The 144,179-nt window shown below is 45.0% G+C and overlaps 1 protein-coding gene across 2 annotated transcripts; it reads right to left on the bottom strand.

Annotated features, from left to right (window-relative positions):
• Nucleotides 1-49,692: 49,692 nt before the first annotated feature.
• On the bottom strand, nt 49,693-135,481 carry NLRC4 (NLR family CARD domain containing 4). 2 transcript variants are annotated; one of them, XM_089681778.1, is made up of 10 exons: nt 135,344-135,481; nt 106,490-106,617; nt 104,500-104,568; nt 102,259-102,519; nt 96,273-98,183; nt 87,488-87,580; nt 85,831-86,001; nt 72,027-72,119; nt 58,491-58,658; nt 49,693-50,758 (listed from the first exon to the last, which is right to left on the bottom strand). In XM_089681778.1, coding segments are annotated over exons 3-10 (3,033 nt in total). In that variant the 5' UTR covers nt 104,501-104,568; nt 106,490-106,617; nt 135,344-135,481; the 3' UTR covers nt 49,693-50,423. The 2 variants fall into 2 exon arrangements, with proteins under 2 accessions (XP_089537904.1, XP_089537905.1); XM_089681779.1 differs by lacking the exons at nt 106,490-106,617; nt 135,344-135,481 and having other exon boundaries at nt 104,500-104,714.
• Nucleotides 135,482-144,179: the final 8,698 nt, after the last annotated feature.

Below are 144,179 nucleotides of genomic sequence, written 5' to 3'. Positions count from 1 at the left end.
AGTGCCCAGGGCAAAGATGCCAAGCTGCGCCCCCCCCCCTTCCCGTTCATGATGTGCAACCACAAGGGATGCTATGCTCAGCAGTCACTCACTTGTCAAAATCATTGCTACTGTCACTACTCCTGTCAGCCTTGAAACAGACGGAAGGTGACCCATCCCTACAGTTAACCACTGCACCCAGGGCGGCCGCCTCTCCCGCCTCCCTTGTCCTGGCCCTGCTTGTGGCCATGGAGGTGATGGAAAACCTGAATTCAATGATTTGGAGGGGTGTTCCAATACTATTGGCAATATAGTGTATAACATGGGTCAGAACTATAATATACAACATAGCCTATACAATGCAAGTGGTTATGATTATATTATACAACATAGTGAATGCAGTGCAAGGGTCAACAGTATAATGTACACCAGGGGTACACAACCTTTCAGAGGTTGAGGTCTGCTTGGACAACATGGAGTAAAGCAAAAGATCCTCTGGGGGGGAGGGGGTTGCTAGGCGGTGCCCTTAAAAGAAAAAAATCACCCCCCACAGTTTCCCCTGTCCCTTTACATCACCCCCCACTGTAGTAACCTGTACTCCCCCCCAATGCAGTGTCCTCTGCCCCCTTTACATCACCCCCCACTGTAGTGTCCTCTGCCCCCCCCCACAGTAGTGTTCTTTACCCCCCCAATGCTGTGTCCTTTGTTCCCTTCCCCACACAGTAGTGTCCTGTACCCCCTAAAGCAATGTCCTGTACCCCCAAAGCAGTGTCCTCTGCCCCCCTGTACACCACATCCCCCGTCTGTCTTATCCTCTGCTCCCTTTTCCCCCATTAGTGCTCTGTATGCCCCAAACGAGTATCTTCTGCCCTTCACATCACCCCCCCCCCACTGTGTAGTGTCCTCTACCCTGCCCTATAGCAGTGTTCTCTGCCCCGTACAAAGTATCCTCTGCCTCCACATCCCAAAGCAGTGTCCCCTGTCCTTTTCTCATCACAGAGTATGCTGCCCCCCCCCCCCCCCCCACTGTTTCCTGTGTCCCCTTCATATACAACACACATAGGTAGTACTGCCTACCTGTCAGTGTGTGTAGAGCAGAGCGGAGTTCAGAAGACAACACAGTGCTGGGTGGAAGGCAGGAGCTCAGTAGTATAATGTAGAACATAGCGAATGCAGTAAAGGAGTCGGAGTATAAAGTACAACATAGCATATACAATGCAGTGGTCAGGAATATAATGTACAACACAGCATAAACAGTTCAGGTTTAATGTTTCATGATCCCTGTGCTGCATTCACTATGTTTGTTATGCTCCTGACCCCTGCACTGTATGCACAGTGTTGTGAGTGGAGTAGTTAATGACTCATGGATTACACTGTTCAGTTAACAGCATTTGCCCTTTAAGTGAATGAATCCTCCAGTTTTCATCCTCAATTGTCATCCTGTGCCAGTGCAGTACTAATTATAGGCAGGAACAAGGGGATATTATTTGAAAGCAAATTTCTGTTGTGCAGCATTCTGTGAACATATAAATGTGAGAGTTTTTGCTTCTTTTAATAAATCTGTGATTTTAAATGGAAAGCAATATATATTGACTATCTTTTATTTTGAGCTAAGCTTCTCCCCACCAGATAACCACTGACGAGGGAAGCTGGACATTTCATTTCCTTAGGGCACTTGCTGGTTATTGACCTGTAAAATATATGGGTCAAAAACCAGAGGTGAAGGCATATACAGTAATGTACACACAGGTGGTCATGTGGTGGACACATGAGTGATATGCAGTGATCATGGAGGATAATTTTTGCAAGTCATGGCTTACTGTGGTGGAAATATTGGGCGCTGTTTTGTTTTATATTTGTAAATATAGGATACTAAGGCTTAGTTCACACTAGCTTTGAAAGCAGGCGTTTGAGAAATGTTTTTGATGCTCCTCAAACACCTATGGAAATGATACTATGGGCAGCACACAGTGCTGTTCACATTAGCAAAACATGAAGCGTTAGAGTCGCATCGCTTCAAAATTGAAGCCTGATGTCGAGTCAGGGGGAGTTGAAGCCTTTCAATGCCTCCCATTGAAGTCTATGGTGACGCTCCTCAAATGCCTGGCAGGCGTTTGCGGGGCGTTAATACCATTAGAGTTTGGTACAGGTGTTTGTAGTGTGGTTTTAATGCTTGTAAAACCCATCAAAAGCATGCATAGGGCATTTGGGGAGCGTTTTTAACGCCCATACTAAAGCTCATTAACGCCTGTCTAACGCTATAGGGTGATTTTGTAGAGTTAGAAATTTAGTCAAGTATGATCAAGCCCTAAGTCTCAGTTCACACTACTTCTACCTGAAAGTTGCGCAACTTGCAGTGCGATTTTGCCAGGCAACTTGAGTACTACTTTGAAGCAACTCTAAAGCAACTCTGAAGCAACTTTCAGGGAATGCCTAGGTAATCTTCCTGTAATGTCGGATCCAAATCACATCAATATAGATGAGGATCCAACTTGGAGGCGACTTCTATTAAAGTATATGGGCACAAGTTGGATAGAAGTCACCTTGAAGTCAGGTCAGAGTGACTTCAGTAGTGCTATATAGGATGGCTCTCATTGACTAACATGGGATTTCACATGTCATGCGAGTTGGGGTCTCACAAGTCGGATCCCAAGTCGCGGCAGTGTGAACCGAACCTTAGGCTTGTATGCTCGGTTTAGATTACATATGATATGCACATTATGTTTGAAGAAACAGCATGATGGAACATTTTTGAGAATTTGTAATTTATTTGCTTTTTACAGTTTTGTTTTTATTTTTAGGAATAGCTTGACACTGTTACACAGGTGTTATTATCAGGTTATACCATGACATTTATTTGCACTGCATATGTAATTATTCTAGCACTTGCAAATTGGTATAAGTAAGCAGTATGAAGTAGTAGCGTGGCATTCATTTGCTACTGCACCAATTTTCTTTGCATTAGTATATTTCATGAACATCATATAGGAAGTGCATATTGTGTTTTAAGAAAATATTCCAGCATGATGGACAATATTTGAAATTATTGGGATTTCACAATTTTTTTAGAAGTCTGTATCCTGACACTATTACACAGGTGGAGTCAGGTTTTATCACAATATTTATTTGCACCATATAAGTTGTAATGTAGTTGTAAGCCGTGTACCGGGGTGGGCTCCCCAGGATACAGTGAAGTCACGAACGAGGAAAGCAATCCCAACACCAGCTTTTGCCACAACAGAATTTTACTTAGATGTGGCAAATAAACAAACCACAAATGCTGAGAACATACAATAAATTTACATACACCCAGCCCAAAGGCTGAGACCCTTGTGCTGCACAGCACGGCGCCTCCTGATGGATGAAGATAGAAGGTGTAGTAATTTACCTACTGGCGGGCACAACTAAGCAGCCACACCTTACCCGTTATTACCCTAAAAGAGCAGGAATCAGTGTATGGGTGTATGATATGGGCTAGCCTGTGGTGCAGCACAACAGCTTACAATCTTACACAAATCTACAGTATTCCTCCTCCCATAATTGGTCCTGTAGCACGTGCCTGAGTATTCCTTCGGAGCAAAACGCCAGTCTGGCTTGAGTTTGTGGGATGTTATCAGCTCTCCAATATGAAATGTCACTTTAAGTTATGGAGTCCTTCCAATGATAAGTAATAATACTTGTGGCCTGACACAAACAGAGACCCTAACTAACTAACTATAGGCCTGGACTCAGTCTCTACACTGAAATGAGGTGCATGCACGATCTTACCGACCCGGGTCTGCTTTGCATCTGCTTGTGACTCTGAACAGAACAAATGTCTCTCCAACAAGCATGCAGTATCGCAGTGTATGTTGCTTTGTTCCTCTGCTCTCATCAGCATTCCTGGCAGCAATCTTCCTTTCTCTGAAAATGATCAGGGTCTTGGACACGATCAGCTTCACTTAGCTGCAGCTCTGGTTATTGAGGGATGTTCTCACACCTGGATGCCATCAGATTCTCTGCTCACACGGCCCCTGCATTCACCATCCTCCAAAACAAGGCTGCTGTCTCTCTCCTTCCTGTTCTCTAAACTCTGTGTGAAAAACCCCACCTCTTCATGAATATAGAAATATCTATGCAGTCTGAGGCTGTGTTAGGAAAACAGTGGCATCTTGTGGCTAAACCGCAGAATGTCACTCCAGAATATTTAATTTACTCCACACAATAATTTACTGCACACAAACAGTGTTCAAATAATGAGGGCTGTTTCCCCATCTCACATGTTTACTTTAGCACTTACAGTATTAATAGTTTTGTGGATAGTAGCAGCATAGCACTTACAGTAATTGCTATTGCATCTACAGTGTTTGTAATATGGGAATAAATGATAGTGTCAGCTGGCTCTAAGGCCTCATGCACACTGGACGTTATAAAAATGCCAGTAGCATTAGCTGTAGAATGCTGCAATAAAAATGTGAGGTTTTTTAGCGTTTTTGCATTAGGTTTTTTCTGCTTTTTTAAGTGTTTTTCAGAGTTTGTGTTTTTTTAGCAAAGTTATACTCCCACAAAACCTTTCAGGCTCAAAAACACTCATAATTGCCAGATAGCCTCGGTTTTTAATGTTTTTCAGCTTTCATCAGCATTAGAGCATTTTTACAGCTAAAAAACTCCTCTAGAAAACCCACTAGTTCTGGGGGTTTTTTCCAGGCAAAAAACACCCCTGCCAAAAAACGCTGATTACAGACTATGTGTGCATGGACACTAATATCTACAGGTTGGTTACAGGTATTGGGGGCATTTTATGCCCAACATTAGAAGTTTATACCACATATCACTCAGTCTTCTAACCACCTGAAGACCAAGCCTTTTATGACACTTTTTGTTCACATGAAAAAAATCTGTATTTTTAACTAGGAAATTACTTCGAAGCCCGAAACATTATATTTTTTTTTAAAGCAGACACCCTAGTGAATAAAATGGTGAGTGCTGCAATTTTTTATGTCACATAGTACTCGTGCAGCGATTTTTCAAACGCAAATTTTTTTAAAAAACATACTTTTTTTACTTTTAATGCACAAAAACACAATATATTGGCCAATTATTTGGTACAATATAAAAGATGATGGTATGCCGAGTAAATAGTTAGATAGAACATGACATACTTTAAAACTGCGCTTGCCCCATGCAATGGCGTCAAACTGCATACATTTTTAATATCCATAGGCAATGCTTTAAAAGCCTTTACAAGCTACCATTTTAGATATACAGAAAAGGCCTAGTGCTAGAATTACTGCCTTTGATCTGATGTTCGTGGCAATACCTCAGATGCATGGTGCAACCGCTGTTTACATACTGGCACAGGCCCAAAGCTCACTCAAGCAGGTGTGCGCGTGGGGGGGGGGGGCGAGGGTGCTTTTTTTTTTTTTTTTTAAAGTTATTTTGATTTTTTATCATTACACTGCCCCTGTCATTTTTTTTTTATTGATCACTTTTAATGCTATCACAAGGAATGCAAATATCCCCTATAACTTCAATAGGCATTGTCATATACTCTTTTTTTTTTTAATCTGGGGTCTATCAGACTTTAGATATCTCCTCTGCCCTTACATTATCTAATCTCACCAAGATCGGTGTGATCAGATGCTTTCCCAATTTACAAATGGCACTGTTTATATCCTGCGAAACTGAAGTGATATAGCTCAAATGCTCGTAGCTTCTGATTTCTTAGACTAGGTCTCCAACAGGGGCGGACTGACAACTCATTATTGACATTGTTATTGTCATTGTTCTGTGATAAGTGGTTTGTCCACTTTTAATATTTAAGCACTTCATTTTGTATTTTTCACATTTTGCTCCACTTTCTCATCAGTTGTATTCACGTTATTTCATTTATGTTATGACAGACTCATAGGTCCCACTATTACTGTGATTTAGTTAATATTTTATTTTTCCCTGATCATTTCCGTGTGTTTTGCCCACAGTCAAGGTCACGGTTTATTGTCTGTTACACCTTTTGGTCCTCATTTTGGACCTTTATTATTTCACCTTTCCCTTCACTCCCATATTCCTTCTATTTACTGATTATGTTATGGTATATTTTCTATTGTCTTCTCATCTCAATATTTGTTTTGGAATGTCTGTGATTAGTGCAACATCATGTGCAACAACATGTTGTGATTAGTGCAACATCAATTTTCTGTTTATTACCAAAGACTGGGTTTCCTCCTTTCTGATGCTTTGCCAGGCTCTAACTGCAGCTGTCTTCGGTTGTTCTTTGTTTGTGGATCTTCCTGCCTTTAGTTTTGCCTTCAGCAAGTGAAATGCATGCTCAATTGGGTTGAGATCAGGAGATGGACTCGGCCATTGCAGAATATTCCACTTCTTTTCCTTCAAAAGCTCCTTGGTTGCTTTTGCAGTGTGTTTTGGATCATTGTCCATCTGTACTGTGAAGCGCCGTCCAATCAACTTTGCAGCATTTGACTGAATCTGGGCTGACAGTATATCTCTAAACTCTGCAGAATTCATGCTGCTGCTTCTGTCTTCTGTCACATCATCAATAAACACCAATGATCCAGTGCCACTGGAAGCCATGCATGCCCATGCCATCACACTGCCTCCACAATGTTTTACAGATGACATTGTGTGCTTTGGATCGTGAGCTGTTCCAAGCCTTCTCTGCACTTTTTTCTTTCCGTCATTCTGGTACAGATTAATCTTAGTTTCATCCATCCAAAGAATGCTTTTCCAGAACTGGTCTGGCCTTTTTAGATGTTTTTGGCAAAGTCTAATCTGGCTTTTCTATTCTTCAGGCTTATGAATGGTTTGCACCTTGTGTTGAACCCTCTGTATTTGCTTTCGTGAAATTTGTTTTTGTTTGTTGACTTTGACAATGATACGCCCACCTCCTGGAGAGTGTCCTTCTCTTGTCTGGATGTTATGAATGGGTTTTTATTTACCACAGAGAGGATCCTGCGATCATCCAACACTGTTGTCTTCCATGGGCGTCAATGCCTTTTTATGTTGCTGAGCTCACCAGTGTGTTCTTCTTTCCTTAGAATGTAGCCAACTGTTGATTTGGTCACTTCTAATGTTGCTGCTATCTTTTTGATGAATTTGTTTCATTTTTGAAGCTTTACAATGGCCTGTTTCACTTGCATGGACAGCTCCTTTGAACGCATGATATAGGTTCACAGCAATAGAATCCAAATGAAAATACCACACTTAGAATCAACTCCAGATCTCCTATCTGCTTAATTGATGAAGAAATAATGGAGTAGCCAACACCTGGCCATGAAACAGCTTTTGATTCAATTGTCCAATTACTTTTGGTCCCTTGAAAAAGGGGGGATGGCTACTCCTGTAATTCCAAACCCTTCCTCCAATTTGGATGTACATACCCTCAAATTAAACCTGAGAGTGTGCACTTTCAGTCCATATCCATTATATAACTGTAGCTTGAATATGTTTTGGTAAATACCTGAAAAAACTAAAATTGTGCTTGTGTCCAAATATGTATGGACCTAATTGTCTGCTCTTTTTTTTAACTGCTTATGAAAAATCTCATCCAACAGCGCTGCGCACACTGACTTATGTATATTCTGAGACCAAGACCCTGTTGCTGTCAGAATAAACAAGTCAGTGCTCCAACTGAATGACATCCTCATTTCTCAAGCAGGCTTTTTTCCCTCTTTCTAAGACCGGTATTTACAAGCCGTTGGGGGAAGCCCCGGTGATTAGGTTGCACGGTGCCTCATGCGCCAATTCCAAGATTGTACAAATGTCTAAATAGTGGCACACTTGAATAAAAATTGTCCACGTATAAGTGGTACACCATATGGAAAAAGGATGACACCAAGTCCCAAACTTTCTTCGCACTACTCCCCATACAGTCTGGGCATCTGGGGGGCTCCACGTGACTATCTTTACCCTTGTAAATCTGAAACTTATATGTATAGCCTGTTGCTCTCTCACAGGTCTTATACACCTTGAATATAAGAAACAAAGAGTGCACACGGGCCTAGTGCATTACCTTTAAAAATTAGATTTATTATAAATAGTAAAATACTCACGAGAAATAAAATCAAATGGAAAGCATGTCACAAAGGATGCAATGTGGTCCAAAACCCCTGGAACTGGTCTGGTGGGGGACTGGAGACCTCTAAATAGCTGGTTTCTGTGTGTGCAGCCTGTGTCCTCTCTGTGAGTACTATACTGAATTACACTCTGCATAAATTATCCTAGAATGTATTATAATCGATATCCATAAACATCTGTTACATCATCTTGGCCCATAGGGATCTTTACCGATATTCACTTATATAAGTGTCCATATATGCTCAGATGTATATTACCATTTTCATCATCATCAGATGTGCTTTATTATCATCCCCTTTGCATCTAGCTGACTTATTACTTTTACATCACCCACACTCTGTATGTTTCTACTCGTGCATCTGTGATATGGAGGCTCTCCTTCATATTTACTTGATGTATGGACCCACCCTCCTCCTTATTCCCCTCCCCCTCATTCCCTTTCTCCGCCTCCACTCCTAATGTCTCCACCTAAGGGGCGGACCCCTCCACCATTTATCACATGGTTCCCAGCCCATTTAAGAGAGGACACAGGCTGCACACACACACTGGCTCTGAGGAAGAGGTACAACCTTCGAAACGTGCCAGCCACTCACTATTTGGAGGTCTCCAGTTCCCCACCAGACCACTTCCAGGGGTTTGGGGTTTTGGACCACATTGCATCCTTTTTGACATGCTTTCCATTTGATTTTATTTCTCTTGTGAGTATTTTACTATTTATAATACATTTTTAGAGGTAATGCACTAGGCCCGTGCGCCCTTTTTTTGTTTCTTATATACAGTTCTCTTTTGATTTCCCTGGTCCATTGAGGGCAGCAAGGCTTTCATTCCTTTCATACTTATGTGGGGATATTGACATTGTGAAGTCCACTGTCCAGTGCAGGAGTACATGCATTCGGTTGCTTTATTCTTCTTTCCTTCTACATCGTGACCCCATATCTGGCATGCTTGCTGGGGAGAAATTGTTTGAATGTAAGGCGGCCAGAAAAATTAATGAGGGTCTCATCAACGCAGATGTTTTGCTGGGGAATATAGACATCTGCAAATTTTTAGTTAAGGTGATTTACGAGGAGCCGAATTTTGTGGAGCCGGTCACATTCAGGGTCCACATTCAGGACGACAGAGTGTATTGTCATTGAAATGCATAAAATACATTATACTCTCATATCTATGCCACGGTAGGAGAGAATACGGGCATATGATGAATCGGGTCTGTGGACCAATACAACTGCAGTTAATTTTTTTTATTAATGCCCACGTTGAGGGTTAGGCCCAAAAAAACGTTACATTCAGAAACCATAATGGGTTTCAATGTGAATGTTCTGGCAAGGTTTGAATTTGGGTTGGTGACAATAAACTGTTGTGCATATAAATTGCTTTGATCCACAATCAATGCATACAGATCTTCCGTGAAAAACAGCTCCAAAAAAATAAAGGGGCGTATTTAAATTTGCTGTTTCCACCTGAATTTCTGGTTGGGCAGGGAATGGGGGAAGTATGGGTGCTGCAGAATTTGAGGGTTACCAGTCGGGATTTGCAAGCACATCCGAAAAGATAGCTTAGCTAAAAAAATGTAAATATATTGGTTTACGTGAAAGTTATAGCGTTTGCAAATGGCAGTATAGATACTGGTATTTTTTTTTCTACTAATAATGGTGGCGATCAGCGACTTATAGAGGGACTGCGGGACTGTGGCGGCCATTCTGACACAGGGGGGACTGACTTGGTGTCACTGACATCCCCAGTGACAACAATACAGTGATCAGACAAAAAAAGCACTGACACTGTACTAATGACACTGGGCAGGAAGGGGTTAACAATGAGGGGTGATCAAAGGGTTAACTGTGTGCTGGGAGTGTTTTACTGGAGGGTGGGGGGGGTGTGCGTCACTGTAAAGCGCACTGCTCTGGATAGATCTGCTCAGCCATCCAGAGCAGTGTGCCCAATCAGACAGGGAGGAGGACTGTTGGTAAACAAAGCAGCCCACCTCCCTGTCGGTGATCCTTGGCAATCACCGGGTGCCGGCTGGTAATCACCGGCCGGGACCCAGTGATTGACTCCTGGGTCCACGATTGGTGGCATGGGTAGGGCGCTCATGCGGCTTGCGTGCGCCCCCTACCCGGAAATGCAATATAAATATATATGTGTGTGTGTGATTTTGCACATCTGTGCTGCCCTGTAGCAGTACTTCTGCTATAGGACAGATGGTAAGTGGTTAAAGATGAACTGTTCTTATTTACATTTGTGTGATTTGAGCAATGATTTTAGTAATACAGAGAGCACTATGTTTTTTACCTTTTTTTCTTCCTGAGCTTATTTATTGGGTCTTTCATGTGCTGACCTTTCTGAATCCTCTACTGGAGTCTGTCCAGGCTGTTGAGAGAAGCCCTGACCTTTTTACCTCTTATAACCTTAAGATCACACACTGAAGGGGAGAGTGTGTCCACGGGAGATGGTGGTGGTAGAGTGAATATTATCTAATTTTTATCTCCTTCTCCTGTGCAATTGGATGAAATATCACAGAAAAGAATTCTTTAATGGACTTTGACACTTTACATCAACATATGCACTTTTTCATTTTACAGTATATGTGAGGGATTATTGTGGTTAAACTTTTTGCGTTTTGCACATATTTTATTGATCAGTAAATATTGATATTAAAGCATGGTAAAATTTATCTTTATATCTTAATGTAGCACCCTCCTAATTTAGCTAGGGGGAACTAGATCCTAATGGTTGGATAGGAGCTGTTGGCAGCTCAGGTGTAATAGCCAGATGGGTCAAATTGTGGTCAGGGCTGAGAGACTCTGCAGGCCAGCCCCTCTGGAATTTTCCCCTGATTTTCCACTGCTTTGAGGTTTTCGGAAGAGGGCCTTGGAGGCAGTGGGTGGATCTCAGAAGTGGCTGGCTGCACTCTTGAGGGACCTCAGCCAATCCCAAACAGAATGCTTGGCAAGGGGCTTGGACTCCCTTAAAAGTGTAAGAGCCTGCTCAGTAGCAGGGAGGTGGAGTGTGAGGAGTTGGGTGGAAGAAGGAGTAGGAAGATGCGAGGCTGGAAGAGGAAGGCTGCCAGAAGGCCTAGTGGGATGGGGCCTGCCTGCAAGCCTGGAGCTGCAAAAGGAGGAAAACTCGGGACTCACCGGTCCCCTGAGTGAGAACCACCTGTATGGCAGGGAAGGAGCAGCCAACCTGCAAGTGGTACAGGAGAGAATCTGAGTGAGTACACCTGCATCCCCTGGGCGGATAGGGGAAGGAGCACTCTGGTGGGAAACCAAATTGGCCCCTTATTAGTGATTGTTCACCTCATTTAAAGAAACAGGAGCCAGATCCCCTGCTCAGGAAGAAAGTCTCCAGATTGTTGGGTAAAGAGAAGTTTATCGAGGGTCTGGGGTGGTACTGTCTTGGAAATTCGCTTTAACGAATTTCTCCTTACCGTGAGTACTCGCAGTTGGATGCGCAGAAATCCCCCATAAAGCTGTGCGAATCTTGCTTACCACGACTGCAGCTAAACTACACGATTCCTGCCCATCCAAATACTTTGGCTCTGTTGAGATGTGGGGGAATTAGAGCTCTGTTACCCTAGAATGATCAAACGACACTCTCAGGATGGTGTTGCAACTCACATAAGGGCTGGTTTTAGCCTCAGCTCTCTGTTTTATTAAAAATACACACATGCCCCCCACATGAATAAAGTCAATCCCCTCCCACCAAACAATGCAATGGGGAGTGCCTATACACAGGATGTATATTCCAATTGGAGCATAGCCTTTCCTATTATCTATCACTGGTCCTCCCCCATGAGTCTTCTGAGGTCAGCAGACTTCCTCCCCTTCCCCCCCATGAGCCATCTGAGGTCATATTTCCTGTCCTACTAGCTTCTATTGGTATGTAAATTCTCTGTACAAGCACTCCCTAAAAATATCAGTCTGTACCTGGATGGGCCCGATACGATCTTTATTAAAACACATCCATCCAAGATACAGTTTCAAGTTGGTAATGGGTTGTAAGATATGCATAAGCCTACACGCGGAGTTCGTACCGCTTGGCGCCTTGCGTTATGAAGCCCACGTGGTACTATGCTGCTGATATGTGGATACAGGCCCACGGTCTACTGCCAGCGACATTCGCATCGAATGCCGTGGTGGTATACATGCCGGTCTATAAGCGCAGATCTGCCATCTCATCCATTACCAAGCTGAGTACTGTAATACATACATTGTACATGCGCATGGCCCAATTGCAGCCTTCAGAGCTTTAATTAAGCCACACGAGAGACATATGAATAACACGAATATATGACACATTTAAAGTTCGACCAACAATACAAAATTTCCATGACATTCCCTCCTGTTTTATCATATTCTCCTCGTGTCCCTTCTTGATCTTCTTCAGCTTGATGGGTGTAGTCTCAAACTTCAAAGAGTTCCTGTAGTTGTCCCTGAGAATAAAGCTCCACGGGGTACCTGAAACAACAAGACCCGACGCAGACTCGACGCAAACAGGCTTGATTGAAGCGATGATCCTCAAGAGCGTTGGAACCTTCACTACAGGAAGGCTCTTGCAAAAACCACAAACAGACTTGTGGTATGAATAAGGCTTGTGATCCCACGGTGGTCTGGGGAGATCCAGCAATAGATTCTCAAATTGCCCCTGCAGACGGGGCCACACAAGGCTGGTCTCGACCCAGACGGTTTTCCAAATTGCAGACACAAACCATGATGAGGCTTGAAGCTTGCTTGAAGGTCTTGGAGAATGTGGTCTTCAGAGAGATAAATTAGAGGGAAGCCAGGACGTAATCTGTAGAGAAGGTGGATGGTTGGTGAGGTCTTCCTCTGATCAGTGGTTGGAGTGGGATCCCAGGAGCGGGTATGGAGATGTGGTCGTCTGCCCGAGCTTGGCTTACACGGTCGATGAGGCAACAGGAACATCTCACCGCGGCATATAAAAGGCAGATGAAAAAGAGAAGCATCAGGACATACACTCCCACTTCCTTCAACCAAGATCTGATGGAGAACAGGAAATCTCCCAATCCTCCCAAACCCTTGAACGGATTCCAACCCTCACTAGCTATAGCTCTAGCTTTTCCCTGTAGTTCACTAACTTTGTCCATATGGGCCTGGACCTTGTCATCGGTGTCTTCTATCCAAGTACTACAATCCTCTCCGATGAACTCACAGAACCCCCCTTTGGCGGCTAAAAGATAATCAAGGGCCATCTTCTCCTGAAGCACTAAAACTCCCATCTGCCGTTGTTCTTGGGCAATTTCTCTGACAGCCTCTACGGTCTCGTTAAACATACTATCCACGATGACAGAAAAATTGTTCAGGCGCTTCATAAGTTCTATTCCCCATCCTGTCCATGAGGGGAACCAAGCCCATGCCTGGTCGCCCTCAGAGAACAGCTCCCTGCGAACTCTCCCTGCCATCCTTACCTTCTTGTGGACCATCAACTCTTCATGATCCATCACTACATAGGATGCGGGGACTAGCTTTATGAGGGCACACGAACCTTTCGCGTTCTGGGGAAATGTTCTATAGGCTGCCGAACCACACAGAAAATAGTATGGACCTGTCAGAGCAGAGCAGGAAGAGTTCCTCGTTCGGCCTCTGGCACTGAGCAACAGTTGCACAGACTGGGGGATTGCTCCCTCAGTCTGCACATCACATCCATCCTTCCAACACACGTGGTCTGGTCGGTCAGTGTGGTTACTCAGAAGGGAAGTCTGGTTAGTCAGATTGACAGTTATACCTCCCTCACAGGTGGTAGCCCCAACAAACTTGTTACCTGTGCCAAAGCTGATGTTAAAGCACACCTGAGGGCTGCCTAGCTGCCCAGTTACCCATAATGGACTGACGAGGGTCCTACAGGAGCTAGAGCTAATATTGGTGCTAAAACTGATGTTACCTGCTAAAAATGTGTCATTAAGTTCTACCGACAAATGTCTACGTGGGGGCTGACCAGGTGTCCCTTGCTTTTTCATGCCGACGCGGATGTCATATAGGGCATGAACAGCGGCCATTGCGGACATGTGATGACTGGGTGGGGGCTTAGAGCATACCCAACAGTTGGTTTTGTTGGCGGTTCTGGCTAAACGCAGGTGCATTTTAAATAAAAGGTTGGGGTATCTGCCGTTTTTTCCTCCGTTCACACACATGTATGACATACAAACAAAAAGAAAAAGGAAAATGACACCCCTCATTCTCTGGTGTAGCTGAAAAGCTTCTTGCAGTGGCTTGCGTGCACCCAGTTGTCTCGTCCCTCGAGTTTGAGTGAGGTAGGTGTCGTCAGCTGGACTTGGTATGGTCCGGTGAACCGTGGCTCGAGTCCGGTTCTTTGATGTTTCTTTAGGACGACCCAATCACCTGGCTCAATAGAAAGAACACCAGTTATTGCATTTGGATCGGGGAGCGATTCGCGAACCCGATGGTGTATCTTCTGCAGCTCCCGTTGCAGAGATTGCACATAACCTGTAAGCTGTGAATGCAAAGACGACAACTGTTGAGGAAAGTACAACCCTGTTTTGGGAGGTCCCCCAAACAACACCTCGTAGGGTGACAGCCCATGTGGTTGCCGAGGGGCATTCCGGATGGAATAGAGGGCAATGGGGAGACACTCAGGCCAAGGTTTTTGGGTATCGGAAGACGTTCAACCTTACCGCTACTCTCGGGGTGATATGGGGTGTGTCGCCGCTGACTCCAGTTCCACCAAAGAAATGCAGTCGTGTCCTTTGGAAGAGAGATTAGTAGTGGACAAAGAAGACATGTTAGCAGAAGAGGTGTTAGTATTGTTAGTCGTGTTGCAAAATTCAGCACTGTCGTTGCTGTCTTCCCCCCCCCTTCTCATCTTCCAACACAGGAAGAAGAGAAGCTGGGTTAAGAATAGTGCATCGTTTGATAGTGAGGTTAGTAGGGGTTAGGAGGGCTTTCCCCTGAGAGGGGTACCTTGCCTTGGATGTCCTGTTTTCGCAAGACTGTTCTGGCTGCACCGGTGTCGATGAGGCAAGGGAGGGGATATTTTAATTCCTCGAGAAAAAGATGGATCTGGGCCGACACCGATTTGCCAACTTCCTATGAGGATTCATAGGAGTTACTTACCATGGTGGTCATAGGGGCGGAGGACTCATCAGGAATGAACTGCCACTGACCTTTAGGTAATTGGGGACAGCTCCTCCTCATGTGCCCCGTTTGGTGGCACTGGAAGCACCTGGGTGGGGGCCTATCCTTCCTGTGACCCAGATCCCTTGGTTTTTCGTGTGGGGTCTGGGACATAAGAACTTTGGCCTTGTCTTGTTTTCTTCTATCCATTTCCCTCTCTATTGCCGCAAGAGTGGAAAGGATAGCAGGGATAGACATCTCATTATATTCGGGTCGGGCCAAAACCAGCCTTTCCCGAATTTTAATATTGATGCCTTCCAAAAATTTGGCCCGCAACAGAATGTGCGTCGCGGTCACCTTTACCCCTTCAGTTGGAGCATCAGGTCCAACTTCCAGATCCGCATCCAGTGCCGTCTGCTTGAGACGGCGCCAGAAGCAGGCGCTTTCCTCATTAGGACCCTGGGTGAGCTTCATCATGTCCGTAGTAGAGGTAGCACCATACATTTTTGGAAGCTTTGCCTTTAGCTGTGTACAGAACTCTTTGCCCCCTGAAGTCATCTCCTCATGCGTGGTTATAGAGCACCCTGCAATCACTGTACTGGCCACTTCCATGCCCACCTTAGCCTGCAGGATCTGCGCACAATCTGACCCGCTCATACCATAGCTGAACTGGTTTTGTCCAAACATTCGAGCAAATCCTCTCGGATTGACTCGATAGTCCGGGAGCTCAGCCAGAATAGTGCGGATCTCTGCCGGGGTGAAGGGGACATGCCAAACTACCCGTTCCCCTAAAATCCGTTCCCCCTGTGCATTGGGAGGACCTTCAAATTGCTGCACTCTGACTGGATAGGCCTCGGTCCGGGAAGAGTGCAAGGGCTGACCCAGCATCATCGGTGGGCTTAGATTAACCACCTCGCTTACTGCACCTTCAGGTTTGAGGTCCCTCAGATCAGGGTATAGCTGGGGGGCAGGGGTCTGATCAGTGGTTCGTAGCGCTTTGATGCAATCCGCCCTGTTTCTTAACCGGGTGTCTATTCCCCTTGATTCACAGATAGTCTGCAAATCGGTTGTTGAGAAGGCTTCATAGTTGGAAACAGAAGGAGCTGGTGTGAAACAGGGAGAAGGGAGAGGTAGAGGCAGAGGCTGAGACATAGATACAGAAGACACAGAAGGTACATCAAGAGTGACGTCACTAACAGAAGAGACAGGTGCAGTTATACTTATCTCAGCCACTGTTGGTTGTTGGGGAACCCCAGCAGACCCTGATCCTACCTGCCTTAGTAGAGTCAGCCCTGAAAGAGCTTCCTCCACCTCTGACACTGGATCCTCCTGTTTTATTCCCTCTGGAGGCCAGGTATACATCACCTGGTTCTTCCGGACAGACACCAGTTTATGTATGCCCTGCTTCCCTAATTGGATTGACCTGTGAAGCCATAGCTGTGCGATCTCTAGTTCTGACGCCTGCATCCGTGGTTCAAATTCAGAGATGAATTTTTCCCACCTCCATGCGTCAAATGTACCTTCCCGGGGAATTTCCCATCTGGTACCCTTCGACCATTTATTCCACCTTTTGAGGGGTTCTGTAGACTTTCCCCCCAAACTCACCTTCATCAGTTGTGCAGCTGTCCTTACCCTGAAGAGGGCTGGTTCCCCCTCTCTCTTCATGGACTGACTACTGCCCATCGTGACTAGTCACTGGTATATATCCCGCGTCCGGGTACCTGTTTACCCCCTGGAGCACTCGGTGGAATCCTACCGAGAGGCCTGATTCCACCACTTTCCCAGCACAGCGTAATTTATGTGATACTTATCAATCACCCGAAGCGCATCAAGTGGCGGTCAGACTGAGAGCACACCTCCCACTCCCACAGCGCAATTTATGTGATCCTGACCACCCGAAGTGTTTGTGGTAACCAGGCTAAGTGTTACTTCCCTGGACCGCCCACTCCCACAGCGCAATTTATGTGGTTCTCATCACCCACTGTGTTTGGCAGGCCACACCGCACAATGATGAAAGTGGCTTTTCTCTCCCTGCACACAGTAGCTAACACAAGTCAAAACAAAAAGAGGGGTTCTTGGATGTTACTTAGGGGTCACTGGTTGGCCAGAAACCTGCTAACTGACCTTTAGGAAATTTGTGTAAAGAAAAAAACTTTCCTAATACACACAGAAAAACCCTTTTTCAACCTGAAAAACTGTTAAAAAGGACAAAGTGGATCCTTATGAAAAACACAGGACGTTTCACAGTAAAACAATTACACAGAGGTAAACCGAAAAACTGCGCCAAAAGTAACCTTGTTGCTGACGCAAAAATCACTCCTATCAGCATCGCTAAACGATCCACGTTACACACGCAATCTTCGCTGCAACCACCTAAAACCGTTTACACAAAAAGTCTGCTGGACGCGAAACACGTGACACAGCAGCTTAAAACAAACCCGCTTTACAATAAGGAACTACTTTTAACAGGAAAAACACAAGAAAAACATAATCACTATACAAGAAATCTATGTGCAAATACCCAGACTTCACCGCGCTCACTAAATGTGGAACACGTGAAGGGAAAACTCGCTTAACACACTTTAAATTGGCTGGCAATACGCAAATTTAAAGCTAAAAGCAAACAAATGAAACTGTAAAAAATTTGGATTAAAAACACAATATGGCTCAAATGCATATAGGAAACTGCATACACATTGCATAGAGATTACTGCACATATGGTAGTCAACAAAATGGCCACCAACAGGGAAAGCACATGGTAGCCAACAAAATGGCCACCAAACAAAAGGAGTACATGTGGTTAGTCAAGAAGATGACCCCCCACAGAGGAGCACATGGCAGATACTAGAATTACCCCCCACAGGGAAGCACATGGTAACACTAGAATGGCCCCCCCACAGAGGAGCACATGGCAGATTCTAGCCTCAAAATTGCCTCTAACCTCTTACATAAAACAGACTTTTGGCCAGAACATACACTGGACAATTACACAACAATATGCAGTACACATACAACACAATTTGGGCACAATCACAGAACAGACATAAAACACCAACATATCACACTAACATGCACATGTAACAGAAAGGACCCCCTGCTGCATGCTTGCTGGGAGCAGTAGTACCACAAAACACTGCACAGACTATATACACACAGAGATCTTACAACAGTTAACAATTAACCTAAACCTTTCAGCACTGTAATAATTACCTCACGTGGAGGGGGGTAGAGCAATTACCACAGTACCTACAGCCCACAAATACTTACCTAACACTATGCAACAACTTTTACCCGCTAAAACATATACCCGTTTAATTTTTGGTTGGAAGATTTTTAAACTTGACCAAATCCAGCCAACCAAACCCACCCCTCTGCTGCTCTCCGCAGAGACAAACCCTTGTCTTTCACCCACAAATCAAGAGTTTAGGACAAAAAACTAGGTCCTTGCCAAGCGGTAATTCTTGTTAGCTAACAGAGAGCGAAATCAGCCACACGAACATGCAAAAAGCGATCCTCTTAATGGCAGAGAGACCTGAAATGTGCCGGCATACTTTTTGCTAGTTCATGATGTCAGGGCAGGAACCAGACAAACCATCCCCAGGAGGCGTGGGAGGAGAGGGAGGCACGGGTGGGACAGAAAACGTAGGCGCCAAACGGTTAGGAGGCCTCCGCAGCCGCTCCTTAAATGAAGGCCTCTCTCTGAGCCTGGTGTCAATCAAGATTAGGAAGGAGATGAGTGCCTCTAACTCCACAGGCAGTTCTTTGGCTGCAATCTCGTCCTTCAACGCATCAGAGAGACCATGAGAGAAAGCAGCCACTAGAGCCTCATTGTTCCAACCCACCTCTGCCGCCAAAGTACGAAATTCGATGGCGTACTCGGCAACGGTTCGTGAACCCTGATGCATGGACATGAGCAATTTGGCAGCAGAAGCGGAGCGAGCGGGTACGTCGAATACCGTACGGAAGGAGGCAACGAAACGGGTAAACACGTGAATCACCGGGTCATTCCTCTCCCATAAGGGATTAGCCCAGGCCAAGGCCCTATCAGAGAGCAGCGAGATTAGGAAGCCCACTTTTGCCCTCTCAGTAGGGAAAGCGTGAGGTATTAATTCAAAGTAAATCCCCACTTGGTTAAGAAAACCACGACACTGACTCGGTTCCCCCCCAAAGCGCTGAGGAAGAGGGGCAGAACCAGTCATACCTCTGGGTACCGCGGGTTCCGCAACAGATGCAGAGGTAGGTGCAACAACCGGAGCAACAGTGGGAGAGTCCACCGGAGTAACAACTGACCTAATAGCCCCAGGGGTAAGGTGCACTGTGCGTGCAAGCAGAGCCTGCAACGCCTGAGCGAACTGATCCAACAAGCGATCCTGTTGGTCGAGTCTGGCGAGTAACATAGGGATCGAAGGCGTACCTGCACCGTCAGGATTCATGGCACTTGTGTAATGTCAGGACAGGAACGATGGAATGGGCAGGCAGGCCTATGGTACGGTCACGCTGCGACTGACGACAGCCACTACCCACAGACCAGAGTCCCTCAGGGCGCGGAGTCTAAGCCCCAGGCTACCCTTCACCAGGGCCCCTGATGGTGGGGATGGACTTGACGCAGCCTGAGACCAGGTCGCGGCCCCCGAGTGACCCCAGCTGCGATAACGACTGCCGCCAATGGCGTACAGCTGGTGGGAGCTAGATGGGATCACGAGTAGAGTAGTCAGACAAGCCGGGTCAATAACAATGGAGCAGACAGTACTAGACGGTAGGCAAAGAAGACTCAGGTCACGGGCCGGGTTCAACAACGGGAGGTCAGATAAAGGGTTAACGCAGAGAGTAGTCTTGTCCAAGCCGAGTCGGTTACCAGGAGAGCAATGGGAACAACACAAGAGCTTGCAACAGGGCAATATACAGGACACAAGTGCAGAGCACACTTGCAGACAGCAGGTTTAAATGTGCTCAACCACACCCTTCTGAGGAGGAGCCGCAGAAGCCTGAAGGCATAAAGGTTCCCACCATGCTTTGCAGAAAACCAAGATGGAGGCCAGCTCATGGAGATGCACAAGCTCTGAAGAAAGGTAGGACCTTGACACATGATGGCTATTCCCCCCCGTTCTTGGTTAACTATTCAAGAATACGCGTTAGTATCCACCAGGCTCGCCAAACTGTCTTGGAAATTCGCTTTAACGAATTTCTCCTTACCGTGAGTACTCGCAGTTGGATGCGCAGAAATCCCCCATAAAGCTGTGCGAATCTTGCTTACCACGACTGCAGCTAAACTACACGATTCCTGCCCATCCAAATACTTTGGCTCTGTTGAGATGTGGGGGAATTAGAGCTCTGTTACCCTAGAATGATCAAACGACACTCTCAGGATGGTGTTGCAACTCACATAAGGGCTGGTTTTAGCCTCAGCTCTCTGTTTTATTAAAAATACACACATGCCCCCCACATGAATAAAGTCAATCCCCTCCCACCAAACAATGCAATGGGGAGTGCCTATACACAGGATGTATATTCCAATTGGAGCATAGCCTTTCCTATTATCTATCACTGGTCCTCCCCCATGAGTCTTCTGAGGTCAGCAGACTTCCTCCCCTTCCCCCCCATGAGCCATCTGAGGTCATATTTCCTGTCCTACTAGCTTCTATTGGTATGTAAATTCTCTGTACAAGCACTCCCTAAAAATATCAGTCTGTACCTGGATGGGCCCGATACGATCTTTATTAAAACACATCCATCCAAGATACAGTTTCAAGTTGGTAATGGGTTGTAAGATATGCATAAGCCTACACGCGGAGTTCGTACCGCTTGACGCCTTGCGTTATGAAGCCCACGTGGTACTATGCTGCTGATATGTGGATACAGGCCCACGGTCTACTGCCAGCGACATTCGCATCGAATGCCGTGGTGGTATACACGCCGGTCTATAAGCGCAGATCTGCCATCTCATCCATTACCAAGCTGAGTACTGTAATACATACATTGTACATGCGCATGGCCCAATTGCAGCCTTCAGAGCTTTAATTAAGCCACACGAGAGACATATGAATAACACGAATATATGACACATTTAAAGTTCGACCAACAATACAAAATTTCCATGACAGTACGACTAGGGGATGCTAGCTAGCACTCCAACAGAGACTGTTTTGCAGAAGAGGGAGAAGCTTATGAATAGTTCAGAAAGTTGTCCCCAGTTATCGGTTCCCTTGTGCATCCTATACCTACCTTACCCTATCCAAGTTTCAATCTCCTCAATAAAATAACAAAACCAAAGCTCAAGGACTGGTTTCTGTCGCTTAATGCAAGCTTGTGCGGAAAATGCTGAATGACTGGCTGTGCAGGACTATAGGGGGACCCAATTCACTGGCAATACCTAAGGGAATAGTGCTACAATAATATTAATGTGATTACTCTATCTAGACTAAGAAATCCAACAGCTTTGCCAGCAAAATGTGCATCTTACCACATTACCAGAATTTAGTAACCAGAAGAAATTATGGAATGAACTTCTAGGAAAATGTAACAGAGGATTAATAACTAAGAAGGAGAAGCTTTTATAAGGGATAAGGTGGCATTCTGCAAAAACAAGGCTTATAAATGGAACAGATATAATAACAGAAGGGGATTTGCATAGAAAATGCTGGAAAGAGGGATAGTATCAATAATGAGGATGAGAATGAATCTGAAATGTTTTCTTCATTTTCTTCACCATCAGCATTGTTTGCACAAGAATCACAAAGAAGCAATGGCACTTTGACATGCACTGCACATAAATGTTCTTAAGGTGATGTGAGTATGAAGTGTGGACACCAGACATGTGCAGAATTAAAAATATTGTTTTGTTTTGGATGGATTCATTATTTTAACAATATTGTTTATTTGCATTTGTTAAACTCAGATGATTTGTTTTTGTAATTAGTTTAGTTTATTGGTTTTTGAATAGATTAGAATTTTCTGAAGTATTCGAATACAAATTGAAATTCGAAATTTAGTTAGGTACAACTTGTTTGTGTACTGCTTACATATTTGGGATTTTATCAGATAAAAAGAAGCTTTCACAACATGAAAGCTTCCATTATGGGCCCCACAGAATATATTACATTAAATTATAGTTACGTTATCATCATTATCACATATTCACATCATGCTATTCATGAATTACCACTAAATTCTTCTATAGAAAATTATGGCGGCAACTTTATGTGATGTATAAAAAATGTAATTACTAGTCTATTTCTAACATGAAACTCACGCGATCAAAGATACTAACTTTTTGTATAACTTAAGACACACAAGCATAACATTTATGTTGACTATAGTTATTAAAAGCCTTCACTTGTGCACACCATCCACTGTTGCCAGAATAGGGTTGGGCGGGATTGATGGCCTTGGGTAGAACCAGCATATTGGATCCTTCATTCGATTATTGCTGCTAGTACAGTAATAATCACAGGGTGTTCTCCTAGCTTGGACGGCTCCCCGTGCCCCCCTCCCCCACCGTGAGAACACAACAGCTAATTGTGTTGAAGGGGGAATCAAGCAACCCATGGTTGCAGAAAAGAAAATTACATCAACTATTGAAGAGTCTTAGGTTATAAGGCATGTATGTTGATCTGGACACAAATTACCATTATCATTTTTTATTTATTCACCAGAAAAACTGACAGTTTAATTTTTGACATGTTAATCTTCTCTTTATTAATAATAAGGTTAATTCAGAATATGTGAAGTGTTATAAGTTACATGTACAGTACTGTGCAAAAGGCAAAAGGAGAGTCAACCATCAACTATGTGACTTTATCGTATTTCCTATTTCCTCCAGGAAAATCCACCAGCTTCCTTGGGCCTCTATCCTGCATTTAGACAACACAACAATAGACCTAAGCTCCAGACCTAAACACATCCAGGCCTCTGAAGAAGCAGCTCAGTCCAAATGCACCCTCCCCAGCTCACCCAAAATATTTATACCCTTTCCCATAATGCATCAATAACAAAGAAAATCCTAGTGATTGGCTGGAGAAGGATATGAATATTCCCAACTCAAACCCACTGTGTAATCTCACAGAAGGGAGAACTAGCAGCTAGGCTGAGCTTAGGGGAAGCTGTACAAAACTCAGACAACAATTATCATTGGGTGACTACAGCCATGCTAACTCAATTTAGAGACACTCCTGTTTACGGCAGAGTGTCTACATTTAAAATTTTTATTAACTTATACAAAAATTATTATTTTTCCTATAGTACTCTATCTAGAGCAGAAATATACCCTGGATATCATTGGCATCCACACAGGATCTGATGGTTTCCCCGAGACTGGACTCCCTTACCAAAAGCTATTGAAAAGTGAGCACCTGCATTAATCTCTAGATTTCCACAGTGTTACATCCTGCTGACTGCACTACAGCTAATACAAGTTAGAATCTGAATACACATACATCTAGAACAGATGCTAGTTAAACTCAATGAATTGTACATAAGGCCGTCTCTCATCTCTGCCTCTATTAAGGATCAATCTGCTTTGACTATTATTGTCCCCTGCAACATGAAACTGTGCTTTGGTAGAGACACAAAGGGGCTTATTTACTAAAGCTGGTTCAGTCAGAATCTGGAGCACCTGTGCATGGTAGCCAATCCTTCTAACCTCAGCTTGTTCAATTAAGCTTTAGCAATAAAACCTGTAAGATAATTGGTTTCTATGCAGAAGTGCATGAGATTCTCAGTGAACCAGCTTTAATAAAAAAACCGCAAAGCCTTTCTTTACTGAGCTCCAGCAGCCAGTATGTATGCTTTAGATTTTTCCATACCTTGACCGAATACTTGTTCATGCCCCTTCCCAAAAATCAGAAAAAGGCGGCCATGTGTCTGTAACAAATCAATTTTCTGGGTACCCGATGACATCCTGGACACACCACCTTTTGTACAGACCTCCAGTCAGGATCACTGCTTTGTGGACTGTTGTGGGCATTGTGGGTCATGTCTATGCCTGATGACTATCACATATCATCCACTTATTATCCATCCACATGTAATCTACCTTATTTTGATTTTTTGAACTGTGTTGATATGGTTCCTGCACAATACATCCCCAAGTATTGCCTTTATTATTGAGATTAACATGGGTTATAAACATGTTACTGATCCTTCTTTTCTTTATATTGTGGACCCTCTCGATATACAGTCAATAGACAGCCTTTCTTAGGGCAATGATCTATTTCATAATCATACACTTGTGATCATGCTGGGGAGGTGATGACTGCTAAAGACTTCCCTAAACTGATAGTTAATACCCTGTGTCACGATCGTGGCGTCAGACCCCAGACCTTCTCACCATACTGAAGGACTGGCCGATCTTAAACCGCGATGTGACGTGTGTAACAGTGCCACACCTAGCTGCACCCTGCACAACGATTTTCCAGCTAATGGGTACCGATCGAAGTGCCAGCAGCCTGAATCGATTGTTACTGGGTCAGGTTAATTATGCAATTAACCCCTTCACACTGCCACCACCTCCTTTTGGTTCAGAGAAAGAGGAAACTCGCAATATCGCTATAACATTATAATAATTGAAATAATCGTCCGCATAACCCGGTCATTGACACAGGCCGATTATACAGAGAGTTAAACCAACAGTAGCAGGGATTCGTAAATTGCAATTAAGAGCTATAGAAACAGTTCAACACTTTCAGAAAGAGAGATTTATTACTAAAAGGGTCAAACAGGTGCAATAAAAATATTTACAGAGAAGATGTAACCAAGATATATATACAGTCATGGCCGAAATTGTTGGCACCCTTGATATTTCTCCAGGAAATCATGTATTTCTCACGAAACGTATTGCATTAACACATGTTTTGCTATACACATGTTTATTCCCTTTGTGTGTATTGGGACAAAACAAAAAAAGGGAGGAAAGAAAGCAAATTCGACATAATGTCACACAAACCTCCAAAAATGGGCTGGACAAAAGTATTGGCACCCTTTCACAACTGCGGATAAATAAGAATGTTACAAGCATGTGATGCTCCTGTAAACTCACCTGGGGCAAGTAACAGGTGTGGGCAATATAGAAATCACACCTGAAAGCAGATAAAAAGGAGAGACGTTCACTTAACCTTTGCATTGTGTGTCTGTCTGTGCCACACTAAGCATGGACAACAGAAAGAGGAGACGAGAACTGTCTGAGGACCTGAGAACCAAAATTGTGGCAAAATATCAACAATCTCAAGGTTACAAGTCCATCTCCAGAGAACTAGATTTGCCTTTGTCCACAGTGCGCAACATTATCAAGAAGTTTGCAACCCATGGCACTGTAGCTAATCTCCCTGGTCGTGGACGGATGAGGAAAATTGATGAAAGATTGCAACGCAGAATAGTCCGGATGGTGGATAAGCAGCCCCAAACATGTTCCAAAGACATTCAAGCTGTCCTGCAGGCTCAGGGAGCATCAGTGTCAGCGCGAACTATCCGTCGACATTTAAATGAAATGAAACGCTATGGCAGGAGACCCAGGAGGACCCCACTGCTGACACAGAGACATAAAAAAGCAAGACTACAGTTTGCCAAAATGTACTTGAGTAAGCCAAAAGCCTTCTGGGAAAACGTCTTGTGGACAGATGAGACCAAGATAGAGCTTTTCGGTAAAGCACATCATTCTACTGTTTACCGAAAACGGAATGAGGCCTACAAAGAACAAAACACAGTACCTACGGTAAAATATGGTGGAGGTTCAATGATGTTTTGGGGTTGTTTTGCTGCCTCTGGCACTGGGTGCCTTGACTGTGTGCAAGGCATCATGAAATCTGAGGATTACCAAAGGATTTTGGGTCGCACTGTAGGGCCCAGTGTCAGAAAGCTGGGTTTGCGTCCAAGATCCTGGGTCTTCCAGCAGGACAATGACCCCAAACATACGTCAAAAAGCACTCAGAAATGGATGGCAAAGAAGCGCTGGAGAGTTCTGAAGTGGCCAGCAATGAGCCCAGATCTAAATCCCATTGAACACCTGTGGAGAGATCTTAAAATTGCTGTTGGGAAAAGGTGTCCTTCCAATAAGAGAGACCTGGAGCTGTTTGCAAAGGAAGAGTGGTCCAAAATTCCGGGTGAGAGGTGTCAGAAGCTTATTGATGGTTATAGGAAGCGACTGATTTCAGTTATGTTTTCCAAAGGGTGTGCAACCAAATATTAAGTTAAGGGTGCCAATACTTTTGTCCAGCCCATTTTTGGGGTTTTGTGTGACATTATGTCATATTTGCTTTTCTGCCTCTGTTTTATATTTGTTCCAATACATACAAAGGGAATAAACATGTGTATAGCAAAACATGTGTTAATGCAATACCTTTTTTGTGTGAAATACTTGATTTTCAGGAAAAATATCAAGGGTGCCAACAATTTCGGCCATGACTGTATATACATAGAAGACAGCACAGCACAGTAAAGAGATAACAGAGTGAAGTTAAAGGGTTAAGTTACTTGCCAATAAGCCTTGGATGGAAGCAGATCACATTTCAGAGTGAAAGGCACAGGTCTCCCCAGGTGGTATATTGATGTTAAGAATGGGAGACGTCTTTAACTTAAACTTCCTTAGGCTTGGCAGCCTGTTTTAAAGTGAAAGACCAATCCCTTGTTTAGGGAGGGATCGTCAGGCGGGACCCTAAACTGGAACCAACATCTTTCATAATTCATATTCTGGTCTATAACTTTCCATCTGCACAAGCGACAGTCCTCCCGCGAGTATATTATTATACAGACAAGTCTGAGGATTATTTAGATATGAATGATGAAATTATATATTGCACGGTTCATGAGTTCTATGTTTCGGCTTCCCTGATGGTTCGAGATAAGCGAGTGACCCATCAAACTGTTTGCCTACTCATTGGCCATCTGACGAAGTGTCCGGTTTTTATGTAAGTCTCTCATATTCCAAGATATGAGACATAGGGAAGAAATTGATTTGAGAAGTGTTCATCTAATTCTGTCACCTACGCTGAGCTAGGTTTATTAGCTCAGAGTCCCTTCAACTCCTGGGAAGGCTCATTATCTTGTTATGAGGTGTGAAATTACACAGGTACTTTGGCCAGTGAAATTCCAGCTCTCTTGTGACAACTAGTCCTATCTCTTCCTAGGTGAGAAAGGATACAGCTTTCACAGACAGCTCGGCACCAGCTAGAAATGCCATGCTTGGCCCGTAAACCCATAAATAGTACACAAACACACACTGGCCAGATGTCTCCTCTCAGTGAGAGGGAGGGGTGGAAAGATGAGGGGAGAAAATGGAGATGCCTAACAAAATGGTTGAACCGCATCCATCTCTGAGGCGCACAATTTTGACACACTGGTCTACTACTGTTTGAATTTTCAGGTTTTGGTACTTTGATAGCCATTTGGCAATAACTCTGATCTTTCCCAGAGATACTTTATCTTCTAGGGCCAGGACATATCATTTGACCATACTTTTATGGACATACCTTTATGGGGAAGGGGCCTTGCTGATTGACAGTGGCCTGCCTGCTTTAACAATTATCACCTTGGTTGAGTATTATTATCATTGTTACAAACTTTTTTTCAACAATTTTCTTCATAGACTCCAGCCCTGTGTCAGATTTAGACCTTGAGGGGCCTGGGGCACTTCACATTCGGGGGGCCCCTGAACATAGAGAGTAAATTATGATAAATAAAAAAGTGAACTGAAATGACTAATAACCTGCACTTATTGTAAAAATAAATATAAGCTAGGTTTAGAAGAAGACACTTTGTTTTTTTTCTCAATTATATTGAATACACATTACACAGGAAATTGGAACTGGCATTTAGCATCTGCAAAATCTTTAACTAACTCATCAAACTGTATCAGCTTGAGGACACTGCTCTCGACAGTCAGTAGGCACAGAGCACTTAATCATCCCATAGATAACAGGATTTTCTTTCCTCTCACCAAGGGTGCTGATGGGGGAATGCATCCCATAGCGTTGTTGTGTTATGCTGGCTGGGAAGCAGGTAATAATTGGATACAAAAAGTTCAACTGGCTAGTTGTGCTGAAGTCGATCGTGGATCAACTTGGTTACAACCAGCCTGCCCATAGATGGATTGAATCTTGGAAAGTTCCTGCTGAACCAACCAAGATTCAGTCTATCTATGGCTGGCTATTTACTTTCATGGGTCATCGTGATTAATTCTGTATCAATGCCAATTTGTTGAATGACCTTTCCCCTGAACAACTAGTGACCATAATGCTCAAATATATTCTAAGAGCCACATTAACACCAGGAAAGATATCAGCTCTTCATCATGTAACAAAACTGTTGAGATGGAGTAAGACAAAGACAAAGGCTGCAAACTGGACAATTTCCTCAATGAACACATTATTAAAATCTCGAGGGAAAGCATTAATAAGTTTCTTAGTTTTTATCTCTGCATCAGGTAGACTACATAATTTGACTATTACTTTGAATCTCTCATACACTGATTGGTATGCTACCCTGTGCTCTTGTAAGGCAGCAGACAATTGATTTAAAATAACCTTAAACATTTCACATCTGTTTCATTAATAGTTTCACAAATGTTTCCTTTGACTCTGTTGTTGGGTTTGCATCTTATTGCTTGCTTCTCTTTTTTGACCTGCTGGTAGTTGATTTGTAGTCTGCATTGCCACAGAAGTTATTGGCATCTGGTTCCAGCTCTTTATACCGATCTGCCAGAAGCCCTCATCCCTTGCTTTGCCTGTGATGTCAGGCTAAACTGTTCCATGTCTTGACACCCACACAGAGTTCATTTTTAAAAATATAACTAATTTGATAATTATCACTTTGTTTATAAAGGAACCTTGGTGCCGGGGGCCCCCCTGGCAGGGTGGTGCAGAGTAATTACCCCCTTGCCACTTAAATATGGCACTGACAAAGCCCCTCATAGACAATGTTTTCAATATGTTCTTTTTCTATGAGTATTTCTCTGTGGCCCATGGCATATAGCAGCCTCATGCTTTTGGGGTAATACCTACTTGTTGAGTGCCCTGTGCTTTTTTTTTTTTTTTTATAAACCCTCTCTATGGTTTTAGAATTCATGGGTATTGCTTAGTGGGCACTAGGGGGAACCTGTGCAACATTCTTCCAGGCATCACTCTTCATTGGGTCAGCTGAGAACCACAGTTATACCATAGACTGGTGGTTTTTGTGGCTCTGTCCTCGCATTATTGTGTGAGGTAGTGGCTTCAGCATACCTCATGGTAATTAATGATGAGCTAAATGCCCATGGTAATGCGCAAGTGCTTGTCAAACAAAAAAGAGCAAAAATAAGCAAAATTATATTTTTAAAAATACCATTTAGTGGGGAGCAAATGCTATTTAATGCTTAATCAGGAACAATAAAAATGTGAAATTTCAATAAATAACATACCCAGAGAATGCCCAGAACTTGCTGTGGTGGTGCATCTGCATAATGTATAAAATCTAACACAGCAAAATTGACTTTTACAAAAAACCCTCTGTTTGTTCTGCCAGTAAATGACAGCTCCTTCATTCTGTTTGCAAACAACCAGACCTTTATCCTTGATGAGGGTCTGGTATAGATGTTATTATGGGACCCCACACACAAACCAAAAAACATGGCTTAGGTACCCCTTAAATCACATACCTTTATTCTTGATCAGGGTCTGGTATGGATGGCAAGGGGTCCACCACACAAAAAAATACAATGCAGCCATATTTGGGCAACAATGTCAGCCACTATCCCTGACCCTTCTCTTTACATGCCCTGGGATTCCTGCCAGCATACGAATGGGGCATACAGACTTTTATGTCAAAAACAGCCCCCAAGCAATAAAAAACAGGAATAAATTAAACCACTCTACTCATTGCCTTTGGACAGCAGTGAATCCTTTTTCCAACCTTTAAAAATCCAAAACAGCAGGGTTGTCCCCTTTCGCCACTTATATTTGTGCTCACATTGAAGCCACTTCTATGGTGAATCTGAAACAACCCACATGTAAACGTCTTCCAGGCTGGAGCATTGTAAAGCCTTATTTTTCTTTTGTAAATGTCATTTTTGCTAGACTACTTTGTTTACATGGCAGTGATGTGCCACTTTAGAGGTAGGGTTAGGGGGCTGTAAAACTATATTTTTAAGAAATTAAAACAAAACATGTTTGCATTGGTACACATCCCCTGGGGCAGAATCCAGCCTCTCATTATTATTATTATTACACAGTGTTTATATAGCGCCAAAAAGTTTGCTCAGCGCTGTACAATATAGCGGGGGACAGTACATGAGACAATACAGTAACAGAACAATATACGAGAGGTTTTAGGGCCCTGCTCTTTTGAGCTTACAATCTAGGAGGGAGGGGATAGTGGTACAGGAGGAAGTGCCTGTGGGGGATGGAGTGGTGGGAGGAGTGGAGGAGATCGGCTGTTAGGTGAGGGTGGGGTAGGCTTCCCAGAAGAGATGGGTTTTCAGGGTGCGCCTAAAGGTGAGGAGGGTAGGTGACAGTCTGATGGATTGGGGTAGTGAGTTCCAGAGGATGGGGGAAGTCCTGAAGAAGTCCTGCAGTCGGGCGTGGGAGGAGGAGACCAGGGAGCTAGAAAGTAGGAGGTCTTGTGAGGAGCGAAGAGTATGGGTTGGGTGGTATTTGGGTATCAGGTTGGTAAGATAGTTTGGGGCAATGTTATGAATGGCTTTGTACGTCAATGTTAGTAGTTTGAATTTAATGCGTTGGGCAATCGGAAGCCAATGGAGGGAATGACAGAGGGGGGTGGCAGATGCGGAGCGGTTGGTAAGGTGGATGAGTCTGGCCGCTGAGTTCAGGATAGACTGAAGTGGGGATAGTCTGTGATGAGGTAGGCTGGTGAGGAGGGAGTTGCAGTAGTCGAGTCGTGAGATAATAAGGGAGTGAATGAGTTGTTTAGTAGTGTCTGGGGTTAGGAACGTACGTATTTTGGAGATGTTGCGGAGGTGGAGCCTGCATGAGTTTGCCAACGATTGGATATGGGGTTGGAAGGATAGATTTGAGTCTAGAGTGACACCTAGGACTTTGGCTTGCGGGGTGGGACTGATGGTGGCGTTGTTGGTCGTGATGGAGAGGGGGGGGGGGGCGCGGGCTGGGGGGAAAATTAGGAGCTCGGTTTTGGAAAGGTTTAATTTGAGGAAGTGGAGTGACATCCAGTCTGATATGTCGTTCAGTAGGCGGATGATTCGGGTGGAGGCTGAAGGGGTGAGGCGAGGGGTATAGAGGTAGATTTGCGTGTAATCAGCGTAGAGGTGGTAGTTGAAGCCATGGGAGTGTATCAGTTGGCCAAGGGAGGAGGTGTAGATGGAGAAGAGGAGGGGCCCGAGGACAGAGCCTTGGGGGACCCCAACAGAGAGGGGGAGAGAGGGGCCGGTGGCAGCGTTATAGGTAACGCTGAAGGAGTGTTGGGATAGATAGGAGGAGAGCCAGGAGAGAGCGGAGTCTCTGATGCAAGGGAGTATAGTTTATTAAGGAGGAGGGGGTGGTCAACTGTGTCGAAGGCCGCGGAGAGGTCGAGGAGTAGGAGGACTGAGTAGTGGCCATTAGCTTTGACGGTTAGTGAATTTGAGTAGGGCGGTTTCGGTGGAGTGTAGGGGACGGAAGCCAGACTGTAATGAATCGAGGAGGTTGTTGTCATTGAGGTGGGAGCTTAGGCGATTGTAGACTAAGCGCTCGAGGAGTTTGGATGAAAATGGCAGGATGGAGATGGGTCTAAGTTTGCTCTGGTCGGTGGGGTCCAGGGAGGGTTTTTTGAGTATGGGAGTGATGTGCGCGTGCTTTAGGGGGGAGGGGAATGCGCCAGTAGAGAGGGAGAGATTGAAGATGTGGGTGAGGGAGCATAGGATGGAGGAGAAAGGAGACCGGAGGAGTTGTGTGGGGACAGGGTCAAGGGGGCAAGTAGTGAGGTGGGCTTCTGCGAAGGCCTTAGTGACCTCTTCAATGGTAGCAAGGCTGAAGGAGTGGAGTGCCGGGGAGGTTACAGTGTGCGGGATGTTAGATGTGGTGGGGGTCAGGGCGGTTGCGAGGTCAGAGGAGGGGAGAGTTGAGGGGGTTATCGTGGGAGGGTGGCTAGGTAGGGAGGTAGATTGAGCATTAGTGATGTCTTTACAGATTGCATCGATCTTGTTTTGGAAGTGGTTGGCAATCTCGTGGGCGGTGAGTGAGGTATTGGGTGGAGGTGGGGGGCGGAAGAGAGTAGGGAGTTGAAAGTGGAGAAGAGCCAGCGAGGACAGGTGGAGAGGGTATTGATGAGGGTTACGAAGTAGGCTTGTTTGGCGGCGTGGAGGGAGGAGGTGTAGGTGAGGAAGGTGGATTTGTAAAGGATGAACGCTTGAGGGGATCTGGTTTTGAGCCATAATCGCTCCAGTGCGCGACTGCGTCAAGATTTTTGATGTGGTCATTCTGCCAGGGTTGAAGCTGTCAGGGTCTAATGCTGCGTGTGGTTAGGGGTGCTAAGGAGTCTAAGGCAGCTGACAGCGAGTTGTTATACGCAGTAGTGGCCAGGTCAGGGCAGGATAGTGGAAGGATACTGTAGTAAAGACGGTCAGCTGCAGAGTGGAGAGGGGCCGGGTTCAGGTTGCGGAGGTTACGGCTGGTGATGGTTTGACGTTTGGGGGGGAGGTGTTTGAGGACGGGGAGACGGAGAACATGATGAGGTTATGGTCAGAGAGAGGTCCAGGGTGTTCCCGTCGGTGTGGGTGGAGGACTGTGTGCACTGTGTGAGTGCAAAAAAAGAGGTTAAGTGGAGGAGTTTGGATGTAGCCGGGTTGTTGACATTGATAGGCATATTGAAGTCACCAAGGATGATGGTGGGTAGCTCAGAGGAGAGGAAGAAGGGTAGCCAGGCGGAAAAGTCATCAAGGAAGTTGGATACGGGTCTGGGAGGCCGATAGATTACTGAAATCCTCAGAGGGGTGGGAGAGAAGAGCCGGATGCAGTGGACCTCGAAGGAGGAGAAGGATAGAGAGGGTGGGTTTGGTAGGACCCAGAAGGTGCTCAGTGGTGACAAGAGCATGCCGACCCCACCACCTCTACGACCGCTCGGTCTGGGTGAATGGGTCCAGACGAGACCTCCATAGGAGAGTGCCACAGGGGAGGTGGAGTCAGTGGCTTGGATCCAGGTTTTGGTGACCGCTAGGAGGTTGAGGGAGTGGGAGATAAAGAGGTCATGGATGACGGTGAGCTTGTTGCAAACCGATCGGGTGTTCAGGAGTGCAATTGAGAATGGAGGGGTGGATGTGGGGAGGAGGGGGACAGGTATTAGGTTGAGGGGGTTGCGGCAGTTTGTGGGAGTAGGAGGGTGCCTAGTGGGTGAGTGAGGTGGTGAGGGACCAGGGTTCGGGGAGATGTCCCCGGCGGTTAGGAGAAGGGTGAGAAAGGTGGCATGGGAGCGGGATGTGCAAGAGCGTGTGGGTCGGTGGGAGAGTGGAGTATTAGGAGGAGGTGTTGGGAGCCGTAGTGGGGAGATGGAAGTAGTGAGGGTGCGATGTACAGTTGTTTTGGGGGAGTATGGGGGTAGAGGGAGGAGATTTTGGGAATGGAGGAGAGGAGTATGAGGAGGAGGAGTACAGGTGGCATATTATGAGGGTGAGCGGAGTGCTGGTCAGGTGAGGGAGGTGAAAGGTTTCACCTCAGAGCATATTGATGTGGAAAGTCTGTCGTGCAGTGGCGAATCCCGTTGAGGTAGCTTCTTGTAGCAGGAGTACAAGTGAGTAGGATATGGGTGGATGAAGATCAGTTCGGTAATTTGCAGGCAGCAAGTTCCAGTCTGGGTGAGTCACAGGTTGGAGGGTTATGAGGGGGTCATCAGGTGGGCTGCGGGTCCGGATAGGGTTGATCATCCAGTGGGCACAGGAGGTCTGGGATGGTAGGCCTCACCAAGGCGGGGCCGTTCTCCGGGGGTAGGGTCGCTCGCCAAGTCTACTTTGGGGGGGTGGATAGAGGAGCCTTGGGTCAGGGTCAGGCCGCATTTTGGTAGGCTGTGGCAGGTCTCGCTACTCAAGGGGGTAGGCAGGAGGGCCTCAGGGCTGGGTCAGGCCACGACGTGGAAGGTTGGGTCGGGTCTCGTAGTGTAATGGACCACCTGACAGCACCTCTATCAGTCCCCTGATAGAGCCTCCCCAGAGTGCGGAGTCTAAGTACCGGAGCACTTGTTCACCAGGGCCCCTGATGGTGGGGATGGACTTGGAGCGCTCCGGGACCAGGTCGCAGCTACCGGGTATCTCTACCAAAGGTAGAGGAGTCTGCCAGAGGCTCCTGTGGGTTAAGAGTCTGATGTGAGGGAGCCCGGGGATCCCTGAGGGATGGATGGATGGATGAGCAAGATCAAACAGGCCGTGTCAGTAACTAGCGGGTCGGTGCGGTACAAGACGATAGGCAAAGGATAGTCGGGTCACATGCAGGGTCAATACCAGAAGATCAGATCTATAAGGGAGCATCCAGGAGCAGAGTCAGGCAAGCCAAGGTGTCAGGGATCCCCTCGATCCCCGCCGCGATGGTCCCGGCGCAGGCGCACTGCACCGCCCTGTGCAGGGACACGGGCACTAGGTCCGGGCCGGCCGCGGCGTTCGAGTTCGCGCATGCGCAGTAGAAGCCGCGGCCGCCCGCTGGGCACCAATGGCAGCGCAGGGCGGGATATTTAAATGTCCCTGAGCTGTCATTTCGGTGCCTTCTGGTCTTACCTGTTTCCTGTGAACCTGAACCTGTGCCTTGTAAGTTATTTGACCCGGATTGCTCTTGACCTGCTGATTTCTCCTGCCCAGACCCTTGCTTTGCCTGACCTCTCTTCCTGGATGCCCCTCATTAGATCTGACCTACTGTTGCTGACCTGGCGTGTGACCCGACGATTCTCTGCCCGCTCCCTTGTACCTTACCGTCCTCTACGTTACCAACTCGGCCCGTCTGACTTCGCACTTGCTCAGCCATCCATCCATCCATCCATCCCATCGGGGTCACCCGACCTCCTCACATCTGGCTCTCCCTGGTTGGAGCCCCTGGCGAACACCCCTACCACTGACAGGTGTGCTCAGTAGTGGCGACCTGGTCCCGGGGTACTACAAGTCCATCCCCACCATCAGGGGCCCTGGTGAACAAGTACCCTGGGGCTTAGACTCCGCGCTCTGGGCACGCCTGACCAGTGGAGTGCTAGTGGTGCCGCTCGGCGGTCCCACACAGTACCAGAAGGCCATGACTGAGCCTTCGAGGAGGACCCTCCCCGATGGAGGAGGTTTGCAGGCACCTGGCTACCCTGACGCAAGCAGTAAACATGTTACAGGACAGATGTTTGCAGATTGAGAATCGGTTTCAGGCCTGCACCATATCTGCTCCTGTTTCACAGGCCCCGGCTCCTGCACCCCCGGTCGCAGCAGCCCACGAGCCATCACTCCCTATGGTGGAACCCCGAGTACCCTTACCCGAGCGCTTCCACGGGGATCGCACACGCTTCCGGTCATTCCGTGACTCCTGTCTGCTCTATTTTGAACTGCAACCACGGACTTTTTTGACAGAATCGGTGAAAGTGGGGTTTGTTATCTCCCTGTTGCAGGGTGAACCCCAAGACTGGGCCCACCGACTAAGGGGAAATAATGACCCCCATCTGGTTACGGTTGACAACTTTTTTAATGCTATGGCCATCTTATACGATGATCCACAACGGGCGGCCTTGGCCGAGGCCACATTATGCGCACTCCGACAAGGTCGGCGAGCGGCTGAGGAATACGCCTCTGACTTTAGGCATTGGATGGGAGACACTCACTGGAACGAGTTTGCGCTTTTGCACCAGTTCCGTATGGGCCTATCTGAGGCTCTGAAAGACGAGCTCGCCCGGGTGGAGGTGCCCGAGACATCAGAGGACTTGATTGCACTCACCATTAAAATTGACAGTAGGCTACGGGAGCGCAGATTGGAGAGGTCTGGTCAGGGTCGTGGAAATACCTGGGGGTCATTCCAAGGATCCAGTCAAAATACTAGGCCAAACATCCAGAACCTGCCGTCTGAAGATGCTCCCGAACCCATGCAGCTAGGCTTGGCACGGCCTAAACTACCGCCAGAGGAACAACAGCGCAGACGCTCCCAGAACCTGTGTCTCTACTGCGGTGAAGCTGGTCACATGGTACGTTCCTGCCCGCAGAAACTGAGTAAGTTCACCTCATCTTCTTTATCTATTGGCAATATGAATCCGTCCCAATACTTAGTTGTCCCCCTCTCCTTTCAGCTTTCAGAAAGGACCGTGGAGGTGACGGCCATAGTTGATTCAGGGGCATGCAGCTGTTTTGTGGATATCAATTTTGCTCACCGGCAGGGTATCCCCCTCCGTCCAAAGGAGAAGGGGTTTCACATCTTTTTGGCTGATGGTTCCCGGATAAAGTCAGGGGTGGTTAACCAGGAGACCCCTTCCATTGTGACTTCCATTGCTGGTCAGCACCGGGAGCTCCTCCGCCTGGACGCTATTGCATCACCCCTTTTCCCAGTCATTCTGGGGCTCCCATGGTTGCGGGCCCATAACCCCCAAATTGACTGGGAGACTGGGGTTGTCTCGTTCCCTTCCCCATACTGTCGGGAACTGTGCCGAACTTCGGGCCCGGAGGTCCCCCAGGTCCTCCTGTGCTCTGAAGGGGATGCCAGCCTAAAACAAGTGATTCCTGCAGCCTATCATAAGTTTCTTGATGTGTTCAGTGAACGGGGAGCAGATACTCTACCCCCCCACCGCCCATATGACTGTCCTATTGATCTGTTACCCGGTTTTGAAATTCCCTTCGGGCGAATTTTTCCCCTTTCTGAGCTAGAATTAGGGGCCCTGAAGGATTATATTGAGGACAGCCTCCGGAAGGGATTCATCCGTCCCTCCACTTCCCCAGCAGGTGCAGGGATCTTTTTTGTAGAAAAGAAAGACAAGACCTTGAGGCCATGTATCGACTATCGGGAACTGAATAGGGTCACAATCAAAAATCGTTACCCATTACCACTGGTACCAGAATTATTCCAGAACTTAAAGGCTGCAGTAGTATTTACCAAGCTGGACTTAAGGGGAGCCTACAACTTGGTTCGCATAAGGGAGGGGGATGAGTGGAAAACGGCCTTCCGCACCCGTTTCGGCCATTTCGAATACCTGGTCATGCCTTTCGGGTTGTGCAATGCGCCGGCCACCTTCCAGCACTTTGTAAACGACATCTTTAGGGACTTCCTGGATATCTTTGTCATTGTCTACTTAGACGACATTTTGATTTTCTCATCCTCCCTGGGGGAGCACAGGGTACATGTAACAAAGGTGTTGGGGGGGTTGCGGCAGCATGGGTTGTACGCTAAAGCAGAGAAATGTTGCTTTGAACAGGCTAGCGTTACATTTCTGGGTCTGATTATCTCCACCACGGGGGTCGCAATGGACCCTCAGAAGGTCTCTGCGATCCTAGATTGGTCTGAACCCACGGACAGGAAAAGCGTCCAACGTTTTATCGGGTTTGCAAACTTCTACCGGAAGTTCATCAAGAACTTCTTGGGTCTGGTCTCCCCCATCACTCAGTTAACCAAGCTTGGGACGCGATTCAGATGGACGCCAAAGGCACAGGAAGCTTTTGAAGCATTAAAGAAGTTATTTACCTCGGCACCCATTTTGGGTCATCCTGACGCCTCCCTGCCCTACATCTTAGAAGTAGATGCGTCAGAAAACGCGGTTGGCTCCATTCTTTCCCAGCAAAAGGGCGCCAAGGAATTACTTCACCCAGTAGCTTTCTTCTCACGGAAACTTACCCCTGCGGAGAAGAATTACGACATTGGGGATCGAGAACTACTGGCTATCAAGACCGCATTAGAAGAATGGAGGTACCTGCTGGAAGGTGCCTCACACCCCATCCTGATATTCACGGACCACAAGAACCTGGAATATGTGAGGACCGCCAAAAGTTTGCGCCCACGACAAGCAAGATGGGCATTGTTTTTCTTGAGGTTCCAGTTCCACATCACATACAGGCCGGGATCAAAAAACACGAAGCCAGACGCGTTGTCACGCATGTACGAGGATGCCAAGGAGATCCCAGTACCTGACACTATTCTGCCTGCAGGAAACTTCTTGGCCCTCCAGACGAACCTTCGCTCCGAGATAATGAGAGCGTCCACAGCCATGTCTACCTCCGATGGGGCGCCCCTCCAGAACAAGGGGGGACTCCTATGGAGGGAGGACCGGATTGTGGTGCAGGAGGAAGCCCGAACCCTAGTCTTGGGACATTGCCATGACCACCCGATGGCAGGACATTTTGGCCCGGTCAAGACCCTGGAACTTCTCCGACGTTCCTTCTGGTGGCCGGTCATGGCCAAGGATTGTAAGAGTTACGTGGGCTCCTGTGTCATCTGCCAGCGGAACAAGCCTTCAAGAAATAAGGCGTGGGGCCTGCTACGTCCATTACCCATCCCTGAACGGCCCTGGCAGAAGATCTCTATGGTCTTCATAGTCGAGCTTCCACCTTCACTGGACCACACAGCAATTCTCGTGGTCGTGGACCGTTTATCCAAGATGGCCCATTTCATTCCTTTACGGAAGACTCCATCAGCAGCCGAGACAGCGCAAGCTTTTATTCGAGAGGTTGTTAGACTGCATGGGGTCCCCGAAGACATCGTCTTGGACCGAGGGGTGCAGTTTACCTCGAGATTTTGGAGGGCATTGTGCAAAGCCCTGGATATCAAGCTATCCCTTTCCTCGGCATTTCACCCTCAGACCAATGGTCAGACCGAAAGGACCAATCAGACCCTAGAGCAATACTTGCGATGCTACACATCATTCTCTCAGGACGACTGGGTGCCACTTCTCCCTTTTGGCGGAATTCGCGTACAACAATGCTTGCCATTCAGCAACAGGGCAGTCCCCGTTCTTCTCCAACTATGGGTTCCACCCTGTCTTCCTCCCGGATTTAGTCCCAGAATGCCCAATTCCAGCAACACAGGATGCACTAACCTTTTTCGCTTCAAACAATAAAAAACTACAGGAAGCCATCAGTCAGGCCCAAGAAGATTACAAGAGGGCTTTTAATAGGAAGCGAAGAGGGGATCTGGTGTTGCGGCCCGGAGAGAAGGTTTGGCTGGCTACATCTAACTTGAAGATGCTCTGCCCGTCAAAAAAGTTGGGACCTAAATTTATAGGCCCTTTTTGCATTAAGCGGATGGTCAATGAAGTGGCCTATGAACTTGTTCTCCCTGAGACACTCAAGATCCACCCTGTCTTCCACGTGTCCCTGCTGAAGCCGGTAGTCCCTGATGCCTTCCCGGAACGGGAATCCAGGCCCCCGGAGGCCATAACAGTCGAAGAGGAAGAAGAATTCGAGGTGGAGACAATCCCGAAGTGCCGAAGAAGGGGGGGCCAGACCCAATTTCTCATCAAGTGGAAGGGCTACGGCCCTGAGGACAATTCGTGGCAACCAGCCCATAATGTCCATGCACCCAGACTTGTCCGGGGGTTTCTTTGTGATCACCCGTGGTGGAGAGATCGGGTGGGCATCCGGAGGTTGCCCGTAGGGGGGGGGGCAATGTCAGGGATCCCCTCGATCCCCGCCGCGATGGTCCCGGTCCAGGTCGCAGCTACCGGGTATCTCTACCAGAGGTAGAGGAGTCTGCCAGAGGCTCCTGTGGGTTAAGAGTCTGATGTGAGGGAGCCCGGGGATCCCTGAGGGATGGATGGATGGATGAGCAAGATCAAACAGGCCGTGTTGGTAACTAGCGGGTCGGTGCGGTACAAGACGATAGGCAAAGGATAGTCGGGTCACATGCAGGGTCAATACCAGAAGATCAGATCTATAAGGGAGCATCCAGGAGCAGAGTCAGGCAAGCCAAGGTGTCAGGGATCCCCTCGATCCCCGCCGCGATGGTCCCGGCGCAGGCGCACTGCACCGCCCTGTGCAGGGACACGGGCACTAGGTCCGGGCCGGCCGCGGCGTTCGAGTTCGCGCATGCGCAGTAGAAGCCGCGGCCGCCCGCTGGGCACCAATGGCAGTGCAGGGCGGGATATTTAAATGTCCCTGAGCTGTCATTTCGGTGCCTTCTGGTCTTACCTGTTTCCTGTGAACCTGAACCTGTGCCTTGTAAGTTATTTGACCCGGATTGCTCTTGACCTGCTGATTTCTCCTGCCCAGACCCTTGCTTTGCCTGACCTCTCTTCCTGGATGCCCCTCATTAGATCTGACCTACTGTTGCTGACCTGGCGTGTGACCCAACGATTCTCTGCCCGCTCCCTTGTACCTTACCGTCCTCTACGTTACCAACTCGGCCCGTCTGACTTCGCACTTGCTCAGCCATCCATCCATCCCACCGGGGTCACCCGACCTCCTCACATCTGGCTCTCCCTGGTTGGAGCCCCTGGCGAACACCCCTACCACTGACAGGTGTGCTCAGTAGTGGCGACCTGGTCCCAGGGGGACTACAAGTCCATCCCCATCATCAGGGGCCCTGGTGAACAAGTACCCTGGGGCTTAGACTCCGCGCTCTGGGCACGACTGACCAGTGGAGTGCTAGTGGTGCCGCTCGGCGGTCCCTCACACAAGGGGTCAGGACAGGAGAAGGCAACAAGGTCAGACAATCCAGATCAGAGTACTCACAACACAGGCAACAGGATACGCAAAGACCATTCGGCAACAAGTGTCTGTTCAGGGCTGGTTTAAGTAGCCTGCCCTGCACCTGGCAGGGGCAACCTAGGTCCTAGTGCCTGCCCAGTACTGTCATAGACGACGGGTGCACCTGGGTCCTAGTGCCCTGCTGCCTGCATGTCTTGACAGACACCTACGCATGTGTAGACCCATGCGTCGCGATGGTCCCTGACACGTAGGCTGGGTTCATCTGTGGGAGAAGAAGGAGAGTGGTGGGCGGCTGGGTCATCTGCTGGCTAGTAGCCGTGGTCTGTAGGTGCTGTAAGCCAGCGTCTGTAGGTGTTGTAGGCCGGCATCTGTAGGTGCTGTAGGCCGGCGTCTGTAGGTGCTGTAGGCCGGTGTCTGTAGGTCCTGCAGGACCCGGCATCTGTAGGTGCTGTAAGCCGGCTTCTGTAGGTGCTGCAGGCCGACGTCTGTAGGTGCTGTAGGCTGGCGTCGGTAGGTGCTATAGGGCCCGGCATCTGTATGTGCTGTAGGCTGGCGCCTGTAGGTGCTGTGGGCTGGAGTCTGTGGGTGCTGTAGGCCGGCATCTGTGGGTGCTATAGGGCCCGGCGTCTGTAGGTGTTGTAGGGCCCGGCGTCTGTAGGTGCGGTAGGCCACGTGGCAGGCCCCCCTTGGCCGGATTGGACGGAGCTCAGGGCTGTGCGGTGGCAGGGGCACGGGGGGCGGCTGTGTAGCACATGGTGGGGAGCTCAGGGCTGTCCGGTGGAAGGGGCATGGGGGGCAGCTGTGTAGCACGTGGTGGGGAGCAGGGAAGCAATTCCAGTGGTGGTGGCTTACCTTCTCGGTGCCTGCGGCGGTGGCTACCCCTCTCAGTACCGGAGGCAGGACAGGAGGGAGCAGGAGGCAGGGGCTCTCCCCCCCTGTGCCGGTGGCGGTGGCTTACCCTCACTCAGCAGGTACCAGTGGGGGTGGTGGTTGCTTCCCCTCTCGCAGGAGCGGAGCGGCGGCGTCTCGGTTCGCCACGGTGGCTGGCAGGAAAGACCGCGGCTTCACAGGCCGCGGTAGGCCACAATCTGTCGGGGCTCCGCCGGAGGGACAGAGCGCCCAGCGCCTCTCCTGGGTGTCGGCAGGACCTCCGGTGGTTGCTCCGGAGCCCGCTACCGCCCGGATGGCGGTGGATTCAGCGGGGGGCGCCGGAGCTGGCGATCATCATCATCGCCGCTCCGGTCGCCATCTTGGGAATTGCACCCAGGTGTTCTCAGATTATCCATATTCACAATTAAACAAAATTAAAGATTTACTTTACTTTGCCTGCAAAGCATCTATCTGCAGTAAATACCTAGAGATTATTTACAAAACTTCTATCCTCGCTAAATTATTCTTGCAGCAGAGTGACAAATATTGGTACTGTAATACACATAGCAGAATGTTGGATATCTTTGGGAGTGCCCTTTGCTGCTCCCATTCTAGCAGAAAGTTACGAAAAATCACCCACCTTATGGGCATTTCTTTAACTAATAATCCTAATAGCTTTCCTTTTGAAACTGACACCTTTGTTCAGAAAAAAGCAAGAAATCACTGTTGATCCATTTGCTGAATACAGCCAGGGCATGCATTCTCCATAGCTGGAAGCATTCTGAACCCCCTACTCTTCCATGGAAAACCTTATGTCAGCCCGAAAGCAGGGTGTACATGCATCGAAATTCAGCTGGTTCAGCAGAAACCAGACTAATTTCACTGCATGTATATCCCTTTCTGTTCTTCAGAAGCCAGACAATAGAATTTAGCATTTAAAAAACCATATTGGCATAGTAATCTGTCATTAACCATCATTAACCAGTTACTTGACTGCATTGCACTCAAAAATAAAAAAAGATCATGGTTCTTGATTTCTTCCAGTAAAGAAAATTACCACAGTATTGGCCGCCATAATTCATTTAGTTTCTCCTTCGCTTAAGTGTTTTTAAAGGCTCAAGGTTTTTTACCTTAATGTATTCTATGCATGAAGGTAAAAAACATTCTCTGTGCAGCAGCTCTCCCAGGCTCCCCTAATACTCCTAAGCCCTCTCTCGATCCAGTGATGTGCGCTGGAGTCTCAGCTATCCTGGGACTTCCTCTTCTCATTGGCTGAGACAGAAGCAGGAAGCATTGGCTGCTTGCTGTGGGGGCACCCGACAGGAGGGAGGAGCCAGGAGAGCCTGCATGGGACCCAAGAACAGGAGGATCTGGGCTGCTGCATACAAAACCGTTGCATACAGCGGGTAAGTATAGACATATTTGTTATTTTTCTTAAAATAAGCCTTTAGAATCACTTTACTTTCTACTACCCCGTGGAGATAAGGATTGATACTGAAGTGAAATCAGTGCACTTTCATTTTAAACAGACTCCTCAATTCAAGGGAAGTCACAAGAAATTAGACAAGTTTCTTCCCACACTCCAAAGACATGCTGGTAGGTTAATTGGCTCCTATCTAAATTGGCCCTAGTATGTGTATGTATGAATGTGAGTTAGGGACCTTAGATTGCAAGCTCCTTGAGGGTTAGGGACTGATGTGAATGTACAATATATATATGTAAAGCACTGCGTAAATTGACGGCGCTATATAAGTACCTGTAAAAAATAATAAATAAATATATTCTGCAACTAAGACTAGCCATATTATACAATTTTCTTGTACAATTTTCATATAATATAATATAATGTCAAACACTTTCAATTTGTATGCAATCATATGTAGGCCCTTGCACTACATATTTGGCATATTTGATGGTAGATATAAAGAAAATTGTACAAGAACATTTATATAATTTATGGCCAGCTTAACTGTCATCCATGTCATCCCTACCATGTAGGGAAAGTAAACCCTTTAAAAATAACTGGGGGAATTTATATCCCCATTCTTTGTTGGAGGTTTGTAAATGCCTTTTCTCTCTCTTGCCCATCATAAAGTTGGACAAAGTGCTATACCAAGGGTCTCTCTTTTTCTTACAAAACATTTTAAATCCCCTAAATGGTACTCGATCCTCCCTCTTGGTTCAAGTTTTGTCTTTCCAACGAAATATCTGTTGCAGAGTTGATAAAGTGATCCATAACCTTTTAGCCCCATCAGAGCTACAAAATTCCTTTGATGTTTGTACAAATGGCAGATTTGGCACTGGCCACATGAGTATATCTCTTTGTTTTGAGAAGATTGGTTAATCACAATAACAAAATTCTGAATAAACCGGATGTTCACCCACGTTTTTCACTCATCTGGCCACTATTTGATGGCTAGAACCAAATGTTCTTGCTATCTTACACATGCCAATGATTTATCACAATTAATTGGCCTTCAGCTTCTTCTTTCTCTGCACTCTTGCAAGTAGTTACCAGACCTCTATTATATCAGCTGGTCTCCCTTGTGCAATTTTTCTGAAAGTAAATGTGCAATTTTTCTGTAGCTTGCCTCTCCTTTGGAACCTCCAATACATGACCCTTACCTCCCACCTGAAATCCTCTTCATATATACAATTCTGACAGGTTCATAAATATTCGTTATCAGAATTACATTTATCAGAGGTCTGGGATGATATCTTGATCACAAGCCATAAGTCCATGAAGGTGATTTGCTTGGTGTCCATGGTTAATGTGAGTTTAAATGATTATTTCCTCCCCCCAGTCCTCACTGTACTTGCCTTCCATAGGTGATGTGCTATCAGTGCCCACAGATCAGATATAGCGATCCAGGTATTTAAAATCCCTGCTCTTCTCCCTCTTCATTCTCTAGGGCTTTGGGATGACTCAGAGTGTTTCTGATTGGTCAGCGCCACCATGTGCTTATAAGCTCAACCCCAGCAGAAACTTTTAGTTTTGAGTAGATTGGGGAAGAAACACTTTAGAATGTCTCTGTGTCACTAGGACAAAAATAAAAATCTGACAGAGTCTGTCATTCCATACTTTTCCTTCACATACTTTCACTCTGTTACAGTATTACCAATGGAAGGCACAGCTGTAGTACCTCTAGTGTACACTTTGTACACGATATTATATTATAAAATTAGCTTGTAAGTGTAACTTTTCACTGTTGATGAATTTATAGTATTTATAACACAAATACTTTTTTAACTTTTTAAGTTGTTGTAACTCTTTGCACCTCTTCTTTTAAGCCTAATAATAAGAACCAAAAAAATAGATAATGGAATACAAATATTTACAATTACGATATTTAACTAAAAGCATTTGTATTGCGTGCAAACTATTGACAGCCAAAAGGTAGAATAAGAACAACTGGATGCATTCCAAGGATTTGCTTTCTAGAATAAATGGTCTTTGTTTCAGATTATAGCCTTGTTTTCTTATAAGCTTTTTTAAGCCTTTTTCCAGTCTGGACATGGTCCAGCATTTCTTTTTCCATGGCTCCTTAAAATGAATTTTAACTTTCATGCTTGTGAGTGTGTATGGCATTTCAATACAATGTATTTTGGCCTAATAAAAATATAATACCAAAACTGAAAAAAAAACTGCATAGCTTTGTGGCAATGGTGGCAATTGCAAGGCCAAGTTGAATAGAATGAGTGGGTGAGGGAGCTTGTTTAATCTCCCATTTATGCATGGAAAACACACAAGTTGCTGGTGAAACAAACAGAATTTTTTTTATAACTGGAATAAATCAAATAAAAGTAGTTTTATAGTGCAATTGCTGTCTGTAAAGCTAATTAAAATAATAAGTATATTATGTATTGCCAAATATGCCCTGCCAAAATATACTGTTACTGATGTTGTATTTATGAGCCTTCTCCTCTCATTACAAAGCAATTTTGGTTGGTTGTCATTCATAACTACTCATCACTTTCCTGTAAGCTAATTTTAAAGTTTACTCAGCCAAAAAAAAAAGAGAAACAAAAACTGTCATATGAAAGATAATAACCTGGAATTTATTCTCTTGGTAGAGCAGTACAAAACAGTTTCTAAACATTTGTCCATATACTTTTATGAATGTTAATATATTCAAATGTTTAACCACCTCCCGCCCGCCATATAGTAATATGACGGGCGCAAGGTGGTTCTCTCGTTCTGGGAGGACGTCATATGATGTCCTCCCATTCTCACTGCGCATGCACGGCTCAGGGAGCGCGGCGATCGGCAGTGCGCTGTGTCCCTAGGACACAGCATATCACCAATCATGGAAAGAGCCGAAGATGTCGGCTCGGTCATGTGATCAGCTGTGTCCAATCACAGCTGATCACATGTAAACAGGGAAATGCCGGTTATCGGCATTTCTCTCCTCTCGAGCTGTCACGCTGACAGCTCGAGAGGAGAGGAGAGCCGGTAATCGGCTTTCAACAGACGGGACGTACACTGATCATCAGGGCACTGATGATCAGTGTGCCCTGATGATCAGTGTAGCCCCAGCAGTGCCACCTGTCAGTGTCCATCAGTGCCTCGTGCCAGTGCCCATCAGTGCCACATCAGTGCCACATATCAGTGCACACTAGTGCACATCAATGCCCCATATCAGTGCTCATCTGAGCTGCCTTTCAGTGTCACCCATCAGTGACAGTCAGTGCCACCTATCAATGCCAATCAGTGCCACCTATCAGTGCTGCCAATCAGTGCCAGTCAGTGCCGCCTATCAGTGCCAGTCAGTGCTGCCTATCAGTGCGCATCAGTGCCGCCTATCAGTGCCTGTCAGTGCCGCCTAACAGTGTTGCCTAACAGTGCCAGTCAGTGCTGTCTATCAGTGCCAGTCAGTGCCGCCTATTAGTGCCAGTCAGTGCCGCCTATCAGTGCTGCCTATCAGTGCCACATATCAGTGCCATGTATCAGTGCTGCCTTTCAGTGCCAATCAGTGATGCCTGTTAATACACATCAGTGCCACCTACCAGTGCCTCCTCATCAGTGCCCATCAGTGCCACCTATCAGTGTCCATCAGTGCAGCCTATCAGTGCCCATCAGTGCACCTTCATTAGCGCACATCAGTGAAGGAGAAAAATCACTTATTTACAAAATTTTATAACAAAAACTAAGAAAAAAACATTTTTTTTTCAAAATTTTTAGTGGTTTTTGGTTTGTTTAAGAAAAAATAAAAAACCCAGAGGTGATTAAATACCACCAAAATAAAGCTCTATCTGTCACAAAAAAAATGATAAAAATTTCATATGGGTTCAGTGTTGCATGACCGCGCAATTGTCATTCAAAGTGCGACAGCACTGAAAGCTGGAAATTGGCCTGGGCAGGAAGGGGGTATAAGTGCCCTGTAGGCTAGTGGTTAAGGATTATGTTTTCCAGAGGACCTTCAGGCTATGAAAAAATGTAGGCAAATAGTCTCTAGAGGAAAGTGTTTCTGGGTTATGGTACTCTGTTTTACATAGCATGCTTGTGAATGAATGGCCTAACCCCTGGATATTTAAATCAATTTCATGACCTTTGACAAATCAGAATATCTACCAGTTGGCAATACTGTTTTGGCAAGATGGAGCAGGTAAAATTACACCTGTGGCTCTTCACATGCTGAAAAGAAACACAAGCTACATGCTGCTGAGGCCCATGAGATTGAAAACTTACTGTCCATGGGTAGGTGTTCTGGTTTGGGTGGGCCAGAGTGATTGTGTTAAAATTCCAAAGGGAATGTTTTTTACTTTAAGGCCTGCCATGTATAATATTCATTTGCCGAGACAATACATATATTCATTGAGCTTTGCAAATGATTTACCAGGATTATGGCTAAAGCTATTATTCAGGTACCTTGTTTTTCAGCCGGTGGCCGGCTTTCTCATTAAAGCGGTTAGAGTGGCTCATTAGCCACTGGATAGCTTTCAGTAGCTACGGTCCCCTTCCGCTGCTCGCCGGTGTTCGTCCGGCTTACCATTTCTACCGACATGCCCAAGAAACAATCTGATGGCATGGCCAGCTGGTCACAGGGGTGATGAGACTCAATCGTCTCTAATCACCTCTATGGCCTTGGATGTCGGGAACAACGTCATGACATCAGTTCTGGTCTGGGGCGGATGTAAACATTATTTTCAAAAATCTTTTGCTTTTAAAGGTAAAGGAGATATTTGGGGTCTTTTTGACCCCAGATCTCTCCATAAAGAGGACCTGTCATCCTTATTTCTATTACAATGGATTTTTACATTCCTTGTAATAGGAATAAAAGTAATAAAACAAAAAAGGGACAGTGTAAAAATAAAAAATAAGAAAGAAATGAAAAAAATGTTAAAGTGCCCCCATCCCTCTGTGCTCAGCATACACATATGTAAACGGTGTTTGCAGCACACATGTGAGGTATTGCCATGAACGTTAGAGAAAGAGCAATAATTCTATTGCTAGACCTCCTCTGTATCTCTAAACAGGTAACCTGTAAAAATTTGTAAGGCGTCACCTATGTAGATTTTTAAGTACCATAGTTTGTCGCCATTCCATGAGCGTGTGCAATTTCAAAGCATGACATATTAGGTATCTATTTACTTGCCATAACATCATCTTCCATATTTTACAAAAAAATTGGGGTATATATATTGTGTTTATTTTTTTTTCTATTCATTAAAGTGTATTTAGAAAAAAGAACATTAGAAAAACTGCTGCGCAAATACCATGTAACATGAAAAAATTGCATTGATTGCCTCTTTATTCTTTAGGGTCTTTGCTAAAAAAAAAAAAAAAAAACTAGAAGCAGTCCAGTGCTTTTTTTTTTCTCTGCATCAAAAATGCATGCACAATGATTTCCATGTATTCCAAAGGCCCTAGTTCACACCAGTGCAGTCAGTTCCAGTGAGTTTCTGGTGCAGAAAAAAAAGTAGAACATGCTGCATTTTTTCTGCACAAAACCATACTGGAACATAGCAAACGGCATCAAAACTGCACCGGAACAGAGTGTGGTGTGAACTGTAAGCAAAAACGTATCCGCAATGCATCTGGAGTGCATTTTTGTAGTGTGAACTGGCCCTTAAACTTGTAAACAAAAAGTGCCAGAAAATGCTTGGTCTTCAAATGGATATACAGTAGAAAAGGTTATTTCCAAGACATTTAGTCATGTAAAAGTTTAGACTTCAGTATTTCTTTTCAGCTGTATCCTTACTTTCAGCAAGGTCTCTTCTGTAGTCTGTAATACAGTGTAATCATCTGAGAAATAAAAACCTGTTCTTATGTGAACTAATGCAAACTAAATACTGTAAGTTTCTTAAAATGTGCATGTGGTTAATTTAACTAATCGCACAATGAGAGTTTTTGAATTTTAAACGTAAATGTCTATTATAAAAATTAACAAATTATGCCTTTTTAGCATTTTTATGTAATGGTTAGCAATTACATTTTTTTACACTTTTTTTGGAATGGTCTTGTATCATGGATAATGTAGCAGCACGCAATAGCAAAGCCTACACCATTTTTGCATTTCGAGCAACAAAAACGCCTTAATCAAAGCATAAACAAAGCAGGATTTCCTACTTCCATTTGTCTTTATAACACCAAGTTTGCATGCAATTACTGTAAAATAAATAGGATAATGAGCACTTTGCGTGCTATGCTAGTATGGTATGAAGGACTAAAAGTGATCAGAGCATACTTTTCACATGTCCAACAAAATTTGATTTAAGAAAACTGTCACCTCATGTTAAGCAGGTTAAATTAATTCCAAGCCAGGTTTTCCCTTTTTTTTTAAGAATTTTAATTACGAATAAGTAGCTTTAAAATCCATAAGCCTCTCAAAGTTTACTTGTGCTACTGTTTGGGAATTAGTCTTTAGTCCAGTTAGTTCAGGCTCCCCTCCAGACTCAGGATTAGCCGTCCAGTGCAATGCTGTCAACAAACATTTCAGTCATACCTATAATCCTATCAACAATCTCCTTGGAAATATTAAGAACACATTTATAGTGGATATGGGAACTGCTCCAAATGAAACAGAACTGCTGTAAGCTGCCTATGCACAAAAAAGAAGAAAAAAATATTACAGTCCAAAAGCTGCAGCACCACGTGTAGCTTATTTTAAATCAAACATTCAGCAATGACAAGCTTGAATGATCAGGGGTATTACCTGGCAACCACTTTTAGATGCCATTGTCCTTTTACTGATATCTACTGCCATCTAGTGTTACATTTACAGTAAATGGTGACACAGAAATTTATCCAGTACATTTTTTTTTACAGTTACAACGAAACAATACAGAAATATAGACAAAAAGAATTAAAAAAAGGTTATTGTATAAGTGTCTATAATTGCAGGGAAAACAAACCTGTACATATAAAATAGCACATGAGAAAACTACCTATAAAGACAAATAGAGATCACAATTTGATTTTATCCTTGACACGAAAATAAGCCACAGCTATTTCTGTACAAAGCAGTTAATGGAATTAAAAAAGAAACACTTTAGAAGAACAGATATGAATTTTAAGAGCAGAGGAAAACATAACATAACATAAGAAAATAAGTAGCAAACTAACTAATTACATGAATTACCTAAAGCTCAAAGGCATACAGTGTAATCATGTTCTGGATTGTGACCACTCAACAGACCCCTGCCAGAACAGGCTCTGTAGACAATGGATGCAATCTGGCAAGATGTTGCTACTTTTTATGTTAAAGGAAACTTGCAATTTGCAAAAATTACATTTTACAATTCAAATGTTGTCGCCAGTGATGCAATCTAACATGGCAGTGCTCAGAATTCATGATGAAATTGGAGTCAATAGCTTGTTTTGATTCTCATGTCCTGCTAAATTTCATGAAGATGCATTTCCTTTTCAAATGATCTCAACTTCAAAAAGGTGTTTGTATGGGTCTTCTCCTTTTCTGTATATCAATTTAGCATTTTTCATTTTGGACAAATCTGCACTATCCAGTTCCCAATTACTAAGTGTAAGTGAAGATAAGTGTGGTAGCATCCCCACTACACAACACAGGATTTTTAAAACTTCTCCAATTGGAGGGAAGATATTCTCTGTGCTGAGATCAAAATGTCTCAGGTTCTTCAGGTTCTGTAGTGCTTCAATCAAAGAAATCCAGCCATCATTTCCAACATGATTGCATGAGAGGTCCAAAAATGCAAGCTTCTTGAAATTCTCCCTCAAATGAGAGGCTATACAGGAAAGATTTAGATATTAGCATTCTCTTTAAAACACAGAGTTTGTAAAACATTTGAATAAGAAAACTATACAGTATAAATATATATATATATATATATATATTTATAGAGTGAGAGAGATATACAGTATATGTGTGTATGTAAATATATATACAGTGCATCCAGAAAGTATTCACAGAGCTTAACTTTTGCCACATTTTGTTATGTTACAGCCTTATTCCAAAATGGATTAAATTCTTTTCCCTCATCATTCTACAAACAATACCCCATAATGACAGCATGAAAGAAGTTTGTTTTGAAATCTTTGCAATTTATTAACTATAAAAAACAACAAAAAAACACATGTACATAACTATTCACAGCCTTTGCTCAGTTGTTTGTTGAAGGACCTTTAGAACCAATTACAGCCTTGAGTATGAGGCTACAAGCTTGGCACACCTATTTTTGGGCAATTTCTTCCATTCTTCTCTTGCAGTACCTCTCAAGCTCCATCAGGTTGGATGGGGAGCATCAGTGCACAGCCATTTTCAGATCTCTCCAGAGATGTTCAATCGGGTTCAAGTCTGGGCTCTGGATGGGCCACTCCAGGACATGCACAGAGTTGGCCCATAGCCACTCCTTTGTTATGTGGGCTGTGTGCTTAGGGTCGTTCTCCTGTTCAAAGATGAACCGTCCCCTCAGTCTAAGGTCCAGAGCACTCTGGAACAGGTTTTCATCAAGGATGTCTGTGTACATTGCTGCATTCATCTTTCCATCGATCCTAACTAGTCTCCCAGTTCCTGCCACTGAAAAACATCCCCACAGCATGATGCTGCCACCACCATGCTTCATTGTAGGGATGGTATTAGTCAGGTGGTGAGCAGTGCCTGGTTTCCTCAAGACATGATGCTTGGCATTCAGGCCAAAGAGTTCAATCTTTGTTTCATCAGACCAGAGAGTTTTGTTTCTCATGGTCTGAGAGTCCCTCTGGTGCCTTTTGACAAATTCCAGGCGGGCTGCCATTTGCCTTTTACTGAGGAGTGGCTTCCATCTGGCCACTCTACCATACAGGCCTGATTGGTGGAGTGCTGCAGAGATGTTCTTCTGGAAGGTTCTCCTCTCTCCACAGAGAAATTCTGGAGCTCTTTCAAAGTGACCACCTGGTGCTTGGTTACCTCCCTGGCTAAGGCCCTTCTCCCTTGATCGCTCATTCTGACCAGGCGGCTCGCTATAGGAAGATTCCTGGTGGTTCCAAATTTCTTCTATTTATGAATGATGGAGGCCCCTGTGCTCATTGGGACCTTCAATGCTGCAGAAATTTTTCTGCAGCATTGAAGAAATTTCCCCAGATCTGTGCCTTGATACAATCCTGTCTTGGATTTCTACTGACAATTCTTTGGACTTTATAGATTGGTTTGTGCTCTGTTGTGCATTGTTAACTGTGGGACCTTATATATAGACAGGTTTATGCCTTTCCTAATCATGTCCAATCAACTGAATTTCCCACAGGTGGACTCCAATCAAGCTGCGGAAACATTTCAAGGATGATCAGTGGGAACAGAATGCACCAGAGCTCAATTTTGAGTGTCATGGCAAAGGCTGTGAATACATATGTACATGTGGTTTTTTTTTAATTTTTTTTAATAAACTGCAAAGATTTCAAAACAAACGTCTTTCATGTTGTCATTATGGGGTGTTGTTTGTAGAATGTTGAAGAAAAAAATGAATTTGGAATATGGCTGTAACATAACAAAATGTGGCAAGAATACTCATTAATTATTTTAATCTTCCACAGTGGGAACCCTAAGAAAAGCCTCATAACCATTCTAATAGTGTAAACCAGCCTCCACATACATGTTATTTATGTTAAGTGACTGTAAGCTAAGTAACACTTACAGTGAATGGGAAAAGTCTTTAGCACTCTAAATGGTTCGCTATAATATTTTACGTTCTCTGTATTAGCAAGTCAAGAAAACAGTGAATGTAAGAGTTTTTAAACATTCATTTTCCAGTAAGTGAAGTGATACAAAAACATTTTTGAATGTGTGTGTAAATGCAAAATCTATTTTTCAGTATGTTTACAATTTTCTTAAGTAAATATTTTTGTGAATCTGTTGCAAAGTTTATCACCTGAACAACATTACAGTAACAGTGCCTCCTGGCAAGCTGATAACATTGTTATTAATTTTGAGGCAGCTGCTTAAATTTGTCAGCTTCCCATATGAGTGCCTTTAGTTGACCTTTGGCTTCCAAAGGTAGGCATCATAGGCATCCCAATGGCTAAATAAAGGAGCATGCACCACATGCCGACAATGCTGAAATTTGCACAGTAGCGACTTGGTGTTGTCTGCCTGCAAGAGGAAGTGCTACTGCTGGCAACAGATTCGCATTCCCTGTGCAGGTAGCCCCATTCATGTCAATTGGGTGGCAGCAGCTGTATGGATACGGCCGTTGCTCCCAATTTGACAGCCATGCGAGTGCGGGTGTGCTGCTCCAAAAATGGACACCCACATGACAGTCAAATAGGGAGAATTTAATTAAACTGTCTGAGGTCTACCAAAGGAATGGCCTTCGATCCTTACATGATGTCCATTTAAAGCAGTCTTATAAGAAAAAATAATAAAATTAGTTCATATTTGTTATCTGCTGTATAACATCCTGCTACTCTCAGAATATGGCCTTAGAATCTGTACCCCTAATCTCATTGTCAGCATCCCATAAACTTACCCAACTTCATCAGGTCTATAGAACCCCTGAAGAGCTGTTTAGGTGGGTTAAGAGAGGCACACCTATCTGCCCTAAATGCAAACTATATAGGGGGACTTTAGCCACATGATATAGCACTGCCCAAACTTACCAGATATTGGACCGAGGTACTGCACACTATCTCATTGGTTGCCAAACTACTGTATCTTCAGATCCTTTTATATTTTTGCTGGGAGCGCTTGATGCTGGATTGTGTCAACCAGGGGTTTATATTATGGTCTCTCGACTGCTGTACCTTGATAGGAAACTTATAGCTAGATGTTGGATGTAAACAATGGATAGAATTTTCCTTGTTTACTTCTGAAGGAACAACTCACTTATCGCTAATGCAATGCACACCGTAAGTTTGAGCTGGCTTGGCAGGGATAGTTATATAGACTGAGCTTAGCACCACCACAATTAGTTATGAATGGGCTCCTTGAAATGTTTTCCTTTTTTTTGTGCTGGCTGTAAGATTTACTACAATCCCATATCTAGCTGAATTTTACTATATGCAGATAATCCCACCTGATGTTTGTAGGTTTAGATACCACCAGTATTGACAGGATAATAGTTAACCTTTTTGTGCAGAAATGTTCTTCCATTCTGTACCAAGTTATTTGTACTTAATGTTTACTATGGTGAATGTTATGTGACATTGCAATTTTCTTTTTCCTTGATTTGTATTTTTGATAAATTTTAATGTAATTTCTGCTCTTTGTTATTATTAAAAAGAGTTTGGATTAAAATAATTGTTGGCATTTTCACTGCTGAAAAGACCATTCATATTCTTATTCATCATGAAATATGAACAGGGAGGCAAGTAATCAATCCTTAATTCATTCTTTAGAATGGCAATGGTGCCAAACATACGAACAGCCATGGAGAACAATCTACTGTGAAACAACATATGGTATAAGCCAAGAGCATAACTATAAATCATAGGGCTCCATAGCAAAATGTTTATATGGCTCCCTCTCCAAACCGAAAAAAGGGCATTGAACAACACCCTAGTTACTACAGCCATGTGGCATATGTACGCATGGATCAAATTTTATGCTGTATGCATGTAACTGTTTGTGCTAACCTTTACATGTGTACAGCACAAATCTACTCTATTGGAGCTCTCTACATTCTAGCAGTGAAGGACATCAGGTGGTAGGAGCTTCCTGCATCCTTGCAACCACGTTTTGGCATTGGACATACTTAAAAATATAATAAATGCATATTTTTTAGCTGCAAAAAATGTGCATTTATTATTATTATTATATAATTTTTTTTTTAAATGAACTTATCTTTTAAGCAAAAAGGTCTTTGGGAAGTGGAGCTATGTTTAGAATTGTTATAAGCAAAGTCCCTGTAGGCAGATAGTCCACCCTGTCATCCTGAAGATAACTGACAAAACATCAAAGGTGATGCTCAAAGTTTGATTGGTCTTTCTAGTCTGACTATTAGACTGAGGATGAAAAGCAGAGGAGAGGTTAATTGTTACTACCTTAAACTCAATCTTTCAAAAACTGAGCTTGTAATATTTCCTCCTCCCTGATCCCCCAATCATGACTTTACCATTAAGATCAACAGCACAACCATTGGTCCTTCCCCTCATGCCAGGGTGCTATGCGTCATCCTAGACTCTGACCTCTCCTTTGGGCCCCACATCCACTCACTGGCTAAATCCTGCCGCCTCAATCCTGGAACATTTCCAAAATCCACCCCTTCCTGACCAATGACACCACAAAACAACTTATCCTTGCCTTGGTTATATCCCGCCTTGATTACTGCAACTCCCTCCTCACTGGTCTACCGTTGCACAGGCTATCCCCCCTTCAGTCTATTATGAATGCTGCTGCTAGACTCATACACCTTACCAACCGATCAGCGCATGCTGCCCCTCTCTGCCAATCCCTCCACTGGCTTCCACTAACCCAATGTATAAAATTCAAAATACTAACCACAGCTTACAAAGCCATCCACAACACTGCTCCTAGCTACATCACCAACCTCATCCACAGATACTGCCCAAATCGCCCACTCCGCTCCTCCCATGATATCTTCCTTTCTAGCTTCCTCATCACCTCCTCCCATGCTCGCCTCCAGGACTTCTCCAGAGCCTATCCCATCCTCTGGAACTCCCTACCACAGCATTTCCGGTCAGCCCCCACCCTGTCTGCCTTTAGGCAATCTTTGAAAACTCACTTTTTCAGGGAAGCCTACCCCACCTCCACCTAAGAACTGTACTTGAATCACCTCCGCCAGATCATCCCCCGCAGCTATCACCTTTTGTATCACCTCCCCCTTCCTTTAGATTGTAAGCTCCACGAGCAGGGCCCTCCTATTCCTTCTGTACTGAAATGTATTGTAATTGTACTGTCTCCCTTATATTGTAAAGCGCTGCGCAAACTGTTGGCGCTATATAAATCCTGTATAATAATAATATTAATACACCTAAAGCTGAGGAAAAGTGTTTCCAAAATTTCAAAGTAAACTGTACTCTGTCAGTTACCACATCATCAGGAATTCCATGTAGTTTAAAGATTTCTCAAACCATCAACTCCACAGTTTCATCATCTCTTTCATGGGAGGAAGATCATCCATGAATTCCATAGAAATCGACACCCATGGTCTTGATGGAACAGGGAGTGGTTGGAGTAACCCCAAAGGAGAAGATTGGGGTGCCTTACTGCATGTACAGGTCAAACACAAGGTCACATAGTTCTTGACATTTTTCTCGTAACCAGGGCACTAAAAGGAACTTGCTAAAAGTTCTTCCATCTTAGAAAGAAAATGACCTGCCCTTGATGGGCTAAGAGCTGTCATTTTGAGTTCTTTTTTTCCTAGATGTCAGTAGCAGGCATTTGGTAGCGATATCTGTGTGGAGCCATTTATGAATTTTGGAGAGAAGGCCCTGAGTTGGATAGTAAGCCTCAGCTGTTTTGTTTAAGCATATTAGTTCCAAGGGGTAAGCAGTCTTAGCAGCTGGTCTTTCAGGGGTATGGAATGGAAGAAGTGTGATTTGGAGATCTGTGTCCAGCTAAAGGCAGCCTGTGCATTCACAGAAGGTGTGGAGGGGAAATGCAGCCTTGAGAAGATAATAGATGTGGCACACTTCTAGGTAGCTAGGGGGGACTAGACTCCAATGGTTAGACAGGGGCTGAGTAGCAGCCCAGGTGTAATAGCCAGACTGGGGTAAAATTGTGGTCAGGACTGAGAGGCTCTGCAGGCCAGCCCCTCTGGAATTTCCCCCTGCTCTGGAGATATGGAGGGAGACTCCAGAGGCAGTGGGTGGATCTGAGGAGTGGCTGACTGCATCCTTGAGGGACCCCAGCCAATCCCCAACAGAAGACTTGGCAAGGGGCTGAGATACCTTTAAAAGTGTTGGAGCCTGCTCAGTAGCAGGAGCGTGTGGGTGGAAGATGGAGAAGTGAGGCAGGAGCCTGGGAGGAAGCCCATGCTGGAAGGGGCTCACCTCCAGGAAGAGGGACCTTGAAAGGAAGAAAGCTGTAGACTTCACTGGCCCCTTGAGATAGGACCACCTGGCAGCAGGGAAGGAGTGGCCCAGCTGATAGGCCTGGTAGCAGCCAGCTACCCAACAACAGCACAGGAGAAGGATTCAGTGAGTACTCCTACACCCCCTGGGCCAGAAAAGGGAAGGAGCATTTGGGTGGGAAACCTGACTAGCTCTACACCCGGGACTGTTACATTTTAAGTTGCAGCTGGAATTTATCTGGGGTCTGAGGTGGTACACCAGGAGAGGCTGGAGACCTCTCCTAGAAGAGGATTTCTGCGTAAAGACTTGTAATATCGTTCAGGAAGTTTTGTCCTCTGTTGCCATTACCTTTGGGCATTCCATACACCCCTTACCCTATCCAAGTTCTACATTCCCAAAAAACTTTCAAAACAAAGCTCAGTGACTGGTTTTCTGTCTCCTGAAACAAGTCTGAATGGAAAATGTGTGATTTCTGGCTGTGCAGGACTATAGAGTGACCCAATTCTTCAGAAACTCCTAAGGGGGTAGTGCTACAGTTGCATAATTCTGTATATCCTTTCCCTTTAGTAAAGCTATTGCACTGAGCCCTGGTTGAGTATGAGTGGAGAAGGTGAAGGTAACATACTGCTGTTTCCTCACCATTTTCTGAAAGTTTTCAAAATGATGTTTATTAATCTGTAGGTAATTTTTGCTGGAAAGTCAGATAATGAAATCTTATATTGGTTCCTGGATGTTTTGTGAATTGATCAACGTTAATTGGCAGACAGGAGAGGAGTATGACAATCGGTAAGCTAACAGTGAATGGGAACAGAGGGCAGGCTTGCCTTGTTCAACTGGATACAAGGAGCCTATCAAATAAGATGCCATCGACTTTGACTTTTACGATCGGTGAGGAATAGAGGGACATTATCAAACTGCACATGGGCCCTAAGTTTATAGAAGGTGACTGCAGGTGTCCATGGCACCATCTCAGGGCACCTGGCAGTGTAAAGTAGACCTTACGTTGGGCCAACTCAACAGCTACTCTGTAAAAATATATGTACAAAACAGTGCCCTGGGTCACTCTGTTGCATGGGTTGTTCAATCATTATCAAGGGTCAGCATCTGCGTCATGTACTAAGGTTCTGAAGTAGAGATGAGACTAATGACATTATGCAATCTCTGGTGCCTACATGATAGCATTTATTGTCCTTTCTGCATATACAACTCCCTGCAGTTACTCTCACTTTGTAAGCTGCCTGAAAGTTACACTTTACAGATTGAATGATTGCCTGGGATATTAGAGGAGACTAAGGATTGCTTCTCTGCAGCCAACTAATGGCAATCTTTAAAGATGTTCCTCTCAGGCCTAGGCAAGGTTGCTTGGCTTCGGATTAAGGACTGTTTTTTAATAATAAAATTTTCTTTTTCTTTTTTTTTTTTCTTGATGTCTTGTCTAAACAGTGATGTTGGTTAATACTTACTAGTTTTATGTTTTTGCAACTTTTTTTTACTTTAAAAAGTAATTATTCTTACCTAATTTTATCACATCATCATCAGTCATGTTCCACCTTTTAAATGCAAGGTTTGACAGGCTTGGAATTCCCTTAAGCTGACACATAAGTATATCCAGGCAGCCTTTTATATTTGAACCTCCAGGTAACTTGAGTGTTGTTAATGCTGGCAGCTGGGTCAAGGCAATACCTAAAAGGAAATAAAGTATTACAAATGTTTAATATTTCTTTATATATATTATTGGTTCTTCTAAAAAAATGACAATTATATTTTATATCAGGCAAGGAGATGCAGTGGCGCTTGGAGGGCACTACTTAGGCTCATACTTTTTTCATCTACCATCTTTTTTTTGCTCATAGAGTTTCCTGTTGCAGTACAATATATAATAATGGGAAGTTTTACACAACATTCACCAACCTTCATGGGTTGGAGATGAGTTCTGATTCAGATCCTTGTTTAAGGTGGTTCTTCCCAGGAGGATTCAAAGCTTCCAATCAATATCCTGGTAATAGTGAACTATTTGTCTGTTGTTACTTCACTTAGACACCCTTCTAACCAGTCTTGACTTGTCCTATAGAATCGGTGTACGCTATTCAATGTTAGCAAACATGTTTACATGCATAAAGCATAATATATGGTTCATATGCAGAACCATGAATGCAAATTTTATTTACATTTGTGGTTTTATGCAAATAAACGCTGTGGACCAAAGCAGACCAGTGTGCATGGACGTTTAGCATACAGTATAATACTGCTGTTTTCAGGTTGGTATAATTTATGGCTCTGAATGCAGCAAATTGTACACCTATGCGCATGATTCCTTAATGAATCCAAATCCTGATTCAAGCAGTGTTTCACTTTCACGACCAGCAGCAGTTCAGTAAGAAGTTCCTTTAGCACTGGCAACCTTCATTCAATGGCATCTCTGAGCGTGTGCGCATACACACATTGCTTGGTCCATCTGTACCCAATCAGCAGAGTTGTTACTGATACCATATATGTACCGGTATTTCTTTTTGTATTACTTTTTTAAGTACACAAATACATTTCTACTACAAACCCTTACAATAAAATACTGTAGTATCTTATATGATTAATAATATTTCCCCTTCACATATAATTTACCCCATTTATCTGGTGGAGCTAGTATTATTATTATTATTATTATTATTATACAGTATTTATATAGCGCCAAAGGGTATACTCAGCGCTGCACAGTAGCAAGGGGGACAGAACATGAGACAGGACAGTAACAATACAATACAGGAGGGGATTGAGGGCCCTGCTCTTTCGAGCTTACAATCTAGGAGGGAGGGGAAGGTGGCACAGGAGGAGATGGCTGAGGGGGATGGAGTGGTGGGAGGAGTGGAAGAGGTTAGTTGTTAGGTGAGGTCGGGTGTTAGGTAAGGTTGGGGTAGGCTTCCCTGAAGAGGAGGATTTTCAGGGTGCGCCTGAAGGTGAGGAGGGTAGGTGACAGTCTGATGGATTTGGGTAGGGAGTTCCAGAGGATGGGGGAAGTCCTGGAGAAGTCCTGCAATCAGCCGTGGGAGGAGGAGACCAGGGAGCTAGAGAGTAGGAGGTCCAGTGAGGAGCGGAGGGCATGGGTAGGGTAGTATTTGGGTATCAGGTCAGTTATGTAGTTTGGGGCAGCATTGTGAATGGCTTTGTAGGTCAGAGTTAGCAGTTTGAATTTGATGCGTTGGGGAATCAGGAGCCAATGAAGGGATTGGCAGAGGGGGGAGGCAGAAGTGGAGCGGTTGGTGAGGTGGATGAGTCTAGCCGCTGAGTTCAGGATCGACTGGAGTGGGGATAGCGTTCGTTTGGGTAGGCCAGTGAGAAGGGAATTGCAATAGTCAGGCGTGAGATGATGAGGGAGTGTACGAGTTGTTTGGTGGTGTCTGGGGTGAGGAATGTGCGTATCTTGGAGATGTTGCGGAGGTGGAGCCTGCAAGATCTAGATAGCAGTTGGATGTGGGGTAGGAAGGAGAGGTGGGAGTTCAGGGTGACACCCAAGACTTTGGCGTGTGGGGTGGGAGAGATGGTGGTGTTGTTAGTAGTGATGGAGAGGATGGGGGGGCACGGGGTGGGGGGAAGACCAGGAGCTCGGTTTTGGATAGGTTAAGTTTAAGGAAATGGAGCGACATCCAGTCTAATATGTCGTTTAGGAGGTGGGCGATGCGGGCAGAGATTGAGGGGGTGAGGTGGGGGGTGGAGAGGTAAATTTGGGTGTCGTCGGCATAGAGGTGGTAATTGAAGCCGTGGGAGTAAATAAGTTTGCCAAGGGAGGAGGTATAGATGGAGAAGAGGAGGGGCCCGAGGACAGAGCCTTAGGGGACCCCGACAGAGAGGGGGAGGGAGGGGGAGGTGGCAGTGTTGTAGGTGACGCTGAAGGAGCGTTGGGAAAGGTAGGAGGAGAACCAGGAGAGAGCAGCGTCCTTGATGCCAAGGGAGTGCAGTTTGGCAAGGAGCAGAGGGTGGTCAACAGTGTCGAAGGCCGCGGAGAGGTCGAGGAGCAGGAGGATAGAATAGTGGCCATTGGCTTTGGCGGTTAGCAGGTCGTTGGTGATTTTAAGTAGGGCGGTTTTGGTGGAGTGCAGGGGACGGAAGCCAGACTGTAGGGGGTCAAGGAGTGAGGTGGGCGTTTAGGCGATTGTAGGCCAGGCGCTCAAGGAGCTTGGAAGTGAAGGGCAGTAAGGAGATGGGTCTAAGGTTGTTAAGGTTAGTGGGGTCAAGGGAGGATTTTTTGAGTATGGGGGTGATGTGTGCGTGCTTTAGAGGGGAGGGGAAAGTGCCAGTGGAGAGGGAGAGATTGAAGATGTGGGTAAGGGAGCGAATGATGGAGGGGGGGGGGTGACTGGAGGAGCTGTGAGGGGATAGGGTCCAGGGGACAGGTGGTGAGGCGGGCTTCAGTGAAGACCTTAGAGACCTCCTCGGGGGTAGTTGGGCTGAAGGAGTGGAGTGTTGGGGAGGTGATGATGTGCGGGGCATTAGGTATAGTGGGGAGTAGTGCAGTTATGAGGTCGGGGGAGGGGACGGTTGAGGGGTTGAAGGAGGGCGGGAGGCTGGGTGGAGAGGTGGATTGTGAGTTGACAATGTCCTTACGGATTGCGTCAATCTTGTTTTGGAAGTGATTGGCAATCTCGTGGGCGGTGAGTGAGGTGCTGGGTGGGGGTGGGGGGGAGAGAGCAGGGATTTGAAAGTGTAGAAGAGCCGACGAGGACAGGTGGAGAGGGTGTTGATAAGGGTTATGAAATAGGCTTGCTTGGCGGCGTAGAGGGAGGTGGTGTAGGTGAGGTAGGCGGCTTTATAGAGGGAGAACGCGCGAGGGGATCTGGTTTTGCGCCATAAGCGCTGCGTCGTTTGAGGCATTTCGTGTGGTCGTTTTGCCAGGGTCTAATGCTACGTGTGGTTAGGGGTGCCAGGGAGTCAAGGGCAGCTGACAGTGAGTCATTGTATGCAGCAGTGGTGTCAGGAATGGACTCAGCACTGGTAGTGGGACTCACCTGCCGTGTGGGCTGCAGTACCAGGGCTGACCAGCGGGTGCGCAGCCAGAAGCTCACTTCTGCAGTCAGCCAACACCTGGGGCTGATTACAGCAGGTGTATTTAAGGTATGACCAGGCCTGTGATCTGTGCCTTGGTGTAAATGTTTCCCATGAGCCCTTGTATCCTGTATCCTGTGTTGCTGTATACTCCGTTGCCAACCTCTGCTTGTTACTGATCCTGCTCTTCTCCTGTTTAACCCCTGGCTTGCCTGACTACTTTTCCGTCTGATCCCTGGTACTGTATTTGCTCGCACCCTGCTGAACCTGGCTTGTGACCTGACCATTCTTAGCTCGCTCCTCTTGTACCTCGTTGCCCGCATAATACCGACCCGGCCTGTCTGACCACGCATACCGTACCCGACCATCCATCCATCCATCCGGCTCGGATCAGACCAGTGTATCTGTCTGCCTCTTCCAAATTAGATTCCGTTCCTGCACTCCCCTGTCAGTACTCTCTACCACCGCAGGTCGCACTCGGGGGTCGCGACCTGGTTCCAGTCTACACCAAGTCCATCCCCACCATCAGGGGCCCTGGTGAACAGCAGGCTGGGACTTAGACCCCGTGCCCTGAGGGCGTCTGTGCGGTGGGCTGCTAGAGACTCTGCCAGGCGGCTTAACAGTACCAAACGGCCTGCCTGACCATTCCACCTCTCCGACCCTGACTACGCCTGTGTTCTTGAAGCCTGCTACTTCCCTGTGTCAGTCCACACATTTCTGGTCACACCCAGATCCCTAACAAGAGGGAGGATACTGTCATACAGACGGTCAGCTGCTGGGTGGAGATGGGTCGGGTTCAGATTTCGGAGGTTGTGGGTGATGGTTAGATGCTAACCGGGGGAGTCGGGGGGGGGGAGTTGAGGGAGGGGGAGATGGAGAATGTGAGGAGGTGGTGGTCAGAGAGGGGGAAGGGGTGTTAGTGAAGTCGTGGGGGGTGCAGAGGTGTGAGAAAACAAGGTCCAGGGTGTTTCCGTTGGAGTGGGTGGAGGACTGAGTGTGCTGTGTGAGCGCAAAGGAGGAGGTTAGAAGGAGGAGTTGGGAAGTAGCTGGGCTGTTGGCGTTGATCGAGATATTGAAGTCGCCTAGGATGATGGTGGCTAGGAAGAAGGGAAGACAGGCGGCAAAGTCGTCTAGGAAGGGGGATGAGGAACCAGGAGGCCGATAGATTACCTCAATCCTTAGGGGGGTGGGAGAGAAGAGCCGGATGCAGTGGGCCTCGAAGGAAGAGAAGGATAGGGAGGAGGGGTTAGGGAGGACCTGGAAGGTGCTCAGCGGTGGTAGGAGCATGCCGACCCCTCAGCCTCTGTGTCCGCTCGGTCTGGGGGAATGGGTCCAGACGAGGCCTCCATAGGAGAGGGCAGCAGGGGAGGTGGAGTCAGTGGCTTGGATCCAGGTTTCGGTGACCACTAGGAGGTTGAGGGAGTGGGAGACAAAGAGGTCGTGGATGGCGGTGAGCTTGTTGCAAACCAAACGGGCGTTCAGGAGTGCAACCGAGAGGGGAGGGGTGGATGTGGGGAGGAGGGGGGCAGATATGAGATTGAGGGGGTTGCGGTGGTTGGCGTGAGTAGGGGGGTGCCGGGAGGGGGAGTGGGGAGATGGAGGGCCAGGGTTCGGGGAGATGTAACCGGCGGTTAGGAGAAGGAGGAGGGTGAGGAAGGTGGCATGGGAACGGGAGGTGCAGGAGCGCGTGGGTCTGTTGGTGGTGGCATGTGGGTCGGCGGGGGAGTGGAGTATTAGGAGGAGGTGGTGAGAGCCGTAGAGGGGGGAGGGAAGAAGTGAGGGTGCGATGTAGAGCTGTTTTGGGGGAGTAGGGGGGTAAATGGAGGCAAGTTTGGGGATGGAGGAGAGGAGAACGAGGAGGAGGAGTGCAGGTGGTATGCTAGGGTGGGCAGAATGCTAATCGGGTCGGAGAGGAGGGAGGTTTCAGTCAGGACGTAAGCATGGGGAGAGTACGTTATACCATGACGGAGTTCATCGGTGTCCAATCGTAGGAGGGGAGAGGAAGTGGTGGGCGGCTGGGGCTGCAGCTGGCTGGTTGCACTCTGTGGGTGCTGTAGGCCGGCGTACCTATCCAAGTATGTATAGTATTGCTTTAAAAACTTTATACTGCTCAAATGAGCTTTCACACAAAGATTGTCATGATATTCCAAGATAATATAGCAAAACAGTTGTCTGTGTACATCTGTGACAGGTGGACTACCCTCTTTTAGCTATTTGCCTAATGCTTAATAAAAGGATAATAAAATAGCAAATATTATTAAAGGCATTATAAACCTTCTTACCTTTTTTTTTTCACCTGCATAAGAATTGTGAATTGTTCATTTAGGCACCTTTCACACGGGCGTTCCATTTTTCTGTTTTTCATCCGCCTATTGACGGATGAAAAACGGGCAGCAATTTATTGCTATGGACAAACGGATTTCAATGGATAAGCATCTGTTTACATCTGCTTCTGTTCAATCCTCTTTTTTTAAATGGAGACGCCTGCATCCTGATCCATTGAAGTGGAGCGGAATGGATGTAAACAGATGTAAACCTTTCTGTTAAGAAACTCTTTTTACAGATATTTCATTTTAAACAATCTTTATTGATTTTAGAAAACAAAGCTCAACCTATCACCTACATATCCTACACTGGGCCCAACATAGTCCTGTATGTGCACCTGGATGCTGAGAAAGCATTTGATCGTATGAATTGGACCTATATGGTTGAACTGCTTTGAGGACTAGGACTCGTGGAGAGAATGCTGGGATGGATTTTGGCCCTTTACTGGGACCCTCAAACCCGTGTAAAGGTGAATGGAATTCACTCTGACCGACTCTTTATTCATAATGGGAATAGGCAGGGATGTCCAATATCCCCATTGCTGTTTGACATACTGTTAGAGCCCTTCCTTAGGTGTGTCCAGAGCCATGTGGATATTTCAGGGATATGCATTGGCTCCACAGAACATAAAGTCTTGGCCTATGCCGACGACCTTCTTTTCTACCCCTCTAACCCTCATATTTCCCTCTTTGTCCTTATGACAGAATTGCACACTGATTCCGACTACTGTCGAATGTTAAAATAAATTATAATAAGTTGTAAACTTCTTCCAGTCCACGTACCTTCCCTGCTAGCCGAATCATTGCAACAGTCATTCCCTTTTGTGTGGCGGAAAGATTCCTTGCCGTACCTTGGAACTCACATTTCTCCCAACCCAAAGCACCTCTATGATCTTAATTATGGTGTTTTACTGACTGGTGTCCTGAAGGACCTGCAACAGTGGAGGGTCCATTCTTTGACTTGGTTTGGGAGGATGAATGCTCTCAAAATGAAGATTCTTCCAAGAACTATATATATCTTATATGCGGTGTCCATTACTCATTACCTGTCAGGAATGGACTTGCCAGTAATGGTGGGACTCACCTGCCTTGTGGGCTGCAGTACCAGGGCTGGCCAGCGGGTGCTCCCAGCAATCAGAGACTCAACCCTGCAGCCAGCCAAACACCTGAAGTTGACCAGGCAGGTGTATTTAAGGGATGGCCAGACCTGCAGTCTCTGCCTTGGTGTGTGTTTTTCCTGGGCCCTGTATCTTGTTCCTGCATTCCTGTTCCTGTTCCTGCTCCTGCATTCCTGTTCCTGTCTGACTGATTCGTTGCTGACCCTGCCTGATCTGGACCTCTGCTGACTTCTCCTGTTTCATCCCTGGCTTGTGACCCCGACCATTCTCTGCCTGACCCCCTGTACCTACCTGCTCGATTGTTATTGACCCGGCCTGCTTGATGCCGCTTGCATTGTATGTACTGTTATCTGTGGGTGGTTTGGTTTGGTTCGTTTGCACTGTGTTATGTTTTAGTATTGCACTGCGTTTATGTTTGTATTGTTAGTCTTTAATAAATTATATTGTTTATAACTTCTCTGAAGCCTGCGTTTCCCTGCGTCAGTCACATACCTCTGGTCGCACCCCGGGAGCCGTGACATTACACCAAGGCCAATCCTGACCATAAGTGGCTGCACAGGGAAGCCATCTTGGCTTGTTGCTGGGAAGGATGGATCTGGATGAGGTTGTGTATTTATCTCTGCTAGTGTTTGATGACAGAGAGTATGCTTATCAAACTCTGAAGGAGTATACCCGGGATGAACTACTAGAGTGTATACGGATCGCTCATGTTCTAGTAGATCAGGGCACAGAATTCTCTGAGGTGCAGCCATTGATTCAGGTTTGTGCGGAGTTGGTTTCATCTGGTACCCCCGAATGCAGGGATGAATTTTTGCCGCCATTTAGTGCCGACCAGGTAGAGTCCCTGGTATGGTTATTAGAGGATGATGTGGATTACTTTCTGGAACGTTACTCTGCATGTTCACCACAGATACTAAGAGATTGTATAAACGCAGTGCAGTCATTGACCAGACAGGCTTTGTGTAAACTGAGCTTCGTTCAACCCATACTGCAGACATGGTCAGACTTGTTGCACCCAGCCTCAGTCAGCTTACAACATCATTCCTCCACTCAAGGCACTCTTCCTGCATCCCCGACAGCACCCCCAGTGACTGCCCAGTATACTCTAACTACCACATACCAGTCCTCTGCTCCCACTCGCTGCACCTATCCTTTCTTTAACCCTGTAAAGAAGTCCTCTGTAGCAACTGCTCCCTCCTCTGTTCCATCTTCCAGCTCTTCTCTGTCCTAGGCTGCTCCATCCGTTTACAAACCTGCGTTTACTTGCAGTGCCCCAGTAGTTAAAACCAGAAAAAAGCGGAAACTCTTTCCAACCAGTACCATCCTGCCAGTATCCAAACCGGTGAGCCTGCCGTCTGAGAACCTGCCTTCCGTGGTTCAGCCTGGTGCCTCGGCACCCGCACTTCAGCCTGATGTCTGTACCCAGCCTGATGTCTGTACCCAGCCTGATGAACTGATCCAGCCTGATGATCCTATCACGCCTGATGACCCAGTGCCCGCTGTCGAGCCAGACGATCCGGTACCTGATGACCCGGTGCCCACTGTCATGCCTGGTGACCCGATGCCCGCTGTCGAGCCAGACGATCCAATGCCTGATGACCCAGTGCCCGCGGTCATACCTGGTGACCCGATGCCCGCTGTCGAGCCAGATGATCCAATGCCTGATGACCCAGTGCCCGCTGTCATGCCTGGTGACCCGATGCCCACTGTCGAGCCAGACGATCCAGCGCCAGATGACCCGGTGCCCGCTGTCGATCCAGACGATCCGGTACCTGATGACTCAGTGCCTGCTGTCATGCCTGGTGACCCGATGCCCGCTGTCGAGCCAGACGATCCAGCGCCAGATGACCCGGTGCCCGCTGTCGTGCCAATTGACTTAGAGTCCACTGTTGTGCCTGGTGACTCGGTGCCCACTGCCTTGCCAGATGATGCGGTGCCCGCTGTCGAGCCAAATGACCTGATGCCTGGTGACCCGATGCCCGCTGTCGAGCCAGACGATCCAATGTCTGACCCAGTGCCAGCGGTCATGCCTGGTGACTCGGAGCCCACTGTCATACCTGGTGACCCGATGCCCGCTGTCGAGCCAGACAATCCAATGCCTGATGACCCAGTGCCCGCTGTCATGCCTGGTGACCCGATGCCCGCTGTCGAGCCAGACGATCCAATGCCTGATGACCCAGTGCCCGCGGTCATGCCTGGTGACCCGATGCCTGCTGTCGAGCCAGACGATCCAGCGCCAGATGACCCGGTGCCTGCTGTCGAGCCAGACGATCCGGTACCTGATGACCCGGTGCCCGCTGTCGTGCCAATTGACTCAGAGCCCACTGTCGTGCCTGGTGACTCGGTGCCCACTGCCTTACCAGATGACGCGGTGCCCGCTGTCGAGCCAAATAACCTGATGCCTGGTGACCCGATGCCCGCTGTCCAGCCAGACTATCCAATGTCTGACCCAGTGCCCGCGGTCATGCCAGTTGACTCAGAGCCAACTGTCGTGCCTGGTGACTCGGTGCCCACTGCTTTGCCAGATGACGCGGTGCCCACTGGCGAGCCAAATGACCTGATGCCTGGTGACCCGATGCCCGTTGTCGTGCCTGATGACCCGGTGCCCGCTGCTCCGCCTGGGGGCCCGATGCCTGTTGCCCCGCCTGGTGGCCCGATGCCTGACGCCCCTCCTGGGGGCCCGGCACCTGTCGTCCCTCCTGGGGGCCCGGCGCCTGTCGCCCCGCCTGGGGGCCCAGCGCCTGTCGCTCCGCCTGGGGGCCCGATGCCTGTCACCCCTCCTGGGGGCCCGGTTCCCGCCGCTCCGCCTGGGGGCCCGATGCCCGTCGCCCCTCCTGGGGGCCCGGTGCCCGCCGCTCCGCCTGGGGGCCCGATGCCTGTCGCCCCTCCTGGGGGCCCGATGCCTGTCGCCCCTCCTGGGGGCCCGGTGCCTGTCGCCCCTCCTGGGGGCCCGATGCCTGTCGCCCCTCCTGGGAGCCCGGTGCCCGCCGCTCCGCCTGGGGGCCCGATGCCCGTTGCCCCGCCTGGGGGCCCGGTGCCCGCCGCTCCGCCTGGGGGCCCGATGGCCGCCGCTCCGCCTGGGGGCCCGATGCCCGTCGCCCCGCCTGGGGGCCCGATGCCTGTCGCCCCTCCTGGGGGCCCGGTGCCCACCGCCCCGCCTGGGGGCCCGATGCCTGTTGCCCCTCCTGGGGGCCCGATGCCTGTCGCCCCTCCTGGGGGCCCGGTGCCCGCCGCTCCGCCTGGGGGCCCGATTGCCGCCGCTCCGCCTGGGGGCCCGATGCCCGTCGCCCCGCCTGGGGGCCCGATGCCTGTCGCCCCTCCTGGGGGCCCGGCGCCCGCCACTCCGCCTGGGGGCCCGGCGCCCCGCCTGGGGGCCCGATGCCTGTTGCCCCTCCTGGGGGCCCGCCGCTCCGCCAGGGGGCCTGTCGCTCCACCTGGTGGCCCGATGCCTGTCTCCCACGCCTGGGGGCCCGATGCCTGTCGCCCCGTCTGGGGGCCCGATGCCTGTCGCTCCTCCTGGGGGCCCGGGGTCTGCCGCTCCGCCGGGGAGCCCGGCGCCCGCCGCTCCACCTGGGGGCCCGGCGCCCGCTGCTCCGCCTGGTGGCCCGGAATCCAGCTCGATGTGCCTCTGCCCGGAGTCCTGCCCGGAGTCCAGCTCGATGTGCCTCTGCCCGGAGTCCTGCCCGGAGTCCTGCCCGATGTGCCGCTGCCCGATGTGCCGCTGCCCGGAGTCCTGCCCGATGTGCCGCTGCCCGGAGTCCTGCCCGATGTGCCGCTGCCCAGAGTCCTGCTCGATGTGCCGCTGCCCGGTGTGCCGCTGCCCGGAGTCCTGCCCGGTGTGCCGCTGCCCGGAGTCCAGCCCGGTGTGCTGCTGCCCTCCTGGGGGCCCGTCGCCCCGCCTGGGGGCCCGGCGCCCCGCCTGGGGGCCCGATGCCCGTCGCTCTGCCTGGTGGCCCGGAGCCCGCCGCTCCGCCAGGGAGCCCGGCGCCCGCCGCTCCGCCTGAGGGCCCGGCGCCCGCTGCTCCGCCTGGTGGCCTGGTGTCCAGCTCGATGTGCCTCTGCCCGGAGTCCTGCCCGGAGTCCAGCTCGATGTGCCTCTGCCCAGAGTCCTGCCTGGAGTCCAGCTCGATGTGCCTCTGCCCGGAGTTCTGCCCGATGTGCCGCTGCCTGATGTGCCGCTGCCCGGAGTCCTGCTTGATGTGCCGCTGCCCGGGGCTGCGTTCTAGCAATACACTTACACCGTTCGAATCCCTATGCAAACGACAAACTGACACACTCCTAATCCATCAGCTCCCATATTTAGGAGTCCTCCTACAAATTTCTAACTAGATGGTACAAAATACCTTTAGATGTTCCCTAATGTTGAATATTGCTGTTGGAGGAGATGTGCCCAACGTGGCACATTCCTTCATATCTGGTGGTCCTGTCCTATCATTAAAGTTTTTTGGGAAGCCATCACACCCTGGATAAAGAAAATGTCTTTTAGACTAATTGATGGCTCCCCTTTCCAAACCCTGTTTCACAGGATCCTGTCCTCTATGAAGGCCTATAAAAGGAGTGTAACTCCCCACTTACTGAATGCAGCAAAGTCCCAAATTCCTAGGTTCTGGAAACAAACCACCTGTCCTACACTTTCTGACTGGAAAAGGGAAGTGTATGCCATTATGGAGGTGGAACGTTGGGTGTACATAGTTAGGAATCAGCAAGAGAAATTTAGAGACGTATGAATGGTTTGGCAATATTACTCTGCAGAGATTCAAGATCATTAAATACATCCCCTCATATCTCATGATACTCTTTTTCCCCATTTTGACTCTGATTGGTATTATGTTTAAAGTGTTACTAAACAAAGGACCCTGCATTCACTATATCCAGTCTCCCACAGTACACAGAACATGGAAGTGCAATTATTTTAGTAAATATAAACTGCTAAATACCTTTTCTCATCAGCAGTTAGAGCAGTCTTGTGACTTCTATCAGTGCCTAGCCAAGCACTGGTTACAGATTGTAGGAGGAGTTTTTATTTTGCTCTAGGAGGATGCAGAACCCCTGACCTCTATCTGGACAGTGCTGATTGGCCCTGTGCTGATCACATGCACTCTCCCAAGAAAAAAAAAAAACCTTTATAGCAATACACACCAAACTGAGCATGTGTCTCCACACAATATGTCTTATCAGGAGATGAGTGGGACACTGGAAGAAGGGGAGGATCAGAGAAGTCAGGGTCAAACAGCGTTTTTGCACAATGCAGAAGATTGACCCCTTTAATTCCACTTTGAGTATAACAAGCATGCTTTACTGCATATACAGCCTGATCTTACTGTTGTGGGTTTAGTAACACTTTAAACCCCATTTTCTGTAATTTTTTATTGTCTCGGTGTTCATTAGTGTGAACGCTTCCCCCCCCCCCTTTTTTAAATTTTATTATGTTTTTTCTTCCCTCTTATACAGTTCAAATGTTTGCATCCGGCAGTGGGACTCTCCTGACAGTGTATGGGCTGTCCCTCGCTCTGCTAATGTTTGCCCTGATGCACACTGTTGCTTTTGAGACAATTTGTTTCTGTTACCTTACATACTTTATATATACCCTATATTGCCAAAAGTATTAGGTTACCTGCCTTTACACACACATGAACTTTAATGGCATCCCAGGTTTAGTCTGTATGGTTCAATATTGAGTTGGCCCACGCTTTGTAGCTATAACAGCTTCTACTTTTCTGGGAAGGCTGTCCACAAGGTTTCGGAGTGTGTCTATAGGAATGTTTAATCATTCTTCCAGAAGCGCATTTGTGAGGTCAGGCTCTGCTGTCAGACGTGAAGGCCTGGCTTGCAGTTTCCGCTCTAATTCATCCCAAAGGTGTTCTATCAGGGTTAATGTCAAGACTGTGCAGGCTAGTCAAGTTCCTCCACCCCAACGTGCTCATCTATGTCTTTATGGACCTTGCTTATGGAGGTATTTAGCTACTGAATCTGCAGACAGTTGTCGACTTCTGTGCACTGTTTGCTTCAGCATGCACCAACCCCGATTTGCCATTTTACATGGCCTACCACTTTTTGGTTGAGTTGCTGTTGTTCCCAGTTGCTTCCACTTTGTTATATTACCACTAACAGTTGACCGTTGAATATTTAGTATCACGGAAATTTCATGGATGGTCTTATTGCACAGGTGGCAACCTATCACGGTACCATGCTTGAATTCAATGAGCTCCTGAGAGTGACCCATTCTTTCACAAATGTTTGTAGAAGCAGTCTGCCTGCCTGGGTGCTTGATTTTAGACATGTGTGGCCATGGAGGTGATTGGAACACTTGAATCCAATGTTTTAGAGGGGTGTCCCAATACTTTTGGCAATAGGGTATGTCTCATGCTGTACATAGTGTAATTCTTGAATATGCCTGATGTTGTATTTTCAAGCATTTTTTTATTGTACTGTCTGGAAACCTTAATAATACTTGATTGTATAAAAAAAAATTAAATTTTGCTGTAAACCCTATTGATAAGCCAGATGATCGGGTCCGAATATCGAAAGAAATTGAAAGAAAAAAACTCATGCATGTCTTTGCCTAAATCAGTTACCTAATTCTTCCACAGCTTGCTTTCCATCATCTTCCAAATAGTTATCAGAAAGATTGAGTATTTCCACATTTCTCATATTTTTCACATTTTGTGCTACAAGAAAAAAATTAAAAAGTGGGTTATTGAAATTATAGTAAGAATGAACATATTGAAGTGTTTTAACATTCCTAAAACCTGAGATTTTGGAAACAGGGCAGATCTCTAACGACAAAAGTTGAGGAACTGAGGTTATCATGACATTTTTAGAATGCTTTACTCATTCAAGGATGGCAATAGTCTATATGTACTGTGTAAAGCTCTGTAATCTATATGAAGAAATTTCAAGACATTAAGCTATTACTTTGCATTGGTAGTTTAAAGTGTCACTGAAGGCAAAACATTTTTCATTTCGGATAGAATAAAGGAGGGTGATATTGCCTGTCAGTAAATAGGAAATCCCTTCAATGTAAGGAGATCCTAAGGTGTCAGCAGGGTCAACAGAACTAGTGTCAGGGTCCTGTCCACGGCAGAAGTTCTGGAAGATCTGGCATTTCTGCCAGTACTGTACATGGCCGCAGAAGTACACATCAACCTCAGTCTGGTGCCAGACGGCCTTTATAAGGAGGCTCATCACTTCCTCTAGTTGCTGGATGATCTCTAGCTCCCCGTGTCCTGTTCCTGGTTCCTGTTTCCTGTGATTCTGACCTGTGATTTCCTGTTACCGACTCGGCTTGCACCTGGACCTGTCTACTCTGCTTTACCCCTGATCTGACCTCGGCTTGACTTACGGATACTCTCTCTCTCACGCTTCTCTGTATATGACCTCGGCTATCCCATCTGACTACGTCTGCTCTGATTCCCACGTGGTACCTGACCTTGGCTTGAACCGACTACCCAGTAAACATCTAAATCCCGGAAGGGCTTGCATACCACGCAAAGGCGCCTCCTGTCTGCAGACCTATCTCCGTGCACCAGCTGTGCTTCTGAGTGGACCACCAACCAGCACTCCTACAGGCGACTTGTGCAACTTTGGGCCTGACTCCCGCTGTCCCACTCTCAGGGGAGTCTGGAACTTAGCCACAAGGGAAGCCCTCTCTCCATTGCCCTCCATTACCAGGTACGTGATAACTAGTGTCCCCATCAGAAGATTTCCCCTCTATTTCTGATCTGATGTCAGCCCAAAATTTGGGATTTTCTTTACTTTCACTTTCGATGATAACGGTAAACAAGACAAATAAAGAGAGTGAATCTCCCTAATGAGGAAATAAAACTAAAAAGAAAAATGTACATTTATTTTAAGGTTATGTCCTTAGATAAAACATATATCTAGACTAAAAAAACTGTATAAACTAAAATGGTACAGAACCATGTAACTAGAAGTTCAATAACACTGTTACAGATGGCATCCTTCATAGGTGGTGTGAGCAGAGTCTAAGTGACAACTTTACCTTCACCAGAGCACCCTGCAAGAAATGATCTGCTGGTGACCCTAGTGGCCCTCGAGCTACTTTGGTTCAAACTGGCACTAAGAGATAATAGGAATAGGAAAATTACAATGGGGAGACAGAATACAAGTAACAGCAGGTTTGAATATCTGCAGAGATTGAGGCAGGTGACAGGCAAGAGAGTAGTCGGTATTCAAGCAAAGGTTGAGGCAGGTGGAAGATAATGAGAGTTGTCATTATCCAGGCAGAGATCAAAGCAGGGAGCATGAAACAGAATACCAAAAATGGAACAGAGTCTGTAATAGAGGTAAGAGACATAAGCAAGGCCAGGCATTGTAGGTGGGAAACAGGCAAAGCAGAAACAACAGTAGTCTCATACACATTGCAGCTGGCAAGAAGTCACAGCACCAACCACCAAGAAGCAAAGAGCTTGAATACTCTCTTTGGAATGTGAATATAGCCAACATCAGAGATGCATGCCAATGCATGCACCCCAAACGGCCACGATCTGTCACACATGCCACAGGCATACAAAGTGGGTCATGCCCCTGGATGTACAGACAAAATCCTGGAGGTACTGTAAAACATGCCTAGTGAAATGTGCCTATCAAGCAGCATGAAACATGTTACAAGCTACATAGAACAGTGGTAAGTCTTAACTGAAATGTTTCTATGTTAATTTCAGGGAATATGTTTACTAATAACATTATCTGCTATATACCATACAGAGATTCCACCAAAATGCCTTTTTGGAAAATTAAAGCAGAACTGAACATATAGGCCCCCCAGGACTCTTATCCTAATGAGTAATGTGACATCCAAGTTCTCTGTCAATGCTACCCTTGCTGGCATCGTCTCTAGCCCTTCTACTGGGTTTGGAGTCTTCAGGAATTGCACAGCACCCACCACAAGCCAAGATTGTTTACTGATCTGCACATGTGTGGCTTAGTATACAATAGGAACAAAAATTGCTTTCAGGCACAAAAGTAGCTTTTATTGCAAAAGAGACATGCAAACTATGAATATTCACCAGTAAAAGCATACCTGTTTCTGTTGGCCTTTTTTTGCAAAAGCTTTTAGTTTTGCTCCAAGTAATTAGCGAATAACGGTGCCGGAATCCAGGTATTTAAGAAGGCAAAAAACTGAGGAACCTTTTCTTCCAAACAGTTAATCCCAGGCAAGGTCACTGTCAACGATTTTATATATATATACACACATATATATATATATATATATATATAAACAAACGAAACCAGCGCTAAAATCAATCTACATGCAGACTGAGATAACTGTAACTGTCATTAGTTGAGGTGCAGCCCTTAGAAGATCGGGAAATTTTGATACTGGTGAACAAAAGCAAAAAAGGGTGCACTCTCTTCGTGCATTACTGTGGTGAAACACAAATTTATTTAAAAGCATAAAAATGCATACTCACAAACCAAAGGGGGATAAAAACAGAGAAGAAAAGTCCGTAATGATGGTCCAAAGACACGGTAGACCCTCGGTGAGGTAGTCTAATGCATTTCGGGAGATGTACTCCCTTCTTCAGAGCTCGCGTTCTGAAGTGCTTGAGCTCTGAAGAAGGGAGTACCGTATTTTCCGGCGTATAAGACGACTGGGCGTATAAGACGACCTGTTAAAATATAGGGTTTGAGCTATACTCGCCGTATAAGACTACCCCTCTTCCAACGCACACCAAATAAAAATGAAAAAACATCAGATTTGATTTCAATATGGTATGCTATTTCAGTTTGGTATTCCAATGATGGGGTGCTATTCCTTCCACTGACACCAATGATGAGGCACTATTCCTCCCACTGACACCAATGATGGGGCACTATTTCATCCACTGACACCAATGATGGGGCACTATTCCTCCCACTGACACCAATGATGGTGCCCCATCATTAGTGTCAGTGTGTGAGGAATAGTGCCCCATCATTAGTCAGTGGGAGGAATAGTGCCCCATCATTGGTGTCAGTGGGAAGAATCGTGCCCCATCATTGGTGTCAGTGGGAGGAATAGTGTCCCATCATTAGTGTCAGTGGGAGGAATAGTGTCCCATCATTGGTGTCAGTGGGAGGAATAGTGCTCCATCATTGGTGTCAGTGGGAGGAATAGTGGCCAATCATTGGTATTAGTGGGAGGAATAGCACCCCATCATTGGTATCAGTGGGAGGAATAGCGCCCCATCATTGGTGTCAGTGGGAGGAATAGCGCCCCATCATTGGTGTCAGTGGGAGGAATAGCGCCCCATCATTGGTATCAGTGGCAGGAATTGCGCCCCATCATTGGTGTCAGTGGGAGGAATAGCGCCCCATCATTGGTATCAGTGGCAGGAATTGTGCCCCATCATTGGTATCAGTGGCAGGAATTGTGCCCCATCATTGGTGTCAGTGGGAGGAATTGCGCCCCATCATTGGTATCAGTGGGGAGAATAGTGCCCCATCATTGGTGTCAGTGGGGAGAATAGTGCCCCATCATTGGTGTCAGTGGGGAGGAGGAATAGTGCCCCATCATTGGTAGCAGTGGGGAGAACAGTGCCTCATCGTTGGTGTCAGTGGGGGAGGAACAGTGCCTCATCGTTGGTGTCAGTGGGAGAGGAACAGTGCCTCATCGTTGGTGTCAGTGTGGAGGAGGAATAGTGCCCCATCATTGGTATCAGTGTGGAGAACAGTGCCTCATCGTTGGTGTCAGTGGGAGAGGAACAGTGCCTCATCGTTGGTGTCAGTGTGGAGGAGGAATAGTGCCCCATCTTTAGTGTCAGTGGGGGAGAGGAGCGGCTGCTCCTTCTTCCAGTGCGGCCGCTCGATTTTCGCGGGGCCGCTCGGCTCCGCCTCCTCGCCGGTGATTGGTCGCCTGTGTGCCTTTCCAGTGCTGGCGCTCAATCACCGGTAAGGAGGCGGAGCCGAGTGGCCGCGTGACCATCGAGCGGCCGAACTGAAAAAAGGAGCAGCCGCGCTTCCTGGACCGGATCGTCGTGGGACCGGAGCCAGGTAAGGTACAGCAGCCCCTCTGCCCACCCCTGTACTTGGCGTCCGTTGGAGGAGGAGGGGGGCGGCGCCGCGCTGCCCCTCGAAAAAGTGCCGCCCTGACACCGGCTCGCACCGGCGTATAAGACGACCCCCGACTTTTCAGAAGATTTTCAGGGGTTGAAATGTCGTCTTATACGCCGGAAAATACGGTATGTCTCCCGAAATGCATTAGCCTACCTCACCGAGGGTTTACCGTAACTTTGGACCATCAATACGGACTTTTCTTCTCTGTTGTTATCCCCCTTTGGTTTGTGAGTATGCATTTTTATGATTTTAAATAAATTTGTGTTTCACCACGGTAATGCACGAAGAGAGTGCGCCCTGTTATATACAGTTGTGTTCAAAATAATAGCAGTCAGACATCACTAACCTGATCAATCACTGTTTTTGGTAGAAATGATATTTCTACATGGCAAATAATTTACTAGCAGGTGTAGTAGAGTAATAGAAATCCAACAGACCCAACAGTTATGACATGCATGCTGCTGATTCTGTGTAATTGAATCACTAATTGAAAGGGGCATGTTCAAAATAATAGCAGTGTGGAGTTATATTAGTGAGGTCATTCATTTTTTGAAAAAGAGGTGGCAATTATTGCCCTTATTTAAGGAAGGAAGACAGCAAATGTTGTACATGCTAGTTACAGTGCATTTCTCTCGGAAATTCTGAGGAAAATGGGTAATTCGAGACATTGTTCAGAAGAACAGCGTACCTTGATTAAAAAGTTGATTGGAGAGGGGAAAACATATAAAGAAGTGCAGAAAAAGATAGGCTGCTCAGCTAAAATGATTGCAAATGCTTTAAAATGGCAACCAAAACCTGAAAGACGTGGAAGAAAGCGAAAAACTACCATTCGAATGGATAGAAGAATAGCCAAAATGGTAAGGACTCAGCCAACAATCAGCTCCAGGAAGATCAAAGAAGGTCTAAAGTTACCTGTGAGTACTGTTACAATTAGAAAATGCCTATGTGAAGCCAAGCTATCTGCAAGAAGCCCCCACAAAGTCCCACTGTTGAAAAAAAGACATGTGCTGAAGAGGTTACAATTTGCCAAAGAGCACATTGACTGGGCTAAAGAGAAATGGCGCAACATTTTGTGGACTGATGAAAGTAAGATTGTTCTTTTTGGGTTTAGTGGCCGGAGACAGTTTGTCAGACGACCCCCAAACACTGAATTCAAGCCACAGTACACTGTGAAGACAGTGAAGCATGGTTGCGCAAGCATCACGATATGGGGATGTTTCTCATACTACGGTGTTGGGCCTATTTATCGCATACCAGGGATCATGGATCAGTTTGAATACATCAGAATACTTGAAGAGGTCATGCTGCCTTATGCTGAAGAGGAAATGCCCTTGAAATGGGTGTTCCAACAAGACAACGACCCCAAACACACCAGTAAACGTGCAACATCTTGGTTCCAGACCAACAAGATTGACGTTATGGAGTGGCCAGCCCAATCCCCGGATCTTAATCCAATAGAAAACTTGTGGGGTGACATCAAAAATGCAGTTTCTGAGGCAAAACCAAGAAATAGAGAAGAACTGTAGAATGTAGTCCAATCATCCTGGGCTGGAATACCTGTTCACAGGTGCCAGAAGTTGGTTGACTCCATGCAACACAGATGTACAGCAGTTCTCAGAAACAGTGGTTATACAACTAAATATTAATTAAGTGATTCAAAGGAAAGCAAAATCTTCAAACATTTTGCAGTTTATATAGTGAATGTTTGAGTTTGTAAAGAAGAATACAAACACTGCTATTTTTTTGAACAGTCTCATATTCACTTTTCTTCAATTTTTTTAGAAGAACAACACAAATTTGATATATTTTTCTTCATGTTTTGATTTGGAATAGAATGTGTAGTGTTTCCAATGCATTTGTGTGTATGGAAATAAAAGCTATTAGAAGGATTTTGAGCTTTAATTGCTTTTTTCAACACACTGCTATTATTTTGAACACAACTGTATATATATATATAGTGAAGGAAATAAGTATTTGATCCCCTGCTGATTTTGAATGTTTGCCCACTCACAAAGTAATGACCAGTCTAAAAATTGAATGGTAGGTGTATTGTAACACTGAGAGACAGAATAGCAACAAAAAATTCCAAAGAAATGCATGTCTAACAAGTTATGCACTGATTTGCATTATCATGAGGGAAATAAGTATTTGATCCCCTTCACAAAACATGACTTAGTACTTGGTGGCAAATCCCTTGTTGGCAATCACAGACGTTTCCGGTAGTTGGCCACCAGGTTTGCACACATCTCCGGAGGGATTTTGGCCCACTCCTCTTGACAGATCCTCTCCAATTCATTAAGGTTTGGTGGCTGACATTTGGCAACTTGAACTTTCAGCTCCCTCCATAGATTTTCATTTGGATTAAGGTCTGGAGACTGGCTAGGCCACTCCAGGACCTTAATGTGCTTCTTCTTGAGCCACTCCTTTGTTGCCTTGGCTGTGTGTTTTGGGTCATTGTCATGCTGGAATATCCATCCACTACCCATTTTCAATGCCCTGGCCTAGGGAAGAAGGTTCCAACCCAAGATTTGACGGTACATTTCCCCGTCCATCATCTCTTTGATGCAGTGCAGTTGTCCTGTTCCCTTAGCAGAAAAACACCCCCAAAGCAGAATGTTTCCACCATCATGTTTGACAGTTGGGATGGTGTTCTTGGGGTCATAAGCAGCATTCCTCCTCCTCCAAACACGGCGAGTTGAGTTGATGCCAAAGAGCTTGATTTTGGTCTCATTTGACCACAACACTTTCAACTAGTCCTCCTCTGCATCATTCAGATGTTCAGTGGCAAACTTCAGACGGTCTGGACATGTACTTTCTTGAGCAGAGGGACCTTGCGGGCACTGCAGGATTTCAATCCTTGCCGGCTTAGTGTGTTACCAATTGTTTTCTTGGTGACTGTGGTCCCAGCTGCCTGGAGATCATTGACAAGATCCTCACATGTAGTTCTGGGATGATTCCTCACTGTTCTCATGATCATTGACACTCCATGAGGTGAGATCTTGCATAGTGCACCAGACCTAGGGAGACTGACAGTTGTTTTGTGTTTCTTCCATTTGCGAATGATTGCACCAACTGTTGTCACCTTCTCACCAAGCTGCTTGGCGATAGTTTGGTAGCCCTGTCCAGCCTTGTGTAGGTCTACAATCTTGTCCCTGACATCCTTGGACAGCTCTTTGGTCTTTGCCATGGTGGAGAGTTTGGAATCTGATTGTGTGATTGCTCCTGTGGACAGGTGTCTTTTATACAGGTAACAAAATTAGATTAGCAGCACTCCCTTTAAGAGATTGCTTCTAATCTCAGCTTGTTACCTGTATGAAAGACACCTGGTAGCCAGAAATACTTATTTCCCTCATAAGCATGCAAATCAGTGCATAATTTGTTAAACATGCATTTCTTTTGAATTTATTGATGCTATTCTGTCTCTCAGTGTTACAATACATCTACAGCAGGGGATCAAATACTTATTTCCTTCACTATATATATATATATATATATATATATATATTAGTGCACAAAAATCAAAGGTGAAGCTTTGAAATCCTTTACAGCTTAGTAGTTTTGAGTTAACCATAATATATACTGTACATTATTATTACTTTGGCAGGAAATACGCATTATGTGTTGTGCATTCTTTTTTTATATACACAGTACATTCTGCAGTAGTTGTGTGTACTCATATGCATGTGCATGTGTGAAAAGAAATTGTGCAGTGGCAGGTTCTCTTAATGTACATGTATTAGACCCCTGATGCCTCTTCTGAACTGTGCTTTACTGCTTATCTACTGAAGAACTTTTAAAAATCACATGGTAGACAAGCAGTTAAATCAAGCTCACTGTTGCCAGTGCAACTGTGAGCTTGGTACCAGCTTTAAGAGCCAGTGAAGGGCTTTCTGATAAATGTGATCTAGGCAGCTCTGATCACTTTTATGAGGCTCTCAAAATGCACTCACCACTGCTGGCGCCCGCGGTAATTCCCAGGCTTTTCCATTTCTCCGGGGAGCCCAGGACTGTGGGATACAGCTTGCCTAGTGACAGCAGGAGGAACTCTGGGAACATCCATTCCCAGATCCCTTCTGTGATTAATGACCCTGGAAGCGAAGGGAGGAGTCCCTAAAAGGGGAGAGTCATGTCACATTTGCTTGTTCCAGGCTCCAGCTCCAGGTTTTTCCCTCTGTGTGCAGCCACCAGCTTCCTGCCAATCACAGAGGTTGCACTGTCCACATGTACACATGCTAGCAGCTGCACCCGTGGTGTTCTGTGCCTCTGTGATCTTCTTCATTCTTATAGCCCCCAGTGTGTTCCAGCGTTGTTTTTAGTAAATTCCTGCTTTGCTCTCAGTGTGTCCTTGCCTTGTGTCCATCTGTCTGTATCCTGCTTTTGTCACTCCATGCACTCCTACATGCAACCATCTTCCTTCACCTTCCTGTCTCATTCTGCTCTTCAGTTTTTTCTCTGCAGCAGTCTCTTTCCTCTGTGAGTTCCAGCCTGCATCTTTTTCCCCCAGTACCTTGCTACCTGCTCCTCATTTCCTGTCTTAGCCCTGACCTCGCCCTGCTTGTGTGTGCTTCCTCCTTTTGTATATACACTGCTCAAAAAAAAGAACACTTTGAAAACACATCAGATCTGAATAGGGAAAAATATCATGCTGGATATCTATACTGATATGGACTGGGTAATGTGTTGGGAACGTAAGGATGCCCCATCGTTTGATGGAAAGGAAAATTATCAACCTACAGAGGACTGAATTTAAAGATACCCCGAAAACCAAAGTGGAAAAATGATGCAGCAGGCTAGTCCATTTTGCTGAAATTTGATTGCAGCAACTTAAAATGGTACTCAGTAGTTTGTATGGCCCCCACGTGCTTGTATGCATGCCTGACAATGTTGGGGCATGCTCCTAATGAGACGATGGATGGTGTCCTGGGGTATTTCCTTCCAGATCTGGACCAGGGCATCACTGAGCTCCTGGGCAGTCTGAGGTGCAACCTGGCAGTGTCGGATGGACCAAAACATGATACCCCAGAGGTGTTCTAATATATTCAGGTCAGGCAAGTGTGGGGCCCATTCAATGGTATCAATTCCTCCATCCTCCAGAAACTGCCTGCATACTCTCGCCACATGAGGCTGGGCATTGTCGTGCACCAGGAGGAACATAGGACCCACTGCACCAGAATAGGGTCTGACAATGGGTCCAAGGATTTCATCTCGATACCTAATTGCAGTTAGGGTACCACTGTCTAGCCCAGCCTTTCTCAACCAGGGTGCCCAGGCACCCTGAGGTGCCTTGAGGTTTCTTCAGGAAAATGCCTTGGGAAAATGTCTAAAAATTGCCCAAAACTTGTACACAAGCCAGCGGGTGGAACAAGCCTGCCTTTTAGTTACACAAAGTCACAGGTTTTCATTGTGTACCATTACGACCTTCTAGCTGTCGGCGTCCTGACAACCAATGGCATCATCAGTTGAAGGAGGATGTCAGCAACCTGCACAGCATCCTAGTTTGACCTGCTCATGCCCCTCTCCATCAGTGCTGGGGTCACATTAGCTCAGTGATGGAGAAAAACTGAGGGAGAAGAGAAACACTGGAATACTAGTCAGTACCAGTGTGCCAAAGTGTATTTGCTTTGGAAGAATAAATCCCCTCTAATGTTAGGTGTCCTACATGTGTGGATATTGTTGCATTATCTAAAACTATTAGAATAGTTTTTTCACATTTTAGAATGGGGTGCCTCAAGACTGTCCATACTTTTAAAGGGTGCCTCGGGACTGTTTATAATTTTAAAGGGTGCCTTGACTGAAAAAGGTTGAGAAACACTGGTCTAGCCTGTAGAGGTCTGTGCATCCCTCCATGGATATGCCTCCCCAGACCATCACTGACCCACCACCAAAACGGTGATGCTGAACGATGTTACAAGCAGCATAACATTCTCAACAGCTTCTCCAGACCCTTTCACGTCTGTCACATGTGTTTAGGGTGAACCTGCTCTCATCTGTGAAAAGCACAGGGCACCAGTGGTGAACCTGTCAATTCTGGTGTTCAATGGCAAATGCCAATTGAGCTCTTTGTTGCCATGCAGTGAGTACAGGGCTTGCTAGAGGACATTGGGCTCTCAAGCCACCCTCATGAAGTCTGTTTCTGATTGTTTGGTCAGGGACATTTACACCATGGCCTGCTGAAGGTCAATTTGTAGGGCTCTGGCCGTGCTCATCTTGTTCCTCCAAAGGAGCAGATACCAGTCCCGCTGATGGGTTAAGAACCTTCTACGGCTATGTCAAACTCTCCTAGAGTAACTGCTTGTCTCCTGGAAACTCCTTCATGCTCTTAAGACTGTGGTGGGAGACACAACAAACCTTCTGGCATGTACTGATGTGCCATGCTGTAGGAGTTGGACTGCCTGTGCAACCTCTGTAGGGTCCAGGTAGTGCCTCATGCTACCAGTAGTGACACTAACCCTAGCCAAATGTAAAACTAGTGAAAAACAGAAAAGATGAATAGGAAAAAAAATGTCAGTGGCCTCCACTTGTAAAACCATTCCTGTTTTGGGGGTTGTCTCATTGTTGCCCATCTAGTGCACCTGTTGTTGATTTCATTAACACCAAAGCAGCTGAAACTGATTAACAGCCCCCTCTGCTACTTAACTGAGCAGATCAATATCCCAGGAGTTCAATCGACTTGATGCTATACTCTGATTAATTGTTCCTTTAATTTTTTTGAGCAGTGTAGTTAGTTGGTTTTCTGCACTTTCATGTTTATTTTGTCACTTTACATTGTTATGGTTTATTGGTGTTGGTATTGTAAGAGTGATATTCATGTTAATAAACTTCATTTAACCTTACTCAGCTTGCTTCCTGATTTAAGGTACAGCCCACTGATCTGGTCATCCTTGCTGGATGCCTGTGGTATCCCTGACATTGCTCTTTAACTGTTGCAGAAGTGCTATTACTCTAGTCAACATCAGGGTAGTTAAAATCCCCCATTATTATCACTATCCCAGCCCTTGCAACCTTTTCTATCAGTGGAAAGAGCTGCGAATCCACATCTTTATTAACATTGGGTGGTCCATAAAAAACTCCAATGATTAACTTTGAAGTACGCACACCCATATGCAGTTCCATTCATAATGCTTTAGCCTCATCACACTCTCAACCAGATCCTCTTTCACATTCACTTTGGCATAGAGACAGACACCACCACCTTTCTGTTTTGCCCTGTAACTCCTAAATAGAGCATATCCAGGAATATGAATAGCCCAAACATGTGAAGAATGATGCCATGATTCAACAATACCAATTAAATCATAGTTCTTCATGCACCAAAGCATCAAGAACTATGATTTAATTGATATTGGTATGTTTTGCTTGACAGATTTCTGGCATTTGTGAACAAACACTTTAATTCATTATCACATTTTGCACATGTATTTTGCATATTTTTTGAAGTACAAATAGTAAAATTTCCAGTGCTTGCTTGTACCATGGGATTCTTCTTATCACCTACCATAGCCTCCCCCCCCCCCCCCCCACACACACACACACAATTCTACCAGGAATCATGTTGGGCCCTTTGCTGTTAATATCTGTTAGTACATTGTATGTACAGTATGTGCTATTATTAAGTTTGTTTTGTTTTTATCATTTTTTTACTGGCTCTCATCCATATATTTATGGTAATGTTATACATTGGTTGCAGTAGTTCTTCTGCTCCCAGAGGTTCTGTCCTGGGTGGAAGCACTGCCAACTTGATTATCAAACTTTCCACTTAGCAATGTTCTGGTTCTCTTATTTACCTACAGGTTTCACCCTTTCACAGTCAGATCCATACAGTGTACGGACCTACAGTACAGCACTGCTTTCAGCTGGTCAGGTCCATACGCTGTACAGATCTGAATCCTTCTTCTGTTACCATGAGCAGAAACGTTCAGCAGATTCTGCTGAACAAAATAATAACTAATAACAGTGGATGACAACCGCTGATCAGAGCTATTCACCTAAAGTGTGCCACCCCCAGCCACCGCCTCTTCACTAACCGTTCTCCTCACTTCCCCCACAGTGCAGTCATCCCCCCACCACTGATCCCTCCCGCACTGATCCCTCCCAGCACCAATGGCTGTGGTTTACCTGCAGTAGCCTTCCCTCCTGTGTCCTTCTGCTTGCTTTTTCTGTAGCAGACAAATCATCTTGCACTGTATTCCGTACTGTTCCAGTCCCCTCTATAGTGCCCTTCCTCACCGATCCACCAGCACCCCTCCTAGCAATGCTGCTATTTCCCTTCTGCCCTTCCTGCCAGCTGCAGCTATTGCTGGGGCAGATCGCTGTCAGGATGGAGAGGGGGGGCTGGTAAACAGTAATAAGTACAGATCACTTCTGTATTTATATGTCACTGGAGCATAGTAAACAGTAATATGCTTCTCTATGCAGAGACTTCTATTCATTCATATGCAGTGTAACTGTGGCTGCAGAGAAAGGGACTGAGACTATGTCTTGAGTCCCTTTTTCTAGCTCTAAATAAATGAAGGGGGCGGGTCCACCTGGGGATGCCACTGAGTGACTGCCCCCTTGTGCTGTCATCACCCCGGCATGCCCTGTCAATAATGTCACAAAGAAACAGGTCACCCAGGATGTTACAGCTGTAAAGACGAGTTGTCAATCAGATGAAGCCAGCGTCGGATGCTGACCTCTTTTCTTTTTTCTTTTTTAATGTGGGTCAATGGAGCGGCATTCATTGTGATTGACAATGGATCTACACCAGGGGACAATTTTTTTTTTTAATAAAGGACTTTTCAGAAACTGGCTCCTGTCTTTATTTACCCTACTCTTTTTTTGTGAATGGCTAGGGGTACTATGCCCCTGCCTCAAAGCCCCCCCCCCGCATGTTTAGGGCATGTGGCCTCGTATGGTTCGGGAGGGGGGCTACTCGCTTGCCCCCTCCCTTTTGCTGGCCTAACAAGCTGCATGCTCGGAGTCTGGTGTGGATTTTGCAGTGGCAAAAGTGGCAAAAGTGGCAAAAGTGGAGTGGCAGTTAACACCTGTCATCAGAGTACTCTATGATACTGACTTATGCCCATTTGAATTGGGTAAATTTATGCAGCAGTTAATTTGAAATTCACCTAACATTCACTGCAGGTAAATATTCCTAGTGGGTATGTTTTAATATGCAGTGAACGATTTATCCCCTGTGAATGTTTGATGAATGTCAGTATACAGTTTATACATATAATTAGATGGAGGTTTTTGCATCTGCTAATACAGTAAGTGCCATGATTTGTCTCTATAGCATATGGTCCACCAATGATAGAAATATTATGAAACAGCTTCAGTACTTACTGAGGGATCTCACAGCCTTTACAGTCAAACAGCAGTTATTTAAATGAAGCTCTTTTATTTGGTTGCAGTTGTGTGAAAATGATTCTATTATGTGCTCAAGTCCATTGCAAATATTGGGAACATCTGAAAGCTGAAGAATTCTTAGTTCACGTAAACACTGTATGCCAGTTGCTAAAGGTAGATTATAAAAATGTATATTAATATTATGTATATAACATTCTATTTATTAAATTAAAATAAACACAAATATATTTATTTCATGAAAACATTTAATATAGTGGTTCAGTTTCATTGCAATGCTCCCTTGGGGACCCAGAATTGCCAGACTGAAATCCACTGCATTAGGAAACAAATCGTTTTGGGCTTAAAAAAAGCAGACAAAATGAAACTTGGAGTCTTGGTAAACGTAAACCAATATTTGCAATTTAGTTAAAAAAAAGTTTTAAAAAATGTATGTAACAATGCAGTATAAGGGCTCCTTCGCGCTCCCAAAACGCCCTATGCACGGTTTTGAGGTGGTTGATAGGTGTTTGCCAAGCATTAAAACCGCACCACAAACTCCTATAATGAAGTTTAAATGGTATTAACGTTCCACAAACGCCTCGCAACCGTGTCACAACCGCACCGCAAACGCCAGCTAGGCGTTTGTGGAGTGGCACCATAGACTTGAATGGGAGAATTCAACTCCTCCTGACTCGACCAGAAGCATCAGTTTTGCCGTGACGCAATGCTAACGCTTCTGTGTGAACAGCACTGTGTGCTGCAATGTGCATAATTTTCAGAGGCATTTGAGAAGCATTAAAAATGCTTCCCAAACACCTGTCTGAGGACTGCTGACAAAGCTAGTGTGAACGTAGCCTAAGTTATCATCATAATTGGACTGTGGTTATAGTGGAACTAAACTCCCTCAATGAACATTAACTATTTTTAATCCTTATGCTGCTGGCATTAATAAATAAATAGGAAGGTATATTTACTTGTTTTAATTTTTTTTTTACATTTCTTCAGTTGCTTCTTGGTTTCTGACCAAGGCAAAAATTATGTCATACATACCATAAACCTTCACAGACATTTTTGTAATTGCATCTGGAGGAGAGGATGAGTGGCTTTCTCAGGTAAGCACACAATCCTGCCTGCATGCCTGATCTAAGGGTGGAAGGATTCAAGGAAGTAAATGCTACATGAATTATCTGCCCATACTCAAGATGGCAACAGGTAGAAATGCTAGGGAGGTATTTTTTCAAAGTGATTTCACAACAAAATAACACATGTAAACATGGGTGGATGGGTGAGTTCGCTTTGAATATTAAAAATGTATTATATATCATTTTTATATTTGTGGTGCTCAGAGACAGTTAACTTCCACTTTAATGTAACATAAGTATAAATCAAATATTTATACCAGACCTGTATTATGTTATATTAATGAATTATTATTAAAAATGCATTATTATACAGGTAGGTTTCGTGGGAACTACACCATAAAAAATTTGGGAAATTCTTTTAACAATATATCTGAAGAAGTACACTGATAGGGTACTGGCAAGAAAACTTGAGAAAATTACTAATATAAGGAAGAGCATATTACAAAATTTTGGTTGATGTTCCTGTTTATAGATTTAACAAATTTCTATTTTATGAGCTATGTCATACTCACCTAAAATTTCAGCATTTTTTTCATTTAGGTTTATATTGTGCAAGACTAATTTTTCAACTTCCACAAGATTGCACAAGCCATGTAGCAAAGCACCTAAAAATGCAAGACATGAATTAGTTATAGCAGCTAAGGTATGTTTTGCTATTATTTCAAACTTGAAACAACATTAACAGTATTGACAGGCTGAAGAGGAGAATAAGACGCCACTCATTACCCCCACCTGGAATTTCTTAAACAGTTAATGAAATAACTCACATTTGTCCTGTACATCCAAATGCTAAATGGAACATCTTTCTGCATGTAAAAATGACATGAAACCTGTGCACATATCGCCACACTAATAGGATATCAGTGCTGGGGTCACAGCAGCATTAAAGAACACAAGGTATTTTGTTGTGGAACTGTGTATACCTGATTAAGGTGTCCTTTTATGACACAGAGAATAGCTGCGATTCAACGGATCTCAGCTATTCTCTGGTCATTCACAGTTTATAACACTCAGGAGATCATGTCAGCCCTTCGCTGGAGATCTGTGTTCTCCCTCCAGATTCTCCAGCCCAGAGCTGGAGAATCAGAGGGACCGAAAACTAAGCAGAGATAGTTTACCTCTGCTTAGTAAACTGATCTTTTACTATAATCTCGAGAGATTATAGTAAAATGAGCCGTTTTTCAGAGTTTGTAGACCGTTCTCTGGCGTTTGGAGACCGTTCTCCCTTCGTTCGGAGAACTGCTTCATAAACTGCATTCACAGGAGAACTGTGTTCTCCGAGAATGCCGGAGAACTGAGCAGCGATCTATTACCGCTGGTCCATAAACGGACACCAATGTGTGCAATGCTGTGCAGTGTATTGCAGAAATTAAAGGGAACTTTTGAATCAAAGAAAGAATATTGGGAAATTTGGATGAGAATGTAAAGTCATAATAAAAAGCAAATCTCTGGACTGTGGTCAGAATAGAGACAATTCTTTGCAACTTTGATTTTAAAGCTCCAACACATGACAATAAAGCCTGTTTTCTCTCAAATATTTGATCAGATGTACAATTACATTGTAAAGGACTCCCAACTGACTAGCTTACACAAAGATGGGAATCTAGACACTATGGGGTTGATTTACTAAAACTGAAACCTGGTGCAACTCTGCATAGAAACCAATCAGCTTCCAGGTTGTTTTTTTTTTTGTCATAGCTTAATTGCAGAAGCTGAAGTTAGAAGCTGATTGGCTACCATACACAGTGGCACCAGAGTTTGCACTCTCCAGTTTTGCTACCTGTGCCTTCATTAGGGAGACTCACCCTCTCTATTTGTCCTGTTTACTATTATCATCGAAAGTGAAAGTAAAAGAAAACCCGAGAAAAGTAATAGTGGGGAAATCTTCCAATGGGGGCACTAGTTCTGGTGATATGGGGTCCTCAAGGAATTTCCTTTTGCAGGGATATACCCTCACTTCCTGTTTTGGCTATGAGACAGGAAGTGAAATTAAATCTCCCCAATGGGACACAGATGCTACAAAATAAACTTACAGGGGTTATAACCCTCCCTTACTCTATCCAAAATTAAAAAAAAAAAAAGCTTTGCCCATAGTTCTACTTTAAATACATGCATTAAATAAGTAGTGGTCCAGGGATATGAAATTTAAGGAATGTATGACCTTCCAGCTAGTTGTTAAAGTACTGGCACCCGTCGGTGTATACGTTGTACAAGTAAATAACATGCATAATAATGTTGCATGGTGTAAAATCTTAAGGGAAAATTATTGTTGAAATTATTAGTTTGATGGCAGGACTCTTTAAGAGAAAATGTTGTATTAATGTTTGTAGTTAACTAGATTCACTTTGAAAGTTTCAATATTTAAATATTTGTATAAATACAGTATGTTGCTTTCAGAAAGAATTTCAAAACTGCATAATGCTGAGGGAGGAACCTAATGAAGGCTTTCATCTTTAATAATTTACAGTAGAATTACAGCCTAACAATTCCTAAGAATTCCTGCCATGTAGCTGCCCAACCCCCTATTAAGGCCTTTCCGTACTGATGCTACATCCAGTGTTGTATTTATACCCTGCATAATTTAGTTTCATCAGCGCTAAAAGCAGCACAAAAAATGAGCTTTTGAGTCCAACTTTTACATCATTAATACTCAAACTTGAACAGCCTTGGCCCCAAGTGTTGAACCCTGGATTGTACCACTCACAACTTTAGACCAGTTAGAGATTGAGTAATTTATCACTAATCTTTGCACTCATTCATGTGACCAGATTCCTAGCCATGTATAGATACAGTTTCATAAATCATCTTTCTGAGTCAGCCCAGAATTAAGATAGCAACTGAAATCCCTACCTTTTTTTTTTCCAAAAAAGCCACACTAGGATCAAAAAGAGGGTTCCCAAATGCCAACTCTGCTGAGAAACTCCCATTTACAGTTTTCCACTCCTTGGCGACAGATGTAAGCCACCATGATGGCTTCTGACTGAACCCAAAATTAATGACCTGTCAGGTGTCCAGCAAAAGGGGGATGGCTAAATTACTGATGAACTGGGAGATTGCTCAGGAGCTTGGGTTCCTCTAAAAATCAACATCCCTGTGCCAACAGAGTGCGCAGTACTCTGCCCTAAACAGAAAGGCTAATGTCCACTATGAGAATCTTTCATTTGTGTGAAAGAAAAGACATGTTGACAGAGTGGGGGAAGTGAACCAGCACAGCAGGAAGGCCCTTGTCTGATGCCAGAGACTGATTTCCCTGTCCAGGGAAAGCAATGATTTGTCCCACACAGACATAATTGCCCTCTGCAGGGTTCTGGTATGAAATCAAGAAAAAGATGACACAATAAGGTCAAAAACTCTTTTTAAAACTTGCAGGGAAGACCAGTATCAGGGTATAACAGGTGGGTACAAACCTTGATGTGAAAGAGGACCTATTCATAGCTTTGGAGGTCTTAGATTGTCAAAGACTCTGGGACCCAGCTGAGGAACTAGACATGGGCTGCCAGGAGGAGCTCAAAGAGGACCCATGAGTCTCAAAGCAGGGAATGTTGTCGCACTATGGGTGTTTGGCCTTGCAGGTCTGGAAAAGATGAGAACTTATGCCTCCAGAAGTGTTTCTGATAATTTCATCAAGAGTAGCGCCAAAGAGTCTATTTCCTATAAAACAGAGTAATAGAGGTAGCTTCTTAAAGGCCCGGTCAGCATCCCAATGCTTTAACTAGAACACTCTACCAAGAGTTTTGAGACACTAAACCACTGGAGTCCAAGGTAACCTAACACAAACATTTTAGTACTTTGGCCATACTCTAAATTTGGTGCATCTTTTGAAATCATAAAGACTTGGATCATTTGGAAGCCTGGGCCAAAACAGGTTAAAGTAGAATACATTCATCCTAGAGAGAGTTTAAGTTTTTTATGTAGTTGGGTCTCTGAAGGACACTGCATCCTCTAAAAGGATGGTAGTCACCTTGTAAGGTACGAGATGGTTGGATCCACCACAGGGAGTTAGTCTAACCATACACTACACAGTTTTCTGTCCAATTTCTGCCCAATTTCCTTTAGATTTACCTTCAACTATGTGGTGCAAGAGCCTGCCTAATTGGATACAATTGAAAGTGTCATTAGGTTTGACCTCATATATAATTTTTGGTAAATCTAAACCAAAAATCTCAAGAAAATTGTATAATGTATGGCCAGCCTTAGATAACTTTTTTTTTGGGAAGATTCTTATCTTATCTAATTTATCCCATTGAGGGATAAATACCCAATCCTGTTGCTTCTAATCTTAAAAATTAAATAAATGAACAGTGGATGACGTGGAAACACCTAGGCAGAGTGCTTATGTCAGGTCATGAATCCTCCAATTTGACCATCTCCTGTATTCATTGGATAAGGGCTGACACATTTTCTTTCTGTTTTAAAAGGGGAATCATGACTCTGCCAGGCAAAGGAGGTGATTTTGCCCCAGAGGTTCTGTGCCATGAAAGGTGCAGCATCTATCTTAAGAGAGACCATCAGAAGGAGGGGGCATCTTTTGTGATCCTTGCAGTCAGGCTGTGACACAGTCTGAGCCAATTGTGGCATAAAAAAAGGAAAATGTCTCAATATTAAAATAGCTATCCACAGACCAGGGGCAGCTCCAGCCTAAAATTTTTGGGGGTGATGTGCAGGTGCTAGAAACATAAGTGGGGGAGATGATATGGTGTGCTATGCGTGCCGATTTGCATCTGTGGATGTGGCCAAAAGGTGGGTGTTTCCCAAAATGGGTGTGGCCAAAACAAGAGTTTCTTCCCAGTTTATAGCTCCTAGTGTGCCACTTTTCCCTCTTTGTATAGACTAAATAGGAGATTGTGTAAGTAGAATGAGCTCCACTGGGCCAGCAATAAGAGTTCCAGCAGTTGAGCTGTATTTTTACAGCCCCCAACTGCCAACTCTTTTAGCTGCGTAGGCAGTGACTGTGGATGTACACATGCTTTGGCCATGATGCTCTGTGTCATGGTAGAAATTCTACCCCCTGTTGTTTTGGCAGGTGCTACTGCCCACCGAGCACAACCCATTCCAGTGAATGGGTCTGCTTTGCTGTTGCAAATCCACACAGCTGTGGTGCACTAGAGCAGGGTTCAAGGGGTTAAAGCGGTTTGAAAGGCTGAAAGTGTTTTACCTTCATACATTCTGTGCATGAGGGTAAAAACGTTCAGTGTGCTGCAGTCTCCCCCAGCCCCCTAATACTTTCCCAAGCCCCATCGTGATCCAGCGATGTGCATGAGAGCCACTCACCTATTTCTCCCCTCATTGGCTCAGACACAGCAACAGGAGCCATTGGATCCCACTGCTGTTGATCCTAGCCTGTGAGGAGAGAGCAGGGGACAGGGCTGAGCTGCACTCTGTGTCAATGGACACACAGAGTATGGCTTGGGATTGAGCCTTCCTGAGTGATCCCGTAGCAAGCGACTTGTTATAGGAGCATTTGGCAGGGGGGAGAAGCCAGGAGAGCTGGTGGGGAAACCGATTAGAGGAGGATCACAAAAATAGAATATGACCTGATGCACCAAGTGATGTGCCTCCATCCCTTAATATATCCATACAACCAATTTATTTGTTCTGAGATTTTAAATGAGGCACAACACACACGATCAATGAATAACTAATTTCCAACATTCATTTTTAATAAATGAGTAAACTTCTCATTGCTTACACAAAGAGGATAAAATGGTACCAATCTGATTTGTAATAAATCCATAATAATGCATTTCATACACAATTGGATATGCAGTTAACCATATACAATCCAGATGTTAGCTCCATGAGGATACTGAGAAGCAACACTTTGACGTACAGCTTGATTCATGTACTTATTTTGGGTGCTATCATGATTGCCCATCCACGTTGAATCTACTTCTCGCTTGTCCCCTTGGGTTCTTGCAGAGTCGTACTTCCACAGCTGCCGTGTGAGACTCCCCTGGCGATCACCATTTGGAAATACTGTCATATGCATTTTTAACTGATTTATATTATACATGCATCTATTCCTGAAGAAATAAGAGTCACAAAACGCATCGCGTTTTTGGATGCAATTTTAATGTAATTATGTATTGACATCTGGATTGTATATGGTCAACTGTATATCCAATTGTGTTTGAAATGCATTTATTACAAATCAGCTTGTTACCATTTTATCCTCTTTTTTTAAGCAATGAGAAGTTTACTCATTTATTAAAAATTAATATTGGAAACTAGTTATTCGTTGGTCGTGTGTGTTGTGTCTCATTTAAAGTCCCAGGACAAATAAATTGGTTGTAGAGAAGAGGAGAATCGGGGTTGCTATGTGCAAAACCATTACATAAAGCAGGTAAGTATAATATGTTTCCTATTTTACAGAAAAAAAAAATTAACTTTACAATCACTTTTAGGCCCCTTTCACACGGGCAGACTCCGCCAGGTCAACGGGAAATCAGTTTGCTGATCCCCTGCCGAGCAGGGTGGACCAGGCAGGTGACTGGTTCATGTCCACTCAGTTTCTGGAGAGTGGACAGGGACACAGCCTATTCTGCTCTATGGGTGGTCCAATGTAAATGGCCAGCTGTCCGCTTAAACCCTACTGCCATCTGATCCAATCCACCCAGATGGAGGGGAACTGATCCATCCATATTGGATGTAGATGTGTGTAAATGGGCACATGTTTACATCTATAGAAGATAAAGAAGGGTTCGATTGGGTCCGCCTAAAAAACTGACAAGCGGACATGATTGGACCACTAGTATGAAAGGGGCCTAGAGGGGCGGAGAGGAAGATTCATTACTTTTACTGATAGAAAGGAATGTTGGAAGCCTGTGCCCTATCCCTCTGATCTTTAACAGCAGCCTGGAGTTGGAGTAAATAGAACATGAATAGATTGTGAAAGAACCTTTTCCTCTGCTGCTGTCCCCCTATCCCTCTGCTGCCTGCATTAAACAACAAATCGCTGCTGCAGAGCCTGCTTCTCTCTTCTTTCTGAAGCAAACATAATGGAAAAAAAACTCACTTGAGACCTAGAGGAGGAGTCATTTCAGCTTCTTCCGCTGTAACTGCCTGATTATCAAAAAGTGGTGGTAGGGGAAGGGGGGGTGGGGCTGCAGCGTGGACACAAAATGATTGACTAAAAGTAAGATTCCAAAGATCCCTCCATCCCTATGCTGACCGAGGTGCTGGAGTGACATCATCCAGCCCTGCTTCTGACTGACGTGTGCCGTTGCCCTGACAGGTTAGACAGAAACCTTGCTTAGTGCTCACTTCAGGAGCCAGGTCTGCCTGCAGTCATTATGACATGCAGGAGACCTGGTCCGGACTCCAAAATGTAAACGTTTTCCAAGAGGTGCCCAGGGTGGCTGCTGATGGGGGTGCTAAGGGGTGCTATGAGAAGCCCCTGCCACAGACATATCTGATCATTTTCATAAGCCCTTAAAGTGTTACTAAACCCACAACAGTAAAAATCTGTCTGTATATGAAGTAAAGCATGCTTGCTATACTCACTGTGGAACCTAAGGGGTTAATCCTCCACATTGTGTAAAAAGTATGTTTGATCCTCTCTTCTCTGATCCTCTCCTTCTTCCAGTGTCTCCTAAATATCTCCTGATAGAACAGAGGCTCAGGGGCACATGGTCAGTTTGGTGTGTATTGTTAGAGAGTCTTTTTTTCTTGGGAAACTGCATGTGATCAGCACAGGGCCAATCAGCACTCTCCAGACAGAGGTCAGGGGTTCTGCATCCTCCTACAGGAGAATGAAAACTCCTCCTAAAAGCTGTAACCAGTGTTCTGAGAAAAGGTATTTAGCAGTTTATATTTACTAAAATAATTGCATTTCCATGTTTCATAGTTTTGGAGAGGACTTGCACTTAGCACTGTTAAACTTAAATTTATAGGTAGCAGAGGCAAAAACTAAGTTTGGAGATAAGTGCATTGGTGTGCGTCCCTATTGCTGGGTGTGCTCACAGGCTTCAGTGGGCATTTACACACTTTTCCCTTCCTTCTAGTAGCTGATGCTGTTTCTTCTTCCCATCAACCTTGTGCACTAAGATTATTGACCCAGGCTGCATGACCCTGCTTGTGTTTCCTGCCCCTAATGTGATTCTGTCTGCTCCTGATACTCACATTTCCTTGACCTTGCCCTTGCAGAGTGCTCTGGTGAAGATCAAGCTGTCTCTTAAAATTACCATACACTAGTAGAAATTTGTTAAAAAAAATTTGTTTTAAGAACTTTTATTGATTTTCTGATTATTAGTGGTATCAAATCAATGTTCATTTTCAACCTCAGTGACATGAAAATTTGGACATGAAAAAAATTTCTAAAGCTAGGTATACACCTTAAGTTTTTTGTTGAGTGAATAAAAAAGGATCCACACAAGCAATGGAGGTAATGGAGCAATGGAGATGAAGGAATCCTCCCTGCTGCAACATTGTATTCTGACAGTGGGACTCTCTGTTGTCAAAGTACATTGATCACCGGCTGCAGCTGCTGATCGATGAAAGTTTTCTAGCATGGCCATTCGACAGAGATCAATCTAACAATCGGCTTCTGTCTAACAGTTAAGGCCACACACACAGATTGAGATTTGGCCAGTCCCTGCTGAACTGACTGAATTTGGATCTGTTTGTACCCATCTTTACAGTGAATGTAGTTTTTTGCTTGGGAAAATCTATTCTCTCCAAATGTAAATAAAGTTAAAAGCAAACCAACTCATCTAATATTTTGAAGAAAATTTTCATGCTAATGTTTGTTCGAAAAATCTAAATAATGCATGGCCAGCTTTAGACTTCAGACCCCGGGCGAGTCCGTGTTACCTGACAGGGGTGTCAGTCCTAACAAGAAAGCTAAACACCACTGGATTAATGACTAATGCACTGACTTTAAATATGTCAGGATATTAGGAAAACCTGTGCTGATTAGATTGATAGAGAAACTTCCAGAATTACAAATATCCAGTCTGAATCTACCTGTATGGTTGAAGAAAAACAGTCCATTTAAAAGTCTGGATCCAGAAGATCTGGAGAATAATGCCCTACCACTTTAGGATACTAAGTTAAATTGAGCCGGTTTAGCAGGAGTGAAGATATCATCTGTATGGGGCTGTCCCCTTTACTTAGTGTTGGTGGCAATATAACCCATGGTATAGAATCTACAGCACTGTGCTCCTCAATGAATGATAGAGAAATTTTCTTGTTGCCCTTGTCAACTAAATGTTTTTACTATAGACAATGCAACCATTTTTCTCTTAGTATTTCAGTTTCAATGTTTTAATTTAAATGTAATTGTGATTTTTTGTTTACCATCCTCTTGTTGTCGATCTATATTAGAAATACTTAATATTTTCACATTTGTCATCTCCACAATTCGCATCTCATCATCAGTACTCAGGGGGGTGTTGTCTATAATCAGATCCTGCATTCTTTTGCAGTATTCAACAATTTTTGCAAGGTTTCCAGTGATTCCTGTGCTGCAGCTAATATTGAGCCTGAGACGCTCAGCACAGCAGCATATCTTTCCAAGGCATTTTATGTCATGCTTCTCAAGCTGATCAAAGTTTTTCAGTGTGACCTCCAGAGTCTGCAGAGTTTGGGTCCAATCAAAAAACAACTTGACAACCTTTTCAGAAATGTATGTGTTTGGTTTATTCTCCATTAGTCCTGCTTCATTAGAGATGTTCATTTTATCTTTACTTGATGCATTACTATGTGAACCAAATAAATCTAACTTAACCAGATGAAGGGCACTTAAACAACTTGGTAAGTATTCAAAAAAATCAACATGATGGGAGGCAATATTATGTGTGTTAATGTGTAATGTTCTTCGAAAAAAAAGGAGTTCAAATTCTTTACTCAGTTCCTTTTTGGTGGCACTTTCATAAAAAAGGTTAATTCCAAAGTCCACAAAGTCAGTGTCTGAATCACTTATGACATCTTTGCACACATTTCTAATGTGAACAATAAGTTTCTGAGCAGCAGTTCTTGATGATCCACATGTGTAAAAGAGCAGATTTTTGTACCTATTAGTAATATCATTTACTGTCTGTATTTTGTTTAGATAGGATTCTCCTTTTTCAGTACTGGACGTGTCTTTTGATGATAAAAGTTGAGCAAGTCTCCTTCCAGCAGTGTATTCTTGGAATGATGTATGAAAAAATCTGTATATAGGCTTTGGTTTTTGAGCCCCATGCATATTTAAAAGCCCGATTTTAAGCAGGATATCCTCTGTTATGTTTTCCAAATTCTCTTTTCGAAATTCAAATTTGTGGGCAAACAGTCCATCAAGAGCCAGGTCTCCACAGCTGGTAATATTTTGTTCTTTGATGCTTATCTCTACATCTCTAATTTTGTAATGACTCCTTTCAATCATCAAGTTGTATAGTGTACAGAACAGAGTTGTTTGAGTGTTCATGTGAAATTCATACTCCCCCATTCGAAGAGCACAGGCTATGACTACAAAAAGTGGTGTCTTCATGAGATTTTTCATAAAATCAGTTTCATCCAACTGCTGCAATAGGGCTGTGGCTTCTTCTTCTTGTAAGACATTTGAAATCAGTTTTTTTGCACTTTCAATGGTAATATCACTGGTTTCCACAATCAGAGAAGCACAGTGTCGAACTTCTTTGAGAGATTCTGTTCTTGTGGTGACAATGACGGTGCTGCCAAATTTATAGTTATGTTTTATAAGGTCATCTACTTCTGCACAACTCTCACAGCTGAATTCATCATAGCCATCCAGTAAAAATAAAACATTTGGCCCAAGGTTCCAGATTTTATGCATGAACTCTTGTTTGTTCCAGTTAGAGGTAACAGGAAAAAGCTGGTCACACATTGTCTCGAAAAGGTTTTCGCTCATACTACGCAAAGTGATAAAGAACACAAGCCTGTACTGTTTAAGAGATTCAACCTTTCCAGATGCCCACAGATAAGCAATCCTCTTTAGTATAGTGGTCTTCCCTTTGCCAGCTTCTCCTTCGATAATGCATGGACTTTCAAGTCTGTTTAGTAAATCTTCCAATGCATATTGTTCTTTTCTCTGATTGAATGTATCCTTCTTCCACAATAAAGGATCAGTGAAAGTTGTTTCCAAATCAAATATGATGTCAATTTCTTTACCAAGTGGGAAGATATTCTGAAAAAATTTGCTGTTATACAAGCGTTTTAACAGACGTTCCAGATCTTCCAAATCCTCATCTGTAACTTTTCCAAAAATATCTAAAAAAATTAGACAGAAATTAATAGATAATGACATTAATGCAGATGTATTTATGTACTGGTACAGATACTAGAGTATTTCAGTTAAAACTTTAGCAAGACATTAAAGGAGAACTGCTTTTAAATATTGAAATAATATATTACTATAAAAGCCATGTTGTAATATTATTAGTAAGGTACCTCTTCAGATAATTTTAATATACAACATGATTTTTATAACTGTTCAAATTCAACTGTTGATTTAGTACAATTTTAGGGACACTACTTGTACACAGAATGCCCAGGAAATCTAATTGTCTGTTTCTGTGATTGACTAATTGCTCCTCCCAGAAGTCTCCTTATTTAATAAGACAAGCATCTTTTAGGTGTTATCCTAAAACTTGCTAAGTAATCCTTTTATGTTGTCTGTTTAAGCATGTTAGCCCAACATCCTCTGACTCATTACACACAGAAAAAAACTGATAAGAATATACAATAAAGTTTTATGTCTTTGCAGCGTATAATGTATGCCATGATATAGTTGCTTTTCTCTACTCAAAAGTTTAATCTAATGTGCTCCTTCACCCTGCTGTTCACTCCTACTGCCATATTTTGACAATTTTAAAATTTGTCATAGGTGTATGTGAATGCTAATGTAGAGAACTGTGGTCAAGCTATGGACATTAAAATATTTACATATTTCTAACGAGGATCTTCAGTCTGTTGTGTCAAAATTAAAAGTCAGCAGCTACAAAAACTGAAGCTGCTGACTTATAATGACTATATAACTCACCTGTCCAAAGATCCAGTGCTGTTCTCACCCAGACCAATTCTTCACCAGTCTTTTGGTCCCTGGTGGCAGCATCTTAATTGTGGGCAGCTGGCTGGGCTGCTTGTGGCTTCTCAGCTGGTTACCCACTGTGCACACACAAGCAGCACTTTGCTTTGTGAATTTTCCCGCAGTCTTCTGGGACCTGTGACATGTCCCAGAAAACTGCGGGCAGGGAGGGGGGAGAAGAACTTCCTAGGCGATCTAAGCATAAGTAGAGGCAGGTACCTGTCAAAACTAGTTACCTGCTCCCCTCCCATAAAAAAAAGTGCCAAACATGTCAGAGAAGGAGGGGGGGAGGCGGAGGAAGAGCTTTTGTGTCCTTTTGATTGAAGTTCCATTTTAACAAGCAGTAAACAAGCTTTAAAGCAGAACAAAAACATGCACCGGTAGCTCAGTTTACAGCACTGGAGAAAACAGGTTGGGGCAGTTTATTACAGAAGAGACAGCAATAAAAGCCTGCCTGCTCACTGTTTCTTACAGTGGAACTGCACCTTAGGCTCCATTCACATTACGGATGAGTGACTGAGCGTACACAATTTTTTTTGCACATTCCTGTGTGTCAGATTTAGGGCTGTCCATTCATTTCAATGCCCTATGCACAAGAAACAAGTATCTGCACCATTTTAAAAATCTTGACGCATGGTGCCACAGTTCAATATTGACAACAAAAGTAGCTATATCATGACTGCATGTACTTGTTATTTGATAATCAAACCATACACCAAAAAACATGTCACAAAATTTGTTTTTGTTTTTGCTTGGGACATTGTGCATAAACAATTTAGAAAATAAAATTATTCAGAATGTGCAATTAAATTGTATTTAAAATCACAAACAAAAATGTTATGTTTTGCAGCATACCAATCCTTAGATGTGGTGACTGCATTAGTTTTTCCTTTCTCAGGCTTTTTCTTTATATGTAATCTTGTGAATAGCACACTTTCTGTCCCTGGGTGGCTATGCATAATTACTTTTATAGTCAGGTCAGGCAACAATCCAGTGGCAGGGGTGTCCAACCTTCTTACTTTCCTGGGCCACATTGCAAGAAGAGGAATTGTCTTGGGCCACACATAAAATATGGTAACAATTAGGATAGCTGATGAGCAGAAAAAGATGGGCAGATCACGCATTAACGATCACTGATAAAGATAATGTGCCTATCTGAGTAATAAAACTTAATTTTTATATTTTTATAAATGTAAAAAAAGGCAACACAAAACTAGTGCGATATTTGACGCCGTTTTTGATAAACTGACTGTAAGAAATTAATTCACCATAAAACAGACGTCTGTATCTTTTCATATCAGTGTCCTCTAAAATGACAGCAAAGTCATTGAGCTAGTACATTTTTAACTTTGCGTGTGTATGATGGCTTTGAAAACAGGTGTTAAAGATGAACCATGGTATATTCATGTCTAAGAGGTCAGCAGGTCATAAGCTTAGTTTTAAGAATAGCAATTGGAATGTAAAAAGATATTGATATGAAGTAGAACAAAGAAAGTATATGTCTTTTATAAAGAAAATCATGTCTAATCTATAATATAGTTAGTTGGATAATTATTTCATATAATTCATTTATTAGTTAGGAATAGTGTGTGATAAGTTTAGTATCAATTATTGTTGGTAATATGCATTTATGTGATCAATTGTCCCTTTCTAAAGATATGTGAAGCCATTGTATATCATATAACAGTATCATGTATTTCTGTCGTCCAAGAGGTTTGAAGATAACGTCACACTAAGAGTATAAGTTTAGAAGGTTTACATATATGGACACTAAGAGTATAAGTTTAGAAGGTTTACATATATGGACACTAAGAGTATAAGTTTAGAAGAAGTACAAAAAAGGGTTTTACTCATTTAGCTCACACTGAATTAGGAAATAACTGTTTAGTGGGTTGGTCTGGTAAAATATATATAAGATGTGCCTTAGAGATAGAGAGACACATACACTCACTCACACTCATACATCAATACATTATACAGCTGACATTTTTGTTTTCTTAAGGCCTGCAAAGCCTTGATACACCTGTTGTCTTCCTTGCCAAGACTGAAACACTTGTCATAGAACAGGCAAGAGATTAGACATTTCTCCAAAGCTTATTTCTTTTTCCATAATCTACAACTTTTGTTATATTTTACTCTGTATTTTATTTTATCTTTTGTATTCATTTTATGTTCATGCCAAGTGTGAATTAAATAAAAGTCACGCTGTTTTAAATCAGCCTGGCACTAGAACACTTTACCTCAAACGCCTAAAGACAGACACTTAAATAATATAAGTGTCACGATATTTAACACTGACGTATCAATATCTGGTTCGATGGAACTAGTAGCAATTCTCAATGAATTCTCAACATGCTCATCAGATATTGTTCTAATTTGGCCCTTTGTGTGCTTCATCCTTGAAAATAGTTGCTCACAAATACAGGTGCTACTGAAAACCGATGACATGAATAAGGCGTGATTATGAAGAGTGGGGTATTTTTCTTAGGGAAGATAAAAAATATAAAAGTCCAGTAAAGAAACACTGTCAAATTTTCTTCGGCTGCATGTGTTCACTAAGAGTAAACACATTTTTACAAAGAAATGACAAAACAAATTTTTTAAGTAAGTTTACATTTTTGTGTTGGGCCCCAGGTTGGACACTATTTATTTATGGCGAAGGCACAGCAATTCTAAACAAGCATTTGGGTAGGTTAGAAACCATTACCCAATTGCTATTGTTTTCCTCTGGACCTGTAGTATATGTGCATGGCTCTCCCCCTAAACATCCACCACCCTAAACAGGCGCACCCAGGTAACTTGTGCACTTCTGTTAGGGGAGAAACAGGTCCAAAAGACATCAACAGATGGTTGGATCATGCATGCAAGCTGACTGTTCACCAATTTATGTCAAACCAAAGTTAACCTGTCTGGCCAATGTCTGGATCTGCTGGAAGACTATGCCAGTGTATGAATAGCCTAGATCAGGGGTCTCCAAACTATGGTCCTCCAGCTTCTGTAAGTCAGCTTACGTGTGTGCTTGTTGGTAAATGGTTAAGATAACCAAAAACATAAATTTCCTAGCACTTAATATTTAAAAATGAAAATAATATAAAATCACAAACTTAAATAATGGAGTTTATACAGTATGCAAGGTAGCAGACTTGCATTTTATTTTGCATTAGACATTTGCCATTATTCTACATGGAAAAAGATACAAAAAATGCATAAAAGTATTAATCCAGGTTCAAACGGTGTCACTAGAAAAGCTATACTCACTTTTTCCCATGAGACTATGAAATAAAAATCTATCTTTACTTTCAAGGGACTGTAGAAAATATGTACAAGACGTTTCTCCTTTACTAAGAACAGATGTAATCAATCTTCTTGCAACTTGTTCAGCCACTGGGTCAGAAAGGACATAATTCATCTCTTCTAAGGTGAAAATTTCTGTTGCATACAGGTCGCATGCAATTTGTTTAGAAATTGTCGTGCTTATTCTCTGTGTTAGGCCAGAAAATTTGGATCGAATAATATCCACTTAAAACCAAACAAAAAAAAATGTTAGTATAAAGCCATAAAATAAAACTTGAACAAGTTATTTACAATTTCTTTCTGCTCCCTCATTTCCATAAGATGTCACTGAGAAGGTCTGAATTTCAAGGGAGATGTTGCCACTTTTCCAGCATTCGTATTGCACTGGGAAGTATGTGCCTTCACCAAAGTGCATATCCTTTATAATGCTGTGAGTGCATGCATGGGATAACCTCACTCGCAGAAGTAGAACATGCTGCAAGCTTCATGGGGAGTCAGGACTGTGCAGTGGATGGAAGACAGTGCACCCTGGGCGAAGGAAGGGGGAGGAACAAAAATTTAACACTTTTTAGCCTACCATTCCTTAGATATGGGGGCTGCATTAGTTTTGCTTTTCAGGTACATTTTCCACAAGTACAGAAAAATACAGTACCCTTTGATCTTGATAAAAATCCAGGGTTCTTGTAATTTCTGTTCTGTTCTGAACTCACTGTTCCCAGGCTTCTTAGCTACCTTATGTGAACTACAAAACAACTCCCCTCTGTGTAATGGAGATAAGGGGGGAGAGAGAGAGAGGTGTTTGCATTTAAAATTAAGAGTGTAGCTTAGTATGTCACCACTGCTTAATGCAGCATACAGAAAAGTATTTCAGGGCCATAACACACATTTGTGGAAATTTATATATTTTTATTGCAAGCAAAATACCTAAATATTTTATTTATATTAGGTCTGCTTTAATTATTAATTCTGAATCTGCTAAAAGCACCCAAAGTTGAGGGTCAGACATCTGTTAAATTATGTTTACTCAGCCTTTAGGCTAAACAAAAAAAATCTATCAGTGTTTGGCCAATATTTGTTATTTAGCAGGATTTCAATACCTTGTTATGCAATTAAGGCAGCCCATACATATGTACGTTTTGAATAAAAAAAAATTACCCAAATTCAGTGTGCGGATGGAGGAATCCTTCCCGCTGAGTCATTGCATTCTGACAGCGGTGAGACTTCCCCTCCATCCAAATACACTGATCTCTAGCCAGCGGCACTGATCAATTAGAAAATCCTGACAACCTGGTTGTACAGACGTTGCTCGGTATATCAAATATCGATCATTGTAAGGCAGGCTTAACAGCTAAGTCACAATTAGATGATGGCTGAACTGTATTATAGATGAAGGACAGCTCATCTCCTGAAGAGCATAGCAAAGTCTAGACTTGCTAGAACATCATACTTACTTCTGATAAGCGCTGACTTTTTCAGGGCTGCAGCATGCTTTCATTAGCAGTGTTTAAATCGAGGTCAAACATTTCAGCCTGCATGCATGTTATCTATAGTTCTGTTCATCTGCTTTAATTACTTTTTTGCATCCAATTTGGGCTGCATTTTTTACTCTTTTAGAGAATGCTCCTGTTCTATGATTAGGTACCACATTTGGTTTGCCTGCTACAGGGGTGGACTGACAACGAATGGGGCCCCCCGGGTATTGGGGATCATGGGGCCCTTGTGTCCTCACCCACACTCAAACCACACCCAAAAAAGCCTATGAAAGGTACCAGGGACATCTCATGGGGCCCCCTACTGACCTCGGGCCCTCGGGCAGTGCCCGAGTTCCTCAATGGTCAGTCCGCTGCTAGTCAGGATTGCCTGTGTGTTGCCTTTTAGTCAGCTGGCAGCATAACAATCACATAATCAGCAGCTTTTGTGAAGACCTGACACAATGGGTGAGTTTAGCAACACTATATATATTTTATACTTCATAAAAACACTGAACAATTATAAATTCAGACTGAATAAAGCACAAGCCAAGTTGTGACCTTTTTCTATTGGAAGCATAATAATCCTCTGCAGTTATAATGTATATCAATAACACAGATGTTTTGACAAATAAATATTAACTATTTCTGTAGTTTTTCTAGTAATAACTTTTACGTTAGCGTAAATTTTATGCTATACTTTAGAAATAAACCACTGTTGAATAATCCGACTTACTTGTAGTAAATTAAGTTGAAACTTCCACCTCTGTGGATTTTTGTTGTTGAAACGAGGAAATGAATATCACTGAAAAATATACAAAGCAGTTTCACATCATGATATGTGCTTCTGCCATATTTTGAGTAGATATGAATGAAAAATATAAATACAATAAATGTGAAAACGCAAACTGCTTTTTTAAGTTTTTGGTGTAGAGAGTCAGAGATCGAAGAATCCACTTAAACAGGTTTTCCTAAAGTGTAAAGCAGGAGGTATATCATTAAGTATACAGATCTTTGTACATATCACAAATTAAGTTTTTTGTACAAATTATTCAAAAAGTATTCAAAACCTTTCACCAACATAAATTGAATAAAACTATAAATAAATCCACTTGAGCCCCAGCGAGTAGTTATATTGGGAAAATGCCTGCAGCTGCAGGCATCATCCCGATACCGTTGTTTTAGAGCCAACGGTTAGCGTCTAACTGCTGGATTGCTATTTCAAGCAGCATAAGGGGAACATCCCCCCTCCTGCAGCCTTCTGTGTCTTTACTTGGATCTCCCATCCCACCAAAAGCCCTGATCGACCAGCTGGTGCTTTCGCTGGCTGTTCATAGGGCCGAACAAAGAATGGATTGTCTTTGTTCAGCTCTATGATATAGTAATGTGGAAGCGATGACCTTACATCACTTCTGGTTTACATCACTTCAGTTTTTTAAATGAAAAGCATTGGATCACACCGTTCTTGGTGTGATCAAATGCTTTTAAGGGCAGAGGGAGATTTGGGGTCTTATAGACCCCAGATCTCTCTATAAAGAGTACCTGTCACATGCCTATTACCTGTCACATGCCTACTGCTGTCACAAGGGATGTTTACATTCCTTGGGACAGTAATAAAAGTGATTAAAAAAAATTACAGTAACAGCGTAAAAAAAAATGTTACGTGCCCCCATCCCCTCCATGCAAAGGCGAACACAGGTGTAACGGGCATGTGCAATTTTAAAGCATGACATGTTTGGTATCTATTTACTTTGTATAACATCATCTTTATTTTTAACCAAAAATTGGGTTATATTTTTGTGTTTTTTTTGCATTCAATTTGAAAAAAGGTCCTCTGCTTTAAAAAATATATATAATGTTTGGGGGTTCTAAGAAATTTTCTAGCAAACAATACTATTTGTTACATGTAAACAAAAAGTGCCAGAAAAGGCTTGGTCTTCAAGTGGATATTCAATATTTTATTGAGTGGTGTGGGCCACAAAAAAAGAGCACATATACATTAAATGCAGATGAAATACTAATGCTATTGCAAAAAAGAGTGTGTGCTGTCACAACAGATATAAAAAAATCATCAAGATATTGTAGGGGATTAGCTTAGCAGTGGGGTGTGTATGACTGTTCACAACACTTTAAACATGCACATAAAACAACATTTCTCAGTGAAATGTACATGCTCTTTATTTACATGGACTATAAACACTGTACATGAGCAAAAGCAGAATAAGAAAATAAAATGTTGCCAGAACTCCCCAGTCTGACATACACAGAAATTGGTTCCAGGGTGGAGTAAAATCCCTGGGAAAGGTGGGAGTTTATATAGAAGCCATAACTACCAGCCTGGCTTCTGATGAGAAAATAAAACTGTGACAATGCCACTGTATGTGTACTAACCTACAAATACGTGAATTTTCTTAATACAATAAAAAGCAATGTGCTCAGTAAATGTGTGTGATAAAAAATGTGTCAACATATTGTGCTTGAACTACTTAATAAAAATCATGTGCATTCAGAATTCTTAAATCATCATGTAAATAAATAACAATTCTTCTCTATGTGCAAGAAAAACTCTTGTGCATTAAAAAATCCATCAATCAATATAAGGTCCCCTGCTCCAAAATTAAAGTGCATCGATTTAAAGTGTTCCAAATGCAAGCGACAATCTTCTATCTTCAAGCACAATGTTCACACCTTTATGCAGCCACCACCTTTTCATTCTAGCAACTCACCAGAAAGACTACTAGCATCGGCCGTTTATTATCACATCCCTTGATCCACTCTCCTCCAGTCTCCAAAGGATTTGCTTCAGATGGGCTTGTGCCTAACCAGCCATCACAATGAACCTCAGCTTCCTCACCTAATCAAAACAAATGGAATTATTCAGAAAATTTATGGAATCTGTGAAATACCATCCTGGATACAATCAGTAGTTTTTATTGACCTGCGTTCACAGTACAGGTGAAACTGAAAAAATTGGAATATCGTGCAAAAGTTCATTTATTTCAGTAATGCAACTTAAAAGGTGAAACTAATATATGAGATAGACTCATTACATGCAAAGCAAGATAGTTCAAGCTGTGATTTGTCATAATTGTGATGATTATGGCTTACAGCTCATGAAAACTCCAAATCCACAATCTCAGATAATTAGAATATTATGAAAAGGTGCAATATTCTCGGCTCAAAGTGTCCCACTCTAATCAGCTAATTAAGCCATAACACCTGCAAAGGGTTCCTGAGCCTTTAAATGGTCTCTCAGTCTGGTTCAGTAGGAATCACAATCATGGGAAAGACTGCTGACCTGACAGTTGTGCAGAAAACCATCATTGACACCCTCCATAAGGAGGGAAAGCCTCAAAAGGTAGTTGCAAAATAAGTTGGATGTTCCCAAAGTGCTGTATCAAAGCACATTAATAGAAATCTTATGTGGAAGGGAAAAGTGTGGAAGAAAAAGGTGCTCAAGCAGCAGGGATGACCGCAGCCTGGAGAGATTTGTCAGGAAAAGGCCATTCAAAAGTGTTGGGGACTTTCACAAGGAGTGGGCTGAGGCTAGAGTCAGTGCATCAAGAGCCACCACACACAGACGGATCCTGGACATGGGCTTCAAATGTTGTATTCCTCTTGTCAAGCCGCTCCTGAACAACAAACAACATCAGAAGCGTCTTACCTGGGCTAAAGAAAAACAGACCTGGTCTGTTGCTCAGTGCTCTAAATTCCTCTTTTCTGATGAGAGCAACTTTTGCATCTCATTTGGAAACCAAGGACCCAGAGTATGGAGGAAGAATGGAGAGGCACACACTGCAAGATGCTTGAAGTCCAGGGTTAAGTTTCCACAATCACTGTTGATTTGGGGAGCCATGTCATCTGCTGGTGTTGGTCCACTGTGCTTCATTAAGTCCAGGGTCAACGCAGCCGTCTGCCAGGAGATTTTGGAGCACTTCATGCTTCCTTCCGCAGACGAGCTTTATGGGGATGCTGACTTCATTTTCCAGCAGTACTTGGCACCTGCCCACACTGCCAAAAGAACCAAAACCTGGTTCAATGACTGTGGGATTACTGTGCTTGATTGGCCAGCACACTCACCTGACCTGAACCCCATAGAGAATCTATGGGGCAGTGCCAAGAGAAAGATGAGAGACATGAAACCGAACAATGCAGAAGAGCTGAAGGCCGCTATTGAAGCATCCTGGTCTTCCATAACATCTCAGCAGTGCCACAGGCTGATAGCTTCCATACCACGCCGCATTGAGGCAGTAATTGCTGCAAAAGGGGCCCAAACCAAGTACTGAGTACATATGCATGCTTATACTTTTCAGAGGTCTGATATTGTTCTATGTTCAATCCTTGTTTTATTGATTGCATGTAATATTCTAGTTTTCTGAGATTGTGGATTTGGGGTTTTCATGAGCTGTAAGACATAATCATCACAATTATGACAAATCATGGCTTGAACTATTTTGCTTTGCATGTAATGAGTCTATCTCATATATTAGGTTCACCTTTTAAGTTGCATTACTGAAATAAATGAACTTTTGCATGATATTCGAATTTTTCGAGTTTCACCTGTATATAAAGCATTATACACAGAAAATGTGATGTTAAAGATCCAAACAGTAATTTATACAGCAGTCTATGTGGGTAATAACTCACAGGTTTTTTTGAACTCCCAATCACTCCCAATCAGAGTGCATAGTTCTCCAGAGCAGCCAGTGCCTCATATATTGTATCTGAGTTGATGCCCCATCTATTAGAATTGATACCCAGCTTCTGGCCAGTTAGTGCTGATGTTCATGCAGAGTTTCTATGCATTCATACATAATGTGCTGACATGACACATATATACACTGCTCAGCATAAATGAGTACACCCCAACAGATTTGTCAGAAAACCTTTACTTTCCTTTCAGAATCAACATTTTCCGTGGGACACTACACTACAAAATACTGCCACAAATTGACTGCAGACAAGTTTTGTTAATGTACACACACAAAAAAGTATTTTTTCCAACAAATTCATTCAAGACCATGTTGCAAAAAATGAATACACCCCATTGAAAGTCTTAGGAGCAAAGCTACATTTTAGACAACAAAATCCTAATTAACACGAATTCAAGAACAGTTCAGTCTAAGTATTCATTAAACAGGTGTCCAGCAGACAGTTGATTATAAAAAGGTGTTACTTAACAAAGAAAACCACTTCCCATTTCATGATGTCAGCAATGGCACCACATGGAAGAGAAATGTCACAAGGCCTGAGAAAGAAAATAATTTCTTAACACAGGAAAGGTGAAGGCTACAAGAAGATCAGAAAAGCTTTACTTATTAGTCAGAATACTGTAGCAAAAGTGATACAAAAATTTAACAAAGAGGGAACTGCATCCATCTCACAGAAGGAAGCTTCTCCTAAAGCCCATGCGCGAAAAAGCCTGCTTAGAATTTGCCAAGGCCCATGCTGAAAAAGAATAAGACTACTGGGACTTTGTACTCTGGTGTGATGAGACCAAAATAAATGTTTTTGTTACTGATGGCTTCAAAAACTGTATGGCGTCACAAAGGTGAGAAGTTCAAAGAAAAATGCAAGGTGCCTACAGTGAAACATGGTGGTGGCAGTGTCCTTCTGTGGGGCTGTATGAGCACTTCTGGGGTGCTTCTGGTGTCGAGGAGCTGCATTTAATTGATGGTATCATGAATTCACAGATGTACTGCTCTATATTGAAAGAGAAGATGCTACCATCACTCCGTGCCCTTGATTGTCGTGTACTTTTCCATCATGGAAATGATCCAAAATACCCATCTAAGGCCAAGGTTGCATTTCTGAAGAAGAACAGGTTGAAAGTGATTCAGTGGCCAAGTATGTCACCTGATCTGAACCCAATCGAACACCTATGGGGAATTCTGAAGAGACAAGTTGAGCATCACTCTCCATCCAGCATCCAGGCTCTAAAAGAGGTTGTTCTTGAAGAATGGAAAAAGATAGATGTTGCAATATGTCGCCAACTTGTTCATTCCATGCCTAGAAGACTTGGTGCTGTCCTTACAAATCATGGAGGTCATACAAAATACTAGATGGAGTAGATTTTGTTGTGGGGTGTATTCATTTTTTCTTCAAGTAATTTCAGTAAAACTGAATATTTTGTAATCTAAGTAATATTATTAACCTTACTTTTCATGTAATGAGCTTAACAAATGTTCTATAAAACTTACTTTTCAAAAGGGGTGTACTCATTTATGCTGAGCACTGTAACTCTAGGCATCTTAATGTCAACATGTTTCAGGGAAAATCCATCCCACTTCGTCAAGACATAGCTGTCATAGAGTGATCACTAAGTCCTTTTAAAAAAGATGTTTAACTCCTCACTGAAACAAACATTTTCATATTCAGTAATAAAGTGTCAGTAATAAAGTACAATATTTCTACGACATACACCATAAATGAATTACTGGAAAATTCAATTTCTCCTTCTAAACTCAAAATTATCAGTGTATTCATAAAAAAGATCTATCTTAGAGCAGTTTGCCGCTTTCTTTATTGTACTCTGTTTTAGTGCAATAAGGAATTCATACACCAGTTTTGTGCGGTCAGCCATCATTTAGTTGCACTCTCCATTTAATGTGTATCCCTCCTCTCCAGTCATGATTAAGGCTTTTAATGAAGAAGAAACTGTTACTTTGCAACTATATGTATATTACTTTGTAATGTTGTATAATAAAGTAAATGCTTTCCCTTACCATTAAGGGCAATTTTAAATGTGCTTCCTTAAGCAGCGCCTAGATTATGCAATTTTCTTTCCTTCCACTACGGGTGGAAGGAAAGAAAATTTATAGATTCCCCCATAAATCTAGCCAGTGTTGATGGGGAAATCCCTCCTGCAACGCTATTGTGTTAAGCCAGAGGGGAGCTGCTGACAAAACACAATGATCACTGTCGGCGGCTGTAGCCACCAGCAGTGATCACATGGAAAAATCTGACAGGCTGATTGTACTGGAGTCGATTGATGGATCAGTACAAACAGCCTGCCCATAGACGGATCAATACTATAATATACTGTATATGGATATTGTAATGTGAGAATAACTAGATTTTCTTTGTTTGTCCAACATATTGTTAATTTGCAGGAGCACTCTGCACAATAAATTACATTACTCCACAGGTAAATAATTATTTGACCATTTGAACTCACAGAGTGTGTCCTGTACACCTAGACATTGAAAAAGTCAAAACAGAATGAAGGCTGAAGTAACAGTCTATACTCTGCTGGTGTGAGGGAAGGGGAGATATTAGGGTTGTAATAAACCCCTGATGTTACTATACAGTGTAGCTGTCACAAGTCCAATGCTTTCTAATGGAGGATTTATTAGACCCTTTTTAATTTCAATATACTGAAATAAAAAAAAAATGAATAAAAACTCCAACACGTGAAGAAGGCGCACAATGACTGCCCAACACATACTGGGTATCACCATGCATCCTGGAGTGAGAGAAATAATTCCAGGTCTCTCATTTCTGATCAACTCTAAACTGATGAGCAACGAAGGGATTTAAAACATTGCATATTGTTAATGTTGGGAACCATCATTTTTTGGCATTTTACTGGTACAGAGTTTTGAGGCTTGTCATATTTGGTATCTATTTACTCTACACCACCTCATCCCTTATTTTGTACAAACAAAGTGGGTTCAGTTTAATGTAATTTTTTTTACTGAAAATATAGATTTGATAAACAGCTGTGCAAGTATTGCATGACATAAAAAGTTTTTATTATACAGGTCCCCTGCTTTACATAAGTTTTGGGTTTTAGGTTTCTAAGCAAAAAGTCTAAGCACTACACCTGTGGTGTGGGTAAACCGCAGCGCATCAGGGTGAAAGCAGTCCTATACTATTATGCTCAGTGTATTGCTTCACAATGGCCTGAATATCTCTTCTTTTCTGATGCTGGCACCATTCTGGAGACCTCTAGCTGGGATAAGAGGTGGAGTGCAGTCAGTATCACTCTGCATGGGATAGGAGCCAGCCCTACAGAGGAGGTATCGGCTTATGCAGCTCTTGCTCCCTAATACAGCTCCAACTTTACAAGTAGTCCCTTTGCATTGCACTCTGTTTGATGCTCTAGGATGTCAGCAAGCCCAGACTGTGATCTACCAGTCACATGGCCAAGATCCTACTGGTAGATCACGATCTACTGGTTGGTGACCCCTGATTTACAATATAGAAGGTATTTTATCGCTAATGCATTTAATAAAAGTGAAACTTTTAATTATTATCAATTCTCTAAACTTTCCATGTTTTTTCGGATCATAAGATGCGGAATTGGGGTGCCAGTCCTCCCCTGCACCTTACCTCCACACATGTAAATATTCTTGCCATTGTAGATGATTTTCACAGGAGCTCTTGAAATGCGTTATTTAGCAACTGTAAATACTACCCTGTAGAATCTCCACTCACTCTACTGAGTACAGCACAGACACATCTCCACATTCAAAAACTGCATTTTGTATTTACTCAGGTTATCTTTGTGTAATATTAAAATTTGTTTGATGAGCTGAATCATTTCAATGCGACAAATATGCAAAAAAAAAAAATCAGTAAGGGGCAAATACTTTTTCACAGCACTTTACTTACAGCTCACTTTGTTTTAGATAATAAATACATTGACACATGAATGAGAACTTTCTACATACCCTATGTTTCATTATTTGTGCGTTGTAGCCCTAATAAATGGGGAGTGCTTGAGCTCCTGAAACACAATGGATATTTTATGTTACCTTAATGTGAAGGTATTAGAAATCATCTTGGACTCGCAAAAAGGGTAGCATTAGATACCCCTGTCTTAATAAAAACGTACTGGTCAAAAGCCAGATTAATTTTACATATTAACTCACAGGACAGCCATCAGAAATTTTGGGACCCCTTAACCCCCCCTTGGACCCGACCACCAACATTCCCCATGGCCTGCCCATTTGCTGTCCCACCAAATCCACGTACTGGCCATTCCACCAAGTCCATCAGTGCACCCATTTTTATTTTAACACTCTTACAACTTAATATATGAAAATGAAAAGTGTAAGTCATCAGTGTTTTCAATATTTAATAGTAAACGATTACATTTGGGCCAAAGAGTAGCAGAGACAGCCCCATATATTTAGCAAAAAGACATCCCTATATATTCAGCAAAGTGACAGCCCAATACAGCAAAGAGACATCCCGATATATTCAGCAAAGAGACATCTTCATTCAGCAAAGAGATATTAACATATATTCAAATAGACATCCCAATTCAGCAAAGAGACGGCCCAATCCAGCAGATACATCCCTATATATTCAGCAGACATTCCAATCTGGCAAAGAGACATCCCAATATATTCGGCAAAAATTCAGCCCAATACAGATAAGATCCCCATATATTCAGCAAAGAGACATCCCCATATATTCAGCAAAGAGACAGGCCAAACCCGCAAAGAGACATCCTCATATATTCAGCAAAGAGATATCCCCATCCAACAAAGAGACATCCCCATATATTCAAAGAGACATCCCAATCCAGCAAAGAGATGGCCCAATCCAGCAGATACATACCTATATATTCAGCAAAGAGACATCTCCAAATATTCAATAAAGAGACAGCCCAAACCAGCAAAGAGGCATCCCCATATAGCAAAGAGACAGCCCAATCCAGCAAAGAGACATTCCCATCCAGCAAACAGACAGCCCAATCCAACAAAGAGACAGTCACAGCATAGGCCCACTTCCAGCAACATTGTCAATCAATTTAACATTGTGATGTCTAACAACTTGTCTACAGACCAGTCAACAGTGAGCACTGTGCAGTCCTGTAGGCTACACACAGTGCAGCTCTTCCTGCTGCGCTGAGCTGTGACTGGTGTGGCGCCCAAACCAGCATCCAGTCTGCAGGGAGAGGCAGAGTACAAATGATATCACACCACCTTCCCCCTGCAGCAGGAACTAAGTGAGATGCATCAGCTCACTCCGCGGCCACCCTGCTTTAGCAATTAGTTACTAGCAGCAACAACTCAGTCTCATTGGTTGGGGCCCAGGCAGTTGCAGTCTTAATAGCATCAAGACCCTTAGGCAAAGTAATGTACTGGGGCCTTTACCAGGGAGATGGTGACCAGTAGAGATGAGCGAATTATTCAAAAATTCGATTCGACTGATTTGGCGAATTCGTGAAAAAATTTTGATTCGAGTCGAATATATTCGCTGCGAATTTAACTTATAAAAGGGTGTTTCTAGGCTTCAGAGAGCCTTTATATTAGTGCAGAACACTGTACCTTTAATTTAAATGCCCTTGGAGTCTGCTGGGGAAGAGAAATAATACTGTCAGTCAGTATGACATGCAGATGAGTGCCGTCGATCTTAGAATCACCGCACACTTCACTCATTTGGGCAGTCACGGGGCCAAAACCAGAGTGTGGAGCCACAGTGTGGCGGTGGAGGCAGCAGCAATGGGAGGCCATACAGCACCCTATGACAAAAATGGAACCCACCAGCAGTGTGAGGAGACCTGAAAGTGGCACATGGCAGAGTGTGGCGATGGAGACAGCAGCAATGGGAGGCCGTACAGGGACCCATGAGAGACTCTGGACCTGGCAGCAGCATGAGGAGGCGGTACAGGGGCCCATGGCAGATTAAGGCCTGGCAGCAGCAATGGGAGGCTCGTAATCTGCCAGCACCCTATGACAAAATGGAACCCTGGGCTGGGGCAGGCAGAACCGCCGTATCTTTATCACGGTTTTCCCAGGCCACCAAATGGCGACGCTGCATATGCTGACGCAACGCTGTAGTCCCAACATGGGCCCCCTGGCCACGCTTGACTTTCTGGCCACATAGTCGACATACGGCTACGTTTACTTCCTCGGGCGGCTTGACGAAAAATTGCCACACCGCCGAGTAGGAAACTTTGCCCCCGCTACTCCTCACTGGCTGACTGCTACTTCCTCCGTGCACACCGGCACCACTACTGGCCGTGGTGGTAGGCTGCAGTGGAGCTGGTGCTCTACTCCGTGGCCGTTTGCCTCCACTGACACTGCTGCGACCCTGCTGCCTCCTGGCAGCAGCAATGGGAGGCCGTACAGGGACCCATGACACACTCTGGACCTGGCAGCAGCATGAGGAGGCGGTACAGGGGCCCATGGCAGATTAGGGGCCTGGCAGCAGCTATGGGAGGCCCGTAATCTGCCAGCACCCTATGACAAAAAATGGAACACAGCAGCAGTGTGTGAGGAGACCTGAAAGTGGCACATGGCAGAGTGTGGCGATGGAGACAGCAGCAATGGGAGGCCGTACAGGGACCCATGAGACACTGTGGACCTGGCAGCAGCATGAGGAGGCAGTACAGGGGCCCATGGCAGATTAGGGGCCTGGCAGCAGCTATGGGAGGCCCGTAATCTGCCAGCACCCTATGACAAAAAATGGAACACACCAGCAGTGTGAGGAGACGTGAAAGTGGCACATGTTTGGGGCATGATTCATGGCGGATTTAGTCAGTTGTGTCAGGAACTGGTGGTTTGAAATCCAGACTAATCCACGCCTGATTCATTTTCACAAACGTGAGTCTCTCCACACTTTGGGTGGACAGTCGTGTCCTCCGCGGAGTTACAATACCTCCTGCCGCACTAAACACGCGCTCCGATGCCACGCTACTGGCCAGGCATGACAGCCTTTCAAGGGCAAATTCAGCTAGTTGGGGCCAAAGGTCAAGTTTCGTTGCCCAGTAGTCAAGGGGATTGTCTACCTCGGTTGGCAGGGTGCTGTCCAAGTAGGCCCAAGCCTGTTGTTTGAGGTCCTGCTCCAGGTCCACCTGATGCTGCTGCTGCTGCGGCTGGTTAGTAGTTTCCTCACTGCGCTGGTGAAGAAAGCTACTCATCATCGACTGCAGACTGAGGCAGCCGCTGCTGGTGGAGCTGCCACTGCTCCTACCACCCCACCCCTCCCCTGCTGCCATGGCAGCGGAACGCGAGCGCACAGGGCCCACAGTGTCTGAGGATGGACGTTGGCGCACAAAGGCAGAGACCAACTGACTACATAGGTGGTTTTTATAGTACGTTATTTTGGCCTCCCTCTCAGCAGGTGTGAAAAAGGCCACCATTTTTGAACGGTAGCGAGGGTCCAACAAGGTGGACAGCCAAAAGTCATCCCTCTGTCTGATGGTTATTATTTGGCTGTCGCTACGCAAGCAACCGAGCATGCTATGGGCCATTTGTGCCAAGGAATGCGAGGGACTCCCTGCCTCCATCTCCACAGCATACTGCCACGGTGCGTCTGGGTCCTCTGTCTCCTCCTCCTCCTCCTCTACCAGATGCTCCTGCTCCTCCACTCCTGTCCGCTGAGTGGAAAAACCACACATTTCACTCAATAATTCCTGAGCACCAATGTCCTCCTCTACCTCCTCCTCTTCTTCCTGTCCTGCCCCCACAGGGGTCATGTGGCGTTGAGATTTGTGCGCCACGTCTACCGCACCCTGACCAGCCATTGTTAACAGCATTTGTTCCAGGACGTGCAACAGAGGAATGACGTCGTTCATCCCATAGTCCTGCCGACTCACGAATAGCGTGGCCTCCTCAAAGGGCCTGAGCAAGCGCAGGTGTCACGCATGAGCTGCCAATGGCTGACATCTAAGTTACACAGGGAGTACCTTTATCCGCTTGTAACATCAGGAAATCTGTGATGGCCTTTCGCTGTTCGTAAAGGCGGTCTAACATATGTAGGGTTGAATTCCACCTTGTTGCAACGTCACAGCATGAGGAGTCGGTACGGGGGCCCATGGCAGATTACGGGCCTGGCAGCAGCTATGGGAGGCCCGTAATCTGCCAGCACCCTATGACAAAAAATGTAACACACCAGCAGTGTGAGGAGACCTGAAAGTGGCACATGGCAGAGTGTGGCGATGGAGACAGCAGCAATGGGAGGCCGTACAGGGACCCATGAGAGACTCTGGACCTGGCAGCAGCATGAGGAGGCGGTACTGGGGCCCATGGCAGATTACGGGCCTGGCAGCAGCAATGGGAGGCCCGTAATCTGCCAGCACCCTATGACAAAAAATGGAACACACCAGAAGTGTGAGGAGACCTGAAAGTGGCACATGGCAGAGTGTGGCGATGGAGACAGCAGCAATGGGAGGCCGTACAGGGACCCATGAGACACTGTGGACCTGGCAGCAGCATGAGGAGGCGGTACAGGGGCCCATGGCAGATTAGGGGCCTGGCAGCAGCTATGGGAGGCCCGTAATCTGCCAGCACCCTATGACAAAAAATGGAACACACCAGCAGTGTGAGGAGACCTGAAAGTGGCACATGGCATGAGACACTGTGGACCTGGCAGCAGCATGAGGAGGCGGTACAGGGGCCCATGGCAGATTAGGGGCCTGGCAGCAGCTATGGGAGGCCCGTAATCTGCCAGCACCCTATGACAAAAAATGGAACACACCAGCAGTGTGAGGAGACCTGAAAGTGGCACATGGCATGAGACACTGTGGACCTGGCAGCAGCATGAGGAGGCGGTACAGGGGCCCATGGCAGATTAGGGGCCTGGCAGCAGCTATGGGAGGCCCGTAATCTGCCAGCACCCTATGACAAAAAATGGAACACACCAGCAGTGTGAGGAGACCTGAAAGTGGCGCATGGCATGAGACACTGTGGACCTGGCAGCAGCATGAGGAGGGGGTACAGGGGCCCATGGCAGATTAGGGGCCTGGCAGCAGCAATGGGAGGCCCGTAATCTGCCAGCACCCTATGACAAAAAATGTAACACACCAGCAGTGTGAGGAGACCTGAAAGTGGCACATGGCAGAGTGTGGCGATGGAGACAGCAGCAATGGGAGGCCGTACAGGGACCCATGAGAGACTCTGGACCTGGCAGCAGCATGAGGAGGCGGTACTGGGGCCCATGGCAGATTACGGGCCTGGCAGCAGCAATGGGAGGCCCGTAATCTGCCAGCACCCTATGACAAAAAATGGAAAACACCAGCAGTGTGAGGAGACCTGAAAGTGGCACATGGCAGAGTGTGGCGATGGAGACAGCAGCAATGGGAGGCCGTACAGGGACCCATGAGACACTGTGGACCTGGCAGCAGCATGAGGAGGCGGTACAGGGGCCCATGGCAGATTAGGGGCCTGGCAGCAGCTATGGGAGGCCCGTAATCTGCCAGCACCCTATGACAAAAAATGGAACACACCAGCAGTGTGAGGAGACCTGAAAGTGGCACATGGCATGAGACACTGTGGACCTCGCAGCAGCATGAGGAGGCGGTACAGGGGCCCATGGCAGATTAGGGGCCTGGCAGCAGCAATGGGAGGCCCGTAATCTGCCAGCACCCTATGACAAAAAATGGAACACACCAGCAGTGTGTGAGGAGACCTGAAAGTGGCACATGGCAGAGTGTGGCGATGGAGACAGCAGCAATGGGAGGCCGTACAGGGACCCATGAGAGACTCTGGACCTGGCAGCAGCATGAGGAGGCGGTACAGGGGCCCATGGCAGATTAGGGGCCTGGCAGCAGCAATGGGAGGCCCGTAATCTGCCAGCACCCTATGACAAAAAATGGAACACACCAGCAGTGTGTGAGGAGACCTGAAAGTGGCACATGGCAGAGTGTGGCGATGGAGACAGCAGCAATGGGAGGCCGTACAGGGACCCATGAGACATTGTGGACCTGGCAGCAGCATGAGGAGGCGGTACTGGGGCCCATGGCAGATTAGGGGCCTGGCAGCAGCTATGGGAGGCCCGTAATCTGCCAGCACCCTATGACAAAAAATGGAACACACCAGCAGTGTGAGGAGACCTGAAAGTGGCACATGGCATGAGACACTGTGGACCTGGGAGCAGCATGAGGAGGCGGTACAGGGGCCCATGGCAGATTAGGGGCCTGGCAGCAGCAATGGGAGGCCCGTAATCTGCCAGCACCCTATGACAAAAAATGGAACACACCAGCAGTGTGAGGAGACCTGAAAGTGGCACATGGCATGAGACACTGTGGACCTGGCAGCAGCATGAGGAGGCGGTACAGGGGCCCATGGCAGATTAGGGGCCTGGCAGCAGCTATGGGAGGCCCGTAATCTGCCAGCACCCTATGACAAAAAATGGAACACACCAGCAGTGTGAGGAGACCTGAAAGTGGCACATGGCAGAGTGTGGCGATGGAGACAGCAGCAATGGGAGGCCGTACAGGGACCCATGAGACACTGTGGACCTGGCAGCAGCATGAGGAGGCGGTACAGGGGCCCATGGCAGATTAGGGGCCTGGCAGCAGCTATGGGAGGCCCATAATCTGCCAGCACCCTATGACAAAAAATGGAACACACCAGCAGTGTGAGGAGACCTGAAAGTGGCACATGGCATGAGACACTGTGGACCTGGCAGCAGCATGAGGAGGCAGTACAGGGGCCCATGGCAGATTAGGGGCCTGGCAGCAGCTATGGGAGGCCCGTAATCTGCCAGCACCCTATGACAAAAAATGGAACACACCAGCAGTGTGTGAGGAGACCTGAAAGTGGAACATGGCAGAGTGTGGCGATGGAGACAGCAGCAATGGGAGGCCGTACAGGGACCCATGAGAGACTCTGGACCTGGCAGCAGCATGAGGAGGCGGTACAGGGGCCCATGGCAGATTAGGGGCTTGGCAGCAGCTATGGGAGGCCCGTAATCTGCCAGCACCCTATGACAAAAAATGGAACACACCAGCAGTGTGTGAGGAGACCTGAAAGTGGAACATGTCAGAGTGCGGCGATGGAGACAGCAGCAATGGGAGGCCGTACAGGGACCCATGAGAGACTCTGGACCTGGCAGCAGCATGAGGAGGCGGTACAGGGGCCCATGGCAGATTAGGGGCCTGGCAGCAGCAATGGGAGGCCCGTAATCTGCCAGCACCCTATGACAAAAAATGGAACACACCAGCAGTGTGTGAGGAGACCTGAAAGTGGAACATGGCAGAGTGTGGCGATGGAGACAGCAGCAATGGGAGGCCGTACAGGGACCCATGAGAGACTCTGGACATGGCAGCAGCATGAGGAGGCGGTACAGGGGCCCATGGCAGATTAGGGGCCTGGCAGCAGCTATGGGAGGCCCGTAATCTGCCAGCACCCTATGACAAAAAATGGAACACACCAGCAGTGTGTGAGGAGACCTGAAAGTGGAACATGGCAGAGTGTGGCGATGGAGACAGCAGCAATGGGAGGCCGTACAGGGACCCATGAGACACTGTGGACCTGGCAGCAGCATGAGGAGGCGGTACAGGGGCCCATGGCAGATTAGGGGCCTGGCAGCAGCTATGGGAGGCCCGTAATCTGCCAGCACTCTATGACAAAAAATGGAACACACCAGCAGTGTGTGAGGAGACCTGAAAGTGGCACATGGCAGAGTGTGGAGATGGAGACAGCAGCAATGGGAGGCCGTACAGGGACCCATGAGACACTGTGGACCTGGAAGCAGCATGAGGAGGCGGTACAGGGGCCCATGGCAGATTAGGGGCCTGGCAGCAGCTATGGGAGGCCCGTAATCTGCCAGCACCCTATGACAAAAAATGGAACACACCAGCAGTGTGAGGAGACGTGAAAGTGGCACATGTTTGGGGCATGATTCATGGCGGATTTAGTCAGTTGTGTCAGGAACTGGTGGTTTGAAATCCAGACTAATCCACGCCTGATTCATTTTCACAAACGTGAGTCTCTCCACACTTTGGGTGGACAGTCGTGTCCTCCGCGGAGTTACAATACCTCCTGCCGCACTAAACACGCGCTCCGATGCCACGCTACTGGCCGGGCATGACAGCCTTTCAAGGGCAAATTCAGCTAGTTGGGGCCAAAGGTCAAGTTTCGTTGCCCAGTAGTCAAGGGGATTGTCTACCTCGGTTGGCAGGGTGCTGTCCAAGTAGGCCCAAGCCTGTTGTTTGAGGTCCTGCTCCAGGTCCACCTGATGCTGCTGCTGCTGCGGCTGGTTAGTAGTTTCCTCACTGCGCTGGTGAAGAAAGCTACTCATCATCGACTGCAGACTGAGGCAGCCGCTGCTGGTGGAGCTGCCACTGCTCCTACCACCCCACCCCTCCCCTGCTGCCATGGCAGGGGAACGCGAGCGCACAGGGCCCACAGTGTCTGAGGATGGACGTTGGCGCACAAAGGCAGAGACCAACTGACTACATAGGTGGTTTTTATAGTACGTTATTTTGGCCTCCCTCTCAGCAGGTGTGAAAAAGGCCACCATTTTTGAACGGTAGCAAGGGTCCAACAAGGTGGACAGCCAAAAGTCATCCCTCTGTCTGATGGTTATTATTCGGCTGTCGCTACGCAAGCAACCGAGCATGCTATGGGCCATTTGTGCCACGGAATGCGAGGGACTCCCTGCCTCCATCTCCACAGCATACTGCCACGGTGCGTCTGGGTCCTCTGTCTCCTCCTCCTCCTCCTCCTCCTCTACCAGATGCTCCTGCTCCTCCACTCCTGTCCGCTGAGTGGAAAAACCACCCATTTCACTCAATAATTCCTGAGCACAAATGTCCTCCTCTATCTCCTCCTCTTCTTCCTGTCCTGCCCCCACAGGGGTCATGTGGCGTTGAGATCTGTGCGCCACGTCTACCGCACCCTGACCAGCCATTGTTAACAGCATTTGTTCCAGGACGTGCAACAGAGGAATGACGTCGTTCATCCCATAGTCCTGCCGACTCACGAATAGCGTGGCCTCCTCAAAGGGCCTGAGCAAGCGGCAGGTGTCACGCATGAGCTGCCAATGGCTGACATCGAAGTTACACAGGGGAGTACCTTTATCCGCTTGTAACATCAGGAAATCGGTGATGGCCTTTCGCTGTTCGTAAAGGCGGTCTAACATGTGTAGGGTTGAATTCCACCTTGTTGCAACGTCGCAGATCAGGCGATGCTGTGGAATTCCGTTCTGCCGCTGCAGCTCAAGGAGGGTGTGCTTTGCGGTGTAGGAATGGCTGAAATGCATGCAAAGTTTACGTGACATTTTAAGGATGTCTTGCAGTGGGATGGTGGATTTTAGGAACCGCTTGACAACCAGATTGAACACGTGAGCCATGCATGGCGCATGGCACAACCTTCCTTGACGCAGAGCAGACACCATGTTCTTTCTGTTGTCGGCCAACATGGTTCCGATTTTCAGTTTGCGCGGAGACAGCCATCTGTCGATTTCTCTGTTCATTACACTCAGAAGTTCCTCCCCTGTGTGACTACGTTCGCCAAGGCATACCAGGAGCAGCACAGCGTGACACCGTTGCGCCCTGCACATGTGATATGCCGGTCGGGTAATGGGACTTGGCATGGGGGTGGCGGCTGAGGACACGAAGGAAGAAGTGGTGGTAGAGGCGGACATCTTTTGTGGACCAAGGACGTGCAAACGTGGAGGCAAAAGCGGCGTGACCTGTCCAAGTTGCTGGTGCGGCTGTGACGGCACCACGTTCACCCAGTGGGCCGTAAATGACATGTACTGTCCCTGACCGTAGTTACAGCTCCACACGTCGGCGCTGCCGTGCACTTTGGCAGAGACCGACATGCTCAAAGACTGGCCCACCATCTCTTCTACATGTGAATGCAGGGCTGGCACTGCCTTTTTGGCGAAGAAATGACGGCTTGGCACTCTCCACCGTGGCGCGGCACAAGCCATCATTTCTCGGAAAGGTGCTGAGTCCACCACTTGGAAAGGGAGGGACTGCAGCACCAGCAACTTGGACAGGAGGACGTTCAGCTTTTGCACCGTCGGGTGCGTGCTCGCAAACTGTTGTCTCTTGGAAACGGATTCCAAGAAAGACTGCTGACGGAATCCGTGAAGAGGAGTAGAAGGAGAAGGAGCATCTGAACGAGCGGAAGATGGCAACGAGCGACAACTCCCCTCAGCAGAGGTGTTGGAGCCTTGACTGGCTGATAGAGGGCGATTGACGTCGGGTGACGGAGCAAGTAACGGAGCGGGTGATGGAGCGGGGGCTGGGGCAGGCAGAACCGCCGTATCTTTATCACGGTTTTCCCAGGCCACCAAATGGCGACGCTGCATATGCTGCCGCAACGCTGTAGTCCCAACATGGGCCCCCTGACCACGCTTGACTTTCTGGCCACATAGTCGACATACGGCTACGTTTACTTCCTCGGGCGGCTTGACGAAAAATTGCCACACCACCGAGTAGGAAACTTTGCCCCCGATACTCCTCACTGGCTGACTGCTACTTCCTCCGTGCACACCGGCACCACTACTGGCCGTGGTGGTAGGCTGCAGTGGAGCTGGTGCTCTACTCCGTGGCCGTTTGCCTCCACTGACACTGCTGCGACCCTGCTGCCTCCTGGGCAACCCACCGACTGTTTTGCTCGCTGCCAAGCTGCCACCCTCTTCTCCTGATGATGCGGAAGCAATAGCCTGATGACGACAAGGCTGCCAAGTGCGATCAGCCTCATCATCATCAATTAGGGTCTCCGCCTCACTACTAGCCCCCTCGGCTGCATGTGGGTCAGGAGACAGACCTGTCTCTAGACCGACTACCGAGCCACTCTCCTCGCCACTACTTCTTCGCCTGGCTGCTGAAGAGGCGGATGTCTCCCCCCGTTCCTGACCGCCCTCTGTTAGCTCTTCCTCACACAGTACAGTGGGGCTGAGCCCACAGCATGCGATACTTCGCTTGGTGAGGGAACACCAAAGGACAGGGGCAGGTCGAGGACACGTGATTTCAGTGGGCTTGCTCCCGGGCCATGCCAACTAACGGTTGTGTCTGACGTACCCACCGACCGTTGGCTGTAGGTGTCAGAGGTGACCTGGGAAGAGGAAGATGACCGAGCCAACCAATCGATGACGGCAGGGTTGTCGGTGGAGACACGACCGCTGGATGACACCGGGAGCAATGGCCTCTGGCTGCGACTAGTGCTGCCTCGACCCCTTCCTCTGCTGCCACATCTGCTCGCTCCTAAAACATTGCCTCCTCTGCCACTCCTCTGCATGTTGTCTGACATACTCTTTAATTAAACGATTCTGTGTCCCTGAGTAACAATTCTGTGTCCCTGAGTAACAATTCAGTGTCTGTCCCTGAGTAACAATTCTGTGTCCCTCAGTAACAATTCTGTGTCCCTCAGTAACAATTCTGTGTCCCTGAGTAACAATTCTGTGTCCCTCAGTAACAATTCTGTGTCCCTGAGTAACAATTCTGTGTCCCTCAGTAACAATTCTGTGTCCCTCAGTAACAATTCTGTGTCCCTCAGTAACAATTCTGTGTCTGTCCCTGAGTAACAGTTCTGTGTCTGTCCCTGAGTAACAATTCTGTGTCCCTCAGTAACAATTCTGTGTCCCTCAGTAACAATTCTGTGTCCCTGAGTAACAATTCTGTGTCCCTCAGTAACAATTCTGTGTCCCTGAGTAACAATTCTGTGTCCCTCAGTAACAATTCTGTGTCTGTCCCTGAGTAACAATTCTGTGTCCCTCAGTAACAATTCTGTGTCCCTGAGTAACAATTCTGTGTCCCTCAGTAACAATTCTGTGTCCCTGAGTAACAATTCTGTGTCCCTCAGTAACAATTCTGTGTCCCTCAGTAACAATTCTGTGTCCCTGAGTAACAATTCTGTGTCCCTCAGTAACAATTCTGTGTCTGTCCCTGAGTAACAATTCTGTGTCTGTCCCTGAGTAACAATTCTGTGTCCCTCAGTAACAATTCTGTGTCCCTCAGTAACAATTCTGTGTCCCTGAGTAACAATTCTGTGTCCCTCAGTAACAATTCTGTGTCCCTCAGTAACAATTCTGTGTCCCTCAGTAACAATTCTGTGTCTGTCCCTGAGTAACAATTCTGTGTCTGTCCCTGAGTAACAATTCTGTGTCCCTCAGTAACAATTCTGTGTCCCTCAGTAACAATTCTGTGTCCCTGAGTAACAATTCTGTGTCTGTCCCTGAGTAATAATTCTGTGTCCCTCAGTAACAATTCTGTGTCCCTCAGTAACAATTCTGTGTCCCTCAGTAACAATTCTGTGTCTGTCCCTGAGTAACAATTCTGTGTCTGTCCCTGAGTAACAATTCTGTGTCCCTCAGTAACAATTCTGTGTCCCTCAGTAACAATTCTGTGTCCCTCAGTAACAATTCTGTGTCCCTCAGTAACAATTCTGTGTCCCTCAGTAACAATTCTGTGTCTGTCCCTGAGTAACAGTTCTGTGTCTGTCCCTGAGTAACAATTCTGTGTCCCTCAGTAACAATTCTGAGTCCCTGAGTAACAATTCTGTATCCCTCAGTAACAATTCTGTGTCCCTCAGTAACAATTCTGTGTCTGTCCCTGAGTAACAATTCTGTGTCTGTCCCTGAGTAACAATTCTGTGTCCCTCAGTAACAATTCTGTGTCCCTGAGTAACAATTCTGTGTCCCTCAGTAACAATTCTGTGTCCCTGAGTAACAATTCTGTGTCCCTCAGTAACAATTCTGTGTCCCTCAGTAACAATTCTGTGTCTGTCCCTGAGTAACAATTCTGTGTCTGTCCCTGAGTAACAATTCTGTGTCCCTAAGTAACGTTTCTGTGGCCCTAAGTAACGGTTCTGTGTCCCTGAGTAACAATTCTGTGTCTGTCCCTGAGTAACAATTCTGTGTCTGTCCCTGAGTAACAATTCTGTGTCCCTCAGTAACAATTATGTGTCCCTCAGTAACAATTCTGTGTCTGTCCCTGAGTAACAATTCTGTGTCCCTAAGTAACGTTTCTGTGGCCCTAAGTAACGGTTCTGTGTCCCTCAGTAACAATTCTGTGTCCCTCAGTAACAATTCTGTGTCTGTCCCTGAGTAACAATTCTGTGTCCCTCAGTAACAATTATGTGTCCCTCAGTAACAATTCTGTGTCTGTCCCTGAGTAACAATTCTGTGTCCCTAAGTAACGTTTCTGTGGCCCTAAGTAACGGTTCTGTGTCCCTCAGTAACAATTCTGTGTCCCTCAGTAACAATTCTGTGTCTGTCCCTGAGTAACAATTCTGTGTTCCTAAGTAACGTTTCTGTGGCCCTAAGTAACGGTTCTGTGGCCCTAAGTAACGTTTCTGTAGCCCTAAGTAACGTTTCTGTGGCCCTAAGTAACGTTTCTGTGGCCCTAAGTAACGTTTCTGTGGCCCTAAGTAACGGTTCTGTGTCCCTCAGTAACAATTCTGTGTCCCTCAGTAACAATTCTGTGTCTGTCCCTGAGTAACAATTCTGTGTCACTAAGTAACGTTTCTGTGGCTCTAAGTAACGGTTCTGTGTCCCTCAGTAACAATTCTGTGTCACTCAGTAACAATTCTGTGTCTGTCCCTGAGTAACAATTCTGTGTCCCTAAGTAACGTTTCTGTGGCCCTAAGTAACGGTTCTGTGTCCCTCAGTAACAATTCTGTGTCCCTCAGTAACAATTCTGTGTCTGTCCCTGAGTAACAATTCTGTGTCCCTAAGTAACGTTTCTGTGGCCCTAAGTAACGGTTCTGTGGCCCTAAGTAACGGTTCTGTGGCCCTCAGTAACAATTCTGTGTCCCTCAGTAACAATTCTGTGTCTGTCCCTAAGTAACAATTCTGTGACCCTAAGTAACGTTTCTGTGGCCCTAAGTAACGATTCTGTGGCCCTAAGTAACGGTTCTGTGGCCCTCAGTAACAATTCTGTGTCCCTCAGTAACAATTCTGTGTCCCTCAGTAACAATTCTGTGTCTGTCCCTAAGTAACAATTCTGTGGCCCTAAGTAACGTTTCTGTGGCCCTAAGTAACGTTTCTGTGGCCCTAAGTAACGATTCTGTGGCCCTAAGTAACGTTTCTGTGGCCCTAAGTAACGATTCTGTGGCCCTAAGTAACGTTTCTGTGGCCCTAAGTAACGTTTCTGTGGCCCTAAGTAACGAATCTGTGGCCCTAAGTAACGATTCTGTGTCCCTAAGTAACGTTTCTGTGGCCCTAAGTAACATTTCTGTGGCCCTAAGTAACGTTTCTGTGTCCCTAAGTAACGTTTCTGTGTCCCTAACTCTCTCCCTCAATACAGCCAGGTCTGCCTCTGTTGAATGACTGGAGGCAAATGGAGAATTCTAAAATGGCCGCCATTTATAGCTCGACCATTACACAGTGCTGGCTGGCTGGCTGCTGATTATGGGTCAGCGCGCCTTGTCTGCGCGCCTTCCCAGACATCCCCGCTCCGTCGCCGCACATGTCGCCGCCATTTTAGGAAAAATTTCGATTCGCGCATCCGAAGTATGCTAATTTTCGGATTCGTCGCGAATCGAAATTTTCCTAATATTCGAAACGAATTCCACTTCGCCTAGTTCGATTCGCTCATCTCTAGTGACCAGCAAAAAAATGTATGCAACTAAATTACGCAACATATTTGGTGTGACTTTTAACAAGGGAATTATCACAAATTAAATTTACTCCCTGTTCACAATATCCCACCCTATCTTCACCTTGCCCCCCCCCCCTTTATACACTGACTCTCTTTTCCCATTCTCCTTCTTTTTTTTTAACACCATCCCCCCTCTCTGTTCACACTGCACACTGTCATAAATGCCTTTCCCAGCCTATTAGCTGCCTTTATTTATGTATGAACAAGGGCACAGTACTTGGGGCAGGAGGGCACAGTACAGGGTGGGACAGTCAATACAGGACAGGCATTAGAGCACAGTATAGGGCAGGCAATTTCTCCACTGCTCAGTCACTGTCTGTGTCTCTCTGCTGACCCTATCCCAGTGAAACATTCCATCAGGAAACTTGTTATGAATACAGAGTTCTGTGACCTGTAAAGGGCATAGTATCCATAAGTAATTTGTCAGGCTTATCATGACCATCTAAAGAGCAAAAGCATCCAGGACTCCTAATGTGTAGCTCCAGGGGTTCCCATACTTCTCAGTTGAGGGGGGACAGATAACACATGCCCTACATCTTCTTTTCTGTCAATCCTCCGCTCTGCCCAGCTGGTATGTTCTCTTCAGGAAGTGTGAGCTGTGGAACCCTCTTAGTGTGCATTTTGAGGTTTCAAGGAAAAATGCCAAGCTCAGCTCATATGGAACGGCTGGCTGTTGAACTATGCACATGCAATTTGTATTTGCTGGCAGAGCTGTCATTATTACTGACAGCTCCCCTGAAAACTGCTTGCGGGGGCTGAAACTTCAGGGGTCCACCATGTGCCTGGGGCATGCCTGTGCATTAAGACAGCCCTGGGCCAGGGAGGCCGGGCCCTCATGACACCTAAGTCCCCTACATGTGTATGGGCTGTCTCCCCCTGATGGCATCCTGTTAACTCAACTACCTTTATGTTTGCCTGTAAATGGAATCACTCTCTGAAACTACTCCATGTTCAGAAACTTCAGAATCTCTGCTGTTTTGGCCTATTTGGATAGTATTTCCTTCCCCACCATTACTATCTGAAATTGAATATCCTTAATGCCCCTTTCAAGAGAAATTTTAGGCATAATAAAGTCCCTGAAAATCACTACAACACCAGGTGCTCATGGATACCTGACCTCTTACTATAAAAAACTTGCCCCAACATTGGCACCAAAACTTGCTTAATTGGATGAAAGTTTTGAAAGGCAATCACTTCCCCAAGGAAATGTTATTAGCTAATATGTTCTTAATTCCCAAGCCTAACAATGGTACATAGCCAACTTCAAAGATTACTTGGAAGCCAGAATGCACGAAGCCAGATACAGTGGGTATTGAAAAGAATCACCCCCCTTTAACTACTTGCACTCCTGAGGATTTACCCCCCTAATGACCAGGCCTCTTTTTGCTACTCAGTGCTGCACTAATTCAACTGATAATTGCGCGGTCATGCAATGCTGCACCCAAACAAAATTTACTTTCAGCTATAAAAAATATATAGTAAACTCAAAATTAGTTATAAATGTAGGCCAAAATGTATTCTGCTACATGTTTTTGGGAAAAAATCCCAATAAGTGTATATTGATTGCTTTGTGTGAAAGTTATAGCGTCTACAAACTATGGTATAGATCCTGCAATTTACGCCATTTTTTTGCTATACAGCGCTGCGCTAGTTTAACGGACAATTGTGCGGTCATGCAATACGGTACATAAATTAAATTTATGTCCTTTTTTCACACAAATAGAGCCTTCTTTTGGTGGTATTTGATGATCTGTGCACTTTTTATTTTTGGCGCTATAAACAAAAAAATTTTTGAAGAAAAATTTGTTTTTTTAAAAAAACAATATTTTCTCATTTCGGTCATAAAAAATATCCAAAAAAACTAAATTTTCATCATAAATTTAGGCCAAAATGTATTCTGCTACATGTTTTTGGTTAAAAAAAATCCCAGTAAGTATATATTTATTGCTTTGTGTGAAAGTTATAGCATCTACAAACTATGGTATAGATAATGAAATTTACACAGCTTTACTTTCTGACTGCCCATCACATTTCTTGAGGTGCTAAAATACCAGGATAGTACAAACACCCTCAAATGACCCCTTTTTGGAAAGTAGACACCCTAAGCTATCTGCTGAGAGGCATATTGAGTCCATGTAAGATTTATTTTTTTCACACAAGTTTCTGGAAAATTACAAAAACATTTTTTTTACACAAAGTTGTCATTTAAATGATTTATTTCCCGCACAAGCCATGGGTATATGTGGAATTACACCCCAAAATACATTCTGCTACTTCTACCGAGTATGGGGATACCACATGTGTGAGACTTTTTGGGAGCCTAGCCACATACAGGAGCCTGAAATCTAATGACCACTTTGAAAGCCTAAAGGTGCGTAACTTCCTCATTTCACTCAATACCTATCACAGTTTCGAAGGCCCTGGCATGCCAGGATAGCACCAAACCCCCCCCCCCACACTTTAAAAGCCTTTAAAAGCTACCATTTTAGATTTACAGAGTAGGTCTAGTGCTAGAAGTACTCCCCCTGATCTGACGTTCATGGCGATACCTTACCTGTATGATGCAACCGCTGTTTACATACCAGCACAGGGTCAACGCTTGTGCACACAGGTGTGCGTGCATGGGAGGGGCGAGTTTTTTTGATTTGATTTTTTTAATTATTTTTACACTGTAACTTTTTTTTATCACTTTTAATGCTAGCACAGGGAATGCAAATATCCCCTATAACTTCAATTGGCATTGTCATATATTCTTTTTTGAGAAATCTGGGGTCTATCAGACTCTAGATAGCTCCTCTGCCCTTACATTATCTATCAAACCAAATCGGTGTGATCAGATGCTTTCCCAATTTACAAATGGCGCTGTTTATATCCTGCGAAACTGAAGTGATGAATTGCTTCCGAATTCTTAGACTATAGAGATGATTGGCACCACTCTGGTCTCCAATCAGCTCTATGGTCGGCTGGCAGAAACACCGGCTGCATTCTCAGGTTCCCCCGATGGCACGGGACTGCTCGAGAAGACCGTGGAAGGCAGTGGGGGAGGGGGGCATCATATCCCGCTGCTTGTAAAAGCAATCCTACAGCTAATTAGCCACTAGGATTGCTTTTACATGAAAGCCGATCGCTGGCTGAAAAAACTATACCAGGATGATGCCTGCAGCTGTAGGCATCATCCTGGTATAACCATTCAAAGTTCAGTGATGTACCAGTACATCGCTGGTCCTTGTTGCGTGTATATGCTATGTTCTTTTTTTTTTGGTATGCAGCCTGTTGACTGAATGAAAAAAAAAGAAGAAATCTCTGCCAGAAAAAGTGTGTGGTATGCCCACCATTAGAATATACCGCCCTGCATTCACCCACTTCTAATGGTGGGCACACATTAGGTCACACTTTGCCACATGCGCCAGTTCCAAGATTGTACAAATGTCTAACTAGTGGCACGCTTGAATTAAAATTGTCCACGTATAAGTGGTACCCCTTATGGAAAAAGGATGACACCAAGTCCCAAACTATCTTGCCACTGCTCCCCATGTAGTCTGGGCATCCGGGAGGCTCCACGTGACTATCTATTCCCTCTTAAATCTGAAATTTATAAGTATAGCCTGTTGTCCTCTCACAGGTCTTCTACATCTTGACCCCATATCTGGCACGCTTGCAGGGGAGAAATTGTTTGAATGCAAGGCGGCCAGAAAAATTAATCAGAGACTCATCAACGCAGATTTTTTGCTGTGGAGTATAGACATCTGCAAATTTTTGGTTAAGGTGATTTGCGAGGGGCTGAATTTTGTGGAGCCAATCAAATTCAGGGTCAACCTGAGGATGACAGAGTGTATTGTTGTTGAAATTCATAAAACACATTATACTCTCATATCTGGGCCTGGCCATTGCAGCAGAGAACATGAGCATATGATGAATCGGGTCTGCGGACCATTTTACAATACAATTTTTAGTAATGCCCATGTTGAGGGTTAGGCCCAAAAAAAATGTAAATTTGGAAACCGTAATGAGTTTCCATGTGAATGGTCTGGCAAGGTTTGAATTTGGGTTGGCGGTGATAAATTGTTGTGCATATAAATTGCTTTGATCCACAATCAACGCATACAGATATTCCATGAAAAACAGCTCCAAAAATCAAGGAGGTATGTGAAAGCCAAGATGTACTAGACCGCTGGTACTCGTCAGTTCACCAAAAGGTAGAGCGGCACTAGTACTGGCACTCTGCTGCATATGAGAGTCATCAAAATTTACCGGCAAGTGCTAACAGAGATCAGGCCTGATTCTGCGAACACTGCGGTTTTGTGTGCAATCTGTCAAGTGACAGTGACCTACTGACACTACACTTGCTGGGGGGAAAAGGGGGGGTAAGCGTAGGGGCTAAACGCAGGTGCTGGCAGGTGCCGGGGCTGATCCCAATAATGCTGCGTTTTTGGGGACACTATACTAATGTGAACGCTGGTATAGTGCTGATCTGAACAAAGATATTGATCCATTCAGACACTATACTAGCAATGGAGGTTTATTGTGCATGAGCGTGCTCATGGCAATCAAGGGGTTAAATGTGATGACTGTTGTACTGACAGCCAATCTGACACTATCTGGGAGGGGCATGAAAACCACGGGAGCGCAAGTCATGTATATATATATATATATAAATATATATATATGTGATATTGCGCACCCATGCCGCCCTGTAGCAGTATGTCTGCTATAGGGCGGTCAGGAAGTGGTTACAGAAGCAGTTTGTGTTACGTTGATGCGTTACTTTAACTGACAAATGCGCAGTCAGGCAACACTGCACCCAAATTAAATTTACATCCTTTTTTTCCCACAAATTGAACTTTCTTTCGGTGGTATTTGATTGCCTGTGCGTTTTTTATTTTTTGCGCTATAAAAAAAATCTGACAATTTTGAAAGAAAACAACAACAATATTTTGGACTTTTTGCTATAAAACATGTCCAGTAAAAAAATTAAAAAATCAAATTACGTCATAAATTTCGGCCAAAATTTATTCTGTGACATGTCTTTGCTAAAAATAATCCCAATATGAGTAAATTAAGTGGTTTACATGAAAGTTATAGCGTCTACAAATGGTGGGAAAGATACTGGGATTTTTTTTTTAATACTAATAATGGTGGCGATCAGCAACTTATGGCGATGATCAGCAATTTATGACAGTGATCAGCAACTTATGGCGGGACTGCGGGACTGAGGTGGACATTTTGACACTGGGGGAGAACTGACTTAGGGTCACTGACATCCCCAGTAACACCAATACAGTGATCAGTGCATAAAAAAAAACTCTGACACTGTACTAATGGCACTGGGGAGGAAGGGGTTAACTTTTTATAGGCAATAAAAGGGTCAACTGTGTGAGGGGAGTGTTTTACTAGGGGGCGGGGTGTGTACTTCACAGGAACATGCTGATCCCAAGAGATAAACTCCTCTCTCAGGATCAGCGTGTTAGGAGCTGACATGGAGCAGAGCTGCATTGTAAACAATGCAGCTGTGCTCTGTCACTGTTTGCCGGCAATCGCCGGGACCGGGCAGGTAATGACCGACCGGGACCCGGTGATTGACTCTCACTGCCGCGGTCGGCGGGACTGGTACACCTCGTGCGCGCCCCCTACCTGTTTTGCAAAATGACATTTTAAAACGTGATTTTGCCCAGCGGTGCCACCTTGTGGCCGTTCTCCTACAGTGGCTGGACAGCAAGCAGTTAAAATAATCATATTTTGTTGTTTTGCAGCCTGAAAGGAAGACAGATACAGTTTTTGTTTTATATAGCTGTATTTGTTCCGTGCAACTTATAACATCCAAGTGAAAGATATAACACCAACATGTCAGAAAACAATTTGTCAGGGATCCTGTCGCCGTGCAGCCGTGTGACTGATCCCCTGAGTCGCGGCAGTGCAAGTGCGCAGGCGTGGGAGCATGCAGCCACGCATGCGCAGTAGCACGGAAACTCGCGCATGCGCAGTAAGCGTACACGTCACGCCAGGTGGGCTATTTAAACCTGCAGAATAGTAAAATCAATGCCTTCTGGTCTACAACGTTCCTGCACATATTCCTGATCCTGTTACCTGTATTCTTATTTGCCTGACTAAGAAAGAACTCCGCCTGCACCGACCTCGGCTATCCCTGACCATCCGCTTACCTACTCCCTTGTACTTTATCTGCCTGCTAGATACTGACCTAGCTTGTCTGACTCTGCTAGATTTACCTACCTGCACCTGGCTACATCCTGACGGCTGCCATACTTACCTGCCGCTGCACCCACGGTCCTGCACCTGGCCTGCATCCTGGTCAATGCCATACATGCCTGCTACTGCATCCACGCTCTGGTGTCCGGTCCCAATCTGCACCCTGATTGCCGCCATACCCGTCTGCTGCTGCACCTACTTTCCTGCACCCCCACCTGGCCTGCACCCGGATCTCCTGGGTCCCCAGCTACCTGCCGCCAGCTCTAGACCCACACGGCATTCATGCCACTTCTGGCTCTGCGCCCTCTGTTCCCACTATCAGGGGCTCCGAGCGGGAGTTGTAAGAGGATGCCCTCTCTCCACATCAGGCTCCCCAACCAGGTACGTGACACAATTAAAGAATTCAAAAACAAAATCATGGAGTTGGAAAAAGGATCACCCTCCTCTTAAAAATGACTTGTAAACTCAATCAAGTGTAGCTAATCGCCCTCTTAATGCCACACAAAGCCATTTAACTTTCAACTGTGATCAGCTGTAGTCATTTTGATTAACTCATCATGAAAAGAGCTTTCCTGTATCATTTTAGTCCCCGGTAGTGCAACTGAAGCAAACAATCAACTATGAGTGGCAAGGCACTGAGAAAATATCTCCAGGATAAAGTTGTAGACAAGCACAAATCAGGAGATAGATGCCAAAAACATTTCAAAGGCTTTATCAATGCCTAGAAGCACAGTGAAATCTATTATTAAGAAGTGGAAGGTATTTGGTACAACCCAGACCCTCCCTTGATCAGGACATCGCTCCAAACTGGATGAAAGAGCCAAGAGGAAACTGGTCAGAGAGGCTACCAAGAGGCCTACAGCAACTCTGAAGCAGTTGCAGGAATTTATGACAAAGAATAATCATTGTGTACTTGTGACAACAATATCACACATTTTCCACAAATATGGTTTGTATGGGAGGAATGGTTTGTATTGCAAGAAAAAAGCCACTCCTTAAGAAAGGCAAATGCAGTCACGACTGAGCTTTACCAAAACACATCTTGAAGATTCTGAGGCCATATGAAAGGTGTTACAGTCAGATGAGGCTAAAATTGAATTATTTGGTCTCAACACTAAACGATATGTCTGGCGGAAATCCAATACAGCTCACCATCCAAAAACCATTCCTACAGTAAAGCATGGAGCTGGGGGTGTTTCTCTGCAGCAGGACTAGACCAATTGTCAAGATAGAATGAAAAATGGAGAGGGCAAAATACCGTCAAATTCTTGAGGAAAATCTGCTGCCCTCTGCCAGAAAGTTGTCAATGGGAAGAAGGTTTACCTTCCAACATGACAATGACCCAAAGCACACAGCAAAAATGACCACACAGTGGTTGAAGTAGAAAAGGGTGAATGTCTTTGCATGGCCTGGTCAGAGCCCATTGAAAATCTGTAGAATGACTTGAAGACAACAGTCCACAGTCAACATCAAATGTAAAGGATAAATTCACCTTTCATAACATGTTACGTGTTACCCCCATATTCAAGTGCTGAATATCTAGGAGGGTTGACAGCACCACATATGCATTCTGAAAAAAACAGGTTGACATCACTGTGACACTAACACTAAATTGGTTAACTAGGGAATTTTGCAGTTAGTCTATGTGATAATGAATGCAGAATATAACACAGGAAATACCAATGCAGAATGGAAAATGCAATTCATCAAAGACTTGCTGCAGCTCAGTGATACATTGTTAATCAGCTCAATTATTAATATGTTTAGTAAAAAAACTGAGAGGTTTAACTGAGTAGTGGCTCAGTGGAAGTTGTAGTCTGAAGAAACTACAAGGGACACTTTCAGTGTTGTCAGCGGAAGGAAGACTTAGACTAACAAAACCAACAATCAGATATGTAAATATAACTTTATTAAGGCGGCTATAGATCAGCTATACCTGCCAGTCACAATCAAAACAATTGATGAAATCAGAAACTAAACTGCTTAATTAATTTTCTCAAGGCTTTTAAAGTTAGGCTCAATTGCCAACTGGTTGTACTAGCTATCTGACAAGCAATCAACAAAATAAAATGCTTACCTTGCAACGTTTCTATCACATGAGAGTCAAATTATTATAAGCCCACGCCAACGATTTCAAAAATGTCAATTTTTGCTGTCATTTCGACCCACTTGTTATCTGTAAATTACTAGAATAATTGAATTGCTGCTTTAACAATACAGCTTCAAACTGAAAGTACATATCTACATATTTTACTTCCTGGACAAGTCACGTAAGCTGCTTGTAGAGCCTATAACATTTTCAGAATCATTACAGGGAAGTGTCACACAAACGACTTAACAGGTTGTTGAGCAATGACTTTAAAACAAAAATTCTAGTCAGTGTCAGATTTCACAGAAGTTAGCAGCAGATTACAGCTTCAAAATCTTAACACTTTACTGGTATTAATCTATAATGTGTTCATCATTCATATATAAAAGTATATGTTACCATCACCAATAATAATACATATCAATATGTAAGTTGTGTTTATTTTTATTTCACATTTTCTAAATATATAAAATGCCACCAGCATCAAATGAATATTAATAAAAAAGCAAAGCCAAAATGAGAAACAAATATGTTGAAGCCTGTTGAAGAGAATCAAGACTAGTAAAAAATTAAAATAGTTGATATAGATTGCAAACTTCATCATTAAAAAGGCAAAGGTGATTTAAAGTAACCCATTCACACCACACTACTAGTACAAAATCTCAAAATCTCATGGGTTGTTTTCTGTTTGTATCACATTTTGTGAGAGGCTACATTAAGAGCAGCATAATTCTTCGATTTCTCATAGTATAAACTATTAATCTCCTCTGAATTTCTTAAAGACTTTAACCACTTGACCTCCAGAAGATTTATCCCCCTTCCTGACCAGGCCATGTTTTGTGATATGGCACTGCGTTATTTTAACTGACAACTGCGCAGACATGCAATGTTGTACATAAATTAAATGTATGTAATTTTTTCCCACAAATAGAGCTTTCTTTTGATGGTATTTGATCTCTAGGATGTCCTTGATGCTCAAGTCAAAAATAAGTTTGACTCAAACATCAGGTGTTTGTGTGTTTGAACAATTAGGGAGTTCGGCTGGCTCTTCGCCGCCGTGCCCCGCAATGCACTGTGTTACTGCTGTTCCCACTTTTTTTTTCTTTATTTCTTTATTTATTTTCTGTTGCTGCATCATTATTGTTCCCCCTTCTGTGTAGCAGGTGTTCCGCCTTCTGCGTCAGCAGCGTTTTCTTTTTTTTTTTTTTTGCTTATTTTTATTTAGTTTTTGACTATTTCCACCTTTTGCGTTGCAGGTTTTCCTCCTTTTGCATCAGTAGTGGTTTCCTTTTTTTTTTTAATTTTTTTTAAATGAATTTTATTAAAAAAAATTTTATTGCAACAGCATTGCTGTACCCCTTATTTTTCTTTAAAAAAATCAATAAATAAATAAAACAATTTATAGTGCACCAAGCACAAGAGTATTGCACATAAGCACCAAATTCCCAACCCACATTCCTAAATAAAAAATTACAAAAATCCCCCCCAAAAAATCGCCATCATGTCTGAAAGACCAACAAGGAGCGGCAAATGATCGCAGGCATCTAAAAGAGGGAAAGCAGCCTTTGTGTCCACAGTGAAAAGTGGTGGTCGTGGTGTATCCTGTGCAGGCAGGACACGCTTGTGCTGGCCGTGTTATTGAGCCAAAAAATGCAGAAGAGGTGGTGGAATGGATAACTAAGCCACCCTCATCCTGCTGATCCTCTGTCACACAGGCTTCCACCGCAGCTGCCAAAGCAGCCTAATCCATAGGCTCCTTGTCCACAGCTACTCCTTCCATAGCCCCACCATCATGCATGGAAGAGTCACCTGAATTATTCAATCATAGTGTCAGTTACATGCTGTTGGAGGATGCACAGCAATTTGAATGCTCCGGTGTTGGTTCCCAGGTTGAGGAAGGGAGTGATGTGAGCCTAGAGAGAGGGGGTGCCAATGACGGACAAGAAATTGGTATTCATGTTCCCCCAGTTGCACCATACTGCCAAGTTCACTTCAGTAATGAGGAGGGAGGGGATGATTAGGTCACTGACTGTACTTGAGTGCCTGAGAGAACAAAGGAGGAAAGTGAGGAGGACGCACAACTCCAACGAGGCATGATGCACTCCAGGGGCAGGAGTAAGGACAGCCACCCTATTGCATCGCATGACAGAGCTCCACAGGTGCAGGGTGCTGCTGACTCCCTGCTGACTTCCAAAAGTTCATTGGTGTGGGCTTTTTTCAACACATGTGTAGCAGACCGCAGCATTGCTCTCAGCATGGTATCTGTCTGAAGTGGATCAAGCATAGCCAAAACACCAGCCGCTTGGGCACCACATGCTTGAGAAGACATATGACGACCTGCCATGCAGCCCAATGGCAACAGCACCTGAAAGACCCACATCGTAAAAAAATGCAGAATTCTCCTCCTCATCTGTGATCTCTACCCCTACTATACCTATTCTCAACAGCCTCCACTGAGACGAATGATGGTATAGCAATGGGTGCCACAGGTCCTTGCACCCAATCTGCTAGCATTACACCACCTGTGGATTTTACCAGGCAAACTTTGCTACCCCAGTTGCTGAACCATAAAAAAAATACTGTCCCACCCATCCACATGCTCAACATCTAAATGCTAGCTTGGTCAAATTGTTAGCATTGCAATTGTTGCCTTTACATCTGGTGGACTCCCCCTTCCATGAATTTGTGGAATGTGCTGTACCACAGTGGCAGGTTCACGTAATCCTGCAGGCATGGTCAGGGACATTACATTTCCTTCACGGTGCACTGCGAAGCTCTGCTGGCAGCTGGGAAGGATGCAGGACAGTGTTTAGTGCTGGGGCTTGTTCCACCACCATGACTCCAAAAAGCTGGTGGTTCTGCCACACCTGTCTGTTCCACCCCCTCCTCTTCCTCTATGGCCTATTCTGCTGAATTGTCCTCTGAAACAGCAGTGCTCCCTAAGCATTAAAGGTGCTACACAGCAGTCAGGCTAAAAGATGCTTCAGCTGATCTGTCTATGGGACAGGAGCCACACTGGGGCAGAGATTCTGTCAGCTCTGCAGGGGCAGGCTCAGAGGTGGTTGACGCCATAGAAGCTTGAGCCAGGAATGGTTGTACGCGACAATGGCACCAACCTTCTCTCCGCTCTCTGACGGAGACACTTGACACATGTTCCATGTTTGGCACACATCCTGCATTTAGTGGTGCAGCATTTCTTGAACAGGCATCCAGGCTTACAAGATCTTCTGAGACAAGTCTGTTGCCATTTCCGGTAGTCATACACAGCCAGTGTCTGGCTGGCTGACATTCAATGGGAATTCAACCTGCCCACCAACCACCTCATATGTGATATGCCCACCAGGTGGAACTCAACACTTGCAATGCTGCAGCGGTTGCACACACAGCAGAGGGCCATCAATGAGTACCTGTGTGAGTATGGCAAGGACAGGCTCAGGGAAGCTTGGCTTCTTTTCACCATGCCAGTAAGGATGCATGCACTGTCCTGTCACCATTTGAGGAGGTCACAAGGATGGTGAGCTGCAACAATGCATGCATCAGTGACACTATCCCTCTAGTCTTCCCTCTAGAGCACACGCTGCGTGGAATCATTGGCAGGGCACTTGAGGCAGAACAACGTGAGGAAGAGAATGACTTCCTTTCCACTCAAGGCCCCTTTATGCAGATACAATTCTTGCGGGCTGCAGAACACACAGGAGGAGGAGGAGAATTGTGGTAGCATGGAAGTAGAGGGTAACATATGGCAGTTTTCAAGGGATGTTTTTCAGTTCCCAGAAACCCATTCAGGATGTTGACCAAATCTATAGATTATGAAATATAATATTTCTCTGATATGATTTGGTAAATAAAGAGTTCTTACACAGAAGTAAAAGGTTTAACACAACAACCAAAATTTATTGGTGAATAGGATGGAGGTCTAAACTAACACAATCTATCTAGTTACATAAAAGAAACAGTATTAAGAAAGTTCAAACCTATTACAAAATACAAACAGTGAGACAGAAAAGACATAAGACTAAAATTTAGATACAAGTGCAAGGGATATATTCCATAATTACCATGGAACTGGATGTAAAAGTTCCATTACCTTTCTCTGGTGTTCCAAAAGAGACCCTCTCTCTCTCTCGTGTCCATAGTTATAGGCCTCTGCTCCATTAATATTCATGAAGTATCTCTGATTGGTTGGCCAGTCTATTCTCTGATATGATTGGCTAACTTCCAATCCCCTGTATTTAGCATACACCAACTTCCTTTAATGCAAATCTTGGCACACCCTTTATGGAATTTAAGCATGTCAGTTCATGACCTTTTACTGGGGCACAAAGTATTCATGAATGGTTGGCCACCTTCATTGCATATCTAAATGAGGTATCCATTGAACTGCATATTTGGGAAGCCAACAGGTCTGTCTCATTGTTAGATAAACTAACTGTGGCACCGAACTGTCTGAAAGAGGATTCTCAGAAAAGACATCTGTTATACAGTAAAAATGGTGTAATTAATAGAATATTCCCTTTGGCAACTATGGTATCTATAGAAGAGGAATTTATGGGAAGACCTATTGCACATCCGCACTGATAAAGCTCCAAGTGAAATATATTCATAATACAATATTATTTACAGTATTTAATGAAGATTTTACATAAACTCATTATCTACCATGGCTGGGAGGAGATAGTTCCTGACAGTCTCAGCTTCAGTGACCCAGAGGACTCAGAATTTCATGCCTCCTCAAACTTTCGCTGCATGGGCTCACTGATTCTACAAAGGCTGAGAAAGGACCTGAGGATTTGTGGTATGATTACTGGTTGGCAACCCTTCTTGATCCACGTTATAAGGGTAAAGTTGTAGAGCTCATATTGCCATCGCAGAAGGAGCAGAGGATGAAACATCTTCAAGACGCCTTGAGCAAAAATTGGTGTAACACCTTTGCAGACACTGGGAGGTTACCATTCCCTGGACAACGTGTTTCTGAAGCTTCGTTTGGTCAAAAGAAAAGAGATGGAGAAGGTGGCTGGCTGACCAATGCCCTTAAGCAATTCTTTAGTCCTCAGCACCCAGGACTGTTAGGTTTAAGCACCCATCAGCAGCATCTACACCATATGGTGCAGGATTATATAGGGGCAAAAGCAGACTTGGAGATCTTTCCAACTGAGGATCCACTGGGTTCTTGGGTCTTGAGGATGGATCACTGGCCAGAACTTGCTCAATATGCAAACGAGCTACTGGCCTGTCCTGCATCCAGCGTGCTTTCCTCAGGGACATTCAGTGCTGCTGCAGGACTCCTGATGGATAAAAGAGTGTGCTTGTCCGCAGACTACGTTGACTGGCTGACATTTATCAAAATAAATCAGTCCTTGATCAACAGCAGCTATCAAGCACCTGATGCTGATGTAACTGATTACATTTGTTAGGTATCTGGGATCCCTTGAAGACTGCCTATGTTGCCTATCCTATTTCTGAATCCTGATTATGCTAGCTTCCAACAATGTTTTTGGTTTAGGCACACCCAAGGCCCAATTTGTATGCACCTGCTTGACAGGTGCATGTAATTTTAATTTTTCACAATTGTTTTGTAATTTTTAACAACTTTTAACAGCTGGGCCCATTCCTGCACCCAGCAAGAATAACTGTGAGGGGTTACAGTGTTCAGGTACCACCAACACCGAAAACCCAATTTTTCTGCACCTTTTTGACAAGTGCATCTAATTTCAATTGTTTACAATATTTTTCTAATTTTTAACAATTTTGTAACAGCAAGGCCCATTCCTGTGCCCAGCAAGAGTAACTATGAGGGATTACAGTGTTCAAGCACCACCAACACCCAAGGCTCAAGTTTTCTGCACCGATATGACAGGTGCATGTAATTTAAATTTTTTTAAATTATCAAAAAAATTGTAACCATTTTTAACAGCAGGGCCCATTCCTGCGCTCACCAAGAGTAACTGTGAGGGGTTACAGTGTTCAGGCACCACCAACACCCAAGGCCCAATTTTTCCGTACCTGTGTGACATTTCAGTTTTTAGAGCAGTGCCAATTCCTGCGTTCACCAAGAGTAACTGTAAGGGGTTACAGTAAAGAGGCGCCAACACCCAAGGCCCATTTTTGCAACACACTGTGTGACAGGTGCCAGGGGCGGACTGATCATTTGGAAACTCGGGCACTTCCCGAGGGCCTGGGGTCAGTAGGGGGCCCCATGAGATGCCCCTGGTATCTTTTTCATAGGCTTTTTTGAGTTTGGGCAAGGACACAGGGGCCCCATGATCCCCTATTTCCCGGGGGCCCCATGAGTTGTCAGTCCACCCCTGACAGGTGTATATAATTAAACTTTTTAGAGCAGGGCCCAATCCTGCACTCGTCAAGAATAACTCTGAAGGGCTATGGTGTGAAGGCACCACCAACTGTTTGCCTGCCAAACACCCCACAATGCACTGTGCACTCACAGGGAATAGTCCCCACCCCTCACGATATAGGACAGAGGGGAGAATACTCCCCCCCCAAAAAAAATCTAAAAAAAAATAAAAATAAAACAAAAACTGTGGGCCCCCCAATCCATACCAGGTCTTTTAGGTCTGGTGGGACTTTCAAGGGGAACTCCGCCTCCCAAAAATGGGGGAAAAAATGCATGGGGTTCTCTATAAATCCCTACCAGACCCTTGATCCGAGCACAGACCTGGTAGGTCAGGAAAGGGGGGGGACAAACGAGCACCCCCCCCCTTCAGCTTACCAGGCCACGTGCCCTCGGCATAGGAACAGTGTCCCTTTCCCGGTGGTTGTGTCAGTCTGCTTACAGGGGAGCTTATGAGCATCATGGTACTTCTTTAAATAAGGGGACACCCTGATGCTGCCCCCCCTTGTGAATGAGTAAGGGGTACTTGTACCCCTATCTATTCACTAAGGGGGTAAATTGAGTAAAAAATAAAGAGACCAGTCTTTTGAAAAACTCCTTTATTAAACAAAAAAACACAACAGTTTTTGACAAGTCCTTTATTGAAAAAAAAAGCCCAAAAAATGGTTCCATCATTGTAATCCATTTTCAATCAAGGCGTCCAGCCTTGTCACAATGATGCAGACTCACCAAAATAAAAAAAAAACAAAACACCGACCCCTCTGCACCTGCTGAGCACTTGCTGCATTTGACAGGTCTGACAGTTGCCAGTCAGATGGAAACAATTGGGTCTGAGGAGGTACACTAAGAAGAGACTTTGGGGCTCTCCAAGGAAAGAGACTGTTGTTATCCACATAGTCACTAAGGAATTTGCCATTAGTTCTACAGTTCCTCGGACATCCCATATACCCCTAGACCCCATCTAAGTTCTTAACCCCTTAACAAAATCACAAAAACAAGCTCAAGGACTGTTCTTTGACTCCAGTGTGCAAGGTGGGAAAAATGTGTGTTGCATGGCCATCCAGAGTATAGGAGGACCCAAATAAAATAAAATCAACTGGTCCCTAAGGGGGTAGTGCTACACTTTTTTGCCTTCCTCTGAATCAACTGTGGGTACTGGATAGTGTAAATGGAGGTTTGCTATTTTTGTGTGTGTGTTTTTTTTCTGTTGGTTGAACTGGATTGACTTATATCTTTTTTAAACCAAACTATGTAACTGTGTAACATAAACTTGTCACAATCACAGACCTGAACTATTTAACCACCCCAATACATGTTTCACCTTTTTTATTACCAAGGCCATTTTCGAGTTTTTAGCACTGTGATACTTTGACAATTACTCAGTGGTGCATACTCAGTTGGCGGTATTTAATAGCTAGTGTATTTTCTTGTTTTTTACTATATGAAGGAACATAGACAAAAAAAATGGAAAAATGTTTACATTACTTTGTTGTAGAACATAACAAAAAACACCAGGATATTACAAAAAATTACCCTTGAAATGTTTGGAAAGTAGGTGCCCCACAAATGTTGCCACAATTTTTTTGGAAATGAAGAAACATACTGGCATTGAGAGGATTAAACATTGAGCTTGTTAGGTGGTTGCAAATCTCAGACATGAAATATGAACAAAGCATATTCCTCTATAGTGTGTCCTTGTCTCTATCCAACAGTCCCTTCCCTCCAATCAGGTCTCAGAGCTGTTCTCACTGAGCTCTGCAGTGTGTAAATTCAGCTCTCTGCCCCCATTTTCTGACAGCTCAAACAAAATTTAGGCTCCATGCACACTGGGCGTTTTAATAACGCTGGTAACGTTAGCTGTGTAAAGTCATGTTCAAAGTTGAGTTTTCAGCGTTTTTTAATGTTTGTGCACTAGCATTTAGCAGCATTTTGCTGCGTTTTTTCACCTTTTTTGAGTTTTCATGTTTTAGAGGTTTTTTGATCAAAAAAATGTTTTTTGCTCAAAAAAAGTCCAAAAACACTCGTTTGCCGTGAATTACCGCAATTTACCACTTTTTCCAGTGTTAGAGTATTTTCACAGCTAAAAAACTCCTCTAGAAACCCACTAGTTCTGGGGGTTTCTTCCAGCCAAAAAACACCCCTGCCAAAAAACATTGAGTACAGTCTATGTGTGCATGGAAACATAGGATAACATGCTGGGGAGTTTACTGGCTGTAGAAAAAACATCAAAAGCCAAAAACAGCAGCTGTAAAAACATCCAGTGTGTATGAGGACTTATAGTATCTGGACTTTGAATGGATGTAGAGAAGAGAAAACTGCAGGTACAACTCATGTATAGTAGGACTTGTTTCACCTCTGTGTATCCCCTGTGGCCAGTCACTTCACTTGGTATTTAACCCCTTCACGCCAGATCGTCCCGGCATGAAGAGGAGTTCCTGTGCCGGGAGGTGGACAGGAAGGGGGTGGGGCTTAGTG

The sequence above is a fragment of the Staurois parvus genome, unplaced genomic scaffold, assembly GCF_062004578.1.
Source record: "Staurois parvus isolate SC_StPar_1 unplaced genomic scaffold, SC_StPar_1.0 ptg000277l, whole genome shotgun sequence".
NCBI lineage: Eukaryota > Metazoa > Chordata > Amphibia > Anura > Ranidae > Staurois > Staurois parvus.
The sequence above is the reverse complement of the archived record's forward strand: the minus strand, read 5'-3'. Positions and strand labels throughout refer to the sequence as shown.

Bases quoted from the DNA above. Each gene is read 5' to 3' on its own strand.
- NLRC4 (XM_089681778.1), bottom strand. The intron at 87,581-96,272 runs GTAAACAAAAAA...TTGCATTTTTAG, and splicing joins AGATCGACAACAAGAGGATG to GTGCTTTGCTACATGGCTTG. The intron at 86,002-87,487 runs GTGAGTATGACA...ATCTACCTTTAG, and splicing joins AAAAAATGCTGAAATTTTAG to CAACTGGCATACAGTGTTTA.